This window comes from Anolis sagrei, chromosome 7 (genome assembly GCF_037176765.1).
Source record: "Anolis sagrei isolate rAnoSag1 chromosome 7, rAnoSag1.mat, whole genome shotgun sequence".
Lineage (NCBI taxonomy): Eukaryota > Metazoa > Chordata > Lepidosauria > Squamata > Dactyloidae > Anolis > Anolis sagrei.
The window spans coordinates 35,349,670-35,493,848 of NC_090027.1; the positions used below are offsets into that span (position 1 = coordinate 35,349,670).

Below are 144,179 nucleotides of genomic sequence, written 5' to 3' on the forward strand. Positions count from 1 at the left end.
GCAGGAAGTCATGAAGTCTGATTTGGCCAGGATGGTCCACACCTGTTACATCCAGATTGGACTATTGCAATGCACTCTACGTGGGGCTGCCTTTGAAGATGGCCCAGAAATTACAACTGATACAACGGGTGGCAGCCAGGCTCCTTTGTTCTGTTGCGCGCTGGGCCTGCAATAGCTGTACTTTTCTATAGGATGTATACTTTAAGACCAGCGGGAAGCCAGGGGCGCCTCAAAGAGAAGTTCTCAGGGATTTTTCTGAAGTGATGGTCTTTTAGAGTCTTTGATAATGCAACAAAGTCTTTATTATGGAACAAACAACAAACCTTCAATGGTTCAAACAACACTTCAAGGCTTTATTAGTCTAGTCCTCAGTGGACTGGCACCTGACTTTAACTAACTAAACTTTCTCTGTAGGAAAAACTCTTTTTAACCTCTCCCAGGCTGCTTTCTATCTATGCCTCATCGGTGTGGGACCTACTACCAATTCCAAATGCGTCTGGGTATCGAGTAGACCTACCAGTCGAGGCTTGAAGATATTTCAGCTGGAGTTCCGTGGATCTGTAATGCTGTTCTCCCTTCGAGAATTCTTAGAAACTTCAGGGCTGTTTCCTCTGATGCTGTGAGGCTGAGAGGCTGTGAGCCCTCAGCCAGAGCTTTTGGGACCTTTTCCCTAGAATTTCTGCTTCTGTATCCCCGGATGTTACCTTTTCCCTGGGTGGTTAATTCCCCTGGATGTTCTTGAGAAAGGAAGCTTTTCTATGGGACGAGCTGGTCTACGTCCTATAGCTTAGCTACTTTGTGTGAGACTCACCAAAAAATGGCTTCTTTCCCTCCCAGAGGCCAGAACAAGGGGCAGAACCAAAGCTTAATTATGATGGACAGGAGGCCTGTCCTATGACTGCAAAACAGATAACAGAAAGAAAATAAAGTTGGAGCTCCTGGTACAACCGTACCACCACACCTTACTGGAGCAAACTATAGGGAGCATTTAACACCCCTATTAAAACAGCTAGATTGGCTACCGATAAGTTGCCGAGCCAAATTCAAGGTGCAGGTAATGACCTATAAAACCCTAAATGGTTTGGGCCCCACCTATCTTCATGATCGCATCTCCATCTATGAACCAGCATGAACTCTAAGATCCTCCAGGGAGGCCCACCTCTCGCTTCCACCTCCGTCACAAGCACGGTTGGTGGGGACGAGAGAAAAGGCCTTCTCGGTGGTGGCCCCCTGCCTTTGGAACGCCTTTCCAAGGGAAATAAGACAAGCCCCATCCTTCCCCTCTCTTTATAAGAGTTTGAAGACTTGATGGTTTCAACAAATCTTCAAGAGTGACCAGTGCTAGCTCAGCCCAGACACTGTCTGGACACGACCTAGCCCCCTATATATTACCCTGGTCATTCTCCTAACAGGCCCCTGGAAATAGCCTGTCCTCACTTTTGTCATTTACCTATTACAGTACTGTACATAATGCCAGTCCCATCTTATTTCAATTTGTATCAGTCTTGACCCAGCCTTTTTAATTGTCCTGACCCATTTTTTTCCATGCCCAAACAAATAGACATGAAGAGCAAGCAGGATTTTTTTCTTTTAATATTTATGTGTTGTTGGTTATTTCCATGCTTACGTTGCTGTTGCTGTTATTTTTTGTTCATGTTGTGACTCTGTATGTTTTGATGTTGTTGCTTGGAAACCTCCCTGAGTCCCCCCAGGGAGATATTATTATTATTATTATTATTATTATTATTATTATTATTATTTGAGCAAAACTAGACACCGTACTGATTGAAAACACTTTATGATTTCCTTGCATGTAAACAGTCATCCAGATCTCATGTCGATCATCTTAATGACACTTGTTTATGCAAGCGTTCTTGAGCTTTCTGTCAAAAATCCCAATTATGTGTAGACTAATTTGAAAGCATACTGAATACGTATGAGAAAGGCAGAATTTTCCCCTCACCATATTTTAGGAGAAGCTGCACTTTAAAGTATTGGCCTAAATACCCTAAAGGTACAAGATTTTGTCTGATCTTGGAAGCAAAGTCAAGTCAGACATGGTTAGTCCTTGGAGACTACCAAAAATATCAGGCCCTGTAGTCTATATTTCAGAGGAAATAACTGGCAAACAAAACTCTGAGTATTCTGTGCCTATTAAACCCTTTGAAATTAATAGATTTCCATAAAATAACCACTGCTGAGAATATCCCACCCTGATGTCAACAGCATTTTCAGGCATTTTTCAACAATGTAACCTAGGTGTTTTCAAACATTACAATTTATTGTCTTGTGTTGTCAAAATAAAAGATTATCAAGCCATTTCTTGACATTTGCTGCATTGGTTGATGGTGGGATACAAATTAGATGTGGGATGGTAACTTGCCTGCTTTTTTGCATGTCTTTCGTATCTGCAGAGAGCTATGTTCAGAATACTGAAGTGTTGAGTAACTTTTGAGAGTAACCCCATCTGCACATCCTCTGCACACATGCTCCAATGGGCCTCAGCATCCTTCCTCGACCGTAGAGGCCACAGCACATTTAGGTGAAAATCTAGCTGAGGACAAAAATGGCAAAGACAGACAATAAAGTCAGAATGTAAAAGAAAGAGAGATTGAGGAAGAGAAGGAGGCGAAGGAGAAGGAGATGGAAAAAGAGACAGGGAAGGAGAAGGGGAAGGAGATGGAGAAAGAGGGCCCCCATCCTCTTAACATTTCACAAAAAGTGTTAAAACCTGGCTTTTTAAGCAGTGTAGCAGACAAACCCTTCCTTATCTTGGAACACCTGGACAATGTGATTGGATAATGATTTTGGTAATGAGACGCGGAGGATCTATGTTTTTATCGGTTTTATTATTTACTGAATTTTATTTATGTTAAATGTTTTAACTGTTTTTATGTTATTGTGGGCATCGAATTGTGCCGTTTTGTAAACTGCCCTGAATCGTCCTTGGGTTGAGAATGGCAGTATATAAATATAGTAAATAAAAATAATAAAAATAATAATAATGAGGAGAAAGAGAAGGAGACGGAGACGGAGATGGAGACAGGGAAAGGGGAAGGGAAAGGGAAGGGGAAGGGGGTGGGCGTAAGGGTGGAGATTTATTTATCGTGTCAGGAGCAAACCAAACAGTTGTATTGCATTTTTAACAAACAAACAAATAAAAAAGCACAAAGTTTGCAAGCTTGGTAGTTGATTAAATGTCCTTTGACCAGTAGCTGGCCACTTGGAGTGCCTTTGCTGTTGCTGCAAGAAGGTCCTCCATTGTGCATGTAGCAGGGCTCAGGTTGCATTGCAGCAGGTGGTCTGTAGTTTGCCCGGCCATAGGTTTTTAAATGCTTGTATGTTATTGTTATTATTTATTGTTTATTGTGTATTTCTTGTTTATGAGCTTTATTTTAACCGTTTTGTATTGATTATTTGTTATCGCCTTCATTTATCGTTGTACTGCGGGCTTGGCCTCATGTAAGCCGCACCAAGTCCCTTGGGGAGATGGTAGCAGGGTACAAATAAAGTATTATTATTATTATTATTATTATTATTATTATTATTATTATTATAGTTTGCTCTTCTCCACACTCACATTTCTTGGATTCCACTTTGTAGCCCCATTTCTTAAAGTTAGCTCTGCATCTCGTGGTGCCAGAGCGCAGTCTGTTCAGCGCCTTCCAAGTCGCCCAGTTTTCTGTGTTCCCAGGGAAGAGTCTCTCATTTGGTATCAGTAATTGATTGAGGTTCTGGGTTTGAGCCTGCCACTTTTGGACTCTCGCTTGCTGAGGGGTTCCAGCGAGTGTCTCTGTAGACCTTAGAAAACTATTTCTTGATTTAAGTCGTTGACGTGCTGGCTGATACCCAAACAGGGGATGAGCTGGAGATGTCACTCCCTTGGTCCTTTCACTATTGGTTGCTACTTCCTGGTGGATGTCAGGTGGTGCAATACCGGCTAGACAGTGTAATTTCTCCAGTGGTGTAGGGCGCAGACAGGGTGGAGATGGAGATGATGAAAGGGTGCCAGCAAAGGAAAAAGAACATCAAATATGAGTAGTCAGTTGTGTCAAACAAAGTCAAAGTCTCTCTACAATAAAGATGTTCCTCACACTGCTGCTCTTGTGGTGAATAGGAACTGAGCAAAAAAGGTCGAGCTATTTCTCTAGAGCATCTCCACTAAAAATATCCCTGGCTAAAGTTCCCCAGCATAATGTGGTTCAATGGTGGATAAAGCTGAAGGATTCACAGAGATCACAAAGAAGAATGTTCAACTTTTGCTCCCCACCTCTCTGCAGTTCAAAATGTTCTTTGCAAGAAAGATATACTTTAAAAAATATCTCTGAACACTAGCTCATGACATGTTTCATTCTGGTACTTCTTGTTCGATTTCTTGTTCTGTTTCTGCTGGACCGCCATTCATCAATGGATGAAAAACGGGTACAACAACTATGCACTTGACTAAAGATGCTGTCAAAAGCAGTGGAAAACATTTATTTTGGCATTCTCACCACCCATCTCCATCAGCCTCTATTACCTCATACGATTCACATAGCCTTTTTTTCCTTGCTAATTTTAGGAAGCATTTGTTGTAGTCTCCAGAGTTACATAACGGAGACATGGGTAAGATGGAAACGAAGAGGTCCCACCACTGGGCTACATACAGATACATCCTTTCCATTCAATAATATGGAATTTGCCACATGTTTGCTTTCTTCTTCATCACATTCTTATTCGCAGATCCCATTAAATGCAAAACCTGGATGTTTCCTTCCAGGTAAGAGGGGAATCAGATTACAACCTTCTCCTCTCTTGTTCCTCTGGAGATTTCAGCAGTCTCCAGGGAGTAAGTGCAGAGAATGATGCTGCTCTCCTTCCGCTCCTGACACACTGATTCCATTAAAATGATGATGCATTTTGGGTAGCATTCATGGCATAGCTTGGGCCGTCGTCTGTCAGGACTATAATCTGGAGTGACAAGCTCAGTGCTTCTTGGATCTGGGAGAGTGGAGGGGGGGAAGGGAACGAAATGCACTTTTCCCCATTGATTTGTGTCCTGCCCTGAAAAATTCAGCGCAGCTTTTGCTACATGACATAGGAACCAACAGACAAGCAAGAGTGGGAGTTCAGAAGCAAAGCAAGCTCTGGGTTGTTGTAGGTTTTTCCAGGCTATATGGCCATGTTCTAGAGGCATTTTCTCCTGCATCTATGGCAAGCATCCTCAGAGGTAGTGAAGTCTGTTGGAAGTAGGAAAATGGGTTTATATATCTGTGGAATGACCAGGGTGGGACAAAGGACTCTTGTCTGCTGGAGCTAGGTGTGAATGTTTCAACTGTCCACCTTAATTAGCATGATATACATACATTCCGATCATAAACATTTCATAGTAATAAACCCCATCCTTGACCCACATTCCAAGTACATTTAATAAAAGATTTAATTTCTTTTGGAAGCTGTGAGTCCAGTGTTTTAAAAGGAGTCTTTGAAGAAGGTTCATGGGGGAAATTGTATTTTCTGAAGTCCAAGACATGCAGATAGAGAGTCCATGATCTTTGAGAAGGCTGGCAGGTGAGACCACAGCAGTGCTGCAGTCGATTCAATCTTCGGTCCTTGGGGAACTAGAATCTCCTCCCAAGGTCCGGGGTCCCCTGACCAGGCTCTTCCCCGAGGTCCCATGGGGGAACCGCATCAAGTCCCCGGGTCCAGAGCTTGGCAGAGGCGAGAGGCAGCGAGGAGCAATGAGGCAGCAGCAATGGAACTGGCATATTTGACTTGGCAGTGCCTGGGGGAATCTTTTGTTGAGAGGTGATTAGATGTGCCTGATTATTTACTCTCTTTTGTTTTGCTGTTGTAATTTTAGAGGTTTTTTTAAAAAAAATATTGGTAGACAGATTTTGTTGAAGTCAGCCATAGCAGAGCACCTGATGAACCAGCCTGGACACAGCATATTATTTGAGAACACAGAAATGCTGGACCACTCTCACAACCACCATGTCAGACTACACAGAGAAGCCATTGAAATCCACAAGCATGTGGACAATTTCAACAGAAAGGAGGAAACCATGAAAATGAACAAAATCTGGCTACCAGTATTAAAAAAAACTCTAAAATTACAACAGCAAAACAACAGAGAGTAAACAATCAGGCACATCTAGTCACCTCTCAACAAAAGATTCCCCCAGGCACAGGCCTGTAGCCAGGGTTTCGATTCGGGGGGGGGGGGGGCTAAGTCCGAGTGAAAGAGGGTCTACCCTAGCAAACCTTTTGTATCGTTACCCCAATACCACCATGCATATGGGATATATTGAGTAGGGTGATCAGATCATGATATGAATAAACATAACAGTTTAAATAATGCACCAGTAAGGCCTTTTCACGAACCACCATGAGAATTTTGGGGGGGGGGGCGGGCTGAAGCCCCCCAAGCCCCCCCCCCCCAGGTTACATGCCTGCCTAGGCATTGCCAAGCCATCAAATGCTAATCAAGGTGGTCAACTGAAACATTCACACCTAGCTCCAGCAGACAAGAGTCCTTAGCCCCACCCTGGTCATTCCACAGATATATAAACCAATTTTCCTACATCCAACAGACCTCACTACCTCTGAGGATGCTTGCCATAGATGCAGGTGGAACGTCAGGAGAGAATGCCTCTAGAACATGGCCCTATAGCCCGGAAAAACCTACAACAACCCAGTGATTCCAGCCATGAAAGCCTTCGACAATACAAAGCAAGCTCTCTCCTTGCATGCATCTTGTGGGCAGCAACAGTCCCATTCCTTTATTAATTCCATTTTCTGTTGACTTTGGATGAGCTTGACTTTTACTAAACCAATTATAAGCTCTTCCTTTTCTACAACTTCTTTATGAATAACAAATATCTCATAGCTAATTATCTTCCTTGATATCTACGAACACCCAGGGACCAAGGAATGGTGGCTGAGGCATAAAATATCCTGAGTGAATTGATGTACTGCTATTTAATTGATATCACTAATTGGTACATTATTATGTGCAGATCTGTCTTAAGGCAATGGAATTTAATTTAGCTTTGTTATTATTGTATATCACTCAGCCCATCAAATTTGTTTGATGTGTCAAAAAAACCTGAATGTGTAATGGGTTTCAACTCATTGTCCTCAGATAAATATTTTGGTAACATCAGAGTGAAAAGCCATCTTTAAAAGTTCTTTACAATTGTAAATTAAAATAGGTTGTCCTTATAGAGTCATAGAATCAAAGATTTGGAAGAGACCTCAAGGGCCATCCAGTCCAACCCCCTGCCAAGAAACAGGAATATTGCATTCAAAGCACCCCTGACAGATGGCCATCCAGCCTCTAATTAAAAGCTTCCAAAGAGAGAGCCTCCACCACACTCCAGGTCCAGGTCCATCATTGTTTGAGTCCAAAGTGATCTCTGGATGTAGGTGAACTACAACTCCAAAACTCAAGGTCAATGCCCACCAAATATTTCTAGTGTTTTCTGTTGGTCATGGGAGCCCTGTGTGCCACATTTGATTCAATTCCAATATTAGTGGAGTTCAGAATGCTCTTTGATTGTAAGTAAACTATAAATTCCAACAACTACAACTCCCAAATGACAAAATCAATTTTTTGAGTGATGGTCACTCATTGGGTTGTTAGGTGTACACTGTCCAAATTTGGTGTGAATTCATCCAGTGTTTTTTGAGTTCTGTCAATCCCACAAACGAACATTACATTTTTATTTATATAGACTAGCCGTCCCCTGCCACGCGTTGCTGTGGCCCAGTCTAGTGATCTGGAAAATAAAGTAATGAGAAAGTGTTGGTTTCTCATAAATGTAATTTCTTTCTGCTTGTGGGTAAACAGTATTTCTTTTTGTTTCTTTGTCAGTGTTGATGCGGAAATTGTTTGGTTTGCCTACTCTGGAACATGGAACATATCGCTGTCCTTCTTTAGGGGTCCCTTCAAATCTATGAGACTATATCTGTGTGTGTGTGAATCATATATATCGATCTATATCTATGGCTGGATGGCTCTTTGTCGGGAGGGCTTTGATTACGTTTTCTTGCCCTGGTGAATGGAGTTGGACTGGATGGCCTTAAGTATTTTCTGTTTCTCAAGGGGGTTCAATGTGGGAATTTTGCCCCAATTGTGTCATTTGTGGGGTCCAGCATGCTCTTTGATTGTAGGTGAACTATAAATTCCAGTAACGACAACTCTCAAATGTCAAGGTTCATTTTCCCCAAACTTCATCTGTGTTCATATTTTGGCATATGGAATATTCATGCCAAGTTTGGTCCAGATCCATCATTGCTTGAGTCCACAGTTCTCTCTGGATGTAGGTGAACTACAACTCCTTAACTCAATGTCAACGCCCACCAGACTCTTCTAGTGTTTTCTGTTGGTCATGGGAGTCCTGTGTGCTATGTTCGGTTCAATTCCATCAGTGGTGGAGTTCAGAGTGCTCTTTGATTGTAGGTGAACTATAAATCCCAGCAACGACAACTCCCAAATGTCAAGATTCTATTTTCCTCAAACTCCATTTGTGTGCATATTTAGGCATATTGAATATTCATGTAGAGTTTGGTCTAGATTCATCATTGTTTGACCCCACAGTGATCTATGGATGTAGGTGAACTACAAATCCAAAACTCAATGTCAATGCCCACCAAACCCTTCCAGTATTTTCTGTTGGCCATGGGAGAACTGTGTGCCAAGTTTGGTTCAATTCCATTGTTGATGGGGTTCAGAATGCTCTTTGATTGTAGGTGAACTATAAATCCCAGTGTACAGTCGCACGCACCAATTGTACAGACTGTTCTTAAATTCTGCCACCAATTATACAGGTGTGGATGGTTATGGATGTAATTAATCTCAGGCCTCAATTGTTGATAAGAATTTATTATAGGGGAGGCCAATTATTACTTGTAAATTAAGGTAACTGCCACCAACGTGAGGTATTGCCGATGAGATCTGGCTCCCCAGACGCAGATTAATGGAAATTAGACGGTCTTCAACAAAAGTTAACAAGTTTATTACGTACAAAGCGTATGGTTGCAGGCTGTTAAATAACTTTGAATAACTTATAGAACTTTGATTAACACTTGGTTTGCAATACAGTCCACTCTTCTAGATGACACAACTTGTGATTGACTTTTACTGAGGTGAAGCACTTTAATAAACAATGTTTTCTAAGGTGAATAGCCTTCCAATTTGATCTTTTCTTGATCAAATCCCTGATCTCTAGTCCTTCCCTGACTAGTGATCTAAACGAGCTTCCTTTAGTCTACTTTAACTAAAGAAACTGGCTAGGTTTCTCCCTTCAGCCTTCCTAGACTGAAAACCTCCAGCTATTCACACACACTGACTCTCCACTCTCCACTCTCAACTCCGACTCCGACTGCCAACTCTCAACTGTCTCTTTTCCAAAGACGCATATAACATTTTCTTGCTTGGCTCCGCCCACTTCTCACTCTCCTGCCTGGTCTCCTTGGCAACCTCACTGTGGATACAACCAGTTAACTCTGGTTTCAGCTACTGTTACCAACACAAATATATTCTAACAGTTAAACATATACATAGTATCAATAACTTCTGCACACCCAGCATCTACAACTCCCAAATGACAAAATCATTTTTTTTGAGTGAAGGACATACATTGGGTTGTTAGGTGTCTTGTGTCCAAATTTGGTGTCAATTTGTCCAGTGGTTTTTGAGTTTTGTTAATCCCACAAATGAACATTACATTTTTACTTATATAGATTTAAACGGATAGCTGCTACCTCTGGAGATTGAATTTCTCTCTCTGGAGACAAATTCAGCAGGACAGAGACAAAATATGTTTCCTTTCACCCTGATGCGCACCAGCTCTTGGCTGTTTAAATATTGGTTGATAGCAAACAATGTTATTGCTATGATTTATTCATTTTGGGAATGACCAAGCCTCTAGACCCAACATTAGAAGAAAAGTAATATAAACCAAGAAAAGAAATCCCGCTGCTGTAACTTCACACTCATCAGTCCTCCTGCCACTCAGTTTGTGCACGACTCCGACTCCCATCTTCTCTATATTCGTAGAGATGGAATATGAAGTTGACAGCGGAGAAAATGAGGGAGCCAGGCCAAGCCTCTGGGCCCTTTTTTCACACATAAAAGAGGCATTTGCTTCAGTGGGTTTGTGATGCAGATACAAAATCATCACCGGCCAACATGCTTATTTCCATTACAAATGCCACTCCGCTGTGGCCTCTTCTGAAGCAACCAGGCAGTTAGCAGATACAATAAAAGGTCAAAGGCAAATTAAGCCGTACAAAATATTATCTCTTTTGCTTCTTAGGAGCCACGCTTGAATTATTTGTAATGTCTATGCCTCATTTTCACCATCTTTGATATTGGAGAGAAGCTCAGGAACAGCCACTCTTTTAACCAATTGTGTGTCCCTGGAGATGACTTTCATACCATACTTTTCATGCATCACATATTTGGAAAAGCTCCCAATTGCTTTCCAATGACACAATCTAAAAGAAGTACTTCTCTTATCTGATACAAAGGATGTTTTTATATACTGAACCAGTCTGTCAGTTTTATCCAGTACAGTATGTGTTTGTGGGTTTGCTTTCAATGTACCTGTCGATTTATGATCACCTCACCAATTTCATGGAATTTTCTTAGGTGGAGCCCCTGGTGATGCAGCAGTTAAACCATTGAGCTGCTGAAGGTGCTCACCAAAACTTTGGTGGTTCGAATCCAGGGAGCAGGGTGAGCTCCTTCTTATGTCTTTAATTTTATTATACTTATCGTTATCCTCTCTATCTTTTTATTACTTCCTCTACTTTCTTTTCTTTATTATATTGAAGGTGCTCACCAAAACTTTGGTGGTTCGAATCCAGGGAGCAGGGTGAGCTCCTGCTGTTAGCCCCAGCTTTTGCCAACCTAGCAGTTTAAAACATGCAAATGTGAGTAGATCAATAGGTATCGCTTCTGTGGGTAGGTAGCAGCACTCTATTCAGTATTGCCAGCACATGACCTTGGAGGTGTCTATGGACAACACCAGCTCTTTGGAGATGAGCACCAACCCCAAGAGTAATGCTGTCCACATGACCTTGGTGGTGTCTACGGACAATGCCGGATCTTCGAAGATGAGCACCAACCTCCAGAGTCGGACACGACTAGACTTAATGTCAGGGGGAAACTTTTACCTTTACCTTTCTTGGGTGAGGAAATCTTAAAAGTGTCTGAAAGGGGGGGGGGGATATAATAATAATAATAATAATAATAATAATAATAATAATAATTGAAGAGAAACAACTGGAAAAGCTGACACAATATAAGGATTTAAAGATTGAATTACAAAGACTTTGGCACAAACCAGTAAAGGTGATCCCAGTGGTGATCGGCACATTGGGTGCAGTGCCTAAAGACCTTGGCCTGCACTTAAACAAAATTGAGCGCTGACAAAACTACCATCTGCCAGCTGCAAAATGGGATCTGAAAGCATTGTTCGCCGATACATCACACAGTCCTAGACATTTGGGAAGTGCCCGACATGTGATCCAATACAACAGCCAGCTACAGACTCATCTTGTTGTGTTTCTAATTATTATTATTATTATTATTATTATTATTATTATTATTATTATATGAAATTCAGCATATAGATCTCATTTGCTGTGACATACTGTGTTTTTGTGTCAGTAAAATAATAATAATTATTATTATTATCATCATCATCATCATCATCTTTATTTTTACCCCGCCACCATCTCCCCGAAGGTAACTCGGGGCAGCTAACATGAGGTCAAGACCAGAATTACAGTACAACAAAATAAAATAAAAATACAAACAGCAAATAATAACAACAAAATAAAATACATAAAATAACAGAGAATGCAATAAACAGATGCAAAATAACGTGATGAAGAAATAAAATAAGTACATTCACCTTTTCACCAACTTTTAGGCACCCCAGGTGCAGAGGCAAAAGGATAATGAAAAGTGTCCACAGATCTGAAAATACAGCCAAGTATGGTTAATCCAGACCAGCAGTTGTGAAAACAGATTCATAAGATATTTGCTATTTTAGATTGACTCTCTCACCCCATGAATGGGCTCGCTGCCTGATTCGCTCAACATGGAGCTGGAAGTGGAAGAAACAAACATCAAAGTCCAGCTGCATGCAACCTGAGGAATACTTTGAATTTCTAAATGACACTAAGACTGCTCCTAAAAGTACCAATATCAACATCCATGTTGTTATTAACAGCCATCAGATTAATTTTGATATATGGTGACCTTATAAATAAGAGCTCTCCAAGGGCTCTTCCACACAGCCATATAACAGAATATCAAGGCAGAAAATCCCACAATATCTGCTTTGAACTGGGTTATCTGAGTCAGTCTACACTGCCATATATTCTAGTTCAAAGCAGATAATGTGGGATTTTATTGCGTGGAAGGGGCCCAAGACAGCCTACTATCAACAGACCTTGTAAGATCGTGCAAATTCAAGGATTTGGCTTCCTTTGGTTGAATCTTACTTGGAAAGTAGTCTTCCTATTTTCTTACTGCTACCTTTATAAACATTATGAATTGTGTGTGTGTGTGTGTGTGATATGGCCAAAATATGGTGGTCTCAGTTCAGCCATCTTCATTTTTAGGGAGAGACCAGACCTGATTTCTTCTAGGACCCATTTACTCCTATTTTGCATCTCAAAAAAAACTGATTTTCTTCCTATCAGTTTACTACCCTGTCCAGCTTTCACAACCAGACACAGAAATAGGAAATCTGATGACATGGACATCATTAACTTAACTGTTCAATGATCTATCTTTATCCCATCTTCTTTAGTTCCTTCATAGTTGCCCTTCCAAACCCAAGGGTCTTTCCACACAGCCCTATATCCCAGAATATCAAGGCAGAAAATCCCACAATATCTTTGAACTGGGTTATCTGAGTCCACACTGCCATATATTCCAGTTCAAAGTAGATAATATAGGATTTTTTGCCTTGATATTCTGGGATATAGGGCTGTGTGGAAGGGCCCCTAGTTTCCTTCTCATCATTTCACTGCAGTCTCCATTGTGTTTAATGTCTGAACCAAAGAAAAGGAAATCTTAAACTATCTCAATGCCTTCATTGTTTTGTTTTAGAGTGATATAAACCACCTGTGGTCATAATATTTATTTTCTTAATGTTCAGTTCTAAGCCTGTCTTTGCACCTTCTTCTAGTAACCATTCCAAATATTTGCTATTTTCTGCTAATCCAAAATGAAGCCTGAGTCTCTGAGCAAATCAAGCTTCCAAGAAGCAAAGTTGACTAATTGAGACTGTTGCTCTTCAGATGTTATCATTAGAAGGCCAGATTCATTCCAGAAGACAATAATACTTGGCAAGGTAAAAGATGGTGGGGTCAAAGGAAGATTGCTTTACCAGTAAGATTCAATCAAGGAAGCTACAGCCTTGAGAAAATATTACCCAGTAGATAAGATTACAATGCTTGCTAAGGTAGAAGGCAGTAGGAAAAGATGATAACTGCTTTCCAAGTAAGATTCAATCAAGGAAGCCAAAGCTTTGCAAGACCTTAGCACAGTGATTCTCAACCTTCCTAACGCCGCGACCCCTTAATACAGTTCCTCATGTTGTGCTGACCCCCAACCATAACATTATTTTAGTTGCTACTTCATAACTGTTACGAATCATAATGTAAATATCCACTATGCAGGACATATTTTCATTCACTGGACCAAATTTGGCACAAATACCCAATACCCTCAAATTTGAATACTGATGGGGTTGGCAGGGGGATTGATAGTAGTTGCTGGGATTTCTAGTTAACCTACAATCAAAGAGCATTATGAACTCTGGAGGGGTTTGGTGGGTATTGACCTTGAGTTTTGGAGTTGTAGTTCACCTACATTCAGAGAGCACTGTGGACTCAAACAATGATGGATCAAAATTTGGCACAAATACCCAATACACCCAAATTTGAATACTCATTAGGTTGGGGGGGGGGTATTGATTTTGTCACTTGGAAGTTGTAGTTGCTGGGATTTATAGTCACCTAGGATCAAAGAGCATTCTGAATTCCACCAATGATGGAATTGAACCAAACTTGGCACACAGAACTCCCATGACCAACAGAAAATACCTTGAGTTGTAGTTCACCTACATCCAGAGAGCACTGTGAACTCAAACAATGATGGATCAGGACCAAATTTGGCACAGATACTCAATATACCCAAATGTGAACACTGGTAGAGTTAGACATTTGGGAGTTGTAGTTACTGGGATTTATAGTTCACCTACAATCAAAGAGCATTCTGAACCCCAATGATAGAATTTGGCCAAACTTCCCACACAGAACTCTTATGACCAACAGAAAATACTGTGGTTTCTGATGGTCTTTGGCGACCCCTCTGACACTCTCTCATGATCTCCCCCCCCCCCCCCGGGGTCCCTATCCCCAGGTTGAGAAACACTGCCTTAGCAGGTCTGTGATAATAGGATGACTTGGAGATGTCTCATTTATAAGGTCATTGTATGTCGAAGTTGACCTGATGGCATTTATAACAATGTGGCTGCCGATATTGGCAATGTTAGGAGCAGGCATTGTGTAGTCCTGAAATTCATTCCAGATGAAAGACAGGACTCAATAGAAAAGACAATACTTAATAAGATGTAGGGCATCACAAAAAAGAGGAAGGCCACATATCAGGCGGATAGAAGCAATAGCCCTTAGTCTGCAAGACCTGAGCAAGGCTATTGAGGATAGAGTGACTTCGGTCTCTCGTTCATGAAATCACCATAAATTGAAGTCAACTTTCCAACAGAAATAAAAGAGGCAAGAGGCATAATCTCTGGCCCACAAGTGGGTTCCATTCAAGCCACAGTGGTCAAGAAGCTTCACCAAAGTGAACCTAGCAAGAGCCCAAGGCACTGAAAAGTAGAAGGCAGTTCTTTGAGTATGTCATAATATCCGACTCCATGTTTAAACCACTGGAATCATTTTTCGCCCTCGCAAAATCTCCTTGCTTTGCCATAGAAGGTGGGGTTGCTCTATTACCAGGAGAACGCAACCGCTTCCCACATGACCAGCCCTCACAGCTAATCCCAGTTGATGGTAGGGAGAGGCTGTTCTGGGAGCCAGCCATGTGGTTAAAATTGTATGCTGTGTATCCAACCCCCCTTTTCCACCCTTCGCATTTCTCCTTTTCTTTCCAGACATGCAAAAGTACTCTGTGCAGCCATAGATGTGTCTCTCAGCTCCAGTGCCTCTGCCTTTCCCTCTTTCCAGATGCTGACAGGCTCTGAATCAGCGGACGCCGAGAAGCAGCCTTCCTCCTATCTGCATGGAAACTGGACAAGGGATGAATAACAGACAGGGAGAAAGAGCAAAGTTGGTTATTTTTCTGGCACATGGATGCAATTATGCGGCGCGCATTCCAGAGGCGTTACTTTGAGTCCTGAGCAGGTCTGATTGCCGTTCCTGAGTGGGAAGACATTTAAAAAAGGGAAGAGAAGTCTCTCTCTCTCTCTCAGAGACGGAATGTCTGCGCTTTCCATCCTGTTTCTAGGTAAGTGGAGAGATTATATTTCAATGTGCTTTTGCAAAATATTCAACTGAACTTCCAAATGCAACAGCCTGCATTAAAGGTGGAGCTCTTTGACCACAAAGTTATTTAGGAAGGAAAAGCTTGTGTCAAAGTTTCTTGAGCAGGGAGACAATCTGTTTCCAATTTCTTTCATTTTTCATATTTACTTAGCAAAACAAAATAGTTAAACCCCTTTCTTTCCTCTGTCATCTTAAAGCATGCAACTGTTCCCCTACATGTATGGCTTTTCTTTGCATACAAGCTCTTCAACAGTTTGATACTTTGGTTGAAAAAAGCGTAAATGTTGGTTACGGGGTGTTTTTCTTTCTTTCTCTCACATACATATATTATGCAGAAGTTTGGAAAGAAGAGAACCTGAGATGAGTTTGTCTTTCGCAAATTTGAACAAAGAATCGTTGCTCCAGGATCGGTGGTCAATCTGCTTCACTTCTGTCGTAGTTTTGCGAATATTTCTGATATTGTGAAAGAGCCTATTGTTTCCAACTGGTATTGTAGAGAGCCATAAATGAGAAACAGATGTGGAGGGAGGAGGTCCAAAAAGAGGGTGATAGAAAAAGGAGGTGAAAGGGATAAGGCACAGCAATGGGGGAAGAATTCACCGAAGAAATAAATGGGAGAGGGAAATATAGAAGGAAACAAACGATGACCCAAATTGAAAGGGAGATGGAAATGAAGCAAGGGAAAGTAGGATACAAGAAAAGCAATAGTAATTTGACACATTGTATGCTAAAGAGATAGAAGGTCCAATCCACAAAATCAACAGGAACTAATGTTTTCCTGATCAAACTATCCACAAGACTTATAGGTTTGGAAATCTGTTATAGGTTTGGAAATGTGTTATAGGTTTGGAAATCTGTTTGGAAATCTTTTTGGCTCCAGAGCATGATCCAGAGCATGATCCAGAGAGAAGTACCTTGAAGAACTAGTTACCTTGAAGAACTAGTTATTTCAGTAGGAGGGATTTAAGCATGGGCTTGACATCATATAACTGAATTTAGCGTGCTGTCAAATTTCTTAACTTTGGTTGTATTGTGGCCATTGTTTATGGAGGATGAAAAATATCCACAGGAACTTGAAAAGGAAAAGTAACATTCGCACGAAAAGATGAAGTTATTGCAACTCCTTTGAAATAGAGAGAACGTTTACAACAAACACCGTTGTTACTTTTTGCAGTTGCTCCAGGACCGGTGGTCAATCTGCATTTACCAAGGGCAAACGAAGTTAGCAACAGCATGCCATGTCAGCAGTCTCCTTCCCTACCAATCCAAAGACACCACAGTCTGGAGAATCGCGCTTGGATTGACAAATAGATAGGTTTATAAGAAAGGGGAAACCCCCACTAAAGGGTCATATAAAGGCTGCCATGTCTTAATTTCTCAATTCAAAGACAGAAATTCCTTTCTGTCTTGGGAGAGTAAAGGAAGAAAAATATCACCCAAGGTATGGAGGAAGGAAGCAGAAGCAATGATGGGATTTAAGGTGCTATGAGCTTCTGACCAAATGAAACAGATGATATATGATCACCTACAACAGTGTTTCTCAACCTTCTTAATGCCGCGACCCCTTAATACAGTTCTTCATGTTGTGGAGATCCCCAACCATAAAATTATTTTCGATGCTACTTCACAACTGTAGTTTTGCTACTGTTATGAATCATTATAAAAATATCTGATATGCATGATATATTTGATACAAATACATGATATGCCCAAATTTGAATACTGGTGGGGTGGGGGTGGGGGCATAATTGATTTTGTCATTTGGGAGTTGTAGTTCCTGGTATTGATAGTTAACCTACAATCAAAGAGCATTCTGACTCCACCAATGAGGGGATTGAACCAAACTTGGCACACAGAACTCCCATGACCAAGAGTAAAATACTAGAAGGTTTGGTGGACATTGACCTTGAGTTTTGGAGTTGTAGTTCACCTACATCCAGAGAGCACTGTAGGCTCAAGCAATGATGGATCTGGACCAAATTTGGCACGGATACTCAATGTGCCCAAATGCAAACACTGGTGGAGTTTGGGGGGGGGGGGAATAGACTTTGACATTTGGGAGTTGTAGTTGCTGGGATTTATAGGTCACCTACAATCAAAGAGCATTCTGAATCCCACCAATGATAGAATTGGGCCAAACTTCCCATATGGAACCCTCATGACCAACAGAAAATACTGTGCCTTTGGTCACCCTTCTGACATCTCCACATGCCCACCCCCCCAGGGGTCCTCACACCCTGGTTGAGAAACGCTGACCTACAGAGATATCTTGCCTATGTTGTCTAGTTACTAAATTCATGTGGGTCTCATGTATACATAGTCTGAAGGTCATTTTATACACTGTATTTTAAATAATGTCGTGTGTTACACACATAGCTTGTGTACGCTGAACTATCAAAAAGCATAGGTCTCTCCATCCCAGCCAACCATGTGGACCATTTTGTATTTTGGAGGATTTTGGAATTCCAGATAAAGAATATTCAACATGAAGTGTTTTTAGAAGATTTTGGATTTTGAATTTCCTGAGAAGGGACGCTCAGGGGGAGTAGATATGAAATGTACTTGTTTTCCTACCAATTGTCTCTTCAAGGCTTTCTCTCTTGAGCAGCTCCAACCAAGCTCCTTGTCTTCTCTATTACTAGGCAGACTACACAGTACAGCTTGTGTTGCAAAAAAGTCTGTTGTGGTGGAAAGTGGAGGAATGTCACCTCGGGCATAACAATGATGACAGGAGGGGGGATTTGGGAATCGCTTATATCTCCCAACCTAAATCATGAGGCTGGCATTCAGTATCTGCACTTTTCCAAACATCTGCTTCCATCTAAAGACTGAAAAGACTTATGGAATACAGTTTGAAGGGATGGAGATAACGGTGATGAATGAGAGGGATTCCAAAAGGGATAAAACATCCCCTGGTTGCAGATAAGTAGTACAAGTGGAGTATCCCTTATTCAAAACGATTGGTGGAGATAAGTAGTACAAGTGGAGTATCCCTTATTCAAAACGATTAGGATCAGAAGTGTTTTGGATTTGGGTTTCTTTCGGATTTTGGATTATCTGGTTTTTGTGTGTGTGTGTGTGAGAGAGAAGTGACTTGAGAAACTGCAAGTCACTTCTGGTGTGAGAGAATTGGCTGTCTGCATGGATGTTTCCCAGGGGACGCCTGGATGTTTGATGTTTTACCATCCTGTGGGAGGCTTCTTTCATGTCCCCACATAAGGAGCTGGAGCTGACAGAGGAAACTCACCCGCTCTCCCTGAATTCGAACCTCTGACCTGTCAGTGAGCAGTCCTGCCGGCACGAGGGATTAACCCATTGCGCAACCGGGGGCTCCAATGCCTGAGTATCCAAATCTGTATGAATTGAGACATTTTGGAGATGAGACCTCAGCCTAGATACAAAATAATGCAAGTTTCAAGTACTCAAGATATGCACAATATCTTTAATAATGTTGTGCATGGAGCAAAGTTTGTATACACTGAACCAACACTGGACAGTTTTGAATTTCGTGTTATATCCAATTTTGGAATCCAGATAATGGATGCTCAACCTGGACAAGCTTCAAGGTATGCAACTAAACCAAAACTCTACTAGAGAAATAAACCTGGAAGGAAGGGATAAGCAAGCACAACGATGGCTGAATATATTCAATGATGAAAGGATGCTGACAGCTTGGTGCAGGAAAAGGAAAACCTGGTGGAATGGAGAACAGGGCGTTCTAAACAGAATCATAGCACACTGCAACTTCTTTCTTTTGTACTTTCCATATATTATGGTTCTTACCATTTATAACATCCAAGAATTAACCTAGATATAAGGGAAGGAATTATAAATGAGTATAGAAATCACACACTTCCAAACTCCTCTGAACAAGTCTCGCCAAAAACACCCTGTGACAGGGTCTCCTTAATGTCACCATAAGTCCAGACAGGCCAATATTGGTAAGGTACAGATTTTGAAATGCCAAGGCTCAATACTGTGGAAGTTGTAGTTATGGTGAGACACAAACCCTCTTTGGCAGAGAAGACTAAAGATTTTGTAAAACTAAGATTCCCATAACTTCACAGCATTCAGCTATGACAGCTAAAGCGTTTTGTTTTTTCATGTCAGGAGCGACTTGAGAAACTGCAAGTCGCTTCTGGTGTGAGTTAATTGGCCGTCTGCAAGGATGTTGCCCAGGAGACACCAGGAGGTTTTGATGTTTTATCATCCTTGTGAGAGGCTTCTCTCATGTCCCAACATGGGAAGCTGGAGCTGACAGAGGGAGCTCATCCGCACTGTCCCTGGATTCGAACCTCTGACCTGTTGGTCTTCAGTCCTGCCGGCACAAGGGTTTAACCCATTGCACCACCAGGGGATCCATAGCTAAAGTGGTGTCAAACTGCATCAATTCTATAGAGCAGATGCAGCCATTGGCATTCTGGACAAGTTCTCTCTCCCTAAAAAGGGCACCGAAAGCTGGACAAAGAGTGTCCCAGTCATAGCAGCTAACTCATAGGCATAGTGCTGGATCCAACAGCCATAAACTGATCTTTGTGAAGTGATATGATCCCATCTAGAGCAAGAGTGAAACGCAGTCCTAGATTGGCTTTCCTACCAACCAACAGAACTGATGTCTTCTCTGGATTGACCATCAGTGTCTACACCCAATTCAGGATTTGCCTATATTCAGTCAAGAATCCAGGATTCCATAGCTTTCCTGGCATCAGTTGTGTAAGAGAGATGGAGATGAGTATCATCAGAATACAGATGACACCAGGTCTCAAAATTCTGATAAATTTTAAATGTCAAGTACAACCTCTATATGTGCCAGAGGTTACATTCCTGATTTTAAACTGGAAACAGAAAGCTGTGAATTATATTGAAATGGACAGCTTCTGCCAAAGTTTGATTGGAAGACCACCATAACAACTAGATCCTCCAATACAAGTCTGCCCAAGTTGTATTGGAGGACCTAGAAAATTCCTAGAGATATCCTCTCTAAGAATTTGTTAGGTCCTCCAGTGTGATTCTGTGGGAGCTTCCAGAAGAAGCATACATACCATTACCTGGAGGACCCATAAAGTTCCTCAAGAGGACATAATTTGTCAGATATAGGCAGGTGCTGGCTCCATTGGTGGCACTGAGTACACTATTTAGACCAGTATTTCTCAACCTTCCTAATGCCGCGACCCCTTAATACAGTTCCTCATGTTGTGGTGACCCCCAACCATAACATTATTTTCACTGCTTCTTCATAACTGTAATGTTGTTACTGTTCTGAATTGTAATGTAAATACCTGGTATGTATGATGTATTTTCATTCACTGGACCAAATTTGGCACAAATACCTAATATGCCCAAATTCAAATGCTGGTGGGATGGGGGCAGGATTGATTTTGTTAACTGAGAGTTATAGTTGCTGGGATTTATAGTTCACCTACAATCAAAGAGCATTCTGAACTCCACTAATGGTGGAATTGAACCAATATTGCTACACAGAACTCCCATGACCAACAGAAAATACTGGAGGGGTTTGGTGGGCATTGACGTTGAGTTTTGGATTTGTAGTTTACCTACATTCAGAGAGCACTGTGGACTCAAACAATGATGGATCAAAATTTGGCACAAATACCCAATACACCCAAATTTGAATACTGGTGGGGTGGGGGAGAGAGGTTTATTTTGTCATGTGGGATTTGTATTTGCTGGGATTTATAGTTCACCTACAATCAAAGAGCATTCTGAACTCCACCAACAATGGAATAGGGCCAAACTTCCCACACAGAACACCCATAACCAATAGAAAATAGTGTTTTCTGGTGGTCTTTGGTGACCCCTCTGACACCCCCTTGCAACCCCCCCCCCAGGGGTCCTGACCCCATGTTGAAAAACACGGATTTAGACCATTGTAAAGTTAGTACTAAAAAGTGACCACTTGTGGAACTATTCCTAGCATTTCCCTCACAATTGGGGCCATGGAGAATCCTTTGAAACCTAGGTATGATAGGTTATATGGGTGGCGCATGCATTCCAATTACACTTGCATTTCAAATACCGATTATAAGAAGACTCCTGGATCCTTCTCTCTTAGCTGTTCCATATCCTTAGGACACACGTAGCAGAGGAGGGTGGCACTCTCCCATTCTATGCTTATTTATAAGACATGGACTGGCTGCTTTCTGCAGCTCACTCTATAGAAATCTTTAAAAAAAAAAAGAAATAAGAAGAGCCTTGATAAAAATTTCAAAGGCTACGGAAACGTTTTAATACAGAAATGAATTCTCTATCCGAGGAAGAATGGGAAGGCGTGTGAAGCAACAGCACAAAAGAACATATCCCTGCTATCAAAGAGAGCCTCGAAAAGCAAGCCGAAGCATCTCACCAAGCACTCTTTCCTTTCCATTTCATTCTTCTCCCCCCCCCCCCCCCAAAAAAAATCACAGGGTTTTCAACCTTGAAGGCAAATCACTTTGTGACTTCATTGTTTAAATTTAGGTTTTGTTTTGCGAGGAGATCGTTAGACTTCAAGCAAAAGCCTCAGAGCCCAGGGACTGTCACTTCACATTACTTCCAGTGCCACTTCCAATTATTTCCAATCGCCATTCCAGAGATAAGGAGGAAACGGAGCCAGATTCCCCAGCATCAGGCTATATTTAAACATTCCCCATGCACAAAAGAACCATTGACCAAAGTGCTGCCAGGAGGGAGAGATGGGGAAAGGCGCCCGCCCGTCGTGGGATGAACCTGGGCTCACTCAAAACAAACTCAAACAAGAACATCTAAACTAAATGTGCAAATAGTGGCACCACTAGAAGGGTGCAGACATCACCAGGTGTTGCCATCAGGGAGATTACAAAAAAACGATGGTCTATAAAAAAGCTGTGCAGTGTTTCGGAGGAAATTGGTTTTTTTATTTACAAAACTATCCCTGTAGTTAGCTATAACCATTAAATTATTTTTCATAAGCCCAGTTTACATATACTGTATGATGTGGTTGCTCAAACGCTAGGCAAATTGTATTGTCGAAGGCTTTCATGGCCGGAATCCATGGGTTGTTGTAGGTTTTTCCAGGCTATATGGCCATGTTCTGGAGGCAATTTCACTTTCTGATTCTTCTAAAGTACTTTGGTCAGAACTGTGATTATGACCCAATTGCAATGATGCTTTGAATAATAATAATCATCATCACCATCATTATCATCATCATCATCATCATCATCATCATCATCATCATATAAAACTTTATTTATATTCTGCTCTATCTCTCCAAAGGGACACAGGGCAGATACCAAACATAAAAGGAAAGGGTTGTTGTAGGTTTTTTCGGGCTATATGGCCATGTTCTAGAGGCATTTCTCCTGGCGTTTCGCCTGCATCTATGGCAAGCATCCTCAGAGGTAGTGAGGTCTGTTGGAACTAGGAAAGAGGATTTATATATATGTGGAATGACCAGAGTGAGACAAAGGACTCTTGTCTACTGGAGCTAGGTGTGAATGTTTCAACTGACCACCTTGATTAGCATTTGATTGCCTGGCAGTGCCTGGAGCAATCTTTTGTTGAGAGGTGGTTAGATGTCCTTGTTTGTTTCCTCTCTGTTGTTGTGCTGTTCTAATTTTAGAGTTTTTTTAATACTGGTAACCAGATTTTGTTCATTTTCATGGTCTCTTCCTTTCTGTCGAAATTGTCCACATGCTTGTGGATTTCAATGGCTTCTCTGTGTAGTCTGACATGGTGGTTGTTGGTGTGGTCCTGCATTTCTGTGTTCTCAAATAATATGCTGTGTCCAGGCTGGTTCATCAGCTAATGCTAATGAAGGTGGTCAGTTGAAACATTCACACCTAGCTCTAGCAGAGAAAAGCTCTTTGCCCCACCCCAGCCATTCCACAGATATATAAACCCATTGTCCTAATTCCAACAGACCTCACTACCTCTGAGGATGCTTGCCATAGATGCAGGCCAAACATCAGGAGAAATGCCTCTAGAACATGGCTCTATAGCCTGAAAAAACCCACAAGAACCTAATAATAATAATAATAATAATAATAATAATAATAATAATAATAATCTTTTTATATATTCTGCTCTATCTCCCCAAAGGGACTCGGGGCAGATTCCAAACACAAAAGGCAAACATTCAATGCCCAAATACAACAACAATACATCCATACTAACAAAATGTATACAACCCAACATATAAATACGAATTATAACTTAACAAACTAAAATTACAGAAAAAGCACAGACTGTTATAATAGAGATAACACAAAACATCAAACATCAAACATCAAATGGAAACAATAATTTCCATTTGAATGACATGGCTTCATCCAAAGGCAGTTGTTTTTCATTGCCGCTGGGTTTTATCGTCACTGACATGATGATGATAATGATGATGATTATTATTATTCCTTGCCTTGTCTCTCTAAAATAGCATTTCTCAACCTGGGGATCGGGACCCTGAGGAGGATCGTGAGGGGGTGTCAAAAGGGTCACCAAAGACCCTCAGAAAACACAGTATTTTTCCTTGGTCATGGGAGTTCTGTGTAGCAATATTGGTTCAATTCCATCATTGGTGAGGTTCAGAAGGCTTTTTGATTGTAGTATGGTTGTAATATGGTAATTTTGTGGATATTTTTTGTTAAACTTTTAACTCACTCAGATAATAAGGTACTTCTTACGTTCTTTGGCAAGTGTGCGTTTTGGCTTGTGCACAAGTTCCCTTTGGCCAATCCGAGTTCAGCTTGGCTGGATGGTGGTAATGGTAAGGGCTCAGCCATAATGTACAGTATTTTTGTCCATTATGGGACCACATGGCAGCTGATCACGGCTCCTCCCCTATTCAGTACCACACAGTGCGGAGAAGCTGCCACGTGCTCCTCACAAGGGGTTTCCCTGTTAGCCCTGAACACCGTGGCATGTCTTATGCAAGCTGCTTCATTAACCTTGTTCTTCAAACTCAGACGTCCTTGAAAGGAAGATAGGAAAGGGTCCCAGGAGGGGTGTTTCTTCAACCCTGTTCTTCAAACTAGACTCCCTTGAAAGGAAGATAGGAAAGGGTCCGAGGATGGGTGTTTCTTTAACCCTGTTCTTCATATCCAGACTCCCTTGCAAGGAAGAAAGGAAAGGGTCCCAGGAGGGGTGTTTCCTTAACCCCATTCTTCAAACCCAGAGCCCCTTGAAAGGAAGATAGGAAAGGGTCCAAGGAGGAGTATTTCCTTAACCCCTTTCTTCAAACCCAGACCCCCTTGAAAGTAAGAAAGGAAAAGGTCCCAGGAGGGGGTGTTTCCTTAACCCCATTCTTCAAACCCAGACCCCTTTGAAAGGAAGATAGGAAAGGGTCTCCGGAGGGGTGTTTCCTTAACCCCATTCTTCAAACCCAGACCCCTTTGAAAGCAAGATAGGAAAGGGTCTCCGGAGGGGTGTTTCCTTAACCCCATTCTTTAAACCCAGAGCCCCTTGAAAGGAAGATAGGAAAGGGTCCTAGGAGGGGTGTTTTATTAACCCCGTTTTTCAAACCCAGACTCCCTTGAAAGGAAGATAGGAAAGGATACCAGGAATGGAAAGAGGAGCCTCGTAAGTTCCCTATTTCCACAAAGGAGCCACAACTTCCCAGATCTTTTGGCTGAGGACTGGAAACAGCTATTTGGCAACCCGCTCGTTTTCAGGAGGCACGCATAAACGGATCCACAGGTCTCTCAGAATTCAGCCAGCAGAAACGAATTGAGGTTCAGCCGAAAAGCATAAGCCTAGTGCACTTAATACCAACTGAGTCAGATATGGCAGCTCATGCTTCCATACTCTGTTGCAACACAGTTCCCCTCAGTCATAGACAAAATGGTGAGGAATCATAGGCAATACAGTCCAAACTACAGGCTCACCCTGCTTTTATTATTACTGTTGGTCAAGCCTCTCAGTAAATTATAACAAATTGGTGAACCAATGGGGATGGAGTGTTATTATGACTCAGTTCAGATGTCAACCCATCCTTGGCTTTAAGGAGACAGATTTTAGAAAATTTAAGAGAAAGAGACAGGAATGTGGCAATTTACAGACAAACTGGCTTTACCATAGCGTGAGATTTTGCAACGAAGACTCTCATTTCATCAGATATCCAGACACTCTTTGTTACGCAACATCTGCTTAAAGCACAGCTACTGTTTCTCACCTTTTTTAATAGTTTCAGAAGATACGTACTTCTATAGCAGCCAACTTAATTAATAGATTGCAACTTCTGATTGCACAATCTCATTAATTCTAACCTCTTCAGGGATAAAAAGAACGGAGGCCAACATCTGGCTTCTAACCATTTTAGATGTTCCCTCCAGCTGGATCTGAAGCAAGCTAAAACTTGCAGAGAGAACTAAAAACAAGACTTAGCTAATGATAGATTGGGATATTCAAGAGAAAAGAATAAAGCCCAAACTCTGTTTATTTGATGTGGAACAAACAGGCCTTCTCAGCCTTGAGAGGAAGAAAACCTTTCCCTTCCCTTTAGGACCTTATCACGTACACTTATACCCCTTCACAGACACTCTTTGCCTGTTGGTGCTTTTGGGTTCTATCACATAAGGCAATATTTGTTTCTTTGGATACTCGAAGGGAAAAAAATCCACCATGAGTCCATTTTGAAAAATGGGAAATAATCACTATGCATTCCAAAAGGATAGTTTTTTAAATGTATGATGGTTAGACCCATCTGCAACCCATCCTCTGTGCTGGTTTTGTGTCTTTTGGAGTGCGTTTTGAATGTGGTCTTTTCATCTTGCTCGATTCTCCTTTGCCGAAATGGCGGGCAGGATACTTCTGGTGGCAGTCAGAGAAAGACCATACATAAAGCCATACATGTTTTCCACTTTCCCATGATTGTTTCCTTCTTATTTTATTTTTAAATCTTGGAACTGTGGAGCTCCATAGCAACAAAAAGATGGTGATGTTTCTCCGTTGCGATGGAGGCCATATATTTGCATTGTTGTGCAAGATCTGTCCAAAATGTCTTTCTAAAGGAAGGCTGTGATGTAGGGAAACATGGCATGGATTGGGAAGAGGCATCTATTGAACTTCATGATAAATCTGATGCACATTGTTTTATGAGTTATAGAAAAGCAATAATTGTGTGAGAGAAGTTGAGCAGAGTCCTCACTTAGCATTCTTAAATAATGGCGCACCTATATGAAAATGCATTTATTGAGGTGTGTGGCTTTTGTGTGTGTGTGTGTGTCAGGAACGACTTGGAAAACTGCAATTCACTTCTGGTGTGGGAAAACTGGCCATCTGCAAGGACGTTGTCCAGGGTATGACCGGATGTTTTGATGTTTTACCCTTCTTGGTGGGAGGCTTTTCTCATGCTCCCACATGAGATGGAGCTGACAATGGGAGCTCATCTGCACTCTCCCTGGATTCGAACCTCCAACCTTTCAGTCTTCAGTCCTGCCAGTACAAGGGTTTACCCTTGTGCCACCAGGTGTGTTTGACAATGGGTAAAACCTTCAGGTGCAGCTGAAGCCAACATGGACTATTTCTTGTTCACTAGTGTCATATAGACACCAGTAAATAGTCAGTGCCCCGTGGCACTTGTCTTAGGATGGATGTTTGGTGTTTTGAAAAATAACATTTATAACCATTTGGAGATCATAACCTTTTGGAAACGCATGATCTTTCAGAGAAGAGCCAAAAAACGATTTGAGTAGAATCTTCTCAAGCGGTACACAACCAGATGCTTTTATGCAAGGCAATTTGGCTTTCAGTTGTTAGATTGACAACCTGTTGTCTCTGATCTGTTAGGAAACAGAGAATACACCAGTGCACAAAATAGCAGTGCTTCAGAAGTGTTTTTCAGTTGCCCAAAAATACATCTACTTTCCTATAAAACAACTTGTTTTATATTATGCACTCAAGAGACAAAATGAAGTAGAATTTGGTAAACAATAACATATTTGGTTTACCCACAACTTCATGCATTCAGCATACACAAGTACACAACTTATCAGTCCAGTTACAGATATGCTTGAGAAATCTCTGTGTGCAGATGGCACAGGGCATTGTCTTACAATCAACAACAGGCAAGTGTTGGTCTGAGCAGTCCCAAAGTCTGAAGTCTAAAATGGAGTCTGAGGTCTGTGCAGTCTCCGAGTGGATCATGTAGTCTGCAGCCCCTTCCACAACTTCTCTGGAAAACATAGAGCAAGGAAAGAAAGCTGCATGTCAGAACATTCAATAAGTAAGGAACAGGATTATAAACTAACACATTACTAGAGGAGGCTTGAAGAAGGTTGTAATTTCCAACATGGTGTGATATGAAATACCTCCTTGGGCACTGTCCAAAAGAAAGCATATTCATGCATAACCCCAAGCTCCACATCCATGATTTGAAGTAAGGGCTAACACATTTAAATGCTAAGACTTCTGACTCTGGAATACTACAAATCGTGTGAAGGACCTACAAGGGTTGAATGAAAGGTAATGCCTCCACCTTCGTAACTCTTCAACAGATGGCAGTACTGGTATGTGGCAGGTACTGGCTTGTTCAGTAGACTCTTCTCTACAGCTCCATTTTGGCGGGTAGCCTTAGCATTGAATAGTTGTGATGTTAAAGTGCAAAGTATGGAACCCTATGCAGACGGTCAGTCAATGCGACTTAAGCAACGAGCAGTCATTGAATTCTTGACAGCAGAAGATGTCACCCCAAAGGAGATTCATCAGAGAATGCAAGCCGTTTATGGTGATTGTGTTGATGTGAGTACTGTGCATTGTTGGGCAAGTAAGTTTAAAGATATTGAGGTGGGAACATCTGATTTGTGTGACAAACAAAGAGTTGGATGTCCTGTGACAGCAACCACCGAGTTTCACAAGTAAAAGGTTGACAGATTCAGGACGATGGTTGTATCACTCAGAGAGAAATTTCAAGCATAATCGGCATTTCACAAGAACGTGTGGGTCACATTATTGCTTTGCTTGGCTATCGGAAGATCTGTGCATGATGGGTACCCAGGATGAGAGAACTGTGAGACGCTGGTTGCAGAAACAGAATGTCGACGTCTTCTGTGATGGCTTCAGAAAACTTGTTCATCGTTGGCAGAAATTTATCCAATTGTCTGGTGATTATGTGGAACAGTGAGTAGAACTCGAGTTCTGTTATAGAACTCCAGTATGCTGATGACAACGTCATCTGTGTGCATTCAGAAGAAAGCCTACAAGCCACTCTAAACACCTTCACAGAAGCATACGAGAAGCTTGGCCTCTCATTGAACATCGAGAAAACCAAAGTCCAGAGATACAGCTTAATGGTGTAACATTCGAAAATGTTGACCATTTCCGCTACCTTGGCAGCCCCCTCTCCACCAAAGTCAACATTGACACCAAAATACAACATCGCCTGAGCTCTGCGAGTGCAGCACTTTTCCGAATGAAGCAGAAAGTGTTTGAGGACATCCGCAGGGAGACCAAGGTGCTTGTTTATAAAGCTATTGTCCTCCTAACCCTGCTATACGCCTGCAAGACGTGGTCTATCTACAGACATCACATGCAACTTCTAGAATGATTCCATCAGCGCTGCCTCTGAAAAATCCCACAAATCTCCTGGGAAGACAAGCGGACAAATGTCAGCGTGCTGGAAGAAGCAAAGACCACCAGCATTGATGCGATGGTCCTCCACCATCAACACTGCTGGACTGGCCATGTTGTCCGGATGCCCGGCCGCTGTCTCCCAAAGCAGTTGCTCTACTCCGAACTCAAGAATGGAAAATGGAATGTTGGAGGACAGGAAAAGAGATTTAAAGATGGGCTCAAAGCCAACCTTAAAAACTCTGGCATAGACACTGAGAACTGGGAAGCCCTGGCCCTTGAGCACTCCAGTTGGCAGTCAGCTGTGACCAGCAGTGCTGCAGAATTTGAAGGAGCACGAATGGAGGGTGAAAGAGAGAAACATGCCAAGAGGAAGGCATATCAAGCCAATCCCAACCGGGACTGCCTTCCACCTGGAAACTGATGCCCTCACTGTGGTAGTTAAAGAGCATATTCTAAGGATTATTTATGCGTTCCAAACCCAAGTAACGAAGGTGGAGGCCTAACTTTTCATTCAACCCTCGTAGAAAGTGTCTAAAGAGGATATTGTTCTTACTTTATTATTTTTGGATACAGATAAATGAAACTAGACATTCCTCCCACAGATATGGGAGCCATACTATGTTATATTCGTAGATTCAACTTTTAGAAGTAAGCCACAGGAAACAGCAGTGCCACTTTTCTTGTGAATGCTAGGCTACATGAATGCTAAAAGCCCGAGGCATCAAACATTTACATTTGCCCTAAAGGCACTTCCAAAAGCAAGGCAATGAATTTACTCTATACCTCGCCTCTAAATATGGCAAATTCAATAGGGAAAATAGTAACAGCCATTAAAATATATGACAATGGTTTTTGTTTGCTGGGTTTATTCAAACAGACTTAAACAAACATGGAATTTAGATATCAGATTTCAAACTACTGCTGAAAAAAGGCGATCCACGTGAATCCAGATTCAAAGAATGATATATCACAACATTGAATAGAGATATAGTTTGGTGAAAATAGAATAAATATCAGTATTATCAAGCCACCATTTCCTTTCAGTGGTCTATGCTTTACCAAAATGGCAAATTTTGAAATTAGATTTCAAAAGAAAATTGGGAGTTCTAAAAGAATGCAAAGGATTGCAAGGAAGATGGTGCTGAAATTGCAAGCCATTATAGCAGCAGGGAGAAAGTTTGAGACTCCAAGGTCACATGCTTTGGGGCTAATGATCCCGTAATGCACATTCATTCCCCCACTAATTACATGGACTTGGCTCTCCAATTTAGCAATGCCCTGGGCACACTGCTGTCGTCCTGGGCTAGTGGATGCATATCCATTAGTAACTAAGCCTACTAAAAGACACAGGGCATACTCATTCCTTGCTGCGGGTTTTCTTCAGCATATGGCTGAGGCTTTTAACCATTTGTGGGGATGGATATTTACCAAAACAAGTTCTGTATATTTGCACGCCATGGACACTTTCTGTGTGTGTCAGGAGCAACTTGAGAAACTGCAAGTCGCTTCTGGTGTGAGAGAATTGGCATTCTGCAAGGACATTGCCCAGGGAATGCCCAAATGTTGTTATGATGCTTTACCATCTTTTTGGGAAGCTTACTTATATATTATTTACTAGCTGTCCCCTGCCACGCGTTGCTGTGGCCGAGTCTGGTGATCTGGAAAATAAAGTAATGAGAAAGTGCTGGTTTTTAATATATGTAATTCCTTTATGCTTGTAGGTAAAGCAGTATTTCTTGCTGTTTCTTTGTCAGTGTTGATGTGGAGATTGTTTGGTTTGCCTACTCGGAAACATGCAACATATAATTGTCCTTCTTTAGGGGTCCCTTTCAAATCTAGGATATTATATCTGTGTGTGTGTGAATTATATATATCTATCTATATCTATGGCTGGATGGCTCTTTGTCAGGAGGGCTTTGATTACGTTTTCTTGCCCTGGTGAAGGGAGTTGGACTGGATGACCTTAAGTATTTTCTGTTGGTCATGGGGCTTCTGTGTGGGAAGTTTGCCCCAAATCTGCCATTTGTGGGGATCAAAATGCTCTTTGATTGTAGGTGAATTATAAATCCCAGTAACTACAACTCCCAAATGTCAAGGTATATTTCCCCCAAACTCAATCTGTGTTCATATTTGGGCATATGGAATATTTGTGCCAAGTTTGGTCCAGATCCATCATTGTTTGAGTCCACAGTGGTCTCTGGATATAGGTGAACTACAACTCCCAAACTCAAGGTCAATGCCCACCAAACCCTTCTAGTGTTTTCCGTTGGTCATGGGAGTCCTGTGTGTCACCTTTGGTTCAATTCCATCATTGATGGAGTTCAGAATGCTCTTTGATTGTAAGTGAACTATAAATCCCAGCAGCTACAACTCCCAAATGACAAAATCATATTTTTTTTAAGTGATGGTCACTCCTTGTGTTGTGAGACGTTTTGTTGCTAAATTTGGTGTGATTTCGTTCATTGGTTCTTTTGTTTTTAAGGAACTCATTATGCACAGCGCATTTATATATATAGATAGATTTTTACAGTATTTCTATACTGCTTTTCTCACCCCTAGGGGGACTCAAAGAGGTTTACACATAACTGGGAGCTGGAGCTGACAGAGGGAGCTCATCTGTGCTCTCCCCAGATTTGAACCTCCAACCTGTCAGTCTGAATACCTGTCGGCACAAGGATTTAACCCATTGCATCACTGGGGGTTCCTGTCATTGACACTACTAGCTCAGAACATTTTGATCTCAAGGAAAGACTGGTAGCATTTTTCATATATGAGGGTTGAATGAAAAGTAATGCCTCCACCTTCATTACTTCGGTTTGGATGGGAATATTTAAATAAATTGAAGGCAGAAATAATCCTTAGAATGTGCTCTTTAACTGCCACTATTCATTTTCCCACATCTGGAAATATTTATTTATTTACTATATTTGTATACCACCTCTCTCAGCCCTTGAGCAACTTGAGGTGGTTTACAAGGCAAAATTCAATGCCACAGAGCATAAGTACAATTTAAAAGCATTAACATTCATAAAATCATAACAACAGCAATAAAACAATGTCAGTTAAGTCAAACTATATGTCCACAATGTGGAAAAGACCACACAGATCCACAATAGATCTCTAAACTCACTTACAGACCCACTGCCAAGACTTTCCCCTTGTACGAGGGTTGAATGAAAAGTAATGCCTCCACCTTCATTACTTGGGTTTGGATGGGAATATTTTAATAAACCAAACACAGAAATAATGCTTAGAATGTGCTCTTTAACTACCACTATTCACTTTCCCACAAAATCACCAGACAATTGGATAAATTTCTGCCAATGATGAACAAGTTTTCTGAAGCCATCACGGAAGAAGTTGACACTCTGTTTCCGCAACCAGCATCTTACAGTTCTCTCATCCTGGGTATCCATCGTGCACAGATCTTCCAACAGCCAAGCAAAGCAATAATGTGATCCACACATTCTTGTGAAATGCCGATTATGCTTGAAATTTCTTTCTGAGTGATACGGCGATTGTCCCGAATCTGTCAACCTTTTACTTGTGAAACTTGGTGGTTGGTGTCACAGGACATCCAACTCTTTGTTTACATCTTTAAACTTACTCACCCAACAATGCACAGTACTCACATCAACACAATCACCATAAATGTCTTGCATTTTCTGATGAATCTCCTTTGGGGTGACACCTTCTGCTGTCAAGAATTCAATGACTGCATGTTGCTTAAGTCTCATTAACTGACCGTCTGCTCAGGGTTCTATACTTTGCACTTTAACAACACAACCATTCAGTCCTAAGGCTTCCTGTCAAAATGGAACTGTAGAGGAGAGTCTACTGAACAAGTCAGTATCTGCCACATACTAGTACTGTTAAGAAGTTATGAAGGTGGAGGCATTACTTTTCATTCAACCCTCGTATCTCTCTACACTGGAGAATTAATGCAGCCTGGCAGCACTTTAACTGTCATGGACCAATGCTATGGAATCATAGGAGTTGTAGCAGCTTTTAACCTTCTCAGCCAATGAGTAGTAGTGCCTCACCAAACTACAGATCCCAGGATTCCCGAGCATTGAGACAAAGTGGGGCCAAACTGCATTAATTCTACAGTGTGGGTCTTCAAGTAGACTGTTGATTTATGGCAAACCCATACCTTTCATGGGATTTTAGGTAAGGAATCCTCATAGAATCATAGAGTTGGAAGAGACCTCATGGGCCATCCAGTCCAACCCCATTCTGCCAAGAAGCAGGACAATCACATTCAAAGCACCCCTGACTGATGGCCATCCAGCCTCTGCTTAAAAGCCTCCAAAGAAGGAGCCTCCACCACACTTCGGAGTAAAGACTTCCACTGCTGAACAGCTCTCACAGTTAGGAAGTTCTTCCTCATGTTCAGGGGGAATCTCCTTTCCTGTAGTTTGGTAGTTTTGCCAGTTCCTTCCTCTGTAATATTTCCTCCAGCACAAAGGATTGGCTGCTGGCCTCTCATTCAACTACTAACCAGAACAGACATTGCTTATCTTATGAGATCAGATGGGATCTAGTTCCTTCAGGATATTTAGGACCATTTCAAGTCTCCCCTTACCCAGAAATCTGTGATGTTAAGCGTTGCATTGCATCTTGAAGTTGATTCCAATCTATGGTGACATTAAGGTGACCCAATCATGGGGTTTCCTTGGCAAGATTTGCTCAGGCTTGCCTTTGAGAAGTGTATGAAGTAGCAGAAATCCGATTAGTAATTTGTTTCGGAAATTCGAATGGCCCCCGCTTCATTTCCTAAAGATTTTGAGGGCTTCCATTTCGTTTCGTAATTGGACTCTTCAAACTTCTGTAATTGTTTCGTTGAGATTTGGGAAACAGAGATCCAAATCTTGATATCCCAGAGACTTAATCTAACAACTACACCATACTGGCTGCTAAATATTCATACAATGTATATAGCATAATAAATAAAACGATCAAACATCATTACATTGTTGCTAAACTCATTTGCAACATGGTTAATGTTACCAGATTTTCAAAACAGCAATAAAGATCAATCAAAATGATTGACACAGAAGCTGACTCTTACTAACATTAACTAACTTGTGTCCTACCTCAATACTAAATTGAAGTATTGATTTCAGCTAACCAAGCCATTTATTTCCCTGCAAAAAAACACCTATTTTCTATATTTCTCATTTAGTTCTGCTTTATGACTGAATATCTCAAAATGCAGGATTTTGGTGTATTTCATTCAGTCAATACAAAAAAGAGACAATCCTCAAATAGGAACCATACACACACACACACACACACACACACACACACACACACATAAATGAGTACCTTAAAAACAAAAGAAGCAATGAACGAAATCAAACCAAATATGGCAACAAAACGTCTCACAACACAAGGAGTGACCATCACTCAAAAAATATGATTTTGGCATTTGGGAGTTGTAGTTGCCAGGATTTATAGTTTTCCTATAATCAAAGAGCATTCTGAACTCCACCAATGATGGAATTGAACCAAACTTGGCACACAGGACTCCCCTGACCAAAAGAAAACACTAGAAGGGTTTGGTGGGCATTGACCTTTTGTTTTGGAGTTGTAGTTCATCTACATCTAGAGAGCACTGTGGTCTCAAACAATGGTGGATCTGGACCAAACTTGACAGGAATACTCAATATGCCCAAATGTGAACACCGATGGGAGAAATAGACCTTGATATTTGGGAGTTGTAGTTACTAGGATGTATAGTTCACTTACAATTAAAGAGCATTCCGAACCCCACCAGTGATGGAATTGGGCAAACATCCCACACAGAACCCCCATGACCAATAGAAAATACTGTATTTTGTGGTGGTCTTTGGTGACCCTTCTGACACCCCCCTGGCGACCCCCCCCCCCGGGGTCTAGACTTCCCAGGTTGAGAAATGCTGCCTTAAGGCCATCCAGTCCAACTCCCTTCACCAGGGCAAGAAAACATAAAGCCCTCCTGACAAAGGGCCATCCAGCCATTCACACAAACACATATACATATATGGCAGATGCAGTATCAAAGATTTGAAAGGAACCCCTAAAGAAGAACAATGATATGTTGCATGTTCCTAAGTAGGCAGACAATCTCCACATCAACACTGGCAAAGAAACAACAAGAAATACTGTTTACGCACAAGCATCAAGACATTACATATATTAGAAACCAACACTTTCTCATTACTTTATTTTCCAGATCACCAGACTGGGCCACAGCAACGTGTGGCAGGGGACCGCTAGTCCCTTATAATAAGGGGCCCTATTATTATTATTATTATTATTATTATTATTATTATTAACACAGTATGACACAGCAAATGAGATATATATTTGAAACACAACAAGATTAGTACACAGCAAACAAGTTCACTCTGCTGGCTGTTGTATTGGATCACACGTCGAACCCTTCCCAAGTGTCTAGGACTGTGTGATGTATCGGCGAATAATGCATGCAGATCCCAGTAAGGTGGCCTTTTGCAGCTGACAGATGGTAATTTTGTCAGCACCGATTGTGTTTAAGTGCAGGCCAAGGTCTTTAGGCACTGCACCCGATGTGCCCATCACCAGTGGGACCACCTTGACTGGCTTGTGCCAGAGTCTTTGCAGTTTGATCTTTAAATTCTCATATCATGTCAGCTTTGCCATTGTTATTATTATTTTTCTAAACATGATCCACCAATAAAACCCCAACATTCCAGAAATAAAATTAAAAGGCAACCCAGTCTCGGTAGTTTATTCATTACTAAGCTCTTGAACTGTGTCATTACATGCCTTGTATTATGCAGTAGAAAATGAGGTACCACTTTCCTATTTAACCTTGTGCGAATAATCCACAAGGAAAGATAGCTTCAGTCCAGAAATCAGAACTTATGGAAGAATTTGGGGATTTCATGTGACACTGCCAATTCTTCCCAGTCAACTTCTCAATACAGATTCCTTAAGGCTAACCTACTTTAGTCACTCTTTCATCTCGCTGCAGCTACTCTCCCTCCTCCAAAATATGAACATCTACAAGGATATTAAAAGCTGAATTTAGTTAACTGAAGCTGTATTAATAGTCAGCCTCCTTTCCCACTTCAGATAAACCTCCCATGGAAAAACAGAATCTGATATGAGACAAATGCAAGAGAAAGAGGGTTGATAACATTCATGTGTGAGGAAGGATTTGTTTAACTGGCCTGTTAAATAAATGACTGGAGATGCCAGTATTGGTCTGCTTCCTCTAATTGAGAGGCACTAAGAGATGCCAAGGATCTTCCATTCGTTTCTTGAAGCCAAAGGACTGTTCAAAAATAAATATTTTAGGAGTCACGTCTTCTGCGGATGTGATTATTTGTGGATTTGATGACTATGTTCTCACTAGAAACCTCAAAGTCCTCTGGTGCAATTCTATGGTCAACATCCGGTGGAAATGGGTGAATTTCATAGGGATGTTTTTAAGGCAAGGGATACAATTTAAAACTGTCATTTCAAACTACACAAGACCAGAAACATCTAATGAGAAAACAAGGCTCTTTCTTCTGTCTCACTCTGCAAGATTTAGGAAGCATCTACATCAATAGTTCGACCAGGGACCACTTTGATCAGGGACCACTTTGACCAGGGATCACTTGACCAGGGGCCATTTTGACTAGGGACCACTCTCCAACATTAGTACCAAATGGTTACGAATCAGTTTTTGGTCAACTTTAGAATCAAGATTTAGGAAGCATTTACATCAGTGGTTCCCAAGCTTTTTTGACCAGGGACCATTGTGAACAGGGACCACTTGACCAGGGACCACTTGACCAGGGACCATTTGACCAGGGGTCACTTGACCAGGGACCACTTTGACCAGGGACCACTTGACTAGGGACCACTTGACCAAGGACCACTTTGACCAGGGACCACTTGACCAGGGACCACTTTGACCAGAGACCACTTGACCAGGGACCACTTTGACTAGGGACCACTTGACCAGGGACCACTTGACCAGGGACCACCATTGACCAGGGACTACTTTGACCAGGGACCATTTGACCAGAGGTCACTTAACCAGGGACCACTTTGACCAGAGACCACTTTGAACAGAGACCACTTTAAACAGAGACCACTTTGACCAGGGGCCACTTGACCAGGGACCACCTTGACCAGGGACTACTTTGACCAGAGACCATTGACCAGGGACCACTTTGACCAGGGACCACTCTACAACATTAGTACCAAAATGGTTACGAATCAGTTTTTGATCAACTTTAGATTTGGTTTGGTTATTGGGGGTACTGATTCAGATAATTGCATTAGATAGACCACATGAGCTCTAGCTTCTGGTACAGAACACATGCCATCCAGTAGTCACCATCTGCTTGTCCACAGAAAATCATATTTAATAATCTAAAGCTGTGAAACTTATTTTAGGTCTTGCAGTCCACCAGTGGGTGACAGCCCATAGTATGTATGTATGTAATGTATGTATGTATGTGTGTGTGTGTATATATATATATATATATATATATATATATATATATATAATATTCTACCCTATCTCCCCAAAGGGACTCAGGGAGGATTACAATTAACAAAGACAGACAGTACATAAACAGAGGTAAAGGCTTCCCATTTTGCATCTGGAGGCTGTGCTTGGCTCTGACCATGGGGGGGGGGGGGTGCTGTCACTCCATCTTCCATGCCAAAGTGATACCTATTTATCTACTCACATTGCTGTTTTCGAACTGCTAGGTGAGCAAAAGTTCAGCTGACAGTTGGGAGCTCAACCCAACCTGGGTTTGAACTGTCAACCTTTCGATTGGCAGGATTTTCTGCAACTGGTGGTTTAAAGTGCTGTGCTAAACACCAACTACCGTGGCTCAATGGTATGTAGTCATGGGACTTGTAGTTTCACAAGGTCTTTAGCCTTCCTTGCTGAGTATTGCTGGTGCACTACCAAACTACAACTCCCAAGAAGCCATGACAGTTAAACGTGGTGTCTAGCCGCATTAATTCTACAGTGTAGTTGCATTCTCAGATGCTGTTCCTTAATCTCTGTAGATCAGATGGGGTGAGAATAATATAGCTGGGCAACATAACAAGATTACACTTCTTAGCAGTAACCAGGGCTACTAATTTAAATCTTCAGTTAAATGATCTCTTCAAATTAGCATATTTTATGCATGTGTGCTTTGAAGTGGGGAAAAAATAAGATTTATTCCATCTAAATTCCTGATTGGATGTCATTTCAGGCCACATATGAGTATTATTAATTTTTTGTAAGTTTTTAAATCTGTCTTCATTATACAGTGGGAAAATGTACCATGACAATGTTCTATTTAGGGAGGGGTAAATTGCATTTTTTTATTATTATTACTATTATTATTATTATTATTATTATTATTATTATAAAAAACAACAAGTTGGACATCCCATATCTGGAATCCCAAAGTATTCCAAAGTCCAAAAGTCTTCCACATGGATGACTGTGATAGAGATACTTTTGCTTTCTGGCACTTCAGCATATACAGTTCATGCATTAAGTGGTTTAAAAATACTATGCATAAAATTAGCTTCAGGTTATGTATATAAGATATTTATGAACCATAAATGAATTGAATGTTTTGACTGGGATCCCATCTCCACGAGATCTTATGATACTAATAATAATAATAATAATAATAATACAATATTATAATTATATATTTTATATTACATGTAGTATTACTAATAATGTTGTGGTGTAGTAGTATAGTGCAATATAGTGATATGTAATGTTGATATTGTACTATGCTAACAATATAATATATTGTATGTATATATATCTTGTAAGCCGCTCTGAGTCCCCTTCGGGGTGAGAAGGGCGGCATATAAATGTTGTAAATAAATAAAATAAATATGTCTCACAAATACAAGTATTCAAAATCTTGGGGTGGGGGACTGAAATCCAAAAGCATTTTCTGAGAATGAGGGGTTTTTTTTAATGCTGGGATTAAAAATAATAATAAGAACAAGCCATTAGAACAAATGCCATCAAAGCCAGAATTGAAAAGTCAATGACAGATCCCAAATGTAGACTCTGCATGGAAGCAGATGAAACAATAGATCACATCCTCAGCTGCTGCAAGAAGATTGCGCAGACAGACTACAAGCAGAGGCATAACACCATTGCTCAGATGATTCATTGGAACCTCTGCCACAAATACCATCTGCCTGTGACAAAGAACTGGTGGGATCACAAGCAGGGAAAAGTTACAGAGAATGAACATGTCAAGCTACTCTGGGACTTCCAAATTCAGACAGACAGAGTTTTGGAACACAATACTCCTGACCTCACAATCGTGTTAAAAAACAAAGTATGGATTGTCAATGTTGCAATCTCAGGTGACAGCAGGATTGAAGAGAAACAACTGGAAAAGCTGACACGATATGAGGATTTAAAGATCGAACTGCATAGACCCTGGCACAAGCCAGTCAAGGTGGTCCCAGTGGTGATTGCCACACTGGGTGCAGTGCCTAAAGACCTTGGCCTGCACTTAAACACAATCAGCGCTGACAAAATTACCATCTGCCAGCTGCAGAAGGCCACCTTACTGGGATCTGCACACATTATTTGCCGATACATCACACAGTCCTAGACACTTGGGAAGTGTCCGACGTGTGATCAAATACAACAGCCAGCAGAGTGTCTGCTGTGGACTCATCTTGTTGTGTTACAAATAATAATCATCATCATCATCATCATCATCTTATAGAAGTATTTGAAGGAAAGGAAGGGAAGGAGATAAAAGCTAAAAGGGTGACTTTTCAAGCCCCCAAACTCTCACATGCACCCCACCTACCCATCCTGCATGTCCCCAACTCCCAGACAGTCCTACTAAGCAAAACAATCAAGGAAATAAAGGAAAATAAAAGGAAGTGATGCCGAATAGGGGAAGAGGAGCCAAGATCGGCTACCACGTGGTTCCGTTATGGATGGGAATCCGTGATAGCTGAGCTCTTGCCGTTATGGGCACCCAAACAAACCGAAGAATCCGGATCAGCTGAAGGAAACGTCTAAAAACGGATCCGTGCTCAAGCCTAATCTACACTGCCATATACTGCAGTTTGAAACTGTTTTTTTTTTGTCGTGACAGGAGCGACTTGAGAATTGCAAGTCACTTCTGTTGTGAGAGAATTGGCCGTCTGCAAGGATGTTGCCCAGGAAACACCTGGATATTTTGATGATTTATCATCCTTCTGGGAGGCTTCTCTCATGTCCCTGCATGAGGAGCTGGAGCTGATAGAGGGAGCTCATCCGCCTCTCCCCGGATTCGAACCTGCGACCTGTCGGTCTTTAGTCCTGCCGGCACAGGGGTTTAACCTCTGTGCCGCATTGTCCCATCAGCATCGATTCCTATCACTCCATTTAACTACATTTGAAACTGCAATATATGGCAGTGTACATGGAGCCGGAGTGTTTGAGATCTTATGCAAAATAATGACCCCAATAAATCCTTATTCTGCCATTTGTAAAATTCAAATATAGAGGAAATCTAGCTCTAGTTTCCTCCTTCTCTAGATGGGAAAAGAAGGGCTCAAAAGAACCGAGACTGAATACTGAATTGAAAGTTAAGACATTAACGTTAGTTGAATCTCCTGTGTGTTAGAAGAAGAGCCCTCCTTGTTGCTTTAAATCATCCCCCGTCCCACTTTTCGGTGTCATCACTGCCAGGGCTCATAAGCGTCAACCAAAAGAGGCCATCCAGCCCTTCCAACGCAAAGTGCAGGCGGAGGATGAAAAGGAGGATTCCCCTTGAGCAAGGATGTGGCGGCAAGCAGATAATATGTTGAGATGAAGGAGGGACAGATGGGTAGAGAAAGGAGAACCCAGAGATGGCACACATGCAGCAAATACATACAGGCTGGAGGAAGGAGAACCCTGATACCAAATGTGCTTTCGTAGTAGTCATTCAGGAGACAAAGGGTGCATCTACACTAGAGAAGGAATGCAGTTTGGTTCCACTTTAACTGCCCTGGTTTAGTGCTATGGAATCACAGAGCTGTCGTTTGGCAAGGTCCTTAGTCTTCCCTGCCACCACACTGCAACTCCCAGGATCCCATAGCATTGAGTAATGGCAACTAAAGTAGTGTCAAACTGCATTCATTCTACAGCACAATTCAAAGTGCTGGTGTTAACCTATAAAGCCCTAAACGACTCCGGCCCTGTTTACCTCTCCGAACATATTCTCCCTATGAACCATCAAGATCGTCTGGAGAGGCCCTGCTCTCGGTCCCACCGGCCTCGCAAGCGCGTCTGGTGGGGACGAGGGACAGGGCCTTCTCGGTGGTGGCCCCTCGACTCTGGAACTCTCTCCCACTGGAGATCAGAACCGCCCCTTCTATTCTGGCATTTAGGAAACAGGTAAAGACTTGGTTATGGAGACAGGCATTCGACGAGTGAGCCAACACCCTGAGATATGGATGGAGGATGATGAGCAACGATTTTAGTGTGACGACTGACCATTATAGTTATTGATTGTAATTGCTGTTTTAATGTTTTACTGTAATATGTATTATGATGTTTTATTGATTGCATGTGATATTATGGTTGGAAACCAGTCTGAGTCCCTCAAGAGAGGTGAGAAGGTCGGTATACAAAACTTTAAAATAAATAAATAAATAAAAATACAGTGTAGATGACGCCAAGAATGAGCCGTGAACTTTCCTGGACGACCTTGGCTAGCAGTGATCTTTCTCTCAACTTAACCTGCTTCTCAGAGCAGTCGGGAAATATAAAATCAGATTGGAGATTGGTGGCGCGGTGGCTTAAAGTGCTGAGCTGCTGAGGTTGTTGACCGAAAGGTCACAGGTTCGAATCCGGGGAGCGGCATGAGCTTCCGCTGTCAGCCCCAGCTTCGGCCAACCTAGCTGTTCAAAAACATGCAAATGTGAGTAGATCAATAGGTACTGCTTCAGCGGGAAGGTAATGGTGCTCCATGCAGTCATGCTGGCCACATGACCTTGGAGGTGTCTATGGGCAAACATATCACAGGCCAGAATCACTAGGTTGCTGTGAGTTTTCTGGGCTGTATGGCTATATTCCAGACCCCCCCAAGCAGCAAGCAGCCAGGCTTTGAAGCTGCAAGGCCATTAAATGCTAAACAGTAATTAAACAGTAATTCCAGGAATGAAACAATCAGGGCCAGCTAACACCTCCCAACAAAGGATTCCCCCAGATTGGAATCAGCCAGTCTTTGAAGCTGTAAGGCCAATCAGTGCTAATCAAGGTGACCAATTGCAACATTCACACTTGATTCAAGCAGACAATAGTTTTTTCTCCCACCCAGGACATTCCACAGATATATAAACCCCACTTGCCTTGTTTCCAACAGACCTCACAACCTCTGGGGATGCCTGCCATAGATGCAGACGAAATGTCAGGAGAGAATGCTTCTGGAACAAGGCCATACAGCCCGAAAAACTTACAGCAACCCAGTTGCCAAACGCCATGAAAGCCTTCTACAACTAAAGTTATTTTTTGGAATCTTGTGTAGGAGGTTGTTTTTATGGGATCTTGTGTTTTCCTTTCTCAAAGCCTGTTTCAAAATCCTCATAAAACAAAGTGCCAGATGTTAACAATCTGGGATAGAAATGTTCACTCTGCACAACAAATGGCTTGAATTCCTACAATACTGACAAGAAAAAGAGAGAGAAATGTCAGAAATCTGGCAAGTTGGAAATTAAAGGAAACTGAAAGTATCCTGGAGTTAGTTTAAGTGTGTGGAGCAATGCACAAATCTCCACCACAAGCTAAGCGTGTTTCAAGCAAAGCAAGATTTCAATAACAACAAAGTCTTCTTAAGTCCAACGTTCTCAGTGAACCCTTCAGCTATTAGAGGGGAACCTTCTGAAAATAATAATGCTTCTACGAAATGGTCTATTTTTCTGGCTAAGAGTAAATTGTTCTTTGGAAAAATAAATTGTGAATCCAGATTTTTCGACTGAGATTAACAAGGATAAATGGGAACAGGACGCAGAAGGTTACTTCACTTCTACTTTCTATTATTGCCAGATAGAGTATGAGACAGGTATCAGAAATTTCAGTCAGGTGGAACTATGGGGTCATTTACAGATGCCAAAAGTCGAGGAGATGTAGTAGCGTAGTCTCGATTAGCACCACAGAAGTCCGCATGGCCAGCTGCCAAGGCATGATGCAGCATTGAGCTAACATGGAGGCTGGTTGGCATCCGAATGGCTCATTGCTGGCAGAACTAATTTGGCACTGCTGGACCTCCATTTTTGTCTTCCTTGTGTCTATCCATCGGGCACAAATCTGGCAATAGTGATTTCTTAGGTCACTGAATAAAATCCCACAATATTCACTTTGAACTGGAATATGTGTCAGTGTGGATTCAGATAACCCAGTTCAAAGCAGATATTGTGAGTTTTGCCTTGATATTCTGGGTTATATGACTGTGTGGAAGGGCCCTTAGTGAACTCTCAATGCCTGTAGTGACACTATACAGAGCAAAGATGTGGAACAAGGCATGATCATCAAGTTTGCAGACGACACCAAATTGGGAGGGATAGCCAATAGTCCAGAGGACAGGAGCAGAATTCAAAACGATCTTGACAGATTAGAGAGATGGGCCAAAACTAACAAAATGAAGTTCAACAGTGACAAATGCAAGATACTCCACTTTGGCAGAAAAAATGAAATGCAAAGATACAGAATGGGGGATGCCTGGCTCGAGAGCAGTACGTGTGAAAAAGATCTTGGAGTCCTCGTGGACAACAAGTTAAACATGAGCCAACAATGTGATGTGACGGCAAAAAAAGCCAATGGGATTTTGGCCTGCATCAATAGAAGCATAGTGTCTAGATCTAAGGAAGTAATGCTACCCCTCTATTCTGCTTTGGTTAGACCACATCTGGAATATTGTGTCCAATTCTGGGCACCACAACTCAAGAGAGATGTTGACAAGCTGGAAAGTGTCCAGAGGAGGGCGACTAAAATGATCAAGGGTCTGGAGAACAAGCCCTATGAGGAGCGGCTTAGGGAACTGGGCATGTTTAGCCTGAAGAAGAGAAGGCTGAGAGGAGATATGATAGCCATGTATAAATATGTGAGAGGAAGCCACAGGGAGGAGGGAGCAAGCTTGTTTTCTGCTTCCTTGGAGACTAGGACGCGGAACAATGGCTTCAAACTACAAGAGAGGAGATTCCATCTGAACATTAGGAAGAACTTCCTGACTGTGAGAGCCGTTCAGCAGTGGAACTCTCTGCCCCGGAGTGTGGTGGAGGCTCCTTCTCTGGAAGCTTTTAAGCAGAGGCTGGATGGCCATTTGTCAGGGGTGATTTGAATGCAATATTCCTGCTTCTTGGCAGGGGGTTGGACTGGATGGCCCATGAGGTCTCTTCCAACTCTATGATTCTATGATTCTATGATTCTAAGATAGGGAATGGCCCAAAAGAAGGAATTATTCCCTTCTTTTCCCCTTCCCTTCTTAGATCTCTTTGTTGATCTAGTTATCTGCACTAATGGCACTAAGGACCCACCACCATCACCAGTTTCATACCCAGTAGTTGTCCCTAAGACCAGATGGATGTGAGGAAGGATGGGGGTCCAACAGCGCCAAACCGGTTGTGGCATTACTGGATCATGCAAATGCCATTCCACCTCCAGCTAGATCAGTGTTTCTCAACCTGGGGGTTGGGACACCTGGGGGGTTCACAAGGGGGGGTTTCAGAGGGGTCACCAAAGACCATCAGAAAACACATATTTCACATGGTCTTAGGAACTCCTTTGGCAGAGAAGGCTAAAGATCTCTCTGCCTGCCCTTCTCTTCCTTTTTGGAAACAGATGACTAATCCTCCTACAAAAAGCTCTTCTCCTGCTCCCTGGATGCAGATGAACTACAACTCCCTAACTCAAGGTCAATGCCCACCACACCCTTCCAGTATTTTCTGTGGGTCATGGGAGTTCTATGTGCCAAATTTGGCTCAATTCCATCATTGGTGGAATTGAGAATGCTCTTTAAATGTAAGTGAACTATAAATCCCAGCAACTACAACTCCCAAATGACAAAATCAACCCCCCTCCCAACCCCACCAGTATTCAAATTTGAGCTTATCGGATATTTGAGCCAAATTTGGTCCAGTGAATGAAACTATATTCAGCATATCAGATATTTACATTGCAATTCATGACAATTATGAAGTAGCAACAAAAATAATTTTATGGTGGGGATCACCTCATCATAAGGAACTGTATTAAGGGGGTTGCAGCATTAGGAAGGTTGAAAACCACTGGGCTAGATCAATATCAGAGGGACAAGGGGAGAATAAGTGCCATCCCCTGTCCCCGGGCTGCCCAATCCAAGGGAAAGTGGGATAATGGTGTCAACAGCTACAGTCAATTCCAAATAGGAAGTGGACCAACACTGGCCCAATTGTGGGTGAGCTCCAAAGCTTCAGAGAAGCTCCAGAGGTTCCTATAACATTTTTAATGGAAGGGAAGGTGATGCTAAGCATCCTTCTCTCGTTTTAAGACAAATGAACCCTGTGCATTACTTGGACACCATGGAGTTAATTTTCCTCTGTGCTGATTCATTTGGTCCATGGAAATGGACCCCGTGGCTAATTTTATTTATTTATTTCATTCACTTATACCCCGCCCTTCTCACCCCGGGGGGGACTCAGGGCGGCTTACAGGGGAGGGCACAATTAGATGCCCGAACACATAACAAGTAATACAAAAAATAACAATTCAACACTTAAATTAAAACATCAGTACATAGTAAAATCCTACAACCTAAAACAATCTCATGTCAGGGTCCATATATCAGAGTCCATAAGTCCGTTCTATTCCGTTTGTCTTGTCTATTCCCAGGTCCTTGATTTAATTGTCAGAGTGACCAAAAGCTTGGTCCCACATCCAGGTCTTTAGTTTTTTCCTAAATGTTAGGAGGGAGGTCGCCGATCTAATCTCCCCAGGGAGTGAGTTCCACAGGCGGGGGGCCGCCACTGAGAAGGCCCTGCTCCTCGTCCCCGTCAGCCTCGCTTGGGAGACTGGCGGGGTCGAGAGCAGGGCCTCCCCAGAAGATCTTAAACTTCGAGGTGGGATGTAGAGGGAGATCCGTTCGGACAAATACACTGGGCCGGAACCGTATAGGGTTTTATAGGTCAAGACCAGCACTTTAAATTCTGCTCGGAATTGGATTGGCAGCCAGTGGAGCTGACGCAATAGGGGGGTGGTGTGCTCCCTGTACGTCGCTCCGGTGAGCAACCTGGCTGCTTCTCGCTGGACTAGTTGTAGTTTCCGAGCAGTCTTTAATGGCAACCCCACGTAGAGTGCGTTGCAGTAATCCAGCCGGGATGTGACAAGAGCGTGGACCACCGTGGCCAGATCCGGCTTCCCAAGGTACGGGCGCAGCTGGCGCACAAGTTTTAATTGTGCGAAAGCTCTCCCGGCCACCGCTGAGACCTGGGGTTCCAGGCTCAGCGGTGAGTCCAGGATCACTCCCAAGCTGCGAACCTGCGTCTTCAGGGGGAGTGTAACCCCGTCTAACACAGGCTGTAACCCTATACCCTGTTCGGCCTTCCGACTGACCAGTAGGACCTCTGTCTTGTCTGGATTCAATTTCAATTTGTTAGCTCTCATCCAGTCCGACACAGCGGCTAAACACCGGTTCAAGGTCTGGACAGCCTCCTTGGTGACAGGTGAGAAGGAGTGACAGATTTGGACGTCATCTGCATAGAGATAGCATCTTAGTCCGAAACTCCGAATGATCTCTCCCAACGGCTTCATGTAGATGTTAAATAACATCGGGGACAAGATTGAACCCTGTGGGACTCCACACAACAACGGTTGTGGGGCCGAACAGGTGTCACCCACTAACACCTTCTGGGTCCGTCCCTCAAGGAAGGATCGGAGCCACCGCAAAGCAGTGCCTCCGAGCCCCATGTCCATGAGGCGGCCCAGAAGGATACCGTGATCGACGGTATCGAAGGCCGCTGAGAGGTCCAGCAGAACCAACAGGGACACACTCCCCCTGTCTAGTTCCCTGCGCAGATCATCTACCAAGGCGACCAGGGCTGTCTCAGTTCCATGTCCCGGCCTAAAGCCAGACTGTGCCGGATCAAGATAATCAGTGTCTACCAGAAACCCCTGGAGTTGTGTTGCCACCACACGTTCCATGACTTTGCCCAAGTAGGGGAGATTGGAAACTGGCCGATAGTTGTCAAATTGAGTGGGATCCAGTGATGGTTTCTTCAACAGCGGTTTTATAATAGCTTGCTTTAAGCTCGCTGGAAACTCTCCTTTCTGTAAGGAGGTATTAACCATCACCTTCACCCACCCTGCCAAACCCCCTCTGGCTTCCTTGATCAGCCAGGAAGGACAGGGGTCTAGGATGCATGTGGTGGGTCGCACCTCTCCAAGGATCCTGTCCACATCCTCAAGCTGAACCAATTGAAATGAATCCAACAAAACTGGACAAGCAGATGCTCTCGTTACATCCCCAGAGACTGCCGTTAACATGACGTCGAAGCCAGACCGAATCCGCTCAATTTTATCCGCGAAGAATCGAGCAAATGCTTCACAGTGAGCCACCGAGTTATCCGGGGCCTCGCTTTTCGGCGGGTTTAACAGGCCCCTGACAACTCGGAAAAGCTCAGCTGGACGATTCTTCGCTGATGCAATATTGGCTGTGATGAATGTTTTCTGAGCTGCCTCTATTGCCACACCGTAGGACCTTAAAAAGGCATTCAGGTGTGTTTGAGCTAGATTGGTGGGATTCTGGCGCCACACGCACTCTAGCCTCCTCTTCTTTCGCTTCATTGCTGCCAGCTCCTCAGTAAACCAAGAAGCTGGTTTAGCTCGGTTACTCGAGAGGGGGCGTTCCGGAGCGATAGTGTCAATTGCCCTGGTCAACTCCCTATTCCAGCCAGAGACCAGAGCATCGACAGTATCGCTAGCCAAGGAGGTGGAAAAATCCCCAAGAGCCATCAGGAAACCATTTGGATCCATCAGTCTCCTGGGGCGGACCATTCTAATGGGTCCACCACCCCTGCGAAGGTTAGAAGGCACAGTTAGTCTAAAACTGATCAGGTGGTGATCGGTCCATGGCAAAGGGGCGATGGTCAGCTCCTCCATTCCGTCACCCACATCCCATCCCTGGGTGAAGACCAAATCCAGGGTGTGTCCGGCACTATGGGTGGGACCAGATATTAGCTGGGACAGGCCCATGGTTGCCATGGAGGCCATGAAGTCCTGAGCCGCTCCGGAGAGAGAGGCCTCGGCATGGATGTTGAAGTCTCCCAGGACCAGAAGCCGTTGGACCAGAAGCCGTTGGACCAGGACCAGAAGCCGTCTTCTCCACTTCTCCAAGGCCAGTTTTAGCTGCTGCATGTCTGTTCCAACAAAGCAATTTCTTGGCTAGGGAAAGAAGGATATAGAGCATCCAACTGTGTCTCCAAAACTAGAAGCAAAGTACCAAAGGTGATGTTATTTCTGTGTGTCCATGGACAGGAAGACAGTTGGATGCTTCTTCTGAACCTCCTCCACTCTCCAATAAAAAGCCTTGGGTACCACTTTGGGAGAAAGGCAGCATACAAATGCAATAAATAAATGACATGGGCAACAGAAGCAGCTAAATGATCAGTTGGGTTGATGAGGAGAAGACATGCTTTAGGTCAGTGGTTCTCAACCTTCCCAATGCCACAACCCTTTAATATAGTTCCTCATGTTGTGGTGACCCCCAACCATAAAACTACTTTCATTTCTACTTCATAAGTTGTAGTTGCTGGGATGTATAATTAACCTACAATCAAAGAGCATCCTGAACTCCACCAATGATGGAATTGAACCAAATTTGGCACACAGAACTCCCATGACCAACAGAAAATCCTGGAAGGGTTTGGTGGGCATTGACCTTGAGTTTTGGAGTTGTAGTTCACCCACATCCAGAGATCACTGTGGACTCAAACAATGGTGGATCTGGACCAAACTTGGCACGAATACTCAATATACCTAAATGTGGACACTGGTGAAGTTTGGGAAAAATAGACCTTCACATTTGGGAGTTGTAGTTACTGGGATTTATAGTTCACCTACAATCAAAGAGTATTCTGAACTCCACCGAAGATAGAATTGGGCCAAACTTGGCACAGAGAAACCCCATAACCAACAGAAAATGCTATGTTTTCTGATGGCTTTTGGCGACCCCTCTGATGCCCTCTTGCAACCACCCCCCAGGGGTCCCAATCCCCAGGTTGAGAAATGCTGCTTTAGGTCTACTGGATGGAAGTGGGATCAGGCCTTTGTAGATTAGGCTGACTTGCTGATGTGTTGATTTATATAGAACTGATGGACGGGCCTTGGATGATGATTTAAACGTGTGACCGCTGATTGATTGATTTATTGTTTTTATACTGTTTTATATTGTTATTATTATATTGCCATTAAATTGTATCAATGTTTTTGATGTGGGTGTCATGGGGTGCCAATTTGTTAGCCATCCTGAGTCCCTCTGCGGAGGTTGAGATAGGATGGGATATAAAACCCCAAAATAAATAAATATATAAGTTTACCCTTTGCCTGATCCAGGATCTGTTGATGACTAGAAGCCTCATTTCTTATTCAAGCTGGCAATTCTATCTTCAGTAATAGTTTAAACAGGAAAGGAAACAAATATAAAGTATGCAACTTTGACCAAGAAGAAAAATTTATTTTCATATGGACTCGGTGAAATCTTGGTGAAAGGCCTTTCTCTCTCTGCTTAGCAAAAACTCAAGGGAAGGATCTTTGAGTGCATGAGCTCAGACTCTGGGACTCCATATAAGGTTCATTTAGCTCCATCATTTAAACAGCAAAGTTTGTGTGTGTGTGTGTGTGTGTGTGTTTTAAGGCACATGAACTAAAGAAACAAGTTATTCTTCTTTTTCTGGTAATACTTCTGCAACAGGGACACTTCTGCGTCAGAGCTACTAATTTAGAGTCCTAGTTAAAGAACATATTTAATGTTTTATGTGTTTCCATATTTCATTGTCAGACATTTTTATCTTTTAGTCATGTCATTTCATCCAGCCCTTTCCTTCGAAGTGGAGAAATTTATGGAAATGTATGAAAAGCCTGAATAATATGGGAAATAGTTGAATCGTGGGGCTCTCATTTTAGGTTGCTGGTTATGCACACTGCATGTTGGCACAAATGTTTGTAAAATCATTATCCCCCCCCCCCCCCCGCTTCCTCTCTTCCATTCAGTTAAACCCTAATTAAAAATATGTGAACTTGATAGAGCTTGCCCAAGGTTCACAACACATTCCAAAAAAATACGGCTCTTTGGTGCAAAGTTATGTATTGTTTTAAGAGATAGAGCACATGGGCAGAAGTTTTGACTTTGTGTGATTGTGATTCTGGTGTCCTGCTCGGATTGGCTCCGTCTGCCTGTGTCCCTGGAGTACAATAGATTTAATGCTCTCCTTCTGGCTGCCTCATAATGCAAAAATGCTCAAACAAGGGGAGGTCGGCGTGTGGCGTTGGGTGAGGGAGCCTTGTGCTTGCATTGTGCCGGGGTTAGGAAGTCCCTGCTTTCAACTCTGGCACGGATGGTCTTTTCAGCTTGTTTAAACAACGAGTTGAGTCGGGGTAAAAAGAATGTGAACTGTTTGGGACTGGAAGTTTCTTTAGGCTATGCTGACTGTCAGATATATATACACAAGACACAGCAGGATGAGAGACCTTATTTCTCCCGGCGCTGGTGTATATTTCACCTGATGACCATTTATAGTAAATGTTTCTAATGAGTGCTGGTAAGCTTGCGCTTGGGCCGAAGGAGCAGAGGGAAAGGAGATGCCCAGGATTGCGACACATTGGACAGGATCCTCATTTCTTGAAGGATTACGCACAGCCTAGAGTGTGAGCAGGGCTCCTCCTTTTGCTTCTTCCACTTCTGAATGAGCCATAGAGCCTAATAGTCCCTGACAGCGATGGCTTAGTTCATGATGTAACTTGCCCCCGAATCCAAGAGGCCAAGATCAGGACATTCCCTGCCACTGGCAGAGCAATCCAAAGAAGGTCAGCTCAGTCTAATGTGTAAAGAAGTGAACCTGGCAACTGTGTGGATAGATAGATAGATAGATAGATAGATAGATAGATAGATAGATGGGTAGGGAGTGAGAAAGAGATTGAAAGATGAGAGAGAGATATAATAGAAAGATAGATAGATGATAGATATCATAATCACCTAGCTAAATGGATGAATAGATAGATAGATAGATAGATAGATAGATAGATAGATAGATAGATAGATAGACAGAGAGAGAGAGAGAGAGAGAGAGAGAGACAGGTTGAGTACCTCTTATCCCAGTGTTTCTCAACCTGGAGGTTGGGACCCTTGGAGGGATGGTCGTGAGAGGGGTGTCAGAAGGGTCACCAAAGGTCATCAGAAAACACAGTATTTTCTGTTGGTCAGGATGGTTCTGTGTTGGATGTTTGGCCCAATTCTGTCACTGGTGGGGTTCAGAAACCTCTTTGATTGTAGGTGAACTATAAATCCCAGCAACTACAACTCCCAAATGTCAAGGTCTATTTCCCCCCAAACTGCACCAGTGTTCACATTTGGGCATATTGAGGATTCGTGCCAAGTTTGGTCCAGATTCATCATTGTTTGGGTCCACAGTGTTCTCTTGGTGTAAATGAACTACAACTCCAAAACTCAAAATCAATGCCCACCAAACCCTTCCAGTATTTTCTGTTGACCATGGGAATTTTGTATGCCAAGTTTGGTTCAATTTCATTCTTGGTGGAATTCAAAATGTTCTTTGATTGTAGGTGAACTATAAATCCCAGCAACTACAACTCCCAAGTGACAAAATCAACACCCCTCCCAACCCCACCAGTATTCAAATTAGGGCGTATGGGGTATTTGTGTCAAATTTGGTGCAGTGAATGAAAATACATCCTGCATGACGATTCATAATAGGAGCAAAACTACAATGATGGAGTAGCAACGAAAATAATGTTATGTTTGGGGGTGACCACAACATGAGGAACTGTATTAAGTCGTCGTGGAATTAGGAAGGTTGAGCACCACTATGATTGGGATCAGACGTGTTTTGCATTGTGCATTTTCAAATATATGCATATTGAGATATCTTGGAGACGGGACCTAAGTCTAAACACGAGATTCTTTGAAGTATCATGTAAAGCGTGTACAATTGGCCTGAAAGTGATTGTATACACTACATTTTTAACCATTTGGTGTATGACACTTTGTTTGTATCTCTCAAAAAAGCAAAGGTATCATTATCTCAGCCACTTTGTATTTTGGAGCATTTTGGATAGGGGATATTCTACCTGTATTTGGTACTTAGAAGTACTGTATCATACTTTCAGAATCATATCTAGACATTAGTTTGGATACACTATGATAATGGACAACTGTTAGGCAACTGCATATTCCCCCAAAACATTTCCTCCCAACTTTGTAAAGCGATTGAGCGGAATTTATTGCCACCAAAACAACACAGCTGATATTAGCAACCCAAAAGCGGTGACATTAAACATAATTGACATTAAGATGGATATGACATTAAAAATAATTATGTTCCATAGACATTAGGGATGAAATCTAAAAGTCTCCAGGGTTCAAACACTATCATGCCCTGACTTTTTCCCTTACTTCTTCCCTATGATGCTATGTTTTCTCTTCCTGGGTCATTCCCTTTTTTTCCTGGCTCAAGAATAATACTAGACGTTCGAGTGAATGAATGTGTATATGTTATATGAAGGGCAATGAATGTTCATAAAGGAAGCTTTACAATGAAAGGGGGGGGGGGGGGAAAGAACCAAACATCTTGTCATAATGACAAATATCAGGGCAATGTCTTCTGGTTTTACTGATTAATGTCTCCTGCTGGACAGATCGCATTAGCCTCTGTATGAAATAAAATACGGAAGATTGGTGTACATTTTTAGAGTTATAATTTGCGTATGTACACATCTTCCATTCACAAATATAGAAAGGTCTTTCATCCTTAGTCTCACCAACCACTATTCACATTTCTAAACTCTTTGTCTCATAATATTGACATAGAGCTAGTGTGGTGTAGTGGTTTAAGCAGGAGATCATGGGTGCATCTATAGGACAGAATTAATGAGGTTTGATGCCACTTTAACTGCCACTTTAATCCTGGGAACTCTACAAGATATAGAGCAATGGTTCCCAACCTTTTTTTTCACCAGAGATTACTTGACCAGGGACCACTTGACCAGGGACCACTTGACCTGGGACCACTTTGACCAGGGACCACTTGACCTGGGACCACTTTGACTAGGGACCACTTTGACCACGGACCACTTTGACCACGGACCACTTTGACCAGGGACTACTTGACCAGGGACCACTTTGACCAGGGACCACTTTGACCAGAGACCACTTTGACCAGGGACCACTTGACCAGGGACCACTTGACCAGGGACCACTCTCCAACATTAGTACCAAAAGGGTTACAAATCAGTTTTTGGTCAACTTTAAATTCGGTTTTGTAATTGGGGTGCTGAGTCAGAAAACTGCATTGGATAAACCACATCAGCTCTAGTTTCCGATACAGAGCATATGCCATTCAGTAGTTGCCATCTGCTCACCCACAGAAAACCATATTAAATAAGCCTCAGCTCTATACGAGAGTTTTGCAAGACCAGTCTCCTTGCAACGGTACAATAACGGAGAGGTCATGGACCATATTTTAGTTCTTGCAGACCACTCGTGGTCCATGGACCACAGTTTGAGAACCACTGGTCTTGAGCCATCTCTGCTAAAGAGTGCTAGTGCTTTACCAAACTACAAATCCCACAATTTCATAATATTGAGCCACGGCAGTTAGAGTGGCATCAAACCTTATAAATTCTAAACTGTAGATACAGCCTATGATTTTGGAGACCATGTTTACATTCTACATTTAGCCATGGAAACTCATTGGGTGAGCTTGTGAGAGTCACATATTCTCAGCCCCAGAAAACCCTGCGATGGGGTTGACTTAGGCTCATCATACATCAAAAATGACTTGGAGACATACAGCAACAAACCAGCACATGATAACAAAGTGAAGGAATTCTCAAAGATGCCTTATATCTCTCTTCCTTTCCAACACCGGGCAACCTTTTCTACTCAAATACCAGTTTATGGTCCAAATATTTATGTGGCTTTTAATAACTCTATAATAGGAAGTCCAACAGATACAACTGTTTAGATCTGTCATTTACTTCCTTAAAGTGGAGAGTCAGTGATTTGTGGCAGTCACTGTAAACCATCCTGCTCTCATGATCAAAAACTGAAATAACTATATCTTCCTTTAAAACAGTGGTCCTCAACTTTCCTAATGCCACGACCCCTCATGTTGTGGTCACCCCCAAACATAACATTATTTTTGTTGCTACTCCATCATTATAGTTTTGCTCCTGTTATGAATCATCCTGTAAATATCTGATATGCAGGATGTATTTTCATTCACTGGACCAAATTTGGCACAAATACCCCATATGCCTAAATTTGAATACTGGTGGGGTTGGGAGGGGGGGGTTGATTTTGTCATTTGGGAGTCGTAGTGGCTGGGATTTATAGTTCACCTACAATCAAAGAGCATTCTGAACTCCACCAATAGTGGAATTGAACCAAACTTGGCACACAGAACTCCCATGACCAACAGAAAATACTGGAAGGGTTTGGTGGACATTAGCCTTGAGTTTTGGAGTTGTAGTTCACCTACATCCAGTTCACTGTGGACTCAAGCAATGATGGATCTGGATCAAACTTGGCACGAATCCTCAATATGCCCAAATGTGAACACTGGTGGGGTTTGGGGAAAATAGACAATTGGGAATTGTCGTTGCTGGGATTTATTGTTCACCTACAATCAAAGTGTATTCTGAACTCCACCAATAAAGGAATTGAACCAAACTTGGTACACAGAACTCCCGCGACCAACAGAAAATACTGGAAGGGTTGGTGGGCATTGACCTTGAATTTTGGAGTTGTATTTCACCTACATCCAGAGAGCACTGTGGACTCAAGCAATTATGGATCTGGACCAAACTTAGTACGAATCCTCAATATGCCCAAATGTGAACACTGGTGGAGTTTGGGGAAAATAGACCTTGACATTTGGGAGTTGTAGTTGCTGGGATTTATAGTTTACCTGCAATCAAAGAGCATTCTGAACCCCACTAACGATAGAAATATACCCCCATGACCAACAGAAAATGCTGTGTTTTCTGATGGTCTTTGGTGACCCCTCTGAAACCCCTTTGTGACCCCCCCCCCCCAGGGATTACAAAGAATGCTTAGGTGAGTGAAATCTGCCCTCGTTGTGAATTTACTTTTGATAAGTATCCAGAAACCATCATGCAAGAGTTGCATTGAAAAAGAGTTCTCTACTTGGACAGCATTTGCTTTATGTGCAATTTGCACAATTCTTTTTAGGGTTTTGGTTCCCTTCCCTGGGAAAAAAAATGTAAATTTGGATCCAGGAAATGATGCATCTGGCAAAACTCTGCAGCCACCTCCACACATCTGAGCCACTTCAACTTGCTAGGCGGTTTTAAGGCCACAAGAAGAAAACAGAAGAAGAGAAACGCCTTCTTCTTCCATCACAGGATGGGTGAACTTTAAACCTGCCAACAAAGCTGTGTTTTGCAATCTTTATGTTTTTCTTGTCTGACCATTATATTTAGATGGCAATCGGAACCCGTGCTATAGTTTTTCATAACTAAACAGAAATGCAGCCTAAGATACAAATGGTTGGGGTTACACAACACCCAAATCCAATGTAAGCCACACTGAACTGGTCCCTAGAGAAGTGTTGCTCAAATCAGAAATCCTTGCAAAAACAATTTGCAGGACAAATTCGTTCAGGACAAGAAGAGCAGAAACTGCTTCAATTGGATGCTGCCCAGTATCATCTATGGTTTCGTTTGATTTGGTTTAAGAATCTGGGAATGTGTGTAAACCCCTTTGTGTCAACCAGGTCATGTCAGCCCAACCTAAGAATGTATTGAAAGATGAGAATGCATTTCTTTCAGGGTTTTTATGATGCTGTTCAGAACAAAGACTTTCTCAAAATTATTCACAATCTATACATGCATACATAGACACACACACATATGTCAAAGTATGTTATATATGTATGTATATATGCTTGTCTGTTTGTACCACAAAAGCTGTTGCTAAGTGAAGTGGCCCGCTGCAATGTCACTAAATTGGCTGTTAATAGGTGAAGTGACCCTCTGTGATGTCTGTGGATTGGGTGTTGTTAGGTGAAGTGACCACTACAATTGGATTAGTTGTTACTAGGTGAAGTGGCCCTCTGGGATATCTGTGGATTGGGTGTTGCTAAGTGAAGGGCCTCCTGTGATGTCACCGGATTGCCTGTTATAGGGTGAAGTGGCCCATGTGATGTCTGTGGATTGGGTGTTGTTAGGTGAAGTGGGCTCCTGTGATGTCACTGGATTGGCTGTTACTGGGTTACGTGGGTCCCTGCGATGTCACTGGTTTGGCTGTTACTAGGTAAAGTGGCCCTCTGTGATGTTTGTGGATTGGGTGTTGTTAGGTGAAGTGGCCCCTACGATCTTACTGGATTAGTTGTTGCTAGGTGAAATGGCCCTCTGTGATATCTGTGGATTGGGCATTGCTAGGTGAAGTGGCCCCCTGCGATGTCTGTGCATTGGGTGTTACTAGGTGAAGTGGCCCCTACGATCTTACTGGGTTAGTTACTAGGTGAAGTGCCCCCCTGCAATGTCACTGGATTGCCTGTAACAGGGTGAAGTGACCCATGTGATGTCTTTGGATTGGGTGTCGCTAGGTGAAGTGGGCCCCCTGTGATGTCACTGGATTGGCTGTTACTAGGTGAAGTGACCCTCTGTGATGTCTGTAGATTGGGTGTTGCTAAGTAAAGTGACCCCTGCAGTGTTACTACATGAAGTGGGACCCTGCGATGTCACTGGATTGGTTGTTACTGAGTGGAGTGGACCTCTGCAATGTCTGTGGATTGGCTGTTGCTAGGTGAAGTGGCCCTTTGTGATATCACTGGGTGACATATATATGAGGAGAAGAGAGCAAGGGAGTAACGAAAGAGTGACAAAGAGAGCCATCGTTTGCCATAGTTTCGCATTCTTAATTTCAAACTTTGGAGGCTATGAAGAGCAAGATTTGCAGTCCCTTCATGGAAAGAATCCCAGGCATATGATAATGGAATGGTTGCAGTACTATACAGTAGGCGTTACAAGCCATCTACTATCAGAAATGCAAATTATCTCTCTTATTTATCATGGAATTTTGCAAAGATGAAAGTGTTTATATTCTTGCCTTGACCGAAACCTGAAACTCCACCCTATGATTTCTATAACTGACCGTTGAGCAATAGCGCCCATCTGCAATGGGTCATCGCCAAGAAGAAAAAATCCCATTATTAATATAGTCGGGATTCTTTCCTGATTTTTTTTTTTGTTTCAAAATACCTTTATGCAACCTTCGCCTGCTACCTTTTCATCTTCCCCACAGTAGAAGAGAGAACTATTGTTCCCCGAGGCATCAGAGAGTCACTGCTTTATACAATATGAAAAGATGAAGAGTCTACATTGAGGCAAAGTCACTCGAGTTAATTCAAAATTTTCCACTCGAGTTTGAAAAATACATCAAAGGGCATTGTCTCCAAAAATCCTTGCCTTTTCATAATAAAATTCCATGAGAATTTCAGCAAGCTGGCATATCAAACACCAGCTTTTCCTCATTTTATTTGATGAAGTCAGTCTATTAAATTTAAATGTAGGATGCCTGCAAAAAAGGCATTTCTTCTTCTTTTCAACCCAATCTAGTTTAACTACATCTGAAGGTAGAAATCAGGCTTTCATGAACCTTTGAACTTTACCACACCAGCCTGTTGTCCCACAGCAATAGGAAGATATTGAAACAATCAGCAAGCAGTTGATTGAAGGATGTATGTAAGAAAAGCAATAAAAATGGTAAAAACAGTATAGATCAGGGGTCCTCAAACTAAGGCACAAGGGCCGGATACGACCCTCCAAGGTCATTTACCCGGCCCTCACTCAGGGTCAACCTAAGTCTGAAATTACTTGAAAGCACACAACAACAACAACAACAACAATCTTATCTTATCAGCCAAAAGCAGGCCCACACTTCCCATTGAAATACTAATAAGTTTATGTTTGTTAAAAAATTTCTTCATTTTAATTATTGTATTGTTTTTTAAGGTTTTTTTGCACTACAAATAAGATATGTATAGTGTTCATAGGAATTCATTCATATTTTTTTCAAATTATAATCTGGCCCTCCAACAGTTTGAAGGACTGTGACCTGGCCTTCTGTTCAAGAAGTTTGAAGACCTCTGCTATAGATCAAAGCAATGTTGTTCCAAGATAAAAGTCAGTTCATAAACTTTCCAGGTAACAAGGTAAAAACACAAGGTCCGAGGTACAGAATGCATAGAATTGGCAAAACTTGAAACATGAAACTAGAACTCCAGTTGGCGAAACAAGACTGTCATGAAGTATCAACATTGATGAGAAAAAAGTGAAACTTTCCCCGGTATCAATATAAAGCCTTTCCTGGCCCCTGAAATGAAAGAAAAGCATTTCGCTTGCTCTTACAAACGGATAAGGCTTTCTTATATCTCTTCTCCTGCAGACTTGAGTCTGAGAGTTATGACTCCGTTTACAAAAGTCTAGTTCATACTCATTAAATTCTCTACCTGACAAGTCATCCTCAGAGAAAATCTGCTGTGACCCATTCCCAGGAATTTGACCTTATGCTTAACTCACGCCCAGCAAAACCTTAATCCTCATTGACAACAGACACAGGACCAGAAAAATCCTCATCCCCATTGACATGAGAAACAATCACAGGCTAAACTACAACATGCAAGTTGACTCACTTTAACTGCCATGGCAGCAATAATAATAATAATAATAATAATAATAATAATAATAATACTTTATTTATAACCCGCTCTCTCTCTCTGAAGGGACTCAGAGCGGTTTACAAAAATAACAAAATGACAAACATTCAGTGCCCAAAAAGAAACAGACAATCAAAGCAAAACATAAAATAACGTAAACTCAATCCAACTTATAAGCTAACTTCTAATACTTTGTACACACTATTGTCAAATATTGTCCTGAAGTATGGTCTGGAATTCTTGCCCACAATATCGCATAAGGGAACTTTTCCAATGTTGGAGAAATCTTCTACGGAATTCTGGGAGTTGTAGTTTGGTGATACTGCAGTATTTTTTTGGCAGAGAAGGCTACAGCTCCCTTGATCCCATAGCATTGAGGCATGGCAGTTCAAATAGTGTATGAATTCTACTGTGTAGATGCACCCTTAAGGTTTCAAGTTTGAAGGACTACCTACAACAGAAGGAGAAGAAAGCAATCTCTTCTTCCTAGGCCAAGCCATGGACATTCCCTCTGACCTTTATGGAGTTGCTCCTCGATAACATGGCTGGCCTTTTCACATCTAATTAATGGATCTGCTCTGCCATATCCCACATGCTGCAGTGTTTGTTCTGGTTGAGCATGTTGGAAGCATCATGCTCACTCGCTAGAGCTCAATGACATCTCATAGCTCTCAGCTGGAGCATCTTTCCGTTCAGGTCACTGATATCACGGTGGTTGCTTCTGCAAAGGTCTCTGCAGCTACAGCCAGACCCAGGGCGACTTTCATTCTCAAACTGGGACAAGTGCCCAACGAAGACTGGTTGATTCTTCTGTGCAAAGGTCAGAGGGATGTTCTTTAGGCACATGCGCTTTCCCATTCAGGGCTTCCCTCAAAAACATCCTCAGGCCCCGTAGCCTTTGCTGGAGACTAAAACATCAAAAGGATAGATGTGTGTGTATGTTTGCATGATGGGAAGGGATACAGAGATAGAAATATAGGATTAGGGGAAAGAAAGACTATGAAAATGGGAAGAGTCGTAAGTGAAAAACTACCCTGAGAATCTGACATAACTTTTTTGTGCTAGGAGTTAGCTTTTTGCATATTAAACTGTTCCTGAAATGGGTATTATTCAAGTATTATTCTAATTCATTTCATTTGGCTGTCTGATGCGCACAAATGCTGGAAACCTCACATTCTTTAATTTATAAACAACATGGCGGAAGGACTATTTCTGCCATTCATACTTTTTGCCTAAAGGAAAGCATGCAGTTTCAGCATAGGTGGGATTATGAAAAGTGACATGGAACTCATGTATCGGGCATTCGCTTTTGTTTCGTATTAGCAATCCTTGTAGTGGATAAGTGAGATGTCATAACGCGTTATACACAATTATTGGAACATAACTGAGCATTTCACTTCTAAAGTAAATTAGATGTCATTGATTGTGATGGAAGCCACTGGTGGGCATGTACGCCCCTTCAAGTTGTCTGTCATCTTATGCTACTACATACATATTATAGGGTTTTCTTAGACCAGGAATCCTCAGAGGTAGTTTTCCCCGTTCCTTCCTCTGAAATATAACCCATAGGACCTGATATTTGATGACAATATCCCACCCAAATTGTAATCAGGGTTGACCCTGCTTAGCTTTCAAGATTTCTATATCCCGGGCAAAAGGTGGATTATGTGTATAGCTTGCAAACGGGGAACTGTCTCGCAAAGAGCGAGTGCTAACACATTAACTATTGCGTTCCTTGGTGGGGCTTCTTTATCGTTGTCATCCAGATGTCTTGTCTGAATTAATACACCGGCATGTAAAGGCCTGCTCATAAACATTAATGGGGCATGTTGAATCAAAACATGCACCAATGGTGATAGAAGAGATGAATGCACTCTAACTGGAGAAAACTCTTACTTCATGTTCTATCATTCCAATTTAGGACCAGCTGCTTCTCCATGGTGTGAGCCACCTCCTACCTCCCTTCTTTCCAAATCAGTAAGCAACACAGTAGAGCAGGGGTCCTCAAACTAAGACCCGGGGGCCGGATGCAGCCCTCCAAGGTCCTTTACCCGGCCCTCACTCAGGGTCAACCTATGTCTGAGATGACTTGAAAGCACACAACCACAGCAGCAGCAACAACAATCTTATATCATCAGTCAGAAGTAGGCCCACACTTCCCATTGAAATACGAATAAATTTATATTTGTTAAAAATGGTTTTTGCACTACAACCAAGAAATCTGCAGTGTGCATAGGTATTCATGTTTTTTTTTTTCAATTTATAATCCGGCCCTCCAACAATTTGAGGGACTGTGACCTGGCCCTCTGTTGGGACGCAATAATGACCAGGCGGGAGACAGGGTGTAGAAGTGAATGATGATGGCTTTTTTATTGTTGCCCAAGCCAAGCTTATATGGGTTCTGGTGTTCTTCAGCAAAAGTCTGCATAGCAACAGTGGGGGATTACATAATGGCCAGGTGATTGGTGGAACTCTCAAGGGTGAGGTAATCTACAGGTGAGGTCAGCTACAGGTGAGGTAATCCTTCCTGCCCTCAAGGGTAATGTCCTTACATGGTCAGTGGGGTAGGAACTGTGTGTGCATCCGGGGAGTACAGCTTGCCGATGCTTTCCAGTGGCACAACGGGTTTCCTATTGGTTTCCTACAGCCCTCTGTTTAAAAAGTTTGAGGACCCCTGCAGTAGAGGTTCTTGCATGGATTAATAGATGCTAGATGGTGGGAGGATTTGGACCTACATGCCAAGAGTTACATCAAGGTGTGGGCTCTCAGCACATGTGAACTATTAAAATTGGAAAATTCGACTCAGACATACTTGATATAAGTTTGCTTTTTGTGACCAGCTTGGCAGAATCTCTCATATTCTTGTGCGCACTTAAATCATTTCTGATTTATATTAATCCTTTAGGCTACCCTATTACAAGGAGCCCCCGGTGGTGCTGTGGGTTAAACTCCTGTGCCGGCAGGACTGAAGACCGACAGGTCGCAGGTTCGAATCCAGGGAGAGCGTGGATGAGCTCCCTCTATCAGCTCCAGCTCCTCATGCAGGGACATGAGAGAAGCCTCTCACAAGGATGGTAAAAATATAAAAACATCTGGGCATCCCCTGGGCAATGTCCTTGCAGATGGCCAATTCTCTCACACCAGAAACAACTTGCAGTTTCTGAAGTCACTCCTGACACCCCCCCCCCCCCCAAAAAAAAACCCAACAAAAACTCTATTACAAGGTTTTCTGGGGCTGAGAGTTTTTGACTTGTCCAGAGTCACCCGGTGGGTTTATATGGCTGAGATGGATTCAAACTCTGGTCCAACCATTATGTCATACTAGCTCTCTTCACCAACAATGCATATTAACATTTTTTTGTGACAGGGGTGACTTGAGAAACTCCAAGTCACTTCTGGTGTGAGAGAATTGGCCATCTGCGAGGATGGTGCCCAGAGGGTGCCCGGATGTTTAACATTTTACTATCCTTGTGGGAGGCTTCTCCCATGTTCCTACATGGGGAGCTGGAGCTGACAGAGGGAGCTCAACATGCTGTACATATTGACATACGATGTACAGGAAAAAAAAAAGATTTCCACCTTTCTGCAATTGCTGCTACTATCATTTCCCCCAATGTTGTGATTTTATCACAATCAGCTGGTTTCACCACATAATGCTTCTCCCACGTTTGTGCCTGAATTATGTTTGCTATTCTGCAATGTTTACTTCTTATTTCTTTCTGTCAAAACGTCAAATTAAAAATGTGATCCCTCTATGTCATATTTCTATGGTACGCCATACTCTCTGCACTGTTCTCCAACAGTCATTTCAGTATTTCAGCATCCACTCCTTCTTGTGTCAACGTTTCCTTATATTTTCTATGCTTGTAGTCATGTTGGGAAGGAATTGAGAAAATAATGGACAACTAGACACCCACACACCTGCTCGCAGACACCAATATTTTGAGGAGTGAGAATTTATGCATGGCGCTGATCACATTGCTGTTTCCTTCTTGTTCTTCTTCTAATTACGTGTTGCTTTTAAAATATCCTTCTGTTTTGCTTTCTCCATTTGACTTAATTCATCCTGACTCGACTGCTCAGATTCCAAATGCCTCGCATCATAGTTTGAAGGGGTGGAAAAAAAATACTTCCATTTTATCTTTCTGTAAGACAGGCTTTGGAAAACTTAGTCTCAGCCACATATGATTCAAATTAGGCAGGACTCTGAGCTGCTCCGTTTCTACGGATGGGCTTTGCCGACCTCTTTGTTTTGAGCACAGCTTGGCAGGTCTCTTGGGGAGCCGACGGCACTAAAACATGTTTCGGCCCAGACGCCTCGGCCTCTCCACTGAATTCCTGAAATCACAGGGCAGCCTAGGAGAGCGGGCTCCGGGCATCATGCAAGCGGGAAGGGGTCCCAGTCATTGTGAGCCTTCCTGCTCTCGGGAGATGGTGACCTATAGCCTTTCTCCCGTTGCTAGCCAAGGAATACAAACACCAGATGTCCCAGCATGCACATAATCTGGACACAGCCAGCGTAGAACTGATGAAGTATTCTCACACAATGTTCAGCCAATATCCAACCTAAGTGTGCATTAAAAAACCACAACAGCAACACTTTTACATTGCTCGGTTTATGGAGTTTTTCAAGATAGTCATTTTATTCCTGCCCCAGTTCCTTCTACTTCTGTATTATTGTTGTGTTCAGGCATTGAATGTTTGCCTTTTATTTTTGGAATCTGTCCTGAGTCCTTCTGGAGAGATAGGGTGGAATATAAATAAAGTTTTATGATGATGATGATGATGATGATGATGATTATTATTTCACTGACACAAAAGCACAGTATGTCACAGCAAACGAGATCTATATGCTGAATTTCGTATCACATAATCACAAGTCGAACACTTCCCAAGCATCTAGGACTGTGTGATATATTTTCAAATGATGCATGCAGATCCAAGCAAGGTGGCCTTTTGCAGTTGACAGATCATGATTTTGTCAATGTTTATTGCTTCCAAATGCCGACTGAGATCTTTTGGCACAGCTCCCAGTGTGCTTATGACCACTGGGACCACATGAACTGGTTTATGTCAGAGCCTTTGCAGTTCGATTTTGAGGTCCTGATAATGGTTGAGTTTTTTCTGTTGGTTTTTCCTCGATGCAACTGTCACCTGGTATGGCGACATCAATAATCCAAACTTTTTTCTTTTCCACAATCGTGATGTCTGGTGTATTGTGTTCCAAAACGTTGTCTGTCTGGATTCAAAAGTCCCACAGGATTTTTGCGTGTTCATTTTCCACGACCTTTGCAGGTTTATTATCCCACCAATTCTTTACTGCTGGTAGGTGGTACTTGTGACATAAGTTCCAGTGAATCATTTGGGCCCCAGAGTTGTGCCTCTGTTTGTAGTCTGTCTGTGCGATTTTCTTGCAATAGCTGATGATATGATCCATGGTTTCATCATATCCTCAGCTGTTGCAAGAAAATTGCACAGACAGACTACAAACAAAGGCACAACTCTGTGGCCCAAATGATTCACTGCAACTACTACTACTACTTCTTCTTCTTCTTCTTCTTCTTCTTATTATTATTATTATTATTACTACTATTATTATTATTATTATTATTATTATTATTATTATTATGGAACTTTTACTATGCATGGTAACTTGTCCATCATATTGCAACATGTATGCCTTTTTCCAGCAACACCACTCTTGTATAAAAGAATATTGAACTCTGATGCAGAACATCTAGACCAAAGCTCTCCAAACTGTGTGTTGTGACACATTAGTATGTCATTGTTGCACTGATGTCACAGGAAACCTAAGTCTCTGCAAAATAAGCAAAAAATCATATATTTTGTATAAATATAAATGAAAGGTTTTCATATGTTTCATTAGTGCACTTCACGTATGTGCCTGCATCACTTCTAAGGGATTGGTTTAACCTTCGGTTTCCAAGTAACACTGAATTACTGTGTCACAAAATGATGCATATTTCAGAAGTGCTTCACTAACATGAAATGTTTGGAAAGCTCTGATCTAGACCATGAAAGGTATACATACCTCTGAAGCTAAGATATAACAACAAGAAGAGGTATAATAAAATGTCTATGTATGGGTTAAACATCCCTTTCCCAGAAATCTGAAATTCTCCAAAACTGTAAGTTTGGGTGGCTGAGATAGTAGCACCTTTGTTTTCTGGTGATTCAATATACACAAACTTTGTTTCATGCACACAATTATTAAAAATCTGATGTATAAACTTACCTTTAGGGTATATGTACGAATCATAAATTAATTGTGTGTTTAGACTTGGGTTCTATCGCCAAGATATCTAATTATTATTCCAAAATCTGAAGAAAATCTGAAATCCAAAAGAGTTCTGGTCCCAATACTTGAGCTGGATTCTTATAGAGATGGAGAACCAAAAGCTATAGAAATCTGCCTCTTTCTAACACAAATCCAAATGAATGTTTTTAAGGATATGAACCTTTCACAATGGTATTATTTTAATAGGATTTCACTAATTATTTTCATTAATATTTTCCCCCTCTATTCTCTTGGCTTATATGAATACACACACACAATAAGCAATCAGAAGGGTATCATCATGAGTTGTAGGTTTTTTGGGCTGTATGGCGATGTTGTAGAAGCATTCTCTCCTGACGTTTCACCATCTATGGCAGGCATCCTAAGAGGTTGTGAGGTCTGTTGGAAACTAGGAGAATTGGGTTTATATATCTGTAGAATGTCCAGGGTGGGAGAAAGAACTCTTGTCTGTTGGAGCTAAGGGTGAATGCTTCAATTGGCCACCTTGATTAGCACTTGATGGCCTGCCAGTTTTTAGGGGTGGCTTGTTACTGCCTGGGGGAAATCTTTTGTCTTTTCTCACTAAAAGGGGGTCTAAATGTCAGATTGTCTATACCTGGATCAACATTGCCATGTAATGCAGTTTGAATCTGCAGTTAAACTGCATTATATGGACTACACTGACCATATAATGCAGATTCAAATTGCATTATATGGCAGTGTTGTGGCAGCCTAGGTTTTGCTTTGTCTATGCGCCTTTTCCTGATCTTTTTTTCACATAAGTATCTGGGTCCCTCTAGTGGTCCACTCTGGAAGAATCATGCAAAAGTTTGCATCAGTTGTGTGCAAAGTTTACATGAATTGCATGTGCTTTGACGAACAATTACAAGCATGGAATGTTATGTTTGCCATCTTTTTTTTTCCTTTGGAGATTAGTGGCAAATCAAGCAACAATAGTGAACATTTAGCATCAAGTTGCATTGGAAATGTAACTGGTCATCCACGTGACAGTTAAAGTGGTGTCCAACTGCATTAATTCTACAGTGTAGATCAGTGGTTCCAAACCTGTGGTCTGTGGACTACCAGTGGTAGACAAAAACTAATATATAGTTTCTGCACCGTTGCAATGAGAGCGACTGGTCTCGCAAAACCCTCTTATAGTACCGAGGCTTATTAAATATGGTTTTCTGTGGGCAAGCAGATGGTGACTACTGGATGGTATATGTTCTGTATCAGAAACTAGAGCTGATGTGGTCTATCCAATGCAATATTCTGAATTAGCACCCCAGATAACCAAAATGAATCTAAAGTTGACCAAGAACGGATTCGTAACCCTTTTGGTACTAATGTTGGCGGATGGAAAGCTAACCAATCAATTGAAAGGGCTTTCCATCAGCTAGCAAATCCACATCTTGAGAGAATTCCATTGCTTAGATTCCAAAACCATTCAGAACTAAAAACTGGTAAGCAAAAAACATCCAGGTGTAGAAGGAAAAGATATAATAATCTGCCAAGGACCGCCCAAAAAGCTAAGCAGATTGTGTAAGTAGAAGGGTGGAGGACAGGACATTTCAGGGCACAAAACCAAGATGCTTTCAGCTGACAATGTAAAACAAGAATGTGAAGTAATATAGCGATTAGGTTCCGAAGAAAACCTGTCTTGCTCTTCCTCTTTCAGCATCCTGTTCAGCTTGGATGTCACAAGCGCAAACTGAATTTAAAAGAGTGGCTGAAGCCAATGTGACGCTGCCCTGCCATCACCGGCTGCACCTCCTGGAGTCCACAAGCCTTGACATCGAATGGCTGCTGAAGGATTCAGAGGCCGAACCCAAAGTGGTACTTACACCCAGCACTTCTCATTGCTTTGCTCCCAAGCATTATCCCTCCAATAAGAAGAATAAAAGATGCTCCTCTCACCTTACACAAAGGACGTGCAGAAAAAAATGTAGTTTTACAATCGTAGAAATTGAGTTGCTATGGAAACCTCACAAACTGTACTACATTTGGGCAATACGAGGGAAGGAAAACCACGTAACTGTGATTCCAGGTTCAGCATCTGAATCTGGAATTCAGAAATATTCCAAAATTGCCCACATGGATGGCTGGGATTGTGACACCTTAGCTCTCTAATGGCTCACAAAAGTTGTTCCATACACAACATTACTTTTTTTAAAAATGTATCACGTTAATGCATAAGGTGTGTGTGTGTGTGTGTGTCAGGAGCGACCTGAGAAATTGCAAGTGCATAAGGTGTATATGAAACATAAATTAATTCCATGTTCCGATTTGAGTTCCATCTCCAAGAGATCTCATTATGGCCATTTATGCAAATAAAGATGTTCCAAAATCTAGACAAAATGAGATAGTCTGCATTCTACTGATCCTAAAAACTCCACCTGCTTAAAATTCAACTCAAGTGCATACATGTTTACTTAGATAAGCACAATCTGAAAATGTTAGCTCTACATGAACTTAGATCACCTTTACGTAAGGTCTAACCAACAGGTATGTTTAGCTACAAGTTCAGCTGATAACATTAAAACTGAACCAGTGTAAATATATTTCTACTAAAAAAGCATTGCATTGCAACTCTTTGACTATTCCTTATCATTTATGTGAAATATGAACAACCTAGCAGCCTGCCAACCTAGCAGTTCAAAAACATGCAAATGTGAGATCAATAGATCGGCGGGAAGGTAACGACGCTCCTTCAGCGGGGAGGTAACGACGCTCCTTGCAGTCATGCTGGCCACATGACTTTGGAGGTGTCTACGGACAACGTCGCTCTTCGGCTTAGAAATTGAGCACCAAATTGAGCACTTAGAAATTGAGCACCAAACCCCAGAGTTGGACACAACAGGACTTAATGTCAGGGGAAAACCTTTACCTTTAATATGAACATAATAATAATTATTATAGGATTATAATCTCATCTTTTGGAGTCCCTGGTGGCACAGTGGATTAAACCACTGAGCTGCTGAACTTGCTGACTGAAAGGTCAGCAGTTCAAATCCAGGGAGCGGGATGAGCTCCAACAGTTAGCCCCAGCTTCTGTCAACCTAGCAGTTCAAAAACATGCAAATGTGAGTAGATCAATAGGTACCACTTATGCAGGAAGGTAACAGCACTGCATGCAGTCATGCCAGCCATGTGATCTTGGAGGCATCTACAGTTCTTTGGCTTAGAAACGTTGATGAGCACCAACCCCCAGAGTTGGATATGACTAGACTTAATGCCAAGGGGAAACCTTTACTTTCACTATACTCCCATCAATGCTCAAAGAGGCTTAGCATCTTCTGTTTGTAAGCTGTGCCCAGTTGGCATTTCAGCCAAACTAACCATGGCAAAAGGAGGGAGAAGTTAGCTGATCCATGACTGTTTGTTGCCTTTTAGGTGATCACTTACGCAGGAGGCAACATCTACAATGACCTGATTGAAGAGCAAAAAGGCCGTGTTTCTTTTGCCTCCAATTTTCAAGATGGAGATGCTTCTTTGGAGATTTCCCTCTTGCAGCCAAGCGACGCTGGGCAATATACCTGCAAAGTTAAAAACGCTGGACAATATGAGTGGAGCCATATCACTCTGAAGGTTCTGGGTAAGGCTTCTTTACAGATTACATGTACAAAATTATTTTGGTTTGGGATTACACTAAGACCACCTTATCCGCAGATTCAAGAGCCACCATTTCACTTCCTCTTGCTCCAAAAATATCTCCCCAAAGTCTTTGCAAGCCTATCTAGCATTATTCTATGGCATGCTTCCAGCCAAGTATAGTCAACACATAGGGTTCAGTATTATCCACAGTTTTGGGGTATTTACGGAGTGTCTTGGATATGGAGGTTATAATATATGCTGAAAATCTTATCTTGTTTTCCTTCCCCAGAAAAACCTTCCAAACCCAAATGCTGGAAAGAAGGAGAGATGTCTGAAGGAAAAGAAATTGCCTTACAGTGCAATGCGATCTCTGGGACAATGCCTATAATGTACACATGGCAACGTATTGATGAGGAAGGGAAAATTGGGTCCTTGCCACCCATGGCCCATATCAGTAAGTCATTATTGTGTCAACCTTTAGCAAAGCTTCCTCAATAGGACTTTGGGGCTGGATCTACACTGCCATATAATGCAGTTTGGAACAGTATTAAATAGTCAGTATAGACTCATATAATGCAATTCAATACAGTTATACTGCATTGTATGAGTCTACATTGACCATATAATGCAGTTCCAAACTGCTTTATATGATAGTGTAGATCCAGCCTGACTCAATTTGGCACATATTTAAATTGAGGAATTCAGGCAAAGTTGCTGGCTGTTTTGCTTAATGTATGTGCATGTGTACATTCTATATCAATTCTGGAAAATCTATCATCTCTAATTGCAAAACTATAACTAAGAATATCTAGCTTCCCATTTCCCCTTCCTTGAGGTCTGGACCAATTTTCAAAACTAAACTAGAACAAATACACATTAAACAGAATATTTCTCATAATATTCACATTTTCTATGTTTTTATTACCTCTGAACTAGCATGAGGTAAATTTCAGGCAAAAATTGGTATGATAAGAAACAAAGATGGCAGGGACCTAACAGAAGCTGAAGAGATCAAGAGAAGGTGGCGAGACTATACAGAAGATCTGTATAGGAAGGATAACAATATCGAGGATAGCTTTGACGGTGTGGTGAATGAATTAGAACCAGACATCCTGAGGAGTGAGGTTGAATGGGCCTTAAGGAGCATTGCTAACAACAAGGCAGCAGGAGACGACGGGATCCCAGCTGAACTGTTTAAAATCTTAAAAGATGATGCTGTAAAGGTGATGCATGCCATATGCCAGCAAATATGGAAAACACAAGAATGGCCATCAGACTGGAAAAAATCAACTTACATCCCCATACCAAAAAAGGGAAATGCGAAAGACTGCTCCAACTTCCGTACAGTGGCCCTTATTTCTCATGCCAGTAAGGTAATGCTCAAGATCCTGCAAGGAAGACTCCAGCAATACATGGAGAGAGAGTTGCCAGACGTTCAAGCTGGGTTTAGAAAAGGCAGAGGAACGAGAGACCAGATTGCCAATATCCGCTGGATAATGGAGAAAGGCAGGGAGTTTCAGAAAAACATCTATTTCTGCTTCATTGACTGCTCTAAAGCCTTTGACTGTGTGGATCATAATAAATTGTGGCAAGTTCTTGGTGGGATGGGCATCCCAAGCCACCTTGTCTCTCTCCTGAGGAATCTGTACAAGGACCAAGTCACAACAGTAAGAACTGACCACGGAACAACAGACTGGTTCAAGATTGGGAAAGGCGTACGGCAAGGCTGCATACTCTCACCCAACCTTTTTAACGTGTATGCAGAACACATCATGCGATGTGCGGGGCTTGATGAATGCAAAGCTGGGGTGAAAATTGCTGGAAGAAACATTAACAACCTCAGATATGCAGATGACACCACTCTGATGGCCGAAAGCGAGGAGGAGCTGAGGAGCCTTCTAATCAAGGTGAAAGAAGAAAGCGCAAAAGCTGGGTTGCAGCTAAACATAAAAAAAAACCAAGATTATGGCAACAAAAATGATTGACAACTGGAAAATAGAGGGAGAAAATGTGGAGGCCGTGACAGGGTTTGTATTTCTAGGTGCAAAGATTACTGCAGATGCAGACTGTAGCCAGGAAATCAGAAGACGCTTCCTTCTTGGGAGGAGAGCAATGTCCAGTCTCGATAAAATAGTAAAGAGTAGAGACATCACACTGGCAACAAAGATCCATTGCCTAGTCAAAGCCATGGTATTCCCTGTAGTCACCTACGGATGAGAGAGCTGGACCTTAGGGAAGGCTGAGCGAAGGAAGATCGATGCTTTTGAGCTGTGGTGTTGGAGGAAAGTTCTGAGAGTGCCTTGGACTGCGAGAAGATCCAACCAGTCCATCCTCCAGGAAATAAAGCCCGGCTGCTCATTGGAGGGAAGGAGGCTAGAGACAAAGTTGAAGTACTTTGGCCACATCATGAGGAGACAGCAAAGCCTAGAGAAGACAATTATGCTGGGGAAAGTGGAAGGCAAAAGGAAGAGGGGCCGACCAAGGGCAAGATGGATGGATGGCATCCTTGAAGTGACTGGACTGACCTTGAAGGAGCTGGGGGTGGTGATGGCCGACAGGGAGCTCTGGCGTGGGCTGGTCCATGAGGTCACGAAGAGTCGGAAACGACTGAACGAATGAACAACAACAACAACAAGCATGAGTTAATGGTTTTGGCACTGAACTCTGGAAACCAAGGCTTAAATCAGTGTTCAGCTGTTGAACTTACTTGGTCACACTATCTCAGTCTCAAAATAAGGCAAAGGCAAATGCTCTCTGCACAGAACTTACCAAGAAATCCCCATGGCCTTAGGGTCTCCACAGCTCAGAAATTATTTAAAAGCATATAACAATAAAATAGTAGCCACTTTGCATAGGGTTAACCGCTTTGAGTCGCCTTCAGGCTGAGAAATGCAGAAAATAAATAAATAAATTAAACCGCTTAGCTGCTGAGCTTGCTGACCAAAAGGTTGGTGATTTGAATCCGGGGAGCGGGGTGAGTTCCCACTATTCTGCCAACCTAGCAGTTCGAAAAAATGCAAGTGTGAGTAGATCAATTGGTACCGCCTCTGCGGGAAGATAACAGTGCTTCATGCAGTCATGCCGGCCATATGACCTTGGAGGTGTCTACGGACAATGCCGGCTCTTTGGCTTAGAAATGGAGATGAGCACCAGAGTTGGACATGACTGGACTTAATGTCAGGGGGAAACCTTTACCTTTACTTTCTGTTACCAAATTATATACCTTGATTAGATCTTGTTGTGCTGCCTAATTAATTGACAATTTCACTTTTCCAGACCTTTCCAATCCTGCGCAAATTTTTATGAAAAACCTCACTTGGGTCGCCACAGGTTTATACCAATGCACTGCCTCCAATGAAGCAGGACAGGAGAACTGTGTGGTAGAGGTGACAGTTCAATGTAAGTATACAAGCCATGTTTTTTTAAAAAAATATAATAATAATTGGAAATGGATCTAAATGGAACTCAAAAGACATGTTACGTACTTCAATCTTACATAAGTTTAGAACTAGATGTGTAGTTTTGCAGGACTTCAGAGGAACGAGACATGTGTCCAGGACTTGAACCATCACCTCGGCCTTTTGTTATTTTTCTCCAAATATTAGCTTTGATTCCAGTGCCCAGCAAATCAAACACTGCAGTGCATTAATGCATCCACCTCTCCCTCTCCTTTATCAATTAACCCTGACTATAATTAGCCAGCAAGGCATGGCAACTTAAGTGTTTAAACAAAAGAATAAAAACTTCTGCACAACAAGTTCTGCTATGTGGAATTTGCACCACTGATAGGGGATCTAAATGGTAATATTTTTATTTTCTCACAAATATAATACAATATGCTTTTGTGCATTAACAGATGCACAAAATTTTGGAATAATTGCTGGAGCAGTCTGCGGAGTCATGGGAGGTCTGGCCCTGATTTTCCTGGTCGTGTGGCTAACCATCAAGAGAAAAGAGAAGAGGAAATATGAAGAAGAAGAAGCTCCAAATGAAATCAGGTAATTTGCTTCCTGGTCGTCACAGCAAAGGATGGTTGGAAAGAGAAACAGCTGAAGTGGAATTTTATTTTTTATTTATCTTATTAGGAGCGAACCAAGGGTACAGTTGTAATGTAGTTAAAAAAAACACAAAGTTTAAAAACTTGGCATTATACTAATTGTCCTTTGGGCAGTAGCTGGCCACTTGGAATGCCTCTGGTGTTGCTATAAGGAGGTCCTCCATTGTGTATGTCGCAGGGTTCAGACCGAATTATAATAGGTAGTCTGTGGTTTGCTCTTCTCCACACTCACAAGACGGGACTCCACTTTGTGACTTCATTTCTTAAGGTTGGCTCTGCATCTTGTGGTGCCAGAACACAGTCTGTTCAGTGCCTTCCAGGTTGCCCAGTCTTCTCTATGCCCAAGAGGGAGTATCGCATTTGGTATCAGCCATGTGTGGAGGTTCTGGATTTTAGCCTGCCAGCTTTGGACTCTCGCTTGCTGAGGTGTTCCTGCAAGTAACTCTGTAGATCTTAGGAAGCTCTTTCTTGATTTAAGGTATTGGCGTGCTGGCTGATATCTGAACAGCGGGTGGGTCGGAGATGTCACTGCCCTGGTGACATTGATCTAAACTGAGGAACAGTATGGAGGAGAGCTAGGGAATAAGCTACAGGGGAAAAATAGGAAAGAAGCCAAACACTGAGATTGCGATGGGAATATAGTTGAGAAATTGGCTGCTACTTCTTGGCAGATGTCAGGTGGTGCAATACTGGCTAAACAGTGTAATTTCTCCAGTGGTGTAGGGTGCAGACATCCTGTGATAATACGGCATATCTCATTAAGAGCCACATCCACTGTTTTAGCGTGGTGAGATGTGTTCCACACTGGGCGTGTGTACTCAGCAGCAGAGTAGCAAAGCGCAAGGGCAGATGTCTTCACTGAAGTGGAATATATCCACAGATTCCAGTCTATTTGCAGTGGGCTGAACAGAGATTATACTTTCCTGGCACATTACACATATCACAACACCCCATGATCTCAGAACCCATACCTGTGGATTCATCTATCTGCGTCCAAAGCGAAATGATCTCTCTAGAACTTTGTTGGGTCCTCCAGATGATTTTATGCTATTCATCCCCTGGATTTTACTATAGAATTATGTTAGAGGATCTAGCAAAGTGCTAGAGATGATACCTCCCTAGGGATCTCTAGATCATCCAATGCAACCCTATGGTATGCTGGGACCAGAAGTCATGAGATTTAAGGGTATTTGGTCATATCCGTGGGTCCAGGAAACTGTGGTCTGGTTAAGAACAAATCCTCCATTGATACAGGAATCTTACTACACAACACTAGTGTCACCCAGGTGCTTAAGGTTGCTTTATCTCCTTTCTGATTCCCAACTGCATTCCAGTCATTCCTTGATTATCTACCCACCCTGGCCTTAGGCAACACCTTTCCGCCTTTGTCCGTCAAGGGCCATCCTTAATGATGCCCACAAGTTTTGTATTTCTGTGGCTATTCATACAGTCTGCTCATAAAAGTCTGAAGTCTGTCCTGGGGGCTAAACCCCATATAGCTGAAGACATAAGATGAAGCCTATGAAAGCTTGCACAGCTCTCTTAAATTCAAAGATGCTACAAAGTTGCATAATGTGAGTTGCTAAACGTTCATGCTTTCACAACAATTCGTGTATACATTCTAGAGATGTAGCAACTGGATCAAAAGAACATTCAAAACACATTCACCAGAAACAAATACTAAGTGACCAGTTGGAAAGAACTACGTATGAGGACACTTAGTTGGAGAGAAGTGTAAACAAGTTAGAACAAGCAAACTCAGGAATGCTTGTTGTGGGTAAAATAGAAACATTTATATTCTGAACCTAACTTTGTGTACAAACATGCATTGCTTTGAATAATCAAGAGCAGTGGTTCCCAACTGGTGGGCTGCGAGACCTAAAATAAGGTCCATGGCTCTAGATTATTAAATATGGTTTTCTGTGGGTGAGCAGATGGTGACTCCTGGATAGCATATGTTCTGTATCAGAAACTAGAGCTGGTGAGATGTATCCAATGCAATTTTCTGAATCAGCACCCCAAATAACCAAACTGAATCTAAAGTTGACCAAAAACTGATTCATAACCCATTTGGTACTAATGTTGGAGAGTGGTCCTTGGTCAAAGTGGTTCCTAGTCAAAGTAGTCCCTGGTCAAGTGGTCCCTGGTCAAGTGGTCCCTGGTCAAGTGGTCCCTGGACAAATTGGTCCCTGGTCAAAGTGGTCCCTAGTCAAAGTGGTTGCTAGTTAAAGTGGTTCCTGGTCAAGTGGTCCCTTGACAAATTGGTCCCTGGTCAAGTGGTCCCTAGTCAAAGTGGCCCCTGGTCAAGTGGTCCCTGGTCAAAGTGGTCCCTGGTCAAAGTGGTCCCTGGTCTAAGTGGTCCCTGGTCAAAGTGGTCCCTGGTCAAAGTGGTCCCTGGTCAAAGTGGTCCCTGGTCAAAGTGGTCCCTGGTCAAGTGGTCCCTGGTCAAGTGGTCCCTGGTCAAAATGGTCCCTGGTCAAGTGTTCCCTAGTCAAAGTGGTCTCTGGTCAAGTCGTCCCTAGTCAAAGTGGTCCCTAGTCAAGTAGTCTCTGGTCAAACTGTTCCCTGGTTAAAAGTGGTTGAGAAGCACTGATCAAGAAGAATGGAGAAATTCAGCCACTTGCCTCTTGTACAGCTGTAGGTTGAAAAATAATATTTTGGTAGATCCAGTGTGGTGGAGTGGATTGAACATTGGGCTGAGTTTCTAGAGATCTGAGTTTGATTCTCGGCTCAGCCATGGGATTCCATAGAATGACCTTGGGCAAGTCACACTCCTTCAGCCTCAGAAGAAAGCAAGCACAAACTTCTTTTGAATACATCTTGCCAAGAAAACCCCATGATAGCTTTGCTTTAGGGTCACCATAAGTGGAAAACGCCTTGAAGGCACACAACAAGCAGAAGGATAGAATCAGAAGGAAAGATACAAAGAACCCTCTTTGCACTCTCCCCAGGCACAGTTGTTGTTCTTTGATATGCAACCAGGGTGTAATTTTTTTGTTCTTTTTATTTGCTGTCGACTTTGCCTTGTGGCACCTCGATTGATGAGAGGCCTCCAAGATTCAGTGTCATAAACTGCCCTGCAAGTAATTAACACCTACTTTTAGTTTGAATTTCCTTAACTATTCTGAAATCTTATCGGTCTACACTCCTAGGTGATAGGGCATGTATAAGTAACTTACAAGACCTGCTTTCTCCCTTTTTTTCTGACACATCAGCCTTCAATAGGCATTCCCTGCACTTTCTTTATGAATCAGACTACACTCCCTTGAGCGGAAAAACTCTGGGTGGTTTCTTTCCTTCTAGATAGCCTGACCTCATTTCACATCAATTGCTTCAAGAATTGAATCATGTAGTTGATTTCAACATCTTTGTCACACTGAAAAAGATCCCATCTTCCCTACAGGCTGTTAGGAATTGAAGTCCAAAACACTTGGAGGGCCAAAGTTTGTCTGTGCCTGAGCTAAACTGTTGTTTTTTCTTAATCCTAGCTGAGTTTTTCCCATATGCCCCTCACTTGCATATTTTTCCTGTCCTTTCTATTTCTCTTTTGTCATCTTCTGTTCAGTTTCAACACCTTTTGATTTAGTGAATGTACATGATAAAAAGGCTATTAGTATTATCATCATGTATTTCTATAGCACCAGCTATGTTCATAGCATTTACAAGTAAGGTAACAACAACACAAACCAGCCAAATAACAAATCTTATCAGCAACATAACAGATTAGAGCAGTGGTCCTCAAACTTTTTAAACAGAGGGACAGGTCACAGTTCTTCAAACTGTCAGAGGGCCGGATTATAATGTGAAAAAAACATGAATGAATTCCTATGCACACTGCACATGTATTATTTGTAGTGCAAAAACACTTAAAAACAATACAATAGTTAAAATGAAGAACAATTTTAACAAATATAAACTTATTAGTATTTCAATGTAAAGTTTGGAAAGTGTGGCCTGTAACAGGATTGTTGTTGTTGTTGTTGTTGTGTGCTTTCAAGTCGTTTCAGACTTAGGTTGACCCTGAGCGAGGGCCGGGTAAATGACCTTGGAGGGCTGTATCTGGCCCCCGGGCCTTAGTTTGAGGACCCCTGGATTAGAGAGACAGGTCAAAATTAACAAAATGAAGTTCAACAGAGACAAATGCAAAATACTCCACTTAGGCAGAAAAAAATGAAATGCAAAGATGCAGAATAGGAGAAGATACCTGGCTCGAGAGCAGTACGTGTGAAAAAGGTCTTGGAGGAAGGTGAACATGAGCCAACAATGTCATGCAGCAGTTTAAAAAGCTAATAGGATTTTGGCCTGCATAAATAGAAGTATAATGTGTAGATCCAGGTAAGTCATGCTACCCTTCTATTCTGCCTTGGTCAGACCACACTTGGAATCACCGCAATTGAAGGGAGATGTTGATTCTAAGTTAGAATGTGTCCAGAGGAGGGTGACTAAAATGATCAAGGGTCTGGAGAACAAGCCCTATGAAGAGCAGCTTAAAGAGCTGCAGAAGAGAAGGGTGAGAGGAGACATGACAGTCATGGATCAAGATGTGAGGGGAGGTCATAGGGAGGAGGGAGCAAGCTTGTTTTCTGCTGCCCTGGAGACCAGGATGCGGAACAATGGCTTCAAGTTATAGGAAAGGAAGGAGAGTCCACCTGAACATGAGGAAGAACTTCCACACTGTGAGAGCTGTTCAGTAGTGGAACTCTCTGCCCCGGAGTGTGGTGGAGGCTCCTTCTTTGGAGGCTTTTAAACAGAGGCTGGATGGTCATCTGTAGGGGATGCTTTGAATGTGATTTTCCTGCTTCTTGGCAGGGGGTTGGATTGGATGGCCCACGAAGTCTCTTCTAATTCTATGATTCTATGATTCTATAATGCATATTCGATTTGCACAACTGAAGATGCTGTAAAGACTGGCACCCTTCTTTGTCCCATGAGTCTAGATAACCTTGAAGAACCCGACCCAATCTTATCTCATAAACTAAGCAGGGAGAGTCCTGTTGAGGATTTGGATGGGAGACTGGCTATAGGCTACATTTCAGAGGAAAGAACTAGCAAAACCAGTTCCAAGTATCCCTTGCCTAAGAAATCCATTTGAAATTCATGGTGCCACTATAAGTTGACAGGCGACTCGAAGGCACATTCTTTGTCCCAGTCTCCAGCTGAAAGAAATAATTCAAGCTTTACAAGTGACTCTATTAAGTCCAGAAGTGTTAGATTCCATTCCAGGACATGACTTGTTTTCCTGTCCTGCCTTCCCTCAACAGTTTGCAAGATTACAACATTAAGAAAAAAGGAAGTCCCAGAAACCATGTCATCCTGAAACCTAAAAAAACCCTCTACATCAGTGTTTCTCAACCTTCCTAATGCCGAAACCCCTTAATACAATTCCTCATGCTGTGGTGACCCCTAACCATAAAATTATTTCATTGCTACTTCATAACGGTAATTTTGCTAGTTATGAATCATAATGTAAATATCTGATATGCAGGATGTGTTTTCATTCACTGGACCAAATTTGGCACAAATACCCAATATGCCCAAATTTTGAGATTTGGCAGTTGTAGTTCCTGGGATTTATAGTTCACCTACAATCAAAGAGTATTCTGAACTCCGCCAACAATGGAACTGAACCAAACTTGGCACATACTTCATACTTCATACATAAAATATACACTGACAATTCTGAATTCCACCAACGATGGAATTGAACCAAACTTGGCACACAGAACTCCCATGACCAACAGAAAATACTGAAAGGGCCTGGTGGGGACTGACTTTGAGTTTTGGAGTTGTAGTTCACCTACATCCAGAATCAAACAATGATGGATCTGGACCAAACTTGGCGCAAATACTCAATATGCTGAAATGTGAACACTGGTGGAGTTTGGGGAAAATATACCTTGACATTTGGGAGTTATAGTTGCTGGGATTTATAGTTCACCTGCAGTCAAATAGCATTCTGAACCCCACCAACAAGAGAATTGGGCCAAACTTCCCACACTGAACCCCCATGTCTAACGGAAAATACTGTGTTTTCTGATGGTCTTTGGCGACCCCTCTGACACCCCCTCATGACCTTCCCCCCAGGGGTCCTGACCCCCAGGTTGAGAAACACTGTACATTGAGTGCCTTCAATCCAAACAAAATAGTTCTACTAGGAGGTCACGAAGAGTCGGAGACGACTGAACGAATGAACGACAAAATATAGCCTTTTAGTGGGGAACAGTCAAACTGTTAACAACTGTGGCCTAAAACACAATTAAATAAAATGTTGACAGTATTTGTCCCTGATCCTAAACTGACTACAGATAACCATCTGTAAGATTTTTTGCAGAATTATGTAAACTCGTGGCTAAAATTGGCACGGTGTTTCTTTATACAACTTGGTTTACGAAGACAGATTTGTCTCGGACTAAAATAGATTCCACTGTTAGGAAACAAAGAGAGAAAAAGGGGCTCCACTGCATCACATCAGAATGACCAGAAGTACAAGTTAACAAACTCAGGCAGCACTTGTCAGCTGTCGTTGCAATGTTGAATTCACAAAGGTAAATAGAATGTATGCCTAATCCTACAAAAAGTAAATTACATGTTGCTGATGCTACCTGAGGCATGGACTATTTCTGGCTTCAGGGATGCTCTTTTCATGTAATACCTAAATTACTTGTGTACTTGGTGGTTACAGAAACCAATTTTTATAGCCAGAAACTAATACTCTTTATCTGGGTTTCCACTCCTCATCTAATTCTAGACTCAGCTTTCCTTCCGATGTTGTGAGAAGCCTTTCCACAAAAATAAGACCAAGTAAATCCATGCTCCATCTCATATACAATGGGTTCTTGGTATCCAATGGGGTTTGGTTCCAAGACACAAGAGAGAAAGAGAAAGTAGATACACAAACCTATGAATACTCAAGTCCCTTTATATACAATGGTGTGATAAATTATGTCACTTAAATGAAATGGCATCAGTTTTTGGTTTTTTTTTCTTTTTTCGGTTAATATTTTCAAGCTAAGGATGACTGAATCTATGGTGTGGAAAAAGGAATTACAATCAGCTCTCCACATTTGCAATTTTTGACCTTTGCAGAATTGATTATTCATGAATTTGGATAATTTGGACAATGAATTTGGAGTCCCCGGTGGCACAGTGGGTTAAACCCTTGTGCTGGCAGGACTGAAGACCGATAAGTCACAGGTTCGAATCCAGGGAGAGCGCGGATTAGCTTCCTCTGTCAGCTCCAGCTTCCTCATGCGGGTACATGAGAGAAGTCTCCCACAAGGATGGTAAAACATCAAAAAACATCCTGGCATCCCTTGGGCAACATCCTTGCAGACAGCCAATTCTCTGACATCAGAAGCAACTTGCCCTTTGTCAAGGTGCTCCTGACATGGAAAAAATGAATTTGATTATCTCTTTGAATCTCTAAGTGATCCAGCCTGATTTTATGATCAACTTTCTCCAATCATGCTAGAAAGAACTCCTCCCTAGGAATCTCTAGGTCTTCCAGTGCAATGGAAGTGAGTTGTGCTCAAAGACCTTGAATATCCCAGAGAGGTTTAAAAAATAGCAATTTCTTATTTCATGGCTTTCCACTTTCATGGAGATTCTGTGTTCCTAAACCCAGCAAATGTGGAGGGCTGACTTTAATAGTGTTTTACACCTGGCAACCCACGCATCAACATACTGTATTAACTATCAGATTCATTGTGCATGACTCCTTTGGTCCTCATTCTTCAACACTTTTAATCCCTCTGCCTCTTTTTGGTTACAGAGAAGACGCTGAGGCCCCCAAAGCTCGCTTAGTCAAGCCGGGGTCTTCCTCTTCTGGATCCAGGAGTTCCCATTCCGGGTCCTCCTCAACCAGGTCAACGGCAAACAGTGCCTCCCGCAGCCAACAGACGTTGTCCACCGAGGCCACCCCACACATAACCCCCACACAACACGGCCACCTGGAGATGGACGGCAGGGAAACAGAGCCCAAGAAACCCAACCCGGCCAATGTCATCAAGGCAGAAGCCACAGCGATGATGGCTCCAGCCCAAAGTCGCGCTTTCCAGACAGTTTGATTGCTCCCCGCCTGTCCAGACTCCGGTGACAGCGCCTACAACTCACACGTACCACCAGCATTGTATAGTTAGGTTAGTTCGTTGATTTTTTTTCCTACACTCAACACATCACACAAGAGCTCAAAATATATTTTTTTCTGCACCATTTCTACATCAAGGTACAGACGCAGACTTGAAAAACACTGGTTTTAATTCAATTTTTAAGTTTTTTTGTTTGCTTTGGGATGGAAGAAAAGGGAATTTTGAAATTGCAGGTTGTAACACGCTGGAGTCCTCAATCTGTTATTTCTTTTTAAAGAGACAGATAAAATGTATAATATTCCAATGGAACCTTAAGAAGGGAATTATTTCATATAGCTTTCCATAAATTGTATACATCTCCTCAGCAGTTTGACCACTTTAATACTGATAAAGCTTATTCTGGTCTGCTTCAAAAGGGAATCGACAGCTACTTTACATGTAGTTTTTTGTTGAAGTATAAATGCTTTATCTCACAGCTAACCCTGTCTTCTTGAAAGTCAGTGACCTAAGTTTTATTTTCCCCTTTACAAGAAAGGAAGTTACATTTCGTCCTCTCGGAAACACCAAGAGTGATTCATTTTTGCAGTTCCCTTAATTCACACAATGCAGATTCATAACATGGAGAATGTCAAACACAAGATTAATGGATCACGGAAATGCTGATTCCATCAAACACTTAGGAAATGAGTTACCTGTGTGTTTACTGTAGCAATCCATTAACGAAGACAATCTACACAAAACAGAGACTGTTCAGGCAAGCTGCATGATATCCACAAAGCAGTGTTTGATTTAATTATTCTTGATGTTAGATGCACCAGCCAAATCTGCTGATCTTTCATGGACTCTGCAATTGAAGAAAGCCATAAATGACTTTATACTTCCAGTTTCACAGACACCAAAAAGGGGGCAAAGGTGGAATAAATGATTTTCACTACCACAAGGCATTTCTCTCTGAAAGGGAATGTTAAAGGCAATGACTTTGGAAGTCAACACTACTTCAGAAAGGGAAGAGTGCGAACTTTGTGAAAAAACAAACATTACTTTGTAAAATATTCTGTTTAAAGGATTTACTGTTATCCTGTATAGAAACTGCTATTTAGTGTTGTTGCATACATTTTCTCTCGTTTTATTTCTTGATTGGTATACTGAGGTTACTTCTCTTCGACCAGCTACTTTAGGTGTAGTTGTGCTCGGAAGAGCAAAGCAAAAGGGAAGCAAATATTTATTATAGATTCCTTTGAATCAACATTTTAGTAAGACTGTTTCATTGTTGTTTTTAAATAAAGAGGCTGCATTACAGCAGCTCAACCAAACTCATCTTGAAGCTGTGTAACATTTTTTACTAGCCATCAAACTAAACCTTACTTCCTTTAGAACAGTGTTTCTCAACTTTCTTAATGCTGCGACCCCTTAATACAGTTCCTCAAGTTGTGGTGACCCCCAACCATAATATTATTTCCATTGCTACTTCATAACTGCAATTTTGCTACTGGTGTGAATGTTGTTGTTTTGCACAGGTCTATATATCCACACTTTATTTCTCGTGTCAGGGCAGCCAGTCAAATATATTACATTTCTAACAGAACAAAGCAAACAAACAGAAAAAATACAAAATGTGTGAGTTTGGTAGTTGATTAAATGTCCTTTGACCAGTATCTGGCCACTTGGAGTGCTTCTGGTGTTGCTGCAAGAAGGTCCTCCATGGTGCATGTGGCAGGGCTCAGGGTGCATTGCAGCAGGTGGTCTGTAGTTTGCTCTTCTCCGCACTCGCATGTCGTGGATTCCACTTTGTAGCCCCATTTCTGAAGGTTGGCTCTGCATCTCGTGGTGCCAGAGCGCAGTCTGTTCAGCGCTTTCCAAGTTGCCCAGTCCTCTGTGTGCCCAGGGGGGAGTCTCTCATTTGGTATCAGCCATTGGTTGAGGTTCTGGGTTTGAGCCTGCCACTTTTGGACTCTGGCTTGCTGAGGTGTTCCAGCGAGTGTCTCTGTAGATCTTAGAAATATCCACACTATCATCTAAGTGATCAACTTGGGTGAGCATTCAAAGCAAAATTATTCCACTCCAAAGTCCATTTGAGAAAGCCACACTAGACTTTTGCTTAAATGTGTCTGAATTATGGCATTGTACATCAATTGGAGGAAAATGTAAGACAGCTATCACCTCTGCCATTCCGTATCTACCTGAAATCACTGGATGAGTGAGGTACCACAGATAGACTGATGCCAACTCACTATCTTGTTACCTGAATCAGGTGAGACTGTGCAAATGATGAACCCCTGCCCTTGAGACTATATGTGGACTCATAAAATGAAACTGAATCAGAACAAGATGACAGCTTTGTATTAGGTGTCTGTCACATCTCAGAATTAGGTATGCGTGTCTTATATGGGATTTCTTTCTCATGAAACAAGTCCAACTTTTTCATTCATTAACTAAGGCCCAGCGATTCTCAGTAGTTTGGGATGCCTTTTACCTGACAATCTGGCCACGGTGCTTCATAACCAGGAAACCCCATGTTTATTATATTATCATGTATAACATGGCCTCGAAGGTGAACTGAAAGTTTCACAGCAGAGTAATCAGAACTAACCAGATGAAGTCCTATTGTGTCAATTTAAAGGAGATGCACTAGCTACCTATTTTAACCAAAGGCCAACTTCAGTAGCTGATGTGTACCGTCAGAAGTTCAAAATTGCTTCAGGCCCAAAATATTTAGAAGGAAACCCCTCCTGATGCCAGACAGAAGACTGTGAGAGAGAGTCTGTTCCCCATGTATTGCAGGAATATACTGTGTCAAGTGGGACTTAGGCACCTACACATCAAGACCACTCATCTTCCAGGGGCAGGACTGGTGCCCAATTAGTTATCCTGACACCAGCTCAAGTCTTTTTGTAAAAGCATTTTAACTCACTGAGTTTGTTTTAATGGAGATGCTGCATGTTTCATGGAGACACAGATTACATGTTTTCACTGCCTTGTTTTAATCATTTGTTGTTGTCTACCTTCAAGTCAGTTCCAACTTATTGAAGCGTTGACAGTAAACCTATCATAGGGTTTTAGAGAGGGTTTGCCGCTGCCTCCTTGAGGCTGAGAGAGTATACCTTGCTCAACGTCACCCAGTAAGTTTCAATGGCAGCATTAACTCTCTGATCTTCAAAGTTAGAGATCAAACCACATGATACTGACTCTTAACTACTGTGATACGGTATCTACAATGGTGAAAAGTAGCTAATTAATGCAAGGCTGGGGTGGAAAATTGCTGGAAGAAACATTAACAACCTTAGATATGCAGATGACACTACTTTGATGGCCAAAAGCAAGGAGGAGCTGAGGAGCCTTCTAATCAAGGTGAAAGAAGAAAGCGCAAAAGCTGGGTTGCAGTTAATCATTAAAAAACCAAGATTATGGCAACAAGAATGATTGACAACTGGGAAAGAGGGAGAAAACGTGGAGGCAGTGACAGACTTTGTATTTCTAGATGCAAAGATTACTGCAGACGCAGACTGCAGCCAGGAAATCGGGAGACGCTTACTTCTTGGGAGGAGAGCAATGACCAATCTTGATAAAATAGTGAAGAGTAGAGACATCACACTGGCAACAAAAAGTCGCATAGTTAAAGCAATAGTATTCCTCATAGTCACCTATGGATGTGAGAGCTGGATCATAGGGAAGGCTGAGCAAAGGAAGAGAGATGCTTTTGAACTGTGGTGTTGGAGGAAATTGCTGAGAGTGCCTTGGACAGCAAGAAGATCCAACCAGTTCATACTTCAGGAAATAAAGCCTGACTGCTCATTGGAGGGAAGAATAGTAGAAGCCAAGATGAAGTACTTTGGCCACATCATGAGAAGAAGACAATTATGCTGGGGAAAATGGAAGGAAAAAGGAAGAGGGGCTGACCAAGGGCAAGATGGATGGTATCCTTGAAGTGACTGGATTGACCTTGAAGGAGCTGGGGGTGGTGACGACCGACAGGGAGATCTGGCATGGGCTGGTCCATGAGGTCACAAAGAGTCAGAAACAAATGAACAACAACAAAAAGTTAATTAATGTTTTAATAAGTATGGTCTTGCAATGAGGATGCCATAGAAAACGGACAGAAACCGTACTTAACTTCCTGAAAATATTTTAAAAAGAGAAATGACGGCAAACCCATTGGCTATTTTAACCGAATGCATTCAGAAAAGTGATGTATTTCCTCCTGCTGCTCAGTGCGAGGCTGATGATTTTGTGTCTATACTGTGCTAAAACAATTAAAGAGTTCTGTAGAACCTTTATAATGTAATTCGTGGTACATATTCTGGTAGACTTCAGCCCAGTTCATCAACTGCATGTTGTATTACTCCTAGACGGCATACAAATAGATCAATTGGTAGACAGCAAATGAAGAGAAAATATAAAGGTCACAAGTTACAATGGAATAAAAAAGATTACAAGATACTGGCCTAGCAACTGGCTCAACAGGAACCACTGGTGTCATACTATGTACTTAGATGCATAGATATAACACCATCAAATTAAGAAATTTCAAATTAGATAACAGCTTACAGAAAACTACCAAGAGCAGCTGTAACATATCACTGTGGCATTCTGGATTGTTTATAACAAATGAACAGTTCTTTAAGGAGAAAGAATCATTGCAGAAATAGATCCCACAAGGCCTCATTAGCAGCTATAAATAGATGCAGCTTGTAAAAACTCTGCCAGTAAACATATTCTCCCCCTCTGCTAAACCAGTATTCAAAGCCTCCCTGACAAGCTTCTTCAATAATAGGATGCACCTATGGAGAAAAAGCTTTAAAAGTATCCTACTTTTTCTCTTAGAACCTAAAGTAGAGATCATAGAGGAACTTGCCTTCCCACAGAGAAAGACCAAAACAAAACTGTTGGGAGAATAAAAACATCCCTTGCACAACTGAAAACACACATAAAAGCATGGTTTTAAAATATGTAAATATTTATTGCTGTGAACATGGTTATTTTCTCTGGGTTTACAATTATGGCAGAAAGGAATTGTCATATCAGCAAAAACATTCAGAAAAAATATTACATAAGTCTTCATAGGAACCATTTTATCCGAATGTATACTGAAAAGCAATGCCTGCCAGGTCAGACCTTCTTTATTAACAACATGAGACATATGCAGATACATACATGTGCAAGTAACTCTTTGTTTTACAATATGTACTATTCAAAATAGACTCCCTTCCCCTGACAATTCTTTTCTAAAAAATAGTGTCCATGCATCTGGGGATAAAGATGGTGAAATGAACAAAATCTGGCTACCGGTATTAAAAAAAACTCTAAAATTACAACAGCACAACAACAGAGAGGAAACAAACAGGGACATCTAATCACCTCTCAACAAAAGTTTGCTCTAGGCACTGCCAGGCAATCAAATGCTAATCAAGATGATCAGTTGAAACATTCACATCTAGCCCCAGCAGACAAGAGTCCTTTGTCTCACCCTGGTCATTCCACAGATATATAAACCCTATTTCCTAGTTCCAATAGACCTCACTACCTCTGAGGATGCTTGCCATAGATGCAGGCGAAACGTCAGGAGAGAATGCCTCTAGACCATGGCCATATAGCCCGAAAAAACCTACAACAACACGATGATGTTTTAATGGTTTTTAATTGGGATTTTTTAAAATGCTGGTTATATTTAATCCTGTTTTAATGTTGATATATTGTATATTTTTAAATTGTTCTGCTGTTGCTTTTATATCAAGCCGCTTTGAGTCCCCTTTAGGAGAGATAAAGTGGGGTATAAATACATATAAATATAATAATAGCCTCAAAGCAGCTAAACAATGTGTGACAAAAATCTAAAACATATAAATATCAAAATAGAATTAATAGATCTGGCCACGGTGATCCATGCCCTTGTCATATTTGGTCTGGATTACTATAATGTGCTTTATGTACTATAATGTCCTTGAAGACCCTTTGGAAGCTTCAGTTGGTTCAAAGATCTGCGGCCTGGTTGTTTACTAAAGCGCTGTACAGGAGAGGTCAACACTCATGTTACAGCAGCTCCATTGGCTACCAGTGTGCTTCTGGACACAATTCAAGGTGCTGGTTTTAACCTTTAAAGCTCTGAACAGTTCAGGCCCAACTTATCTATTCAACTGCACCTCTATTCAACTCTACGATCGGCTGGGGAGGCCCTATCCTCAGTCCCACCCGTCTCAGGTGCAGCTGATGGGAATGAAAGAGGGCCTTCTCGACGGTGTCCCCTCGACTCTGGAACTCTCTCCCAAAGGACATCAGAATGGCTCTCTCACTGTTATCCTTTAGAAAACAAATAAAAACCTTCCTTTGGAAAGAAGCCTTTGAGGAAGACAACATTTAAGCTGGGTTAAGTGCAATGGATGTAGAACACAATAATGAAGTGGATGCAGTATTAATTTTAATTTAACCTTAATTTCTAATTAGAAATGATTTTAAATCAAGATGGATGGATGTTATCATTGAAGTTATCATTGTAGGAGCTTTGGGTGGCAACAGCAGACAGGGTTGTTGCTAAACATGCCCAGCTCTTTAAGCTGCTCTTCATAGGGACTCAATGTGTTCCTTGTTTGTGAATTTCCATGGCAGACATCCCAGAACAACTTATGAGAGGATTCAGAGCTGAGGGAATGGCTCTGTGGACTACAAAGTCCATTCAGGCTGAAATTAAACCGGTTTCATTGATTCCAGTGCCCATGAGGCTGAAGTCTAGCTTTCAGAGAAGGAATGCATGGCTTTGGGAGGAAGGCCATTGTAATTCTTCTTCTCCTGAGGGATAGATCCATTTTAATGACTGTATTCCCTTCGCCACCGCATGAACTCTCTGTCCTCAATTAACCTCCACCATTTTGGCTCTCGGCCGGAGTCCTGCGGCAAACAGCAACGCTAGTCCGCCATTTTGTGTCCTTCTCTTCTTCCGTCCCACTCTTTTCCCGCCCGCTGAGCTAACGCGCGAGGCGATTGGTCAAACTTCCACTCAGTCTTCCCGCGCGACGACGTGATTGGCTGCTTTTTCTCTCTCTCCCGCGCGCGCGCTGACAAGACTCCACCCCCTCCTGCTTTTGTCTTCCTTTAAGCCCGCCTCGGTGAGGCAATCTGCACCCCGATTGGTTAAACATCCACTCGTCCCGCCCACGCAGCAACATCATTGGTTACTTTCTATCTCTGCTCTTTCTTTTCCCCTTGCCCTCCCCCGCCCCTCGGGTATTTATGCAAACCTTCGAACAGAATTCTTTGAGGCGATTGGACGAAGCAAGAAAGGAGAGAACCAATGGTGTTGCTCCGTGGGCGGGACGAGTGGATGTTTAACCAATCGTGGTGCAGGTTGCAGAATTGTTATCCAATTCTGCAACCTGCACCCCGATTGGTTAAACATAGTTACTTTCTATCTCTGCTCTTTGCTTAACCGCCGTCTGTTGCCCTCCCCTCCCCCGCCCCTCGGGTATTTATGCAAATCTTCGAACGGAATTCTTTGAAGCGATTGGACGAAGCAAGGAAAGAGAGAACTGTGTTATCCAATTGTGGCCGATTATGCAAATAAAAAGGGCTGGGAAGGCATCCGATTGGCTCCGGGTCGAGACTCGCGCTGGGAGGGATGAAAGTTCTGGAAAGGAGGAAGTCGAGGAAGCCGGCCGGCTCGGGGTGACGCACTCGCTCTCTCAATCCCCCCCTCCCCTTTCCTTTGTTACGTCACAGAACGTTTCGTCACCTCCGCGGCCATTGGTGGAGGAGGCGGGGAGAGGCGGGACAAGCCGTCCCTTGCGGCGTTGTGATTGGGTGAAGCGCCGGAAAGGGGCGGGGCCGTTCTGGAATCTTCTTCAGTGGTATATAAACACTGGGCTCTGGAGGAGGAAGTCGCTTTCTCTTCGGCGAGCCTCGTGGCAGCTTCTCCCTCTTGTTTAGTGAGGCGGTGCGGAGCAAGCAGGTAAAACCCTCTAAAACAACCTTTTATGTATTGTAATTTATGTAATTTACTATTCTATTTCCTTATATAGGTTGCTTTTGAGTTTTCCCTTTAATTTAGCCATTTCCAGAAGCAGTCTCTTCTGACATTTCGCCTCCATTTATAGCACGGTTGTTTTTGAGTTTTCCCTTATTTAGTCACTTCCAGAAGCATTCTCTTCTGACATTTCGCCTCCATTTATAGCAGGGTTTTTGAGTTTTCCCTTATTTAGCCATTTCAAGAAGCATTCTCTCCTGACGTTTCACCTCCATTTATAGCAGGCGTTCCTGAGAGGTTGTGAAATCTGTTGGAAACTAGGAAAATGGGGTTTAGATCTCTCTGGAATAATGTCCAGGGTGGGAAAAAGAACTCTTGTATGTTTGAGGCAGTTTCCCCCCCTTGATTAGCATTCAATGCCCTTGCAGCTTCAAGGACTGGCTGCTTGCTTCCTGGGGTGATCCCAGGGAGGTGTTAGCTGGTCCTGAATTATTCTTGTCTGGAATTCCTGTTTTCTGAATGTTCCTCTTCTATTGTCCTGATTTTTTGAATTTTTAAAATGCTGGTAGCCAGATTGTGTGTGCATTTTGATGGTTTCCTCCTTTCTGTTCGAAATTGTCCACATGCTTGTGGATTTTAATGGCTAGTCTGTCATGGCTGGACCACTCTTTAACAACCACCATGTCAGACTACACAGAGAAGCCATTGAAATCCATAAGCATGTGGACAATTTCAACAGAAAGGAAGAAAAACATGAAAATGAACAAAATCTGGCTACCAGTGTTTAAAAATGCAAAAACCAGGACAGTAATTAAAGAGGAATACTCGGAAAACAGTTATTCCAGACATGAAACAATCAGGGCCATCTAACAGGATTCCCCCAGACTGGAATCAGCCAGTCTTTGAAGCTGCAAGGCCAATCAGTGCTAATCAAGGTGGCCAATTGCAACATTCACTCTTGCTCCAAGCAGACAAGTTCTTTCTTTCTCCCACCTTGAGCATCATTCCACAGATATACAAATCTTACTGGTCTTGGGTTGTTGTAGGTTTTTTTGGCATAGTGACTACCTCTGAGGATGTTTGCCATAGATGCAGGCAAAACGTCAGGAGAAAATCTCTAGAACATGGCCCTATAGCCCGAAAAAACCTACAACAACCCAGTGATTCCTGCCATGAAAGCCTTCCATTTACTTGCCTTGTTTCCAACAGCCTGCACAACCTCTGAGGTTGGCTGCGATAGATGTGGGCAAAATGTCAGGAGAGAGTGCTTCTGGAACATGGCCATACAGCCCAAAAAGCTCACAGCAACCCAGTGATTCTGGCCATGAAAGCCTTCGATAACACTTAAAATTTTGGGGAGGGGATCAAAAGGTTAACTGTTCCCCCTTCTTTCCTCTCATTTTCTCTTTTTTTCCTTAATAAATCAATTTAAAAATGGATTCAGGGATTCAATGATGTTCCTTATTGATCTGGCAATTGATAAAAGTCCTTCAAAATGTACATTTTTTTTCCTTCCCCCTTTTTATGATAATAAAATCAGAAAACTGAGGCCATTGTCCTTTTCGATTTGCTCTGTTCTTAACTGCGTTTTCCTCTACTTCGCCATCTTTCTCCCAATCTTAAAAGAATTCAATTGTATTATTTGAATGTTAATCTTCCTTTGTAGGGAAAAAGCAGAGCTCCAAAAGCACAGGAGCGGCATACATTTTGCTTTGCTGGAGAAAAGGAGGAAACAAAATGGAGACTAGGAAGGAAAAAGAGGAGGAGGGGGTCCATAGGAGCCAAATGAGGCTCTGTAATGCAAAGAGGAAGGAACCCTCCCATTCAGAGGAAGGCGCTTCTGCCACATTTGGCATGCATTTCTTGAATGGCTGCCAGGCTTTTTTTCCTTTGGAAAGAGGAAGAAAACACTCCCATTATGAAACAAGGGCTGTACAACTCATTCCCTGTCTATTAATAAAATAAGATTTTTTTAGTCTTTTGGGGGGGGGGCATTTAGGGTCTGAGGAATTCAACAAAGCATCCATAGAAGGCACAAAACTACAGATTAAGGCGATGGGGAAGCTTTCATTTTATGTATTTTTCCTCATTCTTTCCCAAAATCCAAAAGAAGTGTCTACACTGCTATATAATGCAGTATATAATGCTATATAATTATAATGTAATATAATTTAACTGTATTGGACAGTGACGTAAGGCACCTATAATCCAATTAAATTGTTTAAATTAATATACTAATTGTGTACATTGATATATCGTGTTTATTATTATATGTGTAGTGCGGCATTGTATGCCATGGTCTGTAAACCGCCCTGAATCTCCCATTGGAGTGAGAAGGGAGGGGTATAAATGTAGTATAATAATAATAATAATGCTGTTAAACTGCATTATATAGCAGTGCAGATGATGCTAGGAGGTGGGGGAAGGAAAGGGGAGATGGTTTTTGAGTTTAGCTTAAACTAAATTATCATTCTCTAATTAGTGTTTTAGCTTTTTTAATATATCTGAGATTTGAGCCTAGATTCTAATGATCTTAATGTATTTTATGCGACTAACCCACGCGTGACAGTGATAAAAGATGGCATGTTTGAGGTGACCTTCAAAGAGTAGAGAGGAGAGCAGAGGAGTCTTTAAAATCCAGGGATAAAAGCTGCAGTAATGCAGACTTCTTTGGAGAGCGGGTTGAGGACTAGGGGCTTGTTTCCTCTGAAACAGCTTAATTAGAGAATCTGGGGTGAACACCGTTTTAATGTGCTGTGGAGGCCTGGGAATTTCCTGCCCAAGAGGGTTTGGTGCTCCCAGGATTCTATAGCATTGGGCCATGGAAATGGTTCCAAACTGCATTAAATCCACAGTGGAGATAATGCTCTGAGAAAGACAGTTTTTCTCAAAGGTGTGGCTTCCATGATCCATTTGCACACTGTTGCTCCCCCCCCCCACACACACACACACTCATAAGATGGTTACCTAACAATGAATAGTCCTCCATTTCCTTGCCTCTCCCTCCCATGTGCTCTCCAGCGCACTCTGCTGCCGGTTCCGGTGGCACACCAGAACACGTGGCCCAGGGCGGCATTGGTGGCTCCTCCCTTTGCGGCCGGCCTCTTTCGTTCTTAGAAGGAAGACGTCATGGGTCTCTTCCTTTTCCTGGCCACATGGCAGCCTCCCAAGGCCACTCTGATCTTGGAAGGTCCGCCATTCATTCGTTTGCACCCACGTGGCTTTTGGGTTTCGCAATCTAGGGCTGGGTTGCGCTAATGAGTCATGCAAGCAGGCCTCATGAAGGGATATGGAATTTATTTATTATTTATTTGCCATATTTCTATACCACCCTTCTCAGCCCGAGGGCGAATCAGGACACTTTACAAAACCAGCACAATTCGATACCACAATAATATAAAGAGTTAAAAGCATATAAAATTCCATAAACAATAAAATCAATAAAACAATTGATTTGGAAACTGGTTTTTTGCTATTATCTGTTTATCACAAATTTCTCTGTATTTTCCAGGTGTTTCATCTAGGTAAAATACAATACATTGACATGCCCCAGTAGCAGCTTTCCCTGTTGATTTCCCATTGCTTGTCTACCAATATATCTTCCCAAGACACATAGAATGCATTTACAGCTCTAACTAGGACCTTCACTAATTGTTATATCTACATAAAATCAAGACGATATTCCTTCATGCTTCAAAATTATTCAAACCCCTCGGTCCACAAATAGTATATCTCTTTTCCTTAGTTATGAAATTAAAGAAAGGTTCCAGTCCTTTCTCACTTTAATCTAAGCATGGGCAAGCTTTGGCCCTCCAGGCACTTTGGACTTCAACTCCCACAATTCCTAACAGCCAGTAAAATGGCTGGGATTTCTGGGAGACATCCGAAAATACCTGGGGAATCAAAGTTCGCTGTTGCCTTAAAAGAAAAGTTCATTCTGGATGTTACTATACGTATTTTCTATTTCTATTATTATATCCAAATGAGGAATTCCTTGTCTCATTGCAGTTCCTCACACTCAACTATATTAATTGGTGCCAAATCTGGCAAAACAAGTATATTGATTTTTAAGCATGCTATTAGAGATATTCTAGTTGAAGTATCATATTTTGGTTTGTGTGATTCAGTTTAGATTTTTTTTTTAAAAAAACCCTATAGAATAATAATTAGCTCAGTTTTCTTTTGCCTCAGCATTTTATCTCTGCTTATATGCTTCGTTGCGTAATCTCCTGGCCTCTAAGTAGTAATCTTCTTTATCTTCACAGCAACCATGACTAATAAGGGACCTTCAGTTGGGATTGATCTTGGCACCACCTATTCCTGCGTGGGAGTCTTCCAGCATGGCAAGGTGGAGATCATTGCCAACGACCAGGGAAACAGGACCACGCCAAGCTACGTTGCCTTTACCGACACGGAGAGGCTTATTGGCGATGCTGCTAAGAACCAAGTGGCAATGAACCCCACAAACACAGTATTTGGTAAGAATGCTGTTGTCAAGGTCTCAACTTACACTTTTTCAGATGCCACCAAATTTACTTACATAATTTGCTTCAAATTGACTGTTCTCAGCCCTTCCCTTAAGTGTTAGTTAAATGTGCACTTCTTAGAAGAATGCTGAAAGAATATTAGAGAGATGTTGGCACCTTTAGCATTTTCCCAGTGTTTTTAAACACTTAATAGTGGAATGAATTTGTGTTTTCCTCAAGTGCTTTTTTATAATGTCCAGCCAAATTGTACTGTGAGGCACTATTTGGCAATTGGTAAATTTTCTAGGAAACTGATAATGCAATAGGAATATGCCCCCTACATTTTTGTAAAGGGTTTACTAATCTGCTATATTGCATAGCTTGAGAAAATACATACTTATTTATTTGTGACATTTATATGCCTCCCGTCTCACGCCAAAGGGGACACAAAGCAGCTTACAAGATATATAGAGCCCCCAGTGGCGCAGTGGGTTAAACCTCTATGCCGGCAGGACAGGTCGCAGGTTCGAATCCGGGGAGAGGCGGATGAGCTCCCTCTGTCAGCTCCAACTCCCCAAGCGGGGATATGAGAGAAGCCTCCCACAAGGATGATAAAAACATCAAATCATCCGGGCATCCCCTGGGCAATGTCATTGCAGACGGCCAATTCTCTCACACCAGAAGCGACTTGCAGTTTCTCAAGACGCTCCTGACACGACAAAAAAACAAACCCAAACAGTGCTATACATTACTATATTGTACTATATAATTATATTGTAATATTAGTAATATTACATGTAATATAAAATATATAATTATATATTATCAGTATTATACTATATTACATTATAATATAACTTTTATATGCATATACAATATATTATATATTGGTATAGCACAATAATTAAGAAACACATGGTAGGCATGTTGTAGGCCTGCAATTTGGAATGTTCCTCACCATTGCCTATACTAATTTGCTATGTTGCATAGCTTGAGAAAATTATTTATTTGCTACATTTTGTATGCTGCCCTTCTCACCTCAAAGGGGTCTGAGCAGCTTACAAGATAGTTATATATATGCACACAAACACACACAATACATTATACCATTAGCGCAGTACAATATCTGCGCTATACATCACTATATTGTACTATATAATTATATTGTAATATTAGTAATATTACATGTAATACAAAATATATAATTATAATATTAGTAGTAGTAGTATACTATACTACATTATAATGTTATAAATTTTATATGTATATACAATATATTCTACATTAGCAAAGCACAATATTAAGAAACACATGGTAGTCATGTTGCATGCCTGCCATTTGGGATGTTCCTCACCATTGGCTACACTGTTTGGGGCTGCTGGGAATTGTTGTCCCCCAGCAGATTGTGGCCCCATCTACACTTCCATTATGATGCAGATCGGACTGCATTATATGGTCAGTATAGACTCGCATAATCCAGTTCAATGCACTTAAACTGCATAATATTAATTTACATTCTGCCCTATCTCCTGGGGGACTTGTATGAGGTTGCACCAGAAGTGTCAACCTTGTGGCCCTCCAGGTGTTTTGGACCACCTCTCAGAATTTTTGGCCATTGGACAAACTGGCTGGGGTTTATGGGAGTTAGAGGGCCACAAGTTTGTCACATCTGGTCTGCACTGACCATGTAATGCAGCCTTTGTGTAAGGTAACCTCCTTATGCCAGTTGTTCTCAACCTGGGGTCTCCAGATGTTTCTGGCCTACAACTCCCAGAAATCCCAGCCAATTTACCAGCTGTTAGGATTTCTAGGAGTTGAAGGCCAAAAACATCTGGGGACCTACTGGTTGAGAACCACTGTCCTAAGTCTTTATTTATACGCCACACTGGATAGTGCAATGTATTAAAGATAAGCATGCATTTTAAAAGTAGAGCAGACATTGCAAAGGCCCTGCTAACTCACTCACTTGCAATCTCCACAGATGCAAAGCGTCTGATCGGTCGCCGGTTTGATGACGCTGTGGTCCAGTCTGACATGAAGCACTGGCCTTTCACTGTAATAAACGATGCAGGCCGGCCCAAGGTTCAAGTCGAGTACAAAGGAGAAACAAAAAGCTTTTACCCAGAGGAAATATCCTCCATGGTGCTAACCAAAATGAAGGAGATTGCCGAAGCGTACTTGGGAAAGGTAAGGCTTGTCAGAATTCACCAGGTGAAGATTTGTTTTTGAACTGTTGCAGACCTATTTCATGTAAGTGTATTGTTGCTTTCAGAATGTTACGAATGCCGTGGTTACAGTCCCAGCCTACTTCAATGACTCCCAGCGCCAGGCTACAAAAGATGCAGGAACCATTGCTGGTCTCAATGTGCTCCGGATCATTAACGAGCCAACCGCTGCTGCTATTGCTTATGGCTTGGATAAAAAAGTAAGTGTGAGAAGCCAGCCTATCTATCACCTTGTGGATACCAGCAATCCTCTGCTTTAAGCTATTTATAATAGGCAGGGGCCAACTATAGCCCTGGCTGTTAGGAATTGTGGGAGATGAGGGCCAAAGTTAGCCCATGCCTGATTTATAACATTTTCTTTTGTCTGTGTTTGTGCATTGCAGGTTGGTGCTGAGAGAAACGTGTTAATCTTTGATCTGGGAGGCGGCACCTTTGATGTATCCATCCTCACCATTGAAGATGGCATCTTTGAAGTCAAGTCCACGGCAGGTGACACCCACTTGGGTGGAGAAGACTTCGACAACCGCATGGTCAACCATTTCATCGCAGAGTTCAAGCGGAAGCACAAGAAGGACATCAGCGACAACAAGCGCGCCGTCCGCCGCCTCCGCACGGCCTGCGAGCGCGCCAAACGCACCCTGTCCTCCAGCACTCAGGCCAGCATTGAGATCGACTCCCTGTACGAAGGCATCGACTTCTACACTTCGATCACCAGGGCCCGCTTCGAGGAGCTGAATGCAGACTTGTTCCGCGGCACTCTGGATCCCGTGGAGAAAGCCCTGAGGGACGCCAAGCTGGATAAATCTCAGGTCCATGACATTGTGCTGGTTGGCGGGTCCACCCGAATCCCCAAGATCCAAAAGCTGCTCCAGGACTTCTTCAATGGCAAAGAGCTCAATAAGAGCATCAACCCAGACGAAGCAGTCGCGTATGGTGCAGGTAACTAGAAAGTTAAATGCTTAACTCAAACAGATAGCACTTTCCTCCTCCTTTGGGTTTCTGTTGACTGCTTTTCCTCTTTCCATCTTTCTTCCTCCTCCTTTCTTCCTTCTCTTTTGTTCTCTTCCTCTTCTCATTGAATGAACCCAGATCAATACTCAAATCAATATTGCACTTTTCTCTGCATTTCAATTATTGTTGACTCCTTTTCCCCTTCCTTCTTTCTTTCCTTCCCTCCTTTCCTTATTTCTTCTCTTCCTTCTTTCCTTACTTCCCACTTCTCTCTGCATTTGGGTTTCTGTTGACTCCTTTTCCCTCTTCCTCCTTTCTTTCCTTTCTTTCTTTCCTAACCTACCTACCTCCATTTCTCTGCATCTGGGTTTCTGTTGACTCATTTTCTCCCTCCCTTTCCCTCCTTTTTTTCTTCCTCTTCTAATTGAATGAGCCCAGATAAACACTTCACTCAAATAAATATTGCACTTTTCTCTGCCTATGAGTTTTACTTGACTCCCTCCCTTCTTTCCTTTCTTTTTTTCCTTCCCTCCCTCTCTTATTCTTTCTTTCTTCCTTCCTTCCTTCCCCCCCCTTCTCTTCTTCCTCTTCTAATTGAATGAACCCAGTTAAATACTTCACTCAAGTAAACATTGCACTTTCTCTGCCTTTGAGTTTCTCTTGACTCCTCCCCTTCTTTCCTTCCTCCTTTCTTTTTTCCTTCCCTCCCTCTCCTTTCCCTCCTTTATTTTTTACTTTCCTTCCTCTCTTCTCTTTTTTTCTCTTCTTCCTCTTCTAATAGAATGATTCCAGTTCCAACACTTCACTCAAACATTGCATTTTTTTCTGCCTTTGGGTATCTCCTGACTCTTTTTTCTTCTCCCCCTCTTCTTTTCTCTCTCTCTTTCCATCTCTATTTCCTCGTCTAGTTGAATGAACCCAGATCAACTTCTAGTTTTTGTACAGTTCCTTAAGTGATGTTCAGGCCTTTGTTTATAGAGCCCAAACAATCAATGCTATTCGCCCTGATGATTGAGTCCAAAACCATTCGTAGTTTCCACCAGAAGCCAACTAATGATGGTCCAAACCTTCCTTGGATGTCTGAGCGAATAAGTAAAAAATATGTATTAGGATAGCACAGGGTAAAAGCTGGAGTGTATATAATATTTCTTTTTTCCTCTACTCTTCCATTTCCCTCTAGCTGTCCAAGCTGCTATTCTGTCTGGTGACAAGTCAGAAAACGTTCAGGACTTGCTGCTGCTGGATGTGACCCCCTTGTCCCTGGGCATCGAAACAGCCGGAGGGGTCATGACGGTCCTGATCAAGCGCAACACCACTATCCCCACCAAGCAGACTCAGACCTTCACCACGTACTCAGACAACCAGCCTGGTGTCCTGATTCAGGTATGGAGAAATGACAGTAAGAAACTAGGCAGGGACTGGTTCTGATGGAACTGCAAAGTAATTTATTGCCTGAATGACTGGACGCAATGATGAAAGTGATCCAAAACCATTCGTAGTTTCCACCAGAGGTTGAAAGACCTATGTTGGCTTAAGTACCTTCCTTGGATGTCTGAGCGACCAGTTATTCAGCGTCCAGTTTGCTTTAAAGTTCTCTTTTAAGTTTTCTTTGCTTAACTCTATGTCCTGTTTTTTTCCAGGTTTACGAGGGGGAGAGAGCCATGACCAAGGACAATAACTTGCTGGGCAAGTTTGAACTAACCGGCATCCCTCCCGCTCCAAGGGGCGTCCCTCAGATTGAGGTTACCTTCGATATTGATGCCAATGGCATCCTGAATGTCTCTGCGGTGGATAAGAGCACTGGCAAGGAGAACAAGATCACCATCACCAACGACAAAGGTAAGGCCTGGAGATCGGGATGGCAGGGATCTGTATGGGTGCAAAGGGAGACTCGGCCACATCCTGCACAATCTTGTAGTCCTCATGAAGGACTTGGATATGCAGATGAGTCATTTGGCAGGGAAAAGCCCATCTCCCATTAGCTTTCTCTGCCTTCCTGTCTTCCTTTCCTATTGCCTATCATAGAATTGGAAGAGACCTCATGGACCATCCAGTCCAATCCTCTGCCAAGAAGCAGGAAAATCACATTCAAAGCACACTAGGGGGATAAATAGTGACCAGAATGGCCTCAATCGCATAGAATTTTAAAGTTGGAAGAGATCTTGTCGGCCAATCCAACTCCATTCTGCCAAAAAGTAGGAAAATTGCATTTAAAGCACCCCCCACAGATGGCCATCCAGCCTCTGTTTAAAAACTTGGAGCCCCTGGCGGTGCAGTGGATTAAACCCGTGTGCCGGCAGATCAAGACTGACAGGTCACAGATTCAAATCCGGGGAGAACGCGGATGAGCTCCCTCTATCAGGATGATAAAACATCCAAAAAAAAAAAAAACATCTGGGCAACCTCCTTACAGATGGCCAATTCTCTCACACCAGAAGCAACTTGCAGTTTCTCAAGTCACTCCTGACACAACTAAAAAAAAACAAACCCAGGGGCAGAGAGTTCCACTGCTGAACAGCTCTTACACAGGACGTTCTTCCTCATGTTCAGGTGGAATCTCCTTTCTTTCCTGTAGTTTGAAGCCATTGTTTGGCACCCTAGTCTCCAGGGCAGTGGAAAACATGCCTCCTGGCAAACCCTTGCGTCCTCCATTTTGTTCTCCTGTGAGCATGGAGAGAGACAAGATGTCTGCTGTTTTAAATAAAGTATTTAATATTTTTAAAGCTTGATTCTGATCTTTGAAGTTCAGTTGCTCTAATGCTGGCATGAGAAGCTTCTGATCTGCCAAACCACTAATGCTGTTCTTGCTGCTTTACATTTTTGATTGCTTTCTCCCCTTTTGGAAATTAAATAGCTTCCCAGTTTGGCTTTAATCTTACCTCGAAGGCCTTATTAGGCAGTATAACATGTCTTTAATTAAAGCAAGCTTATGCAAGTGCCTTTATATTTGGTATGTTGAGCGGTTTACTCAGTTCCAACCAGGTTCAGATTATGACAACAATCCTGGTGGCGCAGTGGGTTAAACCACTGAGCTGCTGAACTTGCTAACCGAAAGGTTGACTGTTCAAATCTGGGGAGTGGAGTGAACTCCCACTGTTAGCCCCAGCTTCTGCCAACCAAGCATCTTGAAAACATGCTTATTTATTTATGACATTTATATGCCGCCCCTCTCACCCCAAAAGGGACTCGGAGCAGCTTACAAGATATATATATATATATACATATACATATACATATATACATATATTATATTATTAGCATAGCACAATAATAGTATTATATTACTATATTGTACTATACCATTATAATGTAATATTATTAGTAATATTACATGTAATATAAATATATAATTATAATATCTTAGTATTAGTATTCTATTGCATTGCATTATAATATAAATATTATAATGTATATACATAACATATTATATTGTACTATACCATTATATTGTAATTACAATAATGTAATATTATAATATCCATATTAAAGGTATATACAAGGTATATAAGGGCATTTGTATACCATCCTTCTCACCCCGAAAGGGACTCGGAGTGGCTTACAAGATATATAAATACATACAATATATTATAAGCATAGCACAATATCAGTATTATATTACTATATTGTTCTATACCATTATAATGTAATATTATTAGTAATATTACATGTAATATAATATATATAATTATAACTTTATATTACATTATATTATATTAAATATATAATTATTACTTTATATAATTAATACTTTATATTATTAGAATAGCACAGGAGACAAGGTGGAACTGTCCAAATGTGAGTAAATCAATAGGTACTGCTCAGGCAGAAAGTTAATGGTGCTCCATTCAATCATGCTGGCCACATGGCCTTGGAGGTGTCTATGGACAATGCCAGCTCTTCAGCTTAGAAATGGAGATGAGCACCAACCATAGAGTTGGACATAACTAGGAAAAACCTTTTTCTCGTTCGAACCATTGAAATACCCGATTTCTTTTTAATCTAAAGGTCGTCTAAGTAAGGAAGATATTGAGCGCATGGTCCAGGAAGCTGAGAAATACAAGGCCGAGGACGAGAAACAACGTGACAAAGTGTCATCCAAGAATTCCCTGGAATCCTATGCTTTCAATATGAAGGCTACCGTGGAAGACGAGAAGCTGCAAGGCAAGATCAGTGACGATGACAAGCAGAAGATCTTGGATAAGTGTAATGAGATCATTAACTGGCTGGATAAAAATCAGGTATGTGGTGCTATTGCAGGAATGTGTTACGTACAAACATAGCCTATCCTTAATAGCCCTTGGGTCACAGCAGGCGTCAAATTAGCTGCTTCTTAAGCTCTCTGTGGCAACAGACATTATAACAGACAGTTGAATACATTATATAGATTCCAAGACTGCAGTCGCAATGATGAGAGTGATCCAAAACCATTCGTAGTTTCCACCAGAGGCTTCAAATCCAGTGATGGCTAAACACCTTCCTTGGATGTCTGAGCGACATTTTGCAGTTACCTTCTGAGCCTGGGTTGTCCAACATAGGTATGGGCCAACTTTGGCCCTCAACTCCCACAATCCCTAACAAGCCGGTAGGCTGTTAGGGATTGTGGGAGTTGAAGTCCAAAACACCTGGAGGGCCAAAATTGGCCCATACCTGGTCCAACCCCTCTCTCCTGACTGGACAGAGCAAACTAGCCTGCCAGATGTCAATATATCTCACCTCCCATCAGCTCTAGGCATGACGTCCAACAACGAGGACTATAGGAGTTGTAGTCCAGCATCTGGAGGGACACATCAAATGACATTGTGGGTCAGATTTAGCCCAGGGGCCTTGACTTTTAACACATATTCTGACAGTATTGCCATAATCCTTCAAATTGAGGATTTACATACAACATGCTATGCAAATAGAATTTAAGGATGACTTAGTAATGTCTTGTTTACAAGTTGAGTGGTTCAATAACCCTATGTAGCATGACTTTTGTTCCTGAGTTATAATTGTCATTTTCTTATTGGTTCTATCATAAAAACATAGAAAATGTTTGTTAAACTGCAAAATCTTCGGTTTTTGCAGGAGGGATATGCTGCAGCACATTTTGCTTTATGGATGTCTCACTAGAGCAGGGGTCCTCAAACTAAGGCCCAGGGGCCAGATATTTACCTGGCCCTCACTCAGGGTCAACCTAAGTCTGAAACGACTTGAAAGCACACAGCAACAATCCCAAAAGCAGGCCCACACTTCCCATTGAAATACTAATAAACTTATATTTGTTAAAATTGTTCTTCAATTTAATTATTGTATTGTTTTTACGTGAGTTTTTTTTGCACGACAAATAATACATGTGCTGTGTGCATAGGAATTCATGTTTTTTTCAAATTATAATCCTGCCCTCCCAACAGTTTGAGGGGCTGTGACCTGACATTAAGTCTAGTTGTGCCCAACTCTGAGGGGTAAGTTTGAGGACCCCTGCACTAGAGTCTCAACCAATTCCACCTGCTTTGTGGCAGTCACAAAAAAGTGAAGTTTCTGGAGTACAACAACTACTTAGAGAATTTTTGCAATGTTTATGTTTTAATTATAAGGCCCCCCTGGTGGCACAGCGGGTTAAACTGCTGAACTTGCTGACTGAAAGGTTGGTGGTTGGAATTCAGGGAGCAGGGTGAGCTCCTGCTGTTAGGCCCAGCTGCTTCCAACCTAGCAGTTGGGAAAACATGCAAATGTGAGTAGATCAATAGGTAACGCTTCTGCGGGAAAGTAACGGCGCTCTATGCAGTCATGCTTGCCGCATGACGTAGAGGTGTCTACGGACAATGCCGGCTCTTAGAAATGGAGATGAGCACCAACCTCCAGAGTCTGATACAACTAGACTTAATGTCAGGGGAAAACATTGTTTTAATTATGCTGTAATCTGCCACAAGGAGAGGCAGGTAAGAAATAAAATCATAATTTACTTTCGAGGTAAGGAGTTCCAAAGTAAGGAAATTGCACTTTCAAGCCAGGAACATACTGTTTTCAAGTTTCGTTACATAGTGTCATTCTAGTATAATAAAATATTTTGATTTTTATATTATCGAGCTCCAGCTTTGTTTGGAGAGGTTTGCTGATATTTCGGATCAGTTCCTGACCTGTTTTTGGAGTTGCTGTAATTCAAGTCTGTTGTCTTGGGCAAGCAAGCATTCTTCAACTAGTAGTAACTTCAAGCCATTCCTTGCCTTTCCCCCCTCTCTAGACGGCCGAGAAGGAAGAGTTTGAGCACCAGCAGAAGGAGCTGGAGAAGGTTTGCAACCCCATCATCACCAAGCTGTACCAGAGTGCGGGCGGGATGCCCGGTGGGATGCCCGGAGGCTTCCCTGGCGGCGGAGCTCCTCCCTCCGGAGGGGCCTCTTCTGGGCCGACCATCGAGGAGGTGGATTAAGCGGCCGAGGAAGACTCCATTCCAGTCCTGTGGGCGGGCGCCCCTGGACAGACCCGGACTCAGTTCGACTCCTAATACTTAACTTCAAGGGCATTCTTGATCATACTTGGAACCATGTGCACAGACAGGGAGGGAAGGCAAACATTTGCACTTTACCAGTACTGTAAAAACAAAAAGTTCAAATGCAAACTTGAGTCCTAATAAATGAAACTTATTTAATTGGCAAATTGATAAACCTTGTGTTTGTTTTTCCTTGGCAGAACCACATAAGTAACTTATTTATGTATTTCCAGTATTTATATTCCGCCCTTCTCACCCTGCAGAGGACTCAGGGCGGATTACAATGCACATATACATGGCAAACATTCAATGCCGTAGACACACAACATATATAGATAAACACACAGAGGCTATTTAACATTTCAGCTTTTTCATGAGGTTATTTTGGCCACCAGGGGAGCTGTTGCTTCACCGTCCATTTGTGACACTGATGGAGTACTTCCTAATTCTTTGCATGCTTGCTGGAGATTTTTATGGCCTCGTAAATTAGCCTCCCCACATAAGCGGTACCTAAATTTCCTACTTGACAGATGCAACTGTCTTTCGGGCTGCAAAGGTCGACAGCAAGCTACACAAATTGGTCGGAAGCTCACTCCAACCCAGGCTGTCTTCGAACTCATGACCAGTAGTGATCTTAATGTAGGTGACTCCCAGCCAGCTGTGCCACAGTCCAATTAGAGTGACTTAGTAAGTCAACAGGCATTTTTGCATTTTACATAGCAAACAAGCTCAGTGCTCAATTTTCACTATATTCAACTGTAAAGCACACCAAAATTTCAAGAATAAGAACAAGAATAAGTAAGATACTCCTGCAATTCTCACCCATTTTTATGTATAGGAAAATAGTGTGTGTTGGAATTACACCTGCTATTTGAATATGTATTGCATTTCACACACTATTATATGCTAACCTCAAGCCATGAGGAGAGGCAGGCAAATAAAACTATTACTGGGTTGCTGTGACTTTTCCAGGTTGTCCATGTTCCAGAAGCATTCTCCCCTTATGTTTCACTCATGGCAAGCATCTTCAGTGGTTGTGAGGTCTATTGGAAAAGAGGCAAGTGGTGTTTATATATCTGGAATGTCCATGGCCTTGCAGCTTCAAAGCCTGGCTGCTTTCTGCCTGGTGGAATCCTTTATGGAAGTGTTAGCTGGCCCTGGTTTATTCTTGTCTGGAATTCCCCCATTTTTTGAGTGCTCTTTATTTACTGTCCTTTTTAAAGAGTTTTTTTTAATACTGGTAGCCAGATTATGTTCATTTCTTGATTTCCTCCTTTGGAAACCATGCTGCAATTAGGCCAGCTTACACCTCCCAACAAATGTTAATCGAGGCCGGTGGCACGGTGGGTTAAACCCTTGTGCTGGCAGGACTGAAGACCGGCAGGTTGGAGGTTCAAATCCAGGGAGAGTGCAGATGAGCTCCCTCTGTCAGCTCCAGCTCTCCATGCAGGGACATGAGAGAAGCCTTCCACAAGTATGGAAAAACAACAAAAACATCCAGGTGTCCCCTGGGCAACGTCCTTGCAGACGGCCAATTCTCACACCAGAAGCGACTTGCAGTTTCTCAAGTAGCCCCTGACACGACCAAAAAAAAGTGGCCAGTTGCAACATTCACACTTGCCTACAACAGACAAGAGTTCTTTCTCCCACCCTGGACATCATTCCACAGATATATAAACCTCACTTGCCCAGTTTCCAACAGATCTCACAACCTCTGAGGATGCTTGGCATAGATTTGAGCGAAACGTCAGGAGGGAATGCTTCTAGAACATGGTTATACAGCCTGAAAAACAACCCAGTGATTCCAGCCATGAAAACCTTGATGGCCTGATGTTAATTCTACCCTAATTTCTAACTGCCATCCAGTTGGTGACAAAAAAGTCACCAAAAAAAGAGATCAATAAAAAGTGGACTTTTTTCCTATATGGTATTGGACACAACTATAAGAATAGAAGCCAATCCCTTCACAGTCATTATCCCAAAATACTTCAAACTTAGGAATAGAAGCCACAGTCTGATAGGATATTATATCCAAGTCTAGTTTTGCTGTTAATCAAAATGTGCTGTTTTTCTAGGTGGAAGGGTTACATTAGAAATATGTAAGAAATACCCAAAAGCATGTTAACTGGGATGAAAGCCCCAGCTTTTTAGGCTACTTGCAATCTTTAAAGTTAATTTGTTAGAGAAAATGTGGCTCATTCTCGGCCACAGAGGAAGGCAACGGCCTTTTATAGTTTCTGTTATATAAGCTTGCCTAGGAGGTGGTGCAGTGGGTTAAACCGCTGAGCTTGTTGACCAAAAGGTTGCAGTTTCATTGAATCCTAGAGTTGGAAGAGACCTTGTGGGCCATCCAGTCCAACCCCATTCTGCCAAGAAGCAGGAAAATAGCATTCAAAGCACCCCCACAGATGGCCATCCAGCCTCTGTTTAAAAGCTTCCAAAGAAGGAGCCTCTACCTCACTCCGGAGCAGAGAGTTCCACTGCTGAACAGCTCTCACAGTCAGGAAGTTTTTCCTGATGTTCAGATGGAATCTCCTTTCTTGTAGTTTAACACCATTGTTCCATTCCATGAAATGGAGGTGTCTACGGACAACGCCGGCTCTTCTCCTTAGGAATGGAGATGAGCACCAGCCTCCAGAGTCTGAAACAACTAGAATTAATGTCAGGGGAAAACGTTTACCTATGTTTTAATTACACTGTAATCTGCCACAAGGAGAGGCAAGTAAGAAATAAAATTATTTACTTTCAAGATAAGGAATTCCAGAGTAAGGAAATTGCACTTTCAAACCAGGAACATTTTTTTCAAGTTTTCTTACTTAGTGTCATTCTAGTATAATAAAATACTTTGAGTTTTATATTATTATTGAGCTCCAGCCATTGTTCTGCGCCCTAGTCTCCAGGGCAGCATAAAACAACCTTTCTCCCTCCTCCCTATCACTTCCTCTCAATATTTATACATGGCTATCATGTCTCCCCTCTTTCTTCTCTTTTTCAGGCTTAGCAGGCTCTTTAAGCCGCTCCTCATAGGGCTTGTTCTCCAGACCCTTGATCATTTTAGTCGCCCTCCTCTGGACACATTCCAGCTTGTCAATATTTCCCTTCAATTGTGGTGCCCAGAATCTGGGGAGCGGCATGATCTTCTGCTGTTAGCTCCAACCTAGCAGATCGAAAACATGCAAATGTGAGTAGATCAATAGGTACAGCTTCTGCAGGAAGGCAACGGCGCTCCATGCAGTCATGCTGGCCACATGACCTTGGAGGTGTTTACAGATAACACCAGCTCTTTGGCTTGGAAATGGAGATGAACACCACCCCTCAGAGTCGGGCACAATTAGACTTTAACCCTAGGGGAAAATATACTATGAGAGCTTGGGCTCTTAATAAATGAGCATTTCAAATCCCTGTTGAATACCTGCCCAAAAATGGAAGTACTAAAGGTGATGAAAACTAAGCCCTATATAAGCAGCCAGAACTCTTCATTCACCCAGTTACATTTTGGGGAAAAATATTCAGGGATAGATGTGCTTTTGACTTCCCACTGCTTTGGGTTTTGCTGTTCCTTCCAAATTAGCTAAAAATTAAAAATTCCTTCTGAGCTAAAGGATTTTCCTCTTAGATACGTTGAGAATGAATCACAAAAGCCACACATTGATCCTGTTTGTTTTTTTCCACTTGCGTGGACAATCAGCATCTCAAAAGCCTTCTACTGTGCTATACCAAAAGGTTTTCCCTGACATTAAGTCCGGTCATGTCCGACTCTGGGGGTTGGTGCTCATCTCCATTTCTAAGCTGAAGAGCCGGCGTTCTCCATAGACACCTCCAAGGTCCTGTAGCCAGCATGACTGCATGGAGTGCCGTTACCTTCCCGCTGGAGCGGTGCCTATTGATCTACTCATATTTGCATGTTTTTGAACTGCTAGGTTAGCAGAAGCTATACAACTAGTTGCTGAGTAATCCTCTCCCATCTTCAGTTTGACCTAAAAGCCCTGTAGAATGTAATACATTTGTCTTTGGATCAGTCATTTTGGGCAAGAGGAACCTCTCACAAAGTTTCCTTCGCAGGATTGTTGCAGGTGGGTTTGCCATTGCCTTCCTCTGAGGCTGAGAGAGAATGGCATTCTCAAGGAAGCCATTAGGTTTCCTTGATTTGAGTAGGAATTTGAACCCTGGTCACCAGGTCCAATACAAAACCCTTACTTTTTCCGACCCTGGACATTCTACAGAACATTATAATATTATAATGTAATGCAATATAATACTAGTATAATAATACAATATTATAATTATATATTTACATTACATGTAATATTACTAATAATATTACAATATAATGGTATAGTGCAATATAGTAATATATAATACTGATATTGTACTTTGCTAATAATATGATATATTGTATGAAAATATATCTTGTAAGCCGCTCTGAGTCCCCTTCGGGGTGAGAAGGGTGGCATATAAATGCCGCAAGTAAATAAATAAATAAATATATAAGCCCAATTTTTCTAGTTTCCAACAAACCTCACAACCTCTGAGGATGCTTGCCATAGATGCAGGCAAAACGTCCGGAGAGAATGCTTCTAGAACATGGCCATATAGCCCGAAAAACCTACAACAACCGAATGATTCCAGCCATGAAAGCCTTCGACAATACTTTACTTCATACTTCTTGTTATTCCATAATGCAGCCTTCGAGGCATCGGGTTTTCTGAGGCTGAGAATCTGTGACTCGCCTAAGACGAGTTATGGATATGGCCAGAAGTCCTAAGTCAATTTTTCCCATCTTGGAGCCAGATGGAAATAGTAGGCTACAACTCTCAGAAAATTCCTTAACTAGTCCCAACCCAGTGCCGAGGGTTAGTATCAAGGTTACTAAAACTGCTGTAGTTAGAACTAAGATTTTTGTTTGACCACCAGATGTCAGCAGTTGTTAATGTTTAAATACTCGACTCTTCAGTTGGAGAAGAATCCTCCACCTTGTGTGACTGTGGAGCAGAACACACAATTACACACCTGTATGATTGTCCACAATGCCTTGCCTTATATACAGAGGAAGAATTGTTTAAAGCTACAGACAATGTGATCGTTGCCTGGTCAAAAATTATTTATCCATTTGTGCTCTTTTTATCAGTTTTACACTTATTTATGCAATGCTTTTGACACAAAACAAAGCTTGTAGAGAACCAGAATGGGATAGCTAAAGCACCAGATCTTGTCTGAACTTGAATGCTAAGCAGGCTTTACCCTGGTTAGTATTTGGATGAGAGACCAAAGAATGCCACCTGCTGCAGGCTTGACTTCAGAAGAAGTGTATTCCTTGCTCAAGAAAGCTCTATGATGTTAATGAGGTTGCCATAAATCAGCAGGCAACTTGAAGCAAAACAACTATTATTATTATTATTATTATTATTATTATTATTATTATTATTTTACTGACATAAAAACACAGTATGTCACAGCAAACGAGATCTATATGCTGGATTTCATATTACAAAATCACAAGTCGAACACTTCCCAAGCGCCTAGGACTGTGTGATGTATTTTTGAATGATGCGCGCAGATCCAAGTCAGGTGGCCTTTTGCAGTTGACAGATTGTGATATTGTCAATGTTTATTGTTTCCAAATGCCAGCTGAGATCTTTTGGCACTGCACCCAGTGTGCCAATAACCACTGGGACCACCTGTACTGGTTTATGCCAGAGCCTTTGCAGTTCTATTTTGAGGTCCTGATAATGGCTGAATTTTTCCTGTTCTTTTTCCTGAATGCAATTGTCACTTGGTATGGCAACATCAATAATTCAAACTTTTTTCTTTTCCACAATCATGAGGTCTGGTGTATTGTGTTCTGGATTCGAAAGTTAATGAGGTTGCCATAAGTAAGCAGGCAATTTGAAACAAAACAAACATTATTATTATTATTATTATTATTATTATTATTATTATTATTATTATTGTGGAGATTAAGATCCTCCAGAGAGGCCATTTTCCTTCCCTCCACTGTCACAGGCACGATTGGTAGGGACGAGAGACAGGGCCTTCTCGGTGATTGCTCCCCGAGCTGTGGAACTCCCTTCCTGGTGAGATTAGGTCGGCCCCCTCCCTCCTGTCCTTCAGAAGGATTGTCAAAACTTGGCTGTGGGACCAAGCTTTCAGGACAGGGCAATAAAGCAGCAATAAGAAAGATGACCAGGCCAGTTAGATTTGATGCTGATGATTAGAACGGTTTTACATAGTGTATTTTAATATTGAGATAAACATTTTTAATGTTTATTTATACGTATATGAATTCGTGTTCCAGCATTGAATGTTTGCCATATGTATGCTGTGTTCCAACCTGAGTCCCCTTCGGGGTGAGAAGGGCAGAATATAAATGTTTTAAATAAATAAACAAATAAATAAATGTTATTATTATTTGATAATAACAAGATTAGTACACAGCAAACAACATCACTATGCTGGATGTTGTATTGAATCACACATCAGACACTTCCCAAGTATCTAGGATTGTGTGATGTATCAGCAAATAATGTGTGCAGATCCCAGTAGGGTGGCCTTTTGCAACTGACAGATGGTTATTTTGTCAGTGCCGATTGTGTTTAAGTGCAGGCCAAGGTCTTTAGGCACTGCACCCAGTGTGCCAATCACCACTGGGACCACCTTGACTGGCTTGTGCCACAGTCTTTGCAGTTCAATCTTTAAATACTTGTGTCAGCTTTTCCATTTGTTTCTCTTCAAACCTGCTGTCGCCTGGGATTGCGACATCGACGATCCATACTTGGCTTTTTTTAACATGATTGTGTTAAAAAGTAGTGTTGTGCTCCAAATAATAATAATAATAATTATTATTATTATTATTATTATTATTATTGCAACTTAGTATGCCGTCGTGCCTGGGGGCTATAACTCTTAGTGAAAGAGACATAGACGTGACATCTTTCCTCCAGGGGATTGCTTCTTGCCTTCCTTTAGAGAACTGGAAATCCCAAGGATCAAAACACTGTAGATAACGCAAAATAGGTTTTATTGTTCACAAAGAGTTATCCCTTTAAGGCAGTAAGCTGGAAGTTTCAAAGGGGGTGAAGGAAATATACATTACAGTCTCTGGTTGTCTTGGGTACAAGGAGATTTCACAGCTGAGAAGCTTTGCCTGTTTCCTCTTTTCTTAATGGCTGTGAAAGTCGGAATAAACACAACCCCCAGTCCAATGGCCTGTGTTGAAGGCACAGAGTCTTCCTTTTTATGCCAAAGGACCGGTTTGAAGGCCCTTGCGTCTCCTCAACGTTGTCCAGGGCGATCTGGGCATGAAGTATGAGTCCCAAGGGTAAAAAAAACTTAGAATTGGTGATGAGAGGTAACTTAATTAAGGGCTTTAGAGCCAAGTCTCTTTCTCACGTCTATCTGATAGAAAGTTTGACGGTAGAATGGAAAAGGAAAAGCTCTGCCCTCCTCCAGGAAGAGGTGGAGCCAAGCAATTGAGCCGAGGAAGCAATATAACTGGTGCAAACAACATTGATTGACAGCTATAAATAACCAATCAATCTAACTATACATTTACAAAATAAGCAAGTATGGGCATGTTATACAGTTTAAACCTTTGCACTTTAAAGTTCTACACACAGGTGGCGCCACTCATGCCGTCACACTTAGTCTTCTATGTAGACATGGAAAACCAAGGCAATAGATAAGGTTGCATATAAACTGATCGGCAATCTATAAAAAGTTAGCACAATTGCAGAATATTTTGATCTAAGTTTTTGAAAAGTTATTTTTATTTGCTCTGGAATGAAATCTCCCTCTTTTTGCCTCATTTTCCAGTCCGTAAAATGGGATCAATTGTGGGGCTACTGCATAAACAACAAGGGAACAGATACAAAGAAAAGCACCTTAATAATCCTGGCAAAAGGCTACGAAACAAACAGTTCCATTGCCTAAGCATCCATTTATTTGCCTTTCCCCCTTGCTTAGCGAAGAGCAGTTGCTTGAATGCCCCCAATCTTCAATAATGCCCTGATTCAAGAGGGCAATAAGGCAAATCCTTGTTTATTGAAGGGTCAAGAAGTTATTGAACCACATCAAACTGCACTTAGTCCTGAGGACTTTTTAACTTTTCAACTCCTACCTTCAGAGCATCTGCTCCTTTCCATGGATGTAATGCCAACAAGGCGCCTGGAGGATCAAGACGTTTGTTTCATCAAAAGACCCATTTCAGGGTTGCATTGCCTTTGCCTCGCCTTTCCCCCAAATTGGGATTATCGCCATTAAATTCAGATTACACAAAACAAAGGGGGATAAAAAGGGCAAGTGGAAAATCACATCTTAAACTGGAACTTGACTGTGGACTGCATCATTTGGGCAAATAATATGATTATCCAACATATTAGCTACTCCAATGCCTTCTCTTTAAGTAGCCCAAACACTACCATCTGTTATATGGCCACGGACACAGCATATTATTGGAGAATACAGAAATGCTGGACCACTTCCACAACCACCATGTCAGACTACACAGAGAAGCCATTGAAGTCCACAAGCATGTGGACAACTTCAACAGAAAAGAGGAAACCATGAAAATGAACAAAATCTGGCTACCAGTATTAAAAAAACTCTAAAATTACAACAGCACAACAACAGAGAGGAAACAAACAAGGACATCTAATCAGCTCTCAACAAAAGTTTGCTCAAGGCTCTGTCAGGCCATTATATGCTAATCAAGGTGGTCAGTTGAAACATTCACACATAGCTCCAACAGACAAGAGACCTTTGCCCCACCCTAGTCATTCCACAGATATATAAACCCTTTTTCCTAGTTCCTACAGGCCTCACTACCTCTGAGGATGCTTCCCATAGATGCAGGCAAAACATCAGGAGAGAATGCCTCTAGACCATGGCCATATAGCCCGAAAAAGCCTACAACAACCCAGTGATTCCGGCCATGAAAGCCTTCGACAATACATTGAACTACCATCTGTTGCCACGAGAGGGAAAGTATCAGCAGGCATCTGGGGGGAAAATCCCACAGTTTGCCAAAGAAACAAAAACTTTATGGCAGTTGTCTGCATGGTATTGAAATGCTTAACTTTCTTACAACTGGAAACATAGGAAATATTGGGTCAATGCCTATGAAGTATATTGTCCCTCGGACAAGGAGAATTTCTGTATTGCATTTAGCTGCCCACCTTTGATAATACTGCAAAGCAGGCATAGAATGTAAGAACATGGCTCTTTCTGTTCTATAGGGGACATAAAGTGACCCATTGAAGGTGGAATCAGGTGTCAAACAGGGATGTGTTATTGCCCCAACCTTATTTTCCATCTTCATCACTATGGTACTTCATCTTGTTGATGGGAAGCTTCCCACCAGAGTGGAAATAATCTATCAGACAAATAGCAGGCTATTTAATCTCAGCAGACTGAAAGCCAAAACCAAGCTCACAAAAACATCTTTTATAGAACTCCAATATGTTGATGATAACATAGTCTGTGTGCATTCAGAAGAAGACCTACAAGCCACTCTTAACACCTTCGCAGAAGCATATGAGAACCTCGGCCTCTCATTGAACATCGAGAAAACCAAAGTACTCTTTCAGCAAGCACCAGCCAATCCCTCTGTAATGCCAGAAGTACAGCTTAATGGTGTCACTAGAAAACATTGACCATTTCTGCTAGCTTGGCAGCCACCTCTCCACAAAAGTCAACATTGACACTGAAATACAACACCACCTGATCTCTGCGAGTGCAGCATTTCCAAATGAAGCAGAGAATGCTTCTGGAACCAGGACATCCATAGGGAGACCAAGGTGCTTGTTTATAAAGCAATTGTCCTCCCAACCCTGTTATATGCCTGTGTAACGTTGAGTCACACTCAACTCCTGGAACAATTCCATCAGTGTTGCCTCCGAAAAATCCTGCAAATCTCTTGGGAAGACAGGTGGACAAATGTCAGCGTGCTGGAAGAAGCAAAGACCACCAGCTTTGAAGCGATGCTCCTCCACCATCAACTCCGCTGGACTGGCCACGTTGTCCAAAAGCCCGATCACTGTCTCCCAAAGCAGTTACTCTACTCCCAACTCAAGAACATAATCTGACTTCTGCTTTCTTACACTTTACTTACTTACTTAGGCAATCCCTCGTTGTCCGAGTAGGATTGTCTCCCAAGATCAGTGTCTTGGTGGTAGGTCCATACGTGACTCTGGAGCCCTATTCTTGATCTGCATCTTTTCCTGCAGTGAGGGCATTGGTTTCCAAGTGGAAGGCGGTCCCGGTCAGGGTTGACTTGACGTGCCTTCCTCTTGGCACATTTCTCTCTTTCACCCTCCATTCGTGCCTCTTCAAATTCTACAGCACTGCTGGTCACAGCTGACCTCCAGCTGGAGCGCTCAAGGGCCAGGGCTTCCTAGTTCTTGGTGTCTATGCCAGAGTTTTTAAGGTTGGCTTTGAACCAATCTTTAAATCTCTTTTCCTGTCCTCCAACATTCCGTTTTCCATTCTTGAGTTCGGAGTAGAGCAACTGCTTTGGGAGATGGTGATCGGGCATCCGGACAACGTGGCCGGTCCGGCGGAGTTGATGGCGGAGGACCATCACTTCAATGCTGGTGGTCTATGCTTCTTCCTGCACAATGACATTTGTCCGCTTGTCTTTCCAAGAGGTTTGCAGGATTTTTCAGAGGCAGTGCTGATGGAATCGTTCCAGGAGTTGCATGTGACGTCTGTAGACAGTCCATATTTTGCAGGCATATAGAAGTGTTGGGAGGACAATAGCTTTATAAACAAGCACCTTGGGATCTCTACAGATATCCTGATCCTCAAACACTCTGTGCTTCATTTGGAAAAATGCTGCACTTGCAGAGCTCAGGCGGTGTTGTATTTAAGTGTCAATGTTGACTTTTGTGGAGAGGTGCCTGCCAAGGGAGCGGAAATGGTCAACATTTTCTAATCTCTCCACACTTTAGTATGGAGAGTATGTGCTGTGTGCTTTGAGATCTCTCTCGGCTTGTGTGACAGGAGAGATGTAGTGATTGGTATTTCCCTCCCTCTTTTTAAAACCTTAGGAGAGATGGGTGTTAGAGTAGCTCAGACCCAGTGCTTTACTCGGAAGAAATGTAGTTAGTTACTTATTATTATTGTAAATAAACCTTTTGTGATTTCATAGAATCATAGAATCAAAGAGTTGGAAGAGACCTCATGGGGCATCCAGTCCAACCCCCTGCCAAGAAGCAGGAATATTGCATTCAAATCACCCCTGACAGATGGCCATCCAGCCTCTGTTTAAAAGCTTCCAAAGAAGGAGCCTTCACCACACTCCAGGGCAGAGAGTTCCACTGCTGAACGGCTCTCACAGTCAGGAAGTTCTTCCTCATGTTCAGATGGAATCTCCTCTCTTATAGTTTGAAGCCATTGTTTCACGTCCTAGTCTCCAGAGAAGCAGAAAACAAGCTTGCTCCCTCCTCCCTGTGGCTTCCTCTCACATATTTATACAATTTGTAAGATTGGGCTCTGCATCTTGCCTGCCGAAGCTCTGAATTCTTTACAGCCACATCACACGACACTTCACCCTTTGCTAGCTCAACTTTTGCATCCTGTTTGTTTTTGGATGCTCTGATATTTTTAAGGTAGTTTTCCGTAACAATAGTAATATCCAAAGAAAAGGAGGAAAGTGACCAAGGAATGCAAATAAAGCAAATTTTAAAAAAATACAAATAAAATTCAGGTTTTAAAACCCAGTCTCACAATAGCCTGGCATTTCATATACAATCAAGATGTGCTGTTAGCTTTGAGATGATTCAACTGGTTGTGTTTTCTTTTCCTTTTTAAAAAAATAGATCAAATTCTCGCTTCCCTCGAGAGAGACAAGAGGTTGATTTCTCATTCCGGCGGCTTAAGTACGATTTATTAATAGCAAGGCCTTTAATTAGCCATCAAATGGGTCCTCCGAAGGTAGCAGCGAAAGGAAACAGGCTCCTTGCCGTCCTCTGTGATTGACTTCCCAACAATATCTAATGCTATTATTCCAAAGTGATTTCCCTATCGGCGGGAAGTTTTATTTCTGTCATCATGTCGCTGATGAAATCTTGATGGCAATACAATATGAGGCCCAGCAGCGTCAACACATCGTGGCCAGTGCTAACAAGCCACACCGGCTACCCAGAGCCGACACTCAGAGGATAATTTGAAAGCGAGCAGAGCGATAATGCCATGCACACGGCTTTTTTGTGAGCGTGCATTAATGCACCCTGGACTTGGCTGCCCATTGACAGCAAATTGACTTCTGCTAATAGCATTCGGAAAGGGAGGAGGGCGGGGTGGCAAGTAAAGCATATTGACTGGCCAACTGTGGTGCCTCAGTCGCCTTTAATCCACGATTGCTCTGGACGGGAATGTTTTAATGCAACTTTAGCATCAATTGCATTCACGGGGCAATGGCCAGCCTGCTGGGGAAGCGCTGCGCAAAACGGCTGTGCTCAGAGCGAGCGGTGGCTTCGGAGCTCATGGTTATTGATCACTCTTGTCTTGGGAGCCCGGCTTATAATTATTTCATTAAGCCGCTTAATGGTTATCAAATATGAACACTTCCAAGGCTCTGTTGAGGAGGAGTCGGAAGCATCTACACCACACAATGCATGCAGTTTGACACCGCTTTAGTTGCCATGGATCAATACTTACTTACTTACTTATTTACTTACTTACTTACTTAGGTGATCCCTCATTGTCCAAGTAAGGTTGTCCTTCAAGTTCGGTGTCCTGGTGGTAGGCACGTAGGTGACTGTGGAATCTTATTCTTGATCTGCATGTTCTCCCACAGTTAGGGCATCAGTTTCCAGGTGGGGTTGGCATGACGCGCCTTCCTCTTGGCATGTTTCTCTCTTTCACCTTCCATTCATGCCTCTTCAAATTCTACAGCATTGCAGGTCACAGCTGACCTCCATCTGGAGCGCTCAAGGGCCAGGGCTTCCCAGTTCTCAGTGTCTATGCCAGAGTTTTTAAGGTTGGCTTTGAGCCCATTTTTAAATCTCTTTTCCTGTCCTCCAACATTCAATTTTCCTTTCTTGAGTTCAAAGTAGAGCAACTGCTTTGGGAGACGGTGGTCGGGCATCCGGACAACGTGGACAGTCCAGTGGAGTTGATGGCGGAGGACCATCACTTCAATGCTGGTGGTCTTTGCTTCTTCCAACATGCTGACATTTGTCCGCTTGTCTTCCCAAGAGATTTGCAGGATTTTTCGGAGGCAACGTTGATGGAATCATTCCCAGAGTTGATAGTCCATGTCTCACAGGCGTATAGCAGAATTGGGAGGACAATAGCTTTATGAACAAGCACCTTGGTATCCTTACGGATGTCCCAGTCCTTGAACACTATCTGCTTCATTCAGAAAAATGCTGCACTCGCAGAGCTCAGGCAGTGTTGTATTTCCATGTCAATGTTGACTATTGCAGAGAGTTTCAATATTATGGACTCAAGGAAGTGACAGTGTTACAAATAAATCTGTACAATCTTTGTTGAATCTAAAATGCGGGCAGTCAGCAGTATTCCTGGGCCAGTCCCAGGTCGCCCAGATGGAGGTCTGCCTTCCCTTTGGAGGTCACGTCCGGACCCCTTGGCTGCCTCTCCCTTGAGGGGGGAGACAGCTTTTGGGCCGTCGGTTAGACCCCCCTTGTGGGTTCGCAATCTTCACCAGTCTCAATCCACTGGGGAGTGGGAGCTATGCTCACTGAAACCTCCGTGGGCTGTGGAAGCGTGAGAGAGCTCTCACATCCACCGTCCTGCCACCATGATCCCCGCACAGGAAGTCCTCGGATCCAGACTTTTGGTGCATCTGCCCTGTAGAATGAATGCAGTTTGATCCACCTTAACTGCCATGGCTCAGTGTTAAGGAAATCTAATAGTAGTAATATTACAAAGTCTTGCACTTTCTCCATCACCAAACTACCTTAATTCTGGCCTTAGATTCAAGTAAATATGGTAATTCTACAGTGTAGGTGCTGGCTATGACAAAGGCTGAATATACATTGCCAAATAATGCCGTTTGAACTGACCTGAACCACATTATATGGGTCTACACTGAGCATTAGGCTTGTTTGATTTTTAAAAAAATGGTTCAAAACTCGTTTCGGATGTAGGGGGTGCTGGTGGTTCGATTCTAAAGTTAATTCCAATTTTCACAGAAAAAAATGTTAAAAACTTTTCGAAACTTCAGAGACTTCCGAATCCTTTTGTTAATGGTTTGAAAGTGTTCTTTCCTGTTTCATTGGGTGATCTTTACTTTGAAAGTAGTTGTTTTACTCCAGGAGCAGGGAAAAGCAAGCAGAGGAAATTCCTTTCTTCTCCGGTTTAAAACTGGCTTCTCTGGCTTGAGGCAGAAGCAGGGAAATCAAAGGGAGGAAATTCAGCCTTCTCTGGTTTAAAACTGGCTTCTCTGCCTTGAGTTGAGGCCAGGGACCAGAATTATTTCCGACTCACTTCCTGAGTTGGAAGAAAAATGTCGAAACTAGCTTCGGAAGGGCAAAGAGCCTTCCGGATTCCTTAAAAAGTTCAAAATCGCTTCAAAAAGGTAATTTTTCCGATATTTATTCCGAATTATGAAGATTCTGACTGGACCTAACCATTATCATATCATGCAATCCAACTTGCATTATTTGGAGTTTAGGCTCAGCCAAAAGCAATTATTTCCTTGCCAAGAAAACCCCATGATGGCTTCACAACTTGAAGACACACAATGACAATATCATATTGTAATTTTATATAAAGTTGAATGTTTTAGCTTCATTGTTTTCCTCCAAAAAAATCTTAGTAGATGCGGCTATCTGTTTATAAATTTTACTTGTTTCTGGTTTGGGGAGAAAACACTTGCTACTGATATCTTAGTATTGTTTATTTTACATGTTATCATTATAACTCTACCTTCGGTGGATGTATCTAGTGGACGTGGCTATCAACATTGTGATTTGCATCAAGGCACAAGGAATGACCATCAAATTGGGAGGGCTTCTGGCCACACCTGAGACACCATTTGGAGATGCCCAAGGAGACTGTAAACTCATAGCATTGAGCCATGGCGGTTTAAGTAGTGCCAAAAATGCATTAATTTCACAGCATAGTCCATCACCCAAAGCACTACTCCACACTGCCACATACAGTGATGACAATCCAACCCTAGATAGTTTGTCAAAGCTTGATGGCACAAACATGTTTTGACCTGTTGACGGAAGACGAACAAGGATGGCAGTATCCTGCTCTGTATAGGGAGGGAGCTCCAAAGTCTGCTTCTCTCCTTTGTTCCCACCAAACAAGCCTAAGAAGGTGGTGGGACCAAGAGATAAGCCTCTTCAGATGATCTTAGAGCACATTAGGATGAACTTCTTGATGGTAAGAGATGTTCAGCAGTGGAATATGCTGCTCTGGAGTCTGATGGAGTATCCTTCTCTGGAGGTTTCTAAGTAGATGACTTGGATTGTGTGTTCCTACATGACAGGAGGTGGATGGAATGGATGGATCATCCTACTCTATGATTCTATATTGAGAATTCTTCTCCTTTGGATTCACAAGAACTTGTTTTACACACAAATTCTCCAATTCACGGTAGCTGGGCCCTGATTCATGGCTCTGGCCAGGTCTCGGGATTCCTAAGAAGAGTGTTGAAGGTGAAGGTGGGTGTTTTGCTGAAGAAAAGCAAAAGCAATGAGGAAAAACAAACCCCAACAAATTGGTTTGTGAAAAACTTCTGAAAACCCTGACCAAAGAACCATAATCATAACCATGTCTGCATCTGAATACTGTAGAATGAATGCAGCTTTACACCACCATGGCTCAATACTATGGAATGATGCAAGTTGAAGTTTTACAAGGTCTTGAGCCTTCTTGATAGAATCATAGAATCCGAAGAGTCGGAAGAGACCTCATGGACCATCCAGTCCAACCCCTTTCTGCCAAGAAGCAGGAAAATCGCATTCAAAGCACCCCCAGCAGATGGCCAGCTATCCTCTCTTTAGAAGCCTCCAAAGAAGGAACCTCCACCACACTCTGGGCCAGAGAGTTCCACTGCTGAACAGCTCTCACAGTTAGGAAGTTCTTCCTCATATTCAGGTCGAATCTCCTTTATAGCTTGAAGCCATTGTTCTGCATCCTAGTCTCCAGGGCAGCAGAAAACAAGCTTGCGCCCTCCTCCCTATGACTTCCCCTAACATATTTACTCATGGCCTTCATCATGTCTCCTCTCAGCCTTCTCTTCTGCAGGCTAAACATGCCCAGCTCTTTCAGTCACTCCTCATAGGGCTTGTTCTTCAGACCCTTGATCATTTTAGTGACCCTGCTTTGGACACTTTCCAGCTTGTCAACATCTCCCTTCAATTGCGGTGCCCAGAATCGGACACAATGTAATTCCTGGCATGGTCTGACCAAGGCAGAATAGTGGGGTAGCATGAGTTCCCTGAATCTAGACACTAGACTCCTATTTATGCAGGCCAAGATCTCATTGGCTTTTTTTTTTTTTGCCATCACATGACATTGTTGGCTCATGTTTAACTTGTTGTCCATGAGGACTCCACGTTCTTTTTCACTCTTTATCCAAGAGTACTAGGGTCTCATCAAACTACAACTCCTAGAATCCCATAACTTGGAGCCATGGCAGTTAAAGTGAAGACTAGGACATGGAACAAGGGCTTCAAACTACAGAAAAGGAGATTCCACCTGAACTTTAGGAAGAACTTCCTTACCATGAGAGCTGTTCAGCAGTGGAACTCTCTGCCCCGGAGTGTGGTGGAGGCTCCTTCTTATAGAATCATAGAATCATAGAGTTGGAAGAGACCTTGTGGGCCATCCAGTTCAACCCCATTCTGCCAAGAAGCAGGACAATCACGTTCAAAGCACCCCCGAGAGATGACCATCAAGCCTCTGTTTAAAAGCCTCCAAAGAAGGAGCCTCCACCACACTCTGTGGTAGAGAGTTCCACTGCATTTGGAGGCTTTGGAGACTTTTAAGCAGAGGCTGGATGGTCATCTGTCTGGATTATTTTGAATGTGATTTTCCTGCTTCTTGGCAGAATGGGGTTGGACTGGATGGCCCATGAGGTCTCTCCCAACTCTATGATTCCATGAAAGTGGTGTCAAACTGCCTTAATTCTGCAGTGTAAATGCACCCAAAGACTTCCACTTTTTCTAGGGTTGAGCAAATAAAGGAAAAGAAAAACCTTGTCCAGAATATCAAGGTGACATAGCTGAAGGCATATGGTATTATTGTGATAAGGACTGAATTTGTATTCCGGCTTTGTTGAAAGCCAATGTATTCATTTTCACCTTTATGTTTTTTAAAACCTTGGACACTTCGGTGGAACTCAGGCCTAATTTTAACACCCGATTCCTCTCCTTCGTCTCCTCCTCCTCTTCCTTTCCTGGATAGGTAATGCCGTGGGTAGACTCCTTTATCAGTATTCTTGGCTGCCTCCTGACAGATGCTCATTTTCTGTTGCCTCAACCTGCACTGACCTCATTTTCTATCGCTGAGCAGCCAAGGAGTTGGCCAAAATTAGTTATATTAGTGGCTCCTGATACACTCCGTTTATTTGTGAGGCGACAAATATTTCAGCCATTAGGATCTTTCCGTCTCTTATCAGCTTAAATGCACTCACTTATATTCCAAATCACTTCCTAATTTAAAAGCCTATTTGTCTAGATTGTCGGAGGCGCAGGGAACGGAGGGGAGGGAAATAAATAAGGAAACAAACAAAACGCCGAGCACTTACCCGCTGATAGGGCTGTACTCTTACACACAAAGTCCTAATCACTGGCAGTGTCGCCGAGGCATGGCACAATCCCAGGATGGAAATGCGGTCCCTTGCTGAATATGGAGTCGGAAGGACCAAGATTTGAAGGAGGGGAAGGAGGGGGAGATGGCCTAATAGGCCCTGATTTCCCCACCGGAACAACAAAGCCGAAGAGCACATCCATGCATGGTCTCACTTCGATGCTTTAATATTATCCCAGAAGTGCGGGAAGCATACCTTAGCAGTGGAACATGCATTTTGCAGGGAGAAGTCGAAGGGTGCATCTACACAGTAGCATTAATGCTGCTTGACATCACGTCAACTGCCAGGGCTCATTGCATCCATGCTTTGAGCCATTCCTTTTGCATTAACTCCACCTGGCAAGTGCTGGGGTTCAGGTCATAAAGGTGACCCCACAAGTCTGGGATCTTCCCAAGATTCGATTCAGAGGATGGAAGTTCCATGACTCAGGAGTGCACCTAGACCATGCATGGGCAAACTTTGGCCCTCCAGGTGTTTTGGACTCCATAATTCGTAACAGCTATTACACCATTAGGTACTGTGAGAATTAGAGTCCAACGCCCTGGAGGGCTGAAGTTTGCCCATGCCTGATCTAGACTGTAAATCAGTGGTTCTCAACCTTCCTAAAGCCACGACCCTTAGTACAGTTCCTCATGTTGTGATGACCCCCAACCATAATGTTATTTTCATTGCTACTTCACAACTGTAATTTTGCTACTGTTATGAATCGTAATCGAAATATCAGATCTGCAGGTTGTATATTAGTCACTGGACCAAATTTGGCACGAATACCCAATACGACCAAATTTGAATACTGGTGAGGTTGGGGGTGATTGATTTTGTCATTTGGTAATGCTGGAGTTGCTGGGATTTATAGTACCTAAAATCAAAGAGCCTTCTGAACTCCACCAATGATGGAATTGAATCAAACTGGGCACACAGATTTCCCATGACCAAGAGAAAATATTGGGAAGGTCTGGTGGACATTGACCTTGAGTTTTTTTAGAGTTGTAGTTCACCTACACCCAGAGAACACTGTGGACTCAAGCAATGATGGATCTGGATCAAACTTGGCACAAATACTCAATATGCCCAAATGTGAACACTGGTAGAGTTTGGAGAAAATAGACCTTGCCATTTGGGGGTTGTAATAGTTTGGATTTATAGTTCACCCACAATGAAATAGCATTCTGAACCCCACCGATAGAATTGGACCAAACCTTCCACACAGAATCCCCAAGATCAACAGAAAATACTATGTTTTCTGATGGTCTTTGGTGACCCCTCTAACACCCCCTTGCGAACTCCAAAGGGGTCCCGACCCCCAGGTTGAGAAACACTGCTGTAAATTAATGCCATTTCATGCCATTTAAACTTTTTTATTTATTGTGTCAGGGGCAGCTAGACAATTGTATTACATTTCTAACAGAACAAAACAAACAAACAGACAGAGAAAACACAACATTTGCAAGCTTGGTAGTTGATTAAATGTCCTTTGACCAGTATCTGGCCATTTGGAGTGCCTCTGGTGTTGCCGCAAGAAGGTCCTCCATTGTGCATGTAACAGGGCTTCACTGTTGAATGAATGCAATTTGACCCCACTTGACAATGTGTCTTAGTATTATGGAATCATGGGAGGTGTAGTCTGGTGATTCACCAGGGTTTGTTGGCATAGGCTATGGACCTTGCAAAATGATCAGACTCATGAAACTGAGCTATGACACTTAAAGTGGTGTCTAACTGTATTTTTTCTACAATCTAGATGCATCCTAAGGTTCAGTCCTTACAAGGGACAGTTTAATGCAGGATCTAAGCATCCCTTGGATTATTCCTTGTGTGGATTTGGATTTCAAGCCCACCTCTCATTGTCGTTGTGTGTCTTCAAGATGTTCCCAACCGGTGTCAACCCGATCATAGGGTTTTCTTGGCAAGATTTGTTCTGATCTGAGACTGAAAGAGTGTGACCCCTCCTTGTGCCCCTGACATCAGTAGCTCCCATGACACTCTTCCTCCCAACTCCAAAGGCTTAGCAAAAGTGCTGTGATCTTCTTAAAAGTTTCTATGTTGACTTCCTCTTGCTCTACTCAACCTTTCCTTGCAACTGATTCCTGAGCTGGCTTCTTTTTCTCATCCCTCCTCATCCTCTTTTCCTTTTGTGTTATTTCTCTCCAATTGGAAAGCCAAGGTCCTGAACTGGTTTTTGTTTGTTGTTCATTTTATGTAAGCTTCTCTGGGTTTTGTTTTGTTTTGCTTGAGGAATAGTGAAAAAAGTAAATAATCCACAGTGCCTTCATTTAGTACCACTCTGGGGCAATTGATGGAAATTTGAAGGGAAAGGTGGCAACAGCTATTATGCATACAGCCACCTGAATTATCAAAGGGACAAGCCACTGAGGCCATTGCCTATACTAGGCAGAAACTGTTATAATATGGTGTGAAACTGAGCTTGAAGGACAGAACCCTGTAGCTAAGCTGCATGCAACTATTTACCCCAGCATGGCATGCCAATAGAGAAGAAACAAATGAGATCACAGTCTTTCCTGCAGAAACTAATGGGTTTCTATCTTCCCACCTCTCGGCCTAGCTGCTTTTCTTGTCTATTCTCAGAGTTCTTGTGGGTTTTTTCGGGCTATATGGCCATGTTCTAGAGGCATTTCTCCTGATGTTTCGCCTGCATCTATGGCAAGCATCCTCATAGGGAAGCTGATGAGGAAACACAACATACAAACAATCTACAAACCCACCAAGAAAATCCAACAAATGCTACATTCAGCAAAGGACAAGAGGGATCCTCTCACCTCTGCAGGAGTCTACCGTATACCATGCAGCTGTGGACAAGTCTACAGAGGGACCACCAAACGCAGCATTGCCCAAACACGAATCAAGGAACATGAAAGGCACTGCAGACTACTCCAACCAGAGAAATCAGCCATAGCAGAGCACCTGATGAACCAACCTAGACACAGCATTTTATTTGAGAACACAGAAATGCTGGACCACTCTCACAACCACCATGTCAGGCTACACAGAGAAGCCATTGAAATCCACAAACATGTGGACAATTTCAACAGAAAGGAAGAAACCATGAAAATGAACAAAATCTGTCTACCATTATTAAAAAATTCTAAAATTGCAACAGCAAAAACAGCAGAGAGAAAAACAGGCAGGGACATCTAATCACCTTTCAAGAAGAGTTTGCTCCAGGCACAGTCAGCCCATTGTATGCTAATCAAGGTGGTCAGTTGAAAGATTCACACTTAGCCCAACTTACAAAAGCCCTTTGTCTCACCTTGGTCATTCCACAGATATATAAACCCCCTTTTTCCCAGTTCCAGCAGACCTCACCTCTGAGGATGCTTGCCATAGATGCAGGCGAAACGTCAGGAGAAATGCCTCTAGAACATGGCCATATAGCCCGAAAAAACCCACAAGAACTGAGTGATTCCGGCCATGAAAGCCTTTGACAATATTCTCAGAGTTTTTGGAATGGGAAATGTTGCTTCTACAGTGTTCCCTTGCTACTTCGTGGTTTGCTTTTCACAGACTCGCTGTTTTGCGGGGTTTTGTCTCCCAGTTTATGAATGGTTGCCATTGCCCAGAGCAGCGTTCTAATCCCGCTTCCTGGCAACGATGGAGTGTATACGATGGAGTGTGGAAGGGAGTTTCACCCTCCCCCTCAGGAGAGAGGCAGCCCATCAAGAGAGATTAGAAAGCAAAGCAGAGATAAAGCTAGCAAAAATAAAAAAGATGTGTGGTGCCTTTAAATCTCCCCTCGCTTCTGCCTCACCTTCGGAATACGATATACATATATAGCATCCCTACTTCGCGGATTTTCACTTTTCGCGAGTGGTCCTCGAATGTAACACCAGCGAGATTCATCTCTGCCTTGTAATGTAGTATCTATTAGGCACTAGCTGTCCCCTGCCATGCCTTGCTGTGGCCCAGTTTGGTGATCTGGAAAATAAAGTAATGAGAAAGTGTTGGTTTCTAATATATATAATTTCTTTATGCTTGTGGGTATATGGTATTTCTTGTTGTTTCTTTGACAGCGTTGATGTAGAGATTGTCTGGTGAGCCTGCTCTGGAACATGTAACATATAATTGTCCTTCTTTAGGAATCTCTTTCAAATCTATGATACTATATCTGTGTATGTGTGAATCGCATATATCTATCTATATCTATGGCCCCGGTGAAGGGAGTTGGACTGGATGGCCTTAAGTATTTTCTGTTGGTCATGGGGGTTCTGTGTAGGAAGTTTGCCCAATTCTGTCGTTGGTGGGGTTCAGAATGCTCTTTGACTGTAGGTGAACTATAAATCACAGTAACTACAACTCCCAAATGTCAGGGTCTAATTCCCCCAAACTCCATTTGTGTGCATATTTGGGCATATGGAATATTTGTGCCAAGTTTCGCCCAGATCCATCATTGTTTGAGTCCAAAGTGATCCCTGGATGTAGGTGAACTACAACTCCAAAACTCAAGGTCAATGCCCACCAAATATTTCTAGTGTTTTCTGTTGGTCATGGGAGCCCTGTGTGCCACATTTGGTTCAATTCCATCATTGGTGGAGTTCAGAATGCTCTTTGATTGTAAGTAAACTATAAATCCCAGCAACTTCAACTCCCAAATGACAAATTCAATTTTTTGAGTGATGGTTACTCATTGGGTTGTTAGGTGTCTTATGTCCAAATTTGGTGTCAATTCTTCCAGTGGTTTTTGAGTTATGTTAATCCCACAAACGAACATTACATTTTTATTTATATAGATGGTTGGGTTCGGTTGGAATCTTCATAATTCAGAATAAATTAGGAAAGATTTGCTTTTTGAAGTGACTTTGAAGTTTTTAAGGAAACCGGAAGTCCCTTTGCCCTTCCGAAGCTTTTCCCGCTATTTTTGTTACGAAGCAGTGAGTGAGTTGGAAATGATTCAGCTTTTCCCCGCTTCTGGTCCCTGGCCTCGGCTCAAGCCAGATAAACCATTTCAAACCAGAGTGGATGAATTTAATAATAATAGTAATAGTAATAATAATAATAATAATAATAATAATAATCTTGGGAAGTCTGGCCACGGTAGTCCACGCTCTGGTTACATCCTGTCTAGACTACTGCAACGCTCTCTACGTGGGGTTGCCTTTGAAGACAGCTCGGAAGCTCCAATTAGTCCAACGGGCGGCAGCCATGATACTAACAGGAGCGGAGCGCAGGGAGCATACAACTCCTCTGCTGCACCAGCTCCACTGGCTGCCGATTTGCTACCGGGCTCAATTCAAAGTGCTGGCTTTAAAGCCCTAAACAGTTCTGGCCCAACCTACCTATCTGAACGTATCTCAGCCTATCAGCCCACCAGGACCCTAAGATCTTCTGGGGAGGCCCTGCTCTCTATCCCGCCTGCTTCACAGGTGCGGCTGGCGGGGACGAGAGACAGGGCCTTTTCTGTGGTGGCCCCTCGGCTATGGAACGCCCTTCCCATGGAGGTAAGATCACCCCCCTCGCTGATGGTGTTTCGAAAAAGATTAAAAACCTGGATGTTCAAACAGGCATTTGGTTAATTCGGTGCAATGAATTTGATGATTAAAGGACTGGTAATATGGACGACGAAACTGGATCACGATTTTAGTCAGGAGATGCATTGGATTGTTATTGATGTGCCAATATTGTGTATGATGTTTTTATGGTTTTAAATTGAATACTGTTGATTGTTGTATTTTGTTGTAAACCGCGTTGAGTCGCCAGCTAGGCTGAGAAACAGCAGTATACAAGTATAGAAATAAATAAAATAAATAAATAAATATTTATACCCCGCCAACATCTCCCCAATGGGGACTCAGAGCGGCTTACATGGGGCCAAGCCTGGACAACATATTACAGCAAAAATAAAACCAAAACATAAACAACAAGTAACAGCATCAAAATTACATAAAAGAAAAAATATGAATACAATAACAAAATAACATTACAATAAACACAATCGCAGTGACAGTGGGCGGGCCACATGTACAGGATAAAATGTTTAAAAAACTCTAATGAGATAAAAATAGAAGCAAGTTATTTGCAGGGAGCTCATAAAGGAACACAGGGTTGAGAAACTAAACTTCCCATTAGGGGACCGTGTACTCTAGTGACAGAAACACTGAGGGGAGCAGTAGTGTCATGTTGTGCACCTACTCGCCAAAGGCGCAGCAGAAGAGCCAGGTTTTAAGGTTCTTTTTTAACATTTCTAGTGTAGAGGCTTTCCTGATCTCTCCAGGTAATGAGTTCCAGAGTCGGGGAGCCACAGAGGAGAAGGCTCTCTCCCTTGTGCCCACAAGACAAGCTTGTGAGACTGGCAGGGGCGAAAGGAGGGCCTCCCCCGAAGATTGAAGGGCCCGGGTTGGTTCATGGAGAGAGATACGGTCACGAAGGTAGGCAGGTCCCAAACCATTTAGGGCTTTGTAGGTGATAACCTGCACCTTGAATTGGGCCTGGAAAATAAACGGCAACCAGTGGAGCTCCTTAAACATAGGTGTCGACCACTCCCTATAACTAGCCCCAGTTATTAATCTGGCTGCTGAACGTTGGACAAGTTGTAATTTCCGGGCCGTCTTCAAGGGTAACCCTATGTAGAGTGAATTTCCTCCCTTTCCTCTCCCTTCACTTCTGTCTCAAGCCTAGGAAGCGTTTTAAACCAGACTGGATGAATTTCCTCATTTTGCCCCCCCTCCCCCCTCTGCTTCTGGAGTAAAACAACTACTTTCAAAGAAAAGACCACTCAATGAAACAGAAAATAACACTATCAAACGATTAAGGAAGGATTTGGAAGTCTCAGAAGTTTCGAAAAGTTTTGAACATTTTTTTCTGTGAAAATCGGAATTGACTTCCGAATCGAACTACCTGTGCCCCCTACATCCAAAATGGGGTTTGAACCATTTTTTTAAATCAAACAAGCCTAATGGTCAGTGTAGACCCATATAATGCGGTTCAGGTCAGTTGAAAAGGCAGGGGAGAGCCAAGGCCAAGGCAAGGCAGCAGAGTAGCAAAGCACAAGGGCAGATGTCTTCACTGTGTCTGGTTGTGATCCCCAGGTTGTGCCAGTCAGCTTTCATATGATATTGGCAAAGGATTTGGCAGATAATCCACAAAATCTGCTTTGAATTGGATTATCTGAGTTTATGCTGCCATATGAACTAGTTAAATGTGGATTTTATACAGCTGTATTGAAGGGCCCCTTCCTTCCTTCCTTCCTTCCTTCCTTCCTTCCTTCCTTCCTTCCTTCCTTCCTTCCTTCCAAATTTGCACATTACGTTGGTATAGCCAGTGAAATAGAAGGAAAATTTGAGTTTTTCCTTCCTCCTTTTTCTTTCAATTTTGTGCTTTATTTGAATTTAAGGTTTGAGTCCCTCCCTCCCTCCCTCCCTTCCTTCCTTCCTTCTATTCTTCCTTCCTCCTATCCTTCCTTCCTTCCTTCCTTCCTTCCTTCCTTCCTTCCTTCCTTCCTTCCTTCCTTCTTTCCTTCCTTCTATCCTTTCTTCCTTCCTTCCTTTCTTCCTTCTTTCTTTCATTCCTTCCTTCCTTCCTTCTATCCTTCCTTCTTTCCTTCCTTCTATCCTTCCTTCTTTCCTTCCTTCCTTCCTTCCTTCCTTCCTTCCTTCCTTCCTTCTATTCTTCCTTCCTCTTATCCTTCCTTCCTTCTATCCTTCCTTCCTTCCTTCTATGCTTCCTTCCTTCTCTCCTTCCTTCCTTCTCTCCTTCCTTCCTTCCTTCCTTCCTTCCTTCCTTCCTTCCTTCCTTCTCGCCTTCCTTCCTTCCTTCCTTCCTTCCTTCCTTCTATGCTTCCTTCCTTCCTTCTATTCTTCCTTCCTTCCTTCTCTCCTTCCTTCTATCCTTCCTTCCTTCTCTCCTTTCATCCTTCTCTCCTTTCTTCCTTCTATCCTTCCTTCCTTCTACCCTTCCTTCCTTCTCTCCTTCCTTCTCTTCTTCCTTCCTTCCTTCCTTCCTTCCTTCCTTCCTTCCTTCCTTCCTTCCTTCTATTCTTCCTTCCTTCCTTCTATTCTTCCTTCCTTCTCTCCTTCCTTCCTTCCTTCCTTCCTTCCTTTCTTCTCTCCTTCCTTCTATTCTTCCTTCTCTGCTTCCTTCCTTCTATCCTTCCTTCCTTCCCATTTTCTTCAAATTTGCACATTACACAAAATGGTTGGAAAATACCTCATGTGTTCTATAGTTTTTCAAGATGCTTGTATTTTTTTTATTATGTCGCCAACAATAAAAAACAAAATCGAGCACACTTCATCATATTTATTAACTTTCCGCATTTGGTTCGTGAAAACGCTGGGAGTTCAGCCGTTGATGGAAACGTATTGATTTTCGTCCCTGTATTGAATGCTTCAGAAAGGAAGGAGAGAGAAAAAAGATGCAGCGCCCCTGGTTCCAATTAAAATCACCTGTTAACTTTTAAAAAGTCCCTTTTAAAAAGGGTTTAAAAGATTTTCATTTAATTGATTCCCCGTGTAAAAATGCCCTTTACAATTACTACGATAAACTAGCCGGAACCTGCTGGGTAAAATCCTATTTGAGATGTTGATCAAGGCTTCCACACTTACCACTTTTCATACTGAGTTTTTAAATTCCTTATTGATAGCTTGCATCTGTCGGAAACGGATATTTTTGTGCGGGTGAAAGAGTTGCGAGGAGGAAAAAACTGGGAGGGAAGGGAAAGCTGTTAAAAGGTCTGGCATGGCTTTATTTTGATGGCAGGTTGCAAGTGTTAACTAAGCTGTGGATGGCACTAGATACACCGAAACCTTTCGGCACACCTTGAATGATGAAGGTGAAATGTCTTCAATCTCTCCCATCTCCATACTTTTTTTCCCTGAATGTGTTTTAATCCAAACATTTTGATGAAGGTGATGTTGGAGCATGTAAAAATCAGTTGTTGAAAAATGCAAAGCATGAAGCTGATTGGTTGGGCTATGCCCAGGATGCTAGCTGAGCCTGGGAGTTTTGGCAACAGTTACATGTTTCAGTTTTTCTGTGTAGGAGCTTGCCATGACATGTTAGAGTATATTTTTCTGCTTTTGGGATGCTGGAAGAAGATCTTTTACATGGAGAAAAAGGCTAGAAATTGGAAGGGCCACAAACAAAAGGATAATGTCCTGAAGTGTGAAGGTATATTGTTGTTGTTGTTGTTCATTCATCTCTGACTCTTCGTGACCTCATGGACCAGCCCACGCCAGAGCTCCCTGTCGGCCGTCACCACCCCCAGCTCCTTCAAGGTCAGTCCAGTCACTTCAAGGATGCCATCCATCCATCTTGCCCTTGGTCGGCCCCTCTTCCTTTTACCTTCCACCTTCCCCAGCATGAAGGTATATTACTGAATACTAAAGTTAGGAAAATCCATGTCATCATATTGCCTATTTCCGTTGTGAAAAAGGGACAGTGAATAAAGCTAATAGGAAGAAAATTCCTATGGATACTGTGGACTAATTAAAATATATTTATTTATTTACTATACTAGTATACCGCCTTCTCAGCCTTATCGGCGACTCAAAGACAGACATATAAATGAAGTAAATCAAATCTGAATTCTGCCTAGAAGCCAAGACAACTAAATAGAGATGTCATGCTTTCGTTATAAAATGAAACCTCATTGCTATGGGATCATGGGAGTTGTAGTTCTACTGCTAAGGGATCATGGCGAGTTGTAGGCGTAATCTAATGGGATCACAGGGGCTGTAGTCCTACTGCTATGTGATCATGGGAGTTGCAGTTCTACCCTTATGGGATCATGGGGGCTATAGTCCTGCTGCTATAGGAACATGGGAATTGTAGTCCTACTGCTATGGGAACATTGGAGTTATAGTTCTAATGCTATGAGATCATGGGAGTTGTAGTTCTGCTGTTATGGGATCATAGGTGTGGTCCTGCTGCTATGGGATCATGGGAATTGTAGTCCTGCTGCTATAGGATCACGGAGTTGTAGTCCCACTTTTATGGGATAATTGGAGTTATAGTTCTAATGCTATGAGATCATGGGAATTGTAGTCTTACTGCTATGGGGTCATGGGAATTGTAGTTCTGCTGTGATGGGATCATAGGTGTTATGGCCCTGCTGCTATGGGATCATAGGAGTTACAGTCCTACTGTTATGGGATCATGGGTTGTAGTCCTACTGCTATAGGGTCATGGGAGTTGTAGTCCTACTGCTATGGGATCATGGAGTTATAGTTCTAATGCTATGAGATCATGGGAGTTGTAGTCCTACTGCTATGGGATCATGCGAGTTTGTTTGTTTGTTTATTTATTTATTATTTACTGTATTTGTATACTGCTCTTTTCAGCCCTCAGGCGACTCAGGGCAGTTTACAGAGGCAATGATTCAATGCCCAAGAACATAGTTATAGTTATATAGAGTTCTAGTTCTAATGCTATGAGATCATGGGAGTTATAGTAATAATAATAATAATAATAATAATAATAATAATAATAATACTTTATTTATACCCTGCCACCATCTCCCCAAGGGGACTCGGGGCGGCTTACATGAGGCCATGCCCATCAATACAATATACAATATTCAATACAATTTTTAAAATTTTAACTATTACATTTGGCCCAGCCATTGGTTTTTAAATGTTATTGTGTTATTGTCGATGTTTACTGCCTGTTTTTGTTATTATTATTATTATTATTATTATTATTATTATTATTATACACAATATAATCCTACTGTTATGGGATCATGGGTTGTAGTCGTATTGCTATAGGATTATGGGAGTTGTAGTCCTACTGCTATGGGATCATGAGAGTTGTAGTTAAACTTCTCTGCCAAATGGTGCTCCTGTCTCACCAAACTACAATTTCCACGATCCCATAGTTCAAGCTATGGGTGGCGCAGTGGATTAAACCCCTGTGTCGGCAGGTCTGAAGACTGACGGGTTGCAGGTTCGAATCCGGGGAGAGGCGGATGAGCTCCCTCTACCAGCTCCAGCTCCTCATGCGGGGACATGAGAGAAGCCTCCCACAAGGATGATATAAGCATCAAATCATCTGGGTGTCCCCTGGGCAACGTCCTTGCAGACGGCCAATTCTCTCACACCAGAAGTGACTTGCAAATTCTCAAGTCTCTCCTGACACGACAAAAAAAAAAAAAAAAGCTATAGTAATTCTGTACTGTAAACACACTTATGGCCCTTATTTAGCTCTGTGCTACTATTTCGATATTTCTCAGATTTACTGAAAAACGTAATAGTCAAACCAGAAAAACGCATTAGAAGAAAGAAATATCACAATTCCATTATTCCTATCCATCAGAACCTTTTCCCTTTATAAAGGAAAATGGGGAAATGAGTTCAACGGCAACTCTCAACCAACTGTTGCAAGATGAAGGAGCTCCATTTTGGGACAATTACAGATCTAAAATAAGAATCTCCCCACCGAAGACCCTCGTGAATTAGATTGCTCATTTACCAACCCGAGAAGAGCTTAGCCCTGCTTGGAAGCAACAACAGGCGAGACCCTCTGATCCTTGCCTTTCTTGTTCATTTAGGGGTGAAAAATTGCCAGCAAGAACTCAATTAGCCTCGTCTTCTGCTTAGCTGGGTCCAAAGCCTGGGCTTCCTAAGCCAAGAGTTGGGCTGCATTGTTTTCACAATAGTGGCATCTGTTTTATGACAAGTGCCTAATTAATCCCAGCACTGGCACTTAGGATATGATAATAATGTCTTCCAGGGTGGAATCATAGGAAAGGAAAGCGTGAAATAGGACTTCTTTCTATGGCCCTTTCTACACAGCTGTACAAACTCCGCATTGAACTGCATTATATGACAGTATGGACTCAGATAATTCAAAACAGATATTATGGATTATCTGCCTGGGTATTCTGGGTTATATGTGTGGAAGGGCCCTAAACGCGTATCTGTATTGTGGGATCACTGCAGTTTGAAACCATTTTCACTTTCATGGCTCAATGCAACCCTGGGAGTTGGAGTTTGGTGAGACACCAGCACTCCTTGGCAGAGAAGGCTAAAGTCCATGTAAAACTACAACTTCCATATCATGGAACTACAACAGTTAAAGTGGTGTCAAACTGTACTAACTACAATGTAGATGCACCCTATGGAGATGCATCTAAGTAACTAATACTCAGGGGCGGCTCAACCCATTACGCAAAGTAAGCATTTGCAGTATAGTTGATTTTGCCCAGGGGTGCTCTTGAGGCACTCCTGGGGGAAAATAGACCTTGACATATGTGACTTGTAGTTACTGGGATGTATAGTTCACCTACAATCAAAGAGCATTCTGAACTCCACCAATGATGGAGTTGGAGTTTGGTGAGACACCAGCACTCCTTGGCAGAGAAGGCTAAAGTCCATGTAAAACTACAGCTTCCATATCATGGCACTATGGCAGTTAAAGTGGTGTCAAACGGTAATAATAATAATAATAATAATAATAATAATAATAATGTATTGTGGAAGGCTTTCATGGCCGGAATCACTGGGTTGTTGTGGGTTTTTTCGGGCTGTATGGCCATGGTCTAGAGGCATTCTCTTCTGATGTTTGCCTGCATCTATGGCAAGCATCCTCAGAGGTAGTGAGGATGGTTGCCACTACCTCTGAGGATGCTTGCCATAAATGCAGGCAAAATGTCAGGAGGGAATGCCTCTAGACCATGGCCATACAGCCCGAAAAAACCTACAACAACCCAATAATAATAATAATAATAATAATAATAATAATAATAAATTATTTGTACCCTGCTACCATCTCCCCAAGGGACTCGGTGCGGCTTACATGAGGCCAAGCCCACAGTACATCAATAAAACGAAGGCAATAACAAAATAATCAATACAAAACAGTAAAATAAATCCCATAAACAAAAATAAACCGTAAACAATAAACAATAATAATAACATACAAGCATTTAAAAACTTGTGGCCAGGCCAAATGTAATAATTTAAAATTTAAAACATAATGCTGGGTATGAATAAGGTAGGGTATAACTAGGATAGGGTTTTCAAAGAAAGATGAGGACGTGCAGACAATCCTAAATCAATGTTAAAGTGCATTTGAGGACATTTTGCTAAGAGTTTTCCTTATTCTGGGAAGGTACACTGGAACAACCACGTTTTCAGGCTCCTCCTAAAGACTGCCAGCGTTGGTGCATGTCTGATGTCCTTGGGAAGCGAGTTCCAGAGTCGGGGGGCCACCACCGAAAAGGCCCTCTCCCTCGTCCCCACCAAACGCGCCTGCGAAGGAGGTGGGAGTGCGAGCAGGGCCTCTCCAGATGATCGAAAAGATTGTGTGGGCTTGTACACAGAAATGCGGTCACGCAGGTAGGTGTACTAACTACAATGTAGATGCACCTTACGGAGATGCACCTAAGTAACTAATGCTAACAATATGGCAAGCTTTTGGTGAGTTATGAGTTTACTTTGCTCTGTGACCAAGCTCTTAACTCAAAGAGTTCTTATCTCAAAGCAGATTTCCCCCCACCCCTATTGGAATGCTATTAATGCATTCTGGCCCCTCAAACCCCCTCCCTTTTTGTTACGTGTTTTTAAATAGCAAAATATACTTTATAAATAATCATCATCATCTTTATTTATATCCCGCCACCATCTCCCCAAAGGGATTCAAGGCAGCTTACAAGGCACTCCAGGATGCACATATAACATACAACAAGTAAAAACAGTACAAAAGTATAAAACAAGTCACATAAAATTATAACAACAACCCCCGTCAACATCAAAATAATACAATTGTAAAACAACAGTAGCTAGAACTAACTGCCATCAGTAACTAACAAATAATGCACATTCACGAGGAACAATAAAAAAAGAAAGAGGGTTAAAATGGTAGAAGTGCAAAGTTGTGGCAAGGAAGCACAAACTGAAGAGGCAGAAGCATCATTTTCTTCATACTGCACTCATGCCAGCCTCCTTTCGTCTCTTGCATTCTCTCTCTCTCTGCATATTCATTCATTCATTTATTTATTTACAGCATTTATATTCCACCTTTCTCACCACGAAGGAGACTCAAGGCGGATCACAGAACACATATACGGCAAACATACAGTGCCCTTAAACCAGGGATCCACAAACCTTTTAAACAGAGGGCCAGGTCACAGTCCCTCAAACTGTTGGAGGGCCGGACTATAATTTGAAAAAAAAAACATGTATGAATTCCTATGCACACTGCACATATCTTATTTGTAGCGCAAAAACACTTTAAAACAATACAACAATTAAAATGAAGAATAATTGTAATAAATATAAGCTTATTAGTATTTCAATGGGAAGTGTGAGTCTGCTTTTGGCTGATGAGATAGGATTGTTGTTGTTGTGTGCTTTCAAGTTGTTTCAGACTTAGGTTGACCCTGAGCGAGGGCCAGGTAAATGACCTTGGAGGGCCGTATCCGCCCCCCGGACCTTAGTTTGTGGACCCCTGCCTTAAACAGACAGGACAGACATCAGATAGAGGTATATGTTGGCATTTTTCCAAACCCCGGCATCCTGGAGGTTGTGCTTGATTCTGTCCACAGGGGGTGCTGTTGCTCCATCCTCTATGATGGAGAGGCCTAGATCACAGACTTCTTCCTTTTTTCTGATCACCAGCATTTTCTGGTATTTCCTTTTTATGATGCCGTAAAATACCTCCCCACTGAAGTGATGCCTAATTTCTCTATTCACAGCTCACACCTGTTTTTGAGCTGCTTAGGTGGACAGTGAGCTGGGCTGAATGTTGGGTGCTCACCCCAACCCAGGCTTCGAACTTCCAGCCTTTCAATTGGTGTGATCTATTGCTGCTGGTGATTAACCAGCCATCCTAAAGCTAAAGGAAATCAACTAACCAAATGTTCCTCAGGGTGTACAAGAGCAAAGCAGACAGCAATCTCTCAAAGCAGACAAGAGCACGAGGTACAGAGGTTGCTATCTTGAAGCCCTAAAGACCTGTACTCTCGTGCTGGTGATCCCTCTGGCACTAGCTCTTAACTCAAAATGCTTCTAATATGTCAAAGCAAAACGAGGCCTAGTGATGGCTCTTAACTCAAAACACTCTTAAGTCAAGACTCCACTGTATAAGGAAATAATTTATTTTTTATTTATTTATTTAAAAGTTTTATATACCGACCTTCTCACCTCTCTTGAGGGACTCAGACCGGTTTCCAACCGTAATATACATACAGTCAATAAAACATCATACTTCATATTGCAATAAAACATTAAAACATTAAAACAGCAAATACATTCAATAAATACAATGGTCAGTCGTCCCACTAAATTTGATGTTCATCATCCTCCATCCATATCTCAGGGTATTGGCTCACTCATCGAATGCCTGTCTCCATAACCACGTCTTCACCTGCTTCCTGAATGTCAGGATAGAAGGGGCGGTTCTGATCTCCGGTGGGAGTGAGTTCCAGAGTCGAGGGGCCACCACCGAGAAGGCCCTGTCCCTTGTCCCCACCAGACGCGCTTGCGAGGCCAGTGGGACCGAGAGCAGGGCCTCTCCAGACGATCTTAATAATCTTGATGGTTCATAGGGGAGAATACGTTCGGAGAGGTAAACTTCCCTTTCTCAACTTTGTCTACTTTGCAGGGCTGTTGTGAAGACCAAACCAAGCAAGAAGCAGAGAAGACTCCACAAGTCAAAGCACAACAAAGAGGTTGAGCAGCCATTGAATCCAATGTGGGACTAAACTGGATGAATATTGCTTTGGCAGTTTCTATATTTGGAAAATACTGCCCATCGGAAGAAGGGAGGAAAGGCCCATTCTGAAGCTAACGGGGAAAATAACCGGCCAAATTGAAATGCATCCAGCCGAAATGCCATGAGCAACTCCTTGCTCTATAAGGAAGCACTTGTGCGCGGCAGTCCATTACCGGGAGCGCACATTGATGTTTTTCCATTTTGATGGACTCTAAAGTGTCTTTTACCTTTCGCCGGAGGTAAGTTATTTGTGGAAGTGTTATTAAAAAGTTGTTACCCTAATTGGAGCAAATCCTTAGCTAGGGAACAGATAAACACAAACCAAGGCTATGCACGGGCCTTAATGGATGGAAAGAGGTGCAAGTGCATGGTGCACGAGCCTCCAAGACAGCATTACGGAAATGGGGGTTCTTGGCTCCCCCATTTCCTAGTCGCAAGGGCTAAATTAGAAAAAGCAGCCACCTTAATTCCTCCAAACAATCACATAATGGGAGGCGTATTCTTCTGCGAAATGGGCAAATGGCACACCAATCCATTTTGTCAAGCCATCAACAAGCTAAAGCTTGCTGGCTTTAAAGATGAAGGTTCCCCCCACCACTAAAAAAAAGGGATGGATGGAGATGGAAAGAGAGTGGAAACTGGGGAGGGAGGTTATTTATCCACCAAATTTGTGCACCAGTAAAGTGCAGGCAGTGAGAGGAATTTCAATTATTTAATTAGAGGGGAAAATGGAAGCGCCTTTAAGTGTCGCGATTGGAGCCGGCGAATCCTTAATATGGGCCGGCATCGAATATGAAGAAAATGGGGAGGAAATTAAACCTGCGGCTACTTAAATCATGCGGTGACAAATGAGAAATTAGTTTCCTGATGCTGTCACTTAAGTGTTTAAGTGGAAGGTTTTATTCTTAATGTAGTGTTGTCGCACGGAATAAAGCCCTTATCCGCCTCTTGGGTTTGCTGTTCCCTTCCCTCTCTCTTTCTCTCTTTCTTCCTTCATATATTTTCCTTTTTTCTCTCCCTCTCTGCATTGCTGGTTCAGAAGCAAGCAAGGAGCTGGAGGGCCCCAATAACATTTAGTCTTCTTTTGTTAATATGAGTAAGCAATAGGCTTTCACCACACAGTCATTAAGGTAATAGATGAATAATGTCTATTAAAACGCAGCAGGCTAAATGAATTTAATGCGTAGATTGGAAAGGAAATTACATTTGGAAAAGCAAAGTTGTTTGGCAACATATTGATGGGGCTCGCTTGGAGAAGATACAGTACTGTATGCTTTAATCTCTCTCCACTTTAATTTATTGTGTTGCTTTGGGTAACATACATGCATAAAAATAAAACATAGGCAAATAGGGAAGTTGGCTATTGGTACCAGAAATAGCTTGTGGAATGGGTGAATTCCAAGAAAGAAATGTTAATATTGAATGTTCAGACATACTTGAAAAGATGCGCAAACCAATTGTGCAGATGTGGATGATTATGGAGGGAATTCATCTCAGGCCTCCATTGTGTATAAGAATATATTATAGAGGAGGCCAATTATTACTTGTAAATTAAGGTAACTGCCACCAACGTGAGGTATTTGAGGTATCACCGATGAGATCTGGCTCTACAGACGCAGGTTAGATGAGATGAGACGGTTTTTAACAAAAGATAACAAGTTTATTGTGTACAAAGCGTATGGTTGCAGGCTGTTAAAATAACTTATAGAACTTTGAATGTCACTTGGTTTTAATATAGTCCACTCTTTCAAATAATACAGCTCGTGGTCAACTTTTACTGAGGTGAAGCTCTTTAGTGAAAAATGTTTGCCACTATAACTAGCCTTCCAATTTGATCTTTCCTTGATCAAATCACTGATCTCTAGTCCTTCCTTGACTAGGGAACCTAACAGGCTTCCTTTAGTCTTCCTTGACTAAAGAAACTCGCCAGGTTTCTCTCTTCAGCCCTTCTAGACTGAAAAACCTCCAGCTGCTCTCACACACCTCTCTCCCAGGCTTTTCAAGCCTCCACACTCGCTTACTCACTCACACTCTCCGCCCCTTTTCCAAGGACGCACATAACTTTTCCTGCTTGGCTCCACCCACTTCTCAATCTCCTGAGCTAGCCTGCCTGGTCTCGTTGGCAACGCTCACTGTGGATTCAAACCAGATAACTCTAATTTTAGCTACTGTTACAAACACAAATATATACTCTAACAGTTAAACACATACATAGTATCAATGACTTCTGCACATACTCATTCAGTGTCATTGTTCTATTTGTTAAACATCCATGTTCAACATCTACACAAATGACCAGACACTGCCAGAAGGGACAGAGAGTTTCATCTATGCTGATGATCGTGCCATTACCGCTCAAGCAGGGAGCTTTGAGATGGTTGAACAGAAGCTCTCTGAAGCTCTATGTGCTCTTACTACCTATTACAGGGGAAACCAGCTGAACCCAATCCATCTAAAACACAGACATGTGCCTTCCACCTTAAGAACAGACAAGCATCCCGAGCTCTGAGGATCACCTGGGAAGGAATCCCACTGGAGCATTGCAGCGCACCCAAAAACCTGGGAGTCACTCTGGACTGTGCGATGATCTACAAGAAGCACTGCCTGAATATCAAGCAAAAAGTGGGTGCTAGAAACAATATCATACGAAAGTGACTGGCACAACCTGGGGATCACAACTAGACACAGTGAAGACATCTGCCCTTGTGCAATGTACTCTGCTGCTGAGAACGCATGCCCAGTGTGGAACACAGCTCACCACACTAAAACAGTGGATGTGGCTCTTAATGAGACATGCCGCATTATTATGGGGTGTCTGCGCCCTACACCACTGGAGAAATTATACTGTTTAGCTGGTATTGCACCACCTAACATCCGCCGGGAAGTAGCCGCCAATAGTGAAAGGACCAAGACAGAGACATCTCCAGCTCATCTCTTGTTTGGGTATCAGCCAGCACGTCAACGACTTAAATCAAGAAATAGTTTTCTAAGATCTACAGAGACACTCGCTGGAATACCTCAGCAAGCAAGAGTCCAAAAGTGGCAGGCTCAAACCCAGAACCTCAATCAATGGCTGATACCAAATGAGAGACTCCCTCCTGGGCACACAGAAAACTGGGCGACTTGGAAGGCGCTGAACAGACTGCGCTCTGGCATCACGAGATGCAGAGCCAACCTTCAGAAATGGGGCTACAAAGTGGAATCCACGACATGCGAGTGTGGAGAGGAGCAAAACACTGACCACCTGCTGCAATGCAACCTGAGCCCTGCCACATGCACAATGGAGGACCTCCTTGCGGCAACACCAGAGGCACTCCAAGTGGCCAGACACTGGTCAAAGGACATTTAATCAACTACCAAGCTTGCAAACTTTGTGTTTTTTATCTGTTTGTTTTGTTCTGTTAGAAATGTAATACAATGGTCTGGTTCCTCCTGACACGATAAATAAATAAATTTGTTAAACTCATCTAGAATATCAACCAATGTTGTTGTGCCTTCAAGTCATTTCTGATCTATAATGCTGTCACAGGGTTTTTCTAGCAAGATGTGTCCAGAGAGAGAGTGATTTGCCTTTGATCACCTAATGCAGTGGTTCTCAACCTGTGGGTCCCCAGATATTTCAGCCTTCAACTCCCAGAAATCCTAACAGCTGGTAAACTGGCTGGGATTTCTCCAAAACACCTGGAGACCCACAGGTTGAGAACCACTGACCTAATGGTTTTCCATGGTTGGGTGAGGATTTGAACCCTGGGCACCAGGCTTGTAGTCTCCAGATATTCATGGAGATTCACATTTGCCAAAAGGACATGACATCATTTTTTTTTCTTTTCAAAAAAGGTTATGAATGCCATTTTTCCAAAACAGAATGGTTTTGTTAGCTTCCTGCTGAGCTGAGAGTATGTAATTTGGCCAAAGTCACCCATCAGGTTTCCATGGCTTTGGACAGGTTTGAACCTCGGTCTCCAGGCATCTAGTCTAACACGCAAACCATCCTGGCTCTCCAGAAGAACAGTATTAATGGAGAATTAAGAAAAATAAAGGAAACCTGTTATTCAAAGTATTTGCTTCCAGTGCTGAGCTTGTAATTTTTAAAAGACAGATAAGTCATCAGGGACTATGACTCCGGAGACCAGGTTTGAGTTCCTGTTTGACAATGAAAATCCATTTGTTTGTGTTGAGAGCGACTTGAGAAACTGCAAGTCACTTCTGCTGTGAGAGAATTGGCCATCTGCAAGGATGTTGCCTGGGGATGCAAGGGCAACATGTGATGTGTTGTTGGGCTTGGCCTCATGTAAGCCGCTCTGAGCCCTTTGGGGAGATGGTGGTGGGGTATAAATAAAATCTATCTATCTATCTATCTATCTATCTATCTATCTATCTATCTATATGTTTTACCATCCGGTGGAAGGCTTCTCTTATGTCCCCGCATGAGAAGCTAGAGCTGACAGATGGGAACTCCCCTCGCTCCCCAGATTCAAACCACTGGGTTTAACCCATTGTGCCACTGGGGGCTCCTATGAAAATCTATGGGGAAGTTTCAGAAAACCCAATAATTGGTTCTTCTAAAAGTTGCAGAAGGAAGGAAGGAAGGAAGGGAGGGAGGGAGGGAGGGAGGGAGGGAGGGAGGGAGGGAGGAAACTGAAGGCACACAACACCAATTTAGTTTTGGCCCTCTTGCATCAAACTTATTGCGGGTCTGAGCTGCTACAGAGACAAATACATCCTCAAACTTGATATGGAATCATGTAGACATCATCACATGGATTGGCAAGACTGTGGAGAGTACATCCATTTCACCTCTGAATTGATATGGGCAGAGATCAGAGGCAGTTTTTAAATGTCACGCCAGAGAACACAACAGTGTCTCCTTGCTGGAGTACCACCTCTTGGAAAATGCACAAAATGGCAAATGTAATCTCCAGTTTAAAAACCTTATTTGAAGATCCATTTGCCTGATGCAGAGACAAACCTGCCTCTCCAACCCGAAGACTTGTCATCCACTTCTGCCGCCCTTCAAACGGAGCGCCTGGATATGGACCAAGTTGAAACAGTCAAGAAGCAATCTAAGACAAAAAAATGTGATGTGTGTAAATGTGTGTTACTCAGATCTTTCTCAAATACATTCCTTTTCCTGCCCTTGATCCCGAAGGTCAAGTCGAGCTAATGGAACATCTCTTTTCTTTTGATCCTCAAAATAAAGCTCACCTTTTTCTTGTTGTTTGGTAATCTTGGTCCACCTTCGATGGAGAAAGCCAGAAAGCAAAGGGAACGCTTCTTGTTTCTTTGCCCATAAAAGACTATTGCTTTCATGCTGGAAAAATAAGAAGGAACTGGTTAAGATTGCACATGTCTTTCATTACAAACTATGGATTGGCGATTGCAAAACAATTTAATGGAAAGGTGGACAGGTTATGCTCGGAGATCTCTGGGTGATTTCTAATAGATCAGCAAGGCCTTTGATACTCATTTTTCAAAACAATGCCATTATCTTCATACTCACCTTCGTTCCCATTCAAATCAGATGCTGAAATAAGCAAAGCTTGGAGAAATCAGGACCAATTCTTTGTGTGAAAGTGTCTTTCTAGCGCAGTGTTTCTCAACCTGGGAGGGTCATGAGGGGGTTTCAGAGGGCTCACCAAAGGCCATCAGAAAACACATATTCCTGATGGTCTTAGGAATCCCTTTGGCAGAGAAGGTTGAAGATCCCTCCACTTGTCCTTCTCTTCCTTTTAAGAACAGAAGGCAAATCCTCCCACCAAAAACCCTCCTCCTTCTGTGATTGGCCAGCCTCTCAGCCAAGGGGAGGGCTGTTTCTGAGACTCCAAGCAGGGAGAGGAGAGCAGGCGTGCTCGTCGCATGGCAGTGTAGTGTGCATGCACGGGTTGAGGGAGAGCATGCAAGGTTGGAGGGAGGCTCGCACAATCAAGTCCCTTCAAGGCATGGGCATTCTCTGTGGGACGTTTGGCACAATTCTATTGTTGGTGGGGTTCTGAATGCTCTTTTATTGTAGGTGAACTATAAATCCCAGAAACTGCAACTCCCAAATGTCAATGCTCTTTGATTGTAGGTGAACTATAAATCCCAGCAACTACAACTGCCAAATGTGGAGGTCTATTTTCTCCAAACTCCGCCAGTGTTCACATTTGGGCATACTGAGTATCCATGCCAAGTTGGGTCCAGATCCATCATTGTTTGAGTCCACAGTGCTTTCTGGATGTGGGTGAACTACAACTCCCAAACTCCAGCTCAGTGCCCACCAAACCCTTCCAGTATTTTCTGTTGGTTATGAGACTTCTGTTTGTGAAGTTTGGCCCAATTCTATTGTTGGCGGGGTTCTGAATGCTCTTTTATTGTAGGTGAACTATAAATCCCAGCAACTACAACTCCCAAATGTCAAGGTCTATTTTCTCCAAACTCCACCAGTGTTCACATTTGGGCATATTGAGTATCTGTGCCAAGTTGGGTCCAGATCCATCATTGTTTGAGTCCACAGTGCTTTCTGGATATCAGTGAGCTACAACTCCCAAACTCCAGCTCAATACCCACCAAACCGTTCCAGTATTTTCTGTTGGTTGTGAGAGTTCTGTGTGTGAAGTTTGCCCCAATTCTATTTTTGGTGGGGTTCTGAATACTCTTTGATTGTAGGTGACCTATAAATCCCAGCAACTACAACTCCCAAATATCAATGCTCTTTGATTGTAGGTGAACTATAAATCCCAACAACTACAACTCCCAAATGTCAAGGTCTAATTTCTCCAAACTCTGCCAGTGTTCACATTTGGGCATATTGAGTATCCGTGCCAAGTTGGATCCAGATCCATCATTGTTTGAGTCCACAGTGCTTTCTGAATGTAGGTGAACTATAACTCCCAAACTCCAGTTGAATGCCCACCAAACCCTTCCAGTATTTTCTGTTGATCATGGGAGTTCTGTGTGCCAAGTTTGGTTCAATTCCATCGTTGGTGGAATTCAGAATTGTCAGTGTATATTTTATGTATGAAGTATGTTTAAATGTAATTTCCTTTTGATTGTAAGTGACCTATAAATCCCAGCAACTACAAATCCTGCATATCAGATATTTACATTATGATTCACAGCAGTAGAAAAAATACAGTTATGAAGTAGCAACAAAATTATGGTTTGGGGTCACTACAACATGAGGAAGTGTATTTAGGGGTCACAGCATTAGGTAGGTTGAGAAACTCTGTTGTAGCACTACTTTTGAGTTAGATATGGATTTGAAAAATAGCTTGGCATGTCAAAACATGAAAATATGCTGTTTAGATGAGGAAAATATAAAAAAGAATATTGGAAGAGGAAGTAAGTTATTTTTAATGAATATAACCTTCCTTTTTCGAGCGGGAGAATATACCGATGTTTGTCTCCAACAGAACACTGGAAACTTATGTCATATGAAAAACACTTGGCTCTCGGTGATGAACTTGGTCAAACCACTTGAACTCTTGCTGTGCTTTCATTTCCTCCGTCATACGAGAAAGGAGGATAATTCAATTTCTTCCTCTCATTTAAAAAGCATTTGGAGATCTTGAGTGCATTGATTTA

At 42.3% G+C, this 144,179-nt stretch overlaps 2 protein-coding genes and 3 non-coding genes across 6 annotated transcripts; all 5 read left to right on the top strand.

Annotated features, from left to right (window-relative positions):
• The first annotated feature begins 15,000 nt into the window (after positions 1-15,000).
• CLMP (CXADR like membrane protein) lies at positions 15,001-82,413 on the top strand. Of its 2 annotated transcripts, XM_060787160.2 has the most exons (8): positions 15,001-15,084; positions 15,259-15,538; positions 67,041-67,198; positions 68,756-68,957; positions 69,246-69,410; positions 72,233-72,355; positions 72,813-72,954; positions 80,785-82,413. In XM_060787160.2, exons 2-8 carry the CDS (start codon positions 15,511-15,513, stop codon positions 81,077-81,079), a joined length of 1,113 nt encoding a protein of 370 aa, XP_060643143.2. In that variant the 5' UTR covers positions 15,001-15,084; positions 15,259-15,510; the 3' UTR covers positions 81,080-82,413. The 2 variants fall into 2 exon arrangements, with proteins under 2 accessions (XP_060643143.2, XP_067326870.1); XM_067470769.1 differs by lacking the exon at positions 15,001-15,084 and having other exon boundaries at positions 15,134-15,538.
• A 6,519-nt stretch (positions 82,414-88,932) lies between these two features.
• HSPA8 (heat shock protein family A (Hsp70) member 8) lies at positions 88,933-103,337 on the top strand. Its single transcript, XM_060786962.2, has 9 exons — positions 88,933-89,036; positions 93,317-93,529; positions 95,499-95,704; positions 95,790-95,942; positions 96,126-96,681; positions 97,874-98,076; positions 98,334-98,532; positions 100,699-100,931; positions 102,917-103,337. Exons 2-9 carry the CDS (start codon positions 93,322-93,324, stop codon positions 103,100-103,102), a joined length of 1,944 nt encoding a protein of 647 aa, XP_060642945.1. The 5' UTR covers positions 88,933-89,036; positions 93,317-93,321; the 3' UTR covers positions 103,103-103,337.
• On the top strand, positions 97,693-97,781 carry LOC132782835 (small nucleolar RNA SNORD14). Its single transcript, XR_009632109.1, has one exon. It is a non-coding gene; the product is annotated as a small nucleolar RNA SNORD14 (small nucleolar RNA).
• LOC132782834 (small nucleolar RNA SNORD14) lies at positions 98,158-98,253 on the top strand. Its single transcript, XR_009632108.2, has one exon. It is a non-coding gene; the product is annotated as a small nucleolar RNA SNORD14 (small nucleolar RNA).
• LOC132782833 (small nucleolar RNA SNORD14) lies at positions 101,093-101,187 on the top strand. The gene has a single exon (XR_009632107.1). It is a non-coding gene; the product is annotated as a small nucleolar RNA SNORD14 (small nucleolar RNA).
• Positions 103,338-144,179: the final 40,842 nt, after the last annotated feature.

Excerpts from the sequence above, each read along its gene's own strand:
- CLMP (XM_060787160.2), top strand. The coding sequence starts at position 15,511 with ATGTCTGCGCTTTCCATCCTGTTTCTAG. Across the intron at positions 67,199-68,755 it reads CAGAGGCCGAACCCAAAGTG|GTGATCACTTACGCAGGAGG; the intron begins GTACTTACACCC and ends GTTGCCTTTTAG. Across the intron at positions 72,356-72,812 it reads GGTAGAGGTGACAGTTCAAT|ATGCACAAAATTTTGGAATA; the intron begins GTAAGTATACAA and ends GTGCATTAACAG.
- HSPA8 (XM_060786962.2), top strand. The coding sequence starts at position 93,322 with ATGACTAATAAGGGACCTTCAGTTGGGATTGATCTTGGCACCACCTAT. Across the intron at positions 93,530-95,498 it reads CCCCACAAACACAGTATTTG|ATGCAAAGCGTCTGATCGGT; the intron begins GTAAGAATGCTG and ends CAATCTCCACAG. Across the intron at positions 96,682-97,873 it reads AGCAGTCGCGTATGGTGCAG|CTGTCCAAGCTGCTATTCTG; the intron begins GTAACTAGAAAG and ends ATTTCCCTCTAG.